This window comes from Culicoides brevitarsis, chromosome 1 (genome assembly GCF_036172545.1).
Source record: "Culicoides brevitarsis isolate CSIRO-B50_1 chromosome 1, AGI_CSIRO_Cbre_v1, whole genome shotgun sequence".
Lineage (NCBI taxonomy): Eukaryota > Metazoa > Arthropoda > Insecta > Diptera > Ceratopogonidae > Culicoides > Culicoides brevitarsis.
Window position 1 is genome coordinate 15,760,947 of NC_087085.1, and position 136,367 is coordinate 15,897,313.

Consider the following 136,367-nt stretch of genomic DNA (forward strand, 5'->3'; position numbering starts at 1 on the left):
TTTTTTTTGTAAAATCGAATCAAGTTACGTACCACCTTCTTTGCAAAACTTTTCATCAACCAGCGAGAAGCCACTGCGACAAATACAGGAGTTGTTGCTGCAAACCATTGATGATTTGTGCGGATCATCCTCGTGCTCGAGAACGCAATCAACGGGCGTCGTGCAGTCAATGCCAACCGCTAAAAATAAAAAAAAAAATTTTTCAACATTTTTCGTTAATTTAAAATAAAAACCGCACAAACAACGTTTCAACAATAAATCCCTTTTCTGCGAACTCGATTAAATGTTCAACTTCAACATTCATAAATTAAGGGATAAAAGCCTGGTTACCCAAATACTTGTGATTATTATTATTATTATTTGTGGAGCCACACACACGTGAAAATCAAACAACGGGATCCCAATAATATTAAATTCATTCATCATGGTCGCTCGTGTGTCGTCCCGCTGCCCATCGAACCATCGTCGCCCGTCGTCGTCATGAATGGTCATTTTTTTTTACGGGATTTTCACCAATTCATATCAAGTGGCAGTTATTGGGCGGCAAATCCAAATTACGTGAATTGGGTCACGCAACTCACGTTTTTTTGTTTATCGTTCGCACCAAAATGAACAAATAAATGACGACGAAAACGAAAACGACGACGACGATGAAGGGTAAAATATCATCATCATCTGGCGTGGTCGACGGAAATGGCGACAGGAAAAAAAATGGGAAATGTTGGGCGTCGTACCGTAAAACAACAATTATAATGATATCTGATAAACGTGTTTTTTTTTTGTTGGAGGCGTAATCGGGTTTGCCGTGAAAAATGCCGTAACGGAAGAAATTGAGAAGAATGGTGAGCGTGAGAGAGATCAAATCGCAAAGGAAAATGCAATTGTGTAAAATGATCCTGCCTAACGTACAGTGAGAAAAGTACGTCTCACGGTACAAAAAGTTATGCTAGACGTGAAAAATCAAATTTTTTGGTTTTCTGAAGCAATAGATTGACGAATTTTTTATTTTTGATAGTAAAAAATGACAAAAATTTCAACTTGATCCTTTAAAAAAATCCAAAATTGCTCAAAAATCGAATGTTGAAAGCTTCCATTTACTCAACTTTCGATTTTTACACAATTTTGGATTTTTTTTAAGGATCAGGTTGAAATTTTTGTCATTTCTCTCCATCAAATATATTTTTGAAACTTGAAATTGCTTCAAAAAACCAAAAATTTGATTTTAAACGTTTAGCATACGTTTCACATCACATTTCACGTCGCGAGACGTACATTTTTCTCACTGTAATATCGATGGACATTTATCAGAACGGAAAAAAGTGTTATTAATATTTTTCTCATTCTTCGGTACGACAATTCGTACCTTCGAAAGCTCATTCAAGCGGACCAATTGAGATCTTAATAGCATTTACGTGAAATCTCACTTTTTTTTCTTTCTCTCTCTTCCTCTATTATTATTGACATCGATAAAATCGGTCCCTTTCCTTCTCTCGAGATTTTTTTTTGTCGCTCTGAGCTGTTTCTGTGTAAGTAAATACTCTTTGATTAGGCTAAAATTTTATTTGACAACGACCGACATTCTTTTATCGCACACACAAAAAAGCGTGTTTATCTTCCGGCTTATCTCTTATCTTAATTCGTCAATAAAGATGTGAAAATATAAAGAAGGAGAAAAAAACACGAAACGATGATTTACTTTTGTAATGATAAAATAATAATAATGACGATAACAATGATGATGTTAAAAGAGTTGGGCGCCATTAGTCTCAAAAAAACGAACAAAAAAAAAAGAATAAATTCAGTTCAGGGAAGTGTAATAAAATTATGTGGGAGATGTACGTGGATGTTTACACTCAAAGGAGTAATTAATATGAATCAAAAGTGTTACGTGACTGTGACTACTTTTAAATGGCCGATAAACGGCATGCCGTGCTGGCATGTGTAGGCAATATTTTCGGGCAAAAGTAAGTGCTCCCGAGGGAAAAAATCAAATTTGATATATAAAATGTAGGCAATAATTCACTGGGCTCTCACTCAAGCCAATGATAATAAACATGAAATGCGTTGTGGATAGTCCTTTTTGTGTTTTTTAAACAAAAATAAATAAAAACAACTCGCAATACAGCTGCTTCCGTGCCCATTTTAATCCGTGTCCCCGCCAAACTGCGTATTTTTTCCACGAAAGATAAAAAAAATAACAATTAAATCGTTACTTTTTCTGGTCCAATAAAACGGTTGGATGATTTTTTCCGTGCGAATTGTGATAAAAACGAAGACTAAAGCGTCACATAAACTTACTAATTTCACGAGTGCAAACGGCCTGCGATGATCCAGATTCGACATAACTTTCACGATATCCGGGTTTGCACGAGCACTTGCCATGGGAACACTGACCACCTTCACCCAAGCGATACTTGCACTGCAAATGCTCCTCACACGATTCTTCGAAATTCATTACTGGCAAACATTTCTGAAGCGTAAAAAAATATATTGATCAATTTTTGATAGAGAGAGAGAGTTTGATGTTCGATGGTGACATACATTTTCGTTGCGTGAGGCAACAAATCCTTGCTTGCAGACACAATGTTTGGCAGCACAAACGGAATTTGCGGTGTTGTTATGGCAAGTTTGATGACCCTCACACGTGATATCGACTTTATCTGCAAAAATAATTGGAAAATTAATAAAGTTCATCACAGTTCAAAAAATAACATACCAAGTATACTGTAGCAAGTTCCATTCTCCTTTGTGAATCCTTGGTCACATTCACAGATTTTCGTATCCAGGCAAGTGGAAAATGGCTCAGCACGCTGACAATTCAAATCAATTTCACAAATTTCGTCCAGTTGGGATGTTACTGCAAAAAATTAAATCAAAATTTTAAAGAAAGTAACCAGAAATTGATCAACTGTCAAACTTGAAAGAGCCACAAACTCCAAATTATGCTGGTTAATTATCTTTAAAACCTCATTTAAATGACCAATAATGAATAAATATTGAATCCTTTTGACTTGCCATGCATTCTGTAGGCAGACAACAACCGCATCAATTCGATTTGCAAGTAAATGAGCATACAAAACTCAATTATTCTACATAATATTATGCAGTGTGTGTGTGTGTGTGTGTGTGTGTGTGTGTGTTGATTAACAATATACAGCGACAAATGTGAAAATAATATGGGACAAAATAACAAAAGTAAAATAATTAATTCAAGAGTTCCTATTTTCTCTGTTGTTGTATTGTTCAAGTACTGCGCGAGAATAATTGCAACCGTTTCGCTGCCGAGTTAGATAATTTGGCACAAATATCGGGAATTAATGTGATAAATCGCATAATGGCATTTACTTTTTTTTATTTTTAATTTAATCTGGCATTTTTTATGTTTTTATGTAAAAAATTTATTAAAAACAAAAATTTTAAGAAAAATAGCGGACCCATGGATCTCGTTCTTGAAAATTGAAAATATTTAAAAAATTCGAAAAAGTCGAAAATCCAATGGGGCAAAATAAAAAAAAAATGTTGAAAATTTCATCAAAAATGAAACTCTTTAATCTTTTCCCATATTTTTTCAAAGAGTTTTTCAAAATTTTTTAAAACATTTTAAATTTTCAAGAATTTTGTATTGAAAAACGAAATTTAACATGAAAAATTCATTTTCAAAAATATTTTTCAAAAATTATTAATTTATGCAAGATTTTTTCTGGTTAAAAATTGGACCAAAACCTTCTCTTAGTTAATCCAGATTCACGGCAAAAACCATAAAAATAATTTTTGAAGTAGATCTTGAATTATGACGTTACAAATTTTTTAGATATTTCGCATTTTAAGTCAAATTTAATTTTTTTTAATGTTTTGTATCATGTTTTTAACAGGAAAAATTTTTTTAAGTTCAAACATTCGTCATAAAAATTGTTGAAAAAAAATTTTATTTGTACCTATTTTTGTGATGAAAAATTAAAAATAATTGAAATAAACTGATCAAATTTCCGAGAGTTCAAAGGAAAAAAATTTATGTTTGTATTTTTATGATGAAAAATTAAAAATAATTGAAATCAACTGCTCAAAAATAGTAGAGAGCTAAAAAGCAAAAATTGCAAATGTGCGATTTTTCCTAATTATACCTTAAAATATATCAATGTATCAATAGAAATTGTCACAACAGGAATACAAATTGATCGATGTTAGCAATTGAATCAATTTTGTGTGTGATTGTGTGTTTATATTTTATTAATTATAGTTGAAATTCAATCTCGGTTATGATACGAGGAATGAATGCAAATTCACACAATCACGTTTGTAAAGAATTTTTCCTGAGAAATCAGTATCAAACCCTTATAGATAAGCATTTTAATTGATTCCCCAAATAATCCGTCTTATCAAAAGGAATCATTTATTGCAATATTGAAACACAATTACACACATTTTACATATGCATAATTAAGTTTGGCATAAATGTATGAACAATCCCCCAATTAAAATTTTAATTTGGTTACGAGAAAATTAAATCAAATTTCATTCAGATGTTGAATAATTAACAAGGCATTGTAATAAAACGTGTTTTCTCCTTTTCTCACACTCACACACACACACACAAACATGAAAACACATGCGACTTACCTGGGACACAGTGTTTGTTGTCTTCGGTTGCTGTAAAATTTGCCTTGCACTCGCACTTGTTGTTCTTGCAGATACTATGCTTGATCAAGCAGGGACAGTCCATTCCGATTTCATTTGCAAGTTTTTGATCCTGAGGGAGAAAAATTAAAATATTTCGAAAGATGAAACAAATTTTAACAAACTTGTCATGTTATGAAAATTATTAATTGAGCGCATTTAAAAAAAAATAATTTAAAATATTTTTTTCATCATAAAAAATTTAAAACAATTGAAAAACTTCGTAAAAACTCAAAAAAATTAAATTTTTAAAAAATTTTATTTTTTTTTTATTTTAAATAAAATTTTTTTTACTAATTTTAGTTGAGTAAGGGCAAAAATGTAAATTAATTAAAATTTAAAAATTTAATTTGAGAATAAAAATTTTACTCAAATGTAAAATTTAATTTTAAAAATTTTTTTGGGGAAAAAATAATTAATTTAAATTATTTTAAAAATTTGTTTTAAAAATAATTAATTAATTAATAATTTTTAAATTATTAATCAGTAATTTTATTTGAGAAAATTAAGATTTTAATAATTTGTGTACGGACAGACACTAAAAATCAGCTAGAAGAATATTTTCTTTAAAAATGTGCCAACTTGTGCTTGACTAAAAAAAAAAAAAATAAAAATTTTCTTCAATTTTTACAAAAAATTGTTTTTTAATTTAGAAAATTTCACAAATAATTTCTTAATAATTTTTTTAAATAAAATAATAGAAATAATATTATTGGAAACAAAATAATTTAAAAAAACCGCAAAAAATGAAAAAAAAATATTACTCACATTCGGCATGCACGCCATAACGTTATCTTTCTCGTCTTTGCAAATGCACGTTTTCTTGTCGTCGCACGCTACTTGCTTGATGTCTCCCGCTCGAAACTGCTCGCAATCCTTCTCATCCGCACAATTTGTATCCATCAATTGACTTTTCAAAATTGATCCGCCATCATGGTCCAAATTGACTTGTACCCCAATGCAATGTCGGAATGCCAGGAGATTAATCGCAACAATTAATAACATGGAGTTGCCCATTTTTATTTCGTATGTGTGTTCGTTTTACGTTTACAATACACCTCGTTGATCGGACTTTAAATAATTGATTAAAACACGTTCCTAATGGATTCTTTTCTCTTTTTTTGTTGGAAAATTTTCACGAATTCACATTAATTTTACTGCCGGATATTTACAATTTGTATAAAAACCCTTTTTATTACTTTTTTTTCGGTTTATTTATCACATTAAAACTTGTATTTCCAAATGATTTGGCAGGAATTTATTTTATTCAACCGCAAACTAATCAACACTTCATTTGAGAACAATTTATTTATTTTTTTTTATTTCGCCCGGCAAAATAAATGTGTGCAACATAAAAGTTTCTAAAATATACACGAGTAGTGCTTACGACTTGGAGTACAGAACAAAACTGAACTATTTTTTGTTGTACGCAAAAAAATTACTGTGGTGTCAGAGTGTGTGTTGCTGCAAATTGTCCGATATAAAAACCACAAATTTTAAACATTTCAAATGTATCCCGTTCGGTCGTGCTCGTATGTGACGTACTTAGGGGTGAGAGTATATTAGTAGTGGTTGAAATTTATCTGTGTGTGATTATAACAAAGAACCATCTCGAAAAAACGGTTTGTGTGTTAAAAGGCAAAGTAGTAATCAAGGTTAAAAGAACCCTAAAAATTTTATTCTTACGAATAAAGAATAAATTTAATACAATGACAACAATGTCCCTAAATTTTTCATATTAAACCGTTTTTCGGCAACAATTAAATATTTGAATAAAATTCTGCGGTAGTCGTGGTGCGAAAGTAGTGTGAGTAACCAACAGCAGCGAGTGATGCTGTAAAATTAATTACTACGCCGGAGTTGTTTGTGTTTGTAAGTGATCTGAGTGGTCCGAGTAATTGCTGAAAAAATATTCGAGAGTGAGATATTTTATTTTATTTAACAAATAAAATATTTGCTGAAAAATAACAAAATGTTTAAAAATTTACACGAAATTTATTTATATTTTAATTTATTTATTTATTTATTTTTTTTTTTCATTTAAAAAAATAAAGTCTTGAAAATCTTTTTTAAAAAATAAATTTTTATTCATGTGGAAATATTTAAAAATTTTTAATTGAACTTACAAAATTATTTGCAATAAAAAAAATTTTTTTTTAAGTGTTAACCAGGGCCGAAAAAATTTTTTTAAAAATTTAAAAAAAATAAAAAAAAATTTTTTTCTTTATACAAAATGCAAAATTTAAAAAAAATTAAAATTTTTTTAAAAAATTTTTTTTAGTTATTTTTTGCTTTAAAAATTCTTCTTATGTACATCGTGATATCCTAATAAAAAAATAATTTAAATTTTTCTAAATACCGCATGAAAAAAGCTTATAAATTTTTAAAAATTAAATTTATTAAAAAATAAAAATAAATTTAATTTTTAAAATTTAATTTTAAAAAAAAAATCTTTAAATAAATTTTTTAAATTAAAAAAAGAACAAAAATTTGATAAAAAAAAAAAATTTAAATGCACGCAAAATTAAATTTTGAGCTCGTAAATTTCAAAAATTTTTGTCGTAAAAAATTGTGATTTTTTATAAAAAAACTGAACAAAACCTTTTTAAATATTCGCAATCCTTTAATCCGATTTTAAAATTTTTAAAAAATAAATTTTTCCATTAAAAAATTACGTTTAAAAAACTATTTGACTTCAAAAGTCAAAAGCTTTTTGTTAAAAAATTGAAATACAAAATTAAACTGGATTTGCCCATTTTTTGAAAAATGTGTAAAAAGTTTTTTCAGTGTGTGTGTGTCTTAAAAATAAATTTGAAAAAAAATTTCTTTGAAATTATTTAAAAAAATATTAAAAACATTGAATTCTTAATTTTAATTTTATTACTTTTATTAAAAAAAAAAAAATAAATAAAAATTGGTAAAAATTAGAATTTCTCTATCAGAATTATTTTTTTTTTCGAATTTTTTAATTTGAATTTCTTTCCATTCTCATTAAAAACATTTTGTAAAAAAATGCAAATAAAATTTTAATTTCAAACATGTTTTCAATCCAACCGAATCCTTTTTTGTACCAAACACAAATAAAAACTAGACCACAAACCCAATAATATACAGCAATAATAATGATGATGATGATGATGATGTAAAAAATCCAATTTACCACTTCAACTGATTACACTTTTTTTTCGTTCTGTGTGTCTAAATTGATTGTTTCTCTTGTAATGTTCCACAACCCACAAACACCTTTTTTTCGTTGTACATTTGAAACACTCGCACACACACATTTTATTATTGGTTTCTAATGAAAAGGGATGAAAATGTGAAGTATATCGGGTGCCATTATTATCATTAAAGTATCGATACTGCCGAGAAATGGTAATTTTTGTGTCTGCACGACGTATTTCATCAAAGCGAAAGACGAGATACGAGGTGGAGTTCCTTTGTTGTTTGAACAACCGACAACAAAAAAAGGTAATGCAAGAAAACATTTTTTTAGCAGTATCGAGAGACGGAGAAGACATCGTGTCGGTTTGAAACTTTATAAAATTTTCAAGCTACTTTGAAATGCAAATGTCTTATTTTCATCAAAATTGTATGCTATCTAATAGTAAAATGATAATGGTTTTGTGTTTCGCATCATTATATCGCATCTCGTGGCACGACGATATTCCTTGGCAACACTTAAATGGGTAAGAGCCTAGCTAACTGCGGCGTTGTTTGTGGTAGTTCTGCTGCAAGTAAGATACCAACGATAATGGCGGTGATGATGAGAATAACGACGATACTGGGTTTTATCCGAGAGATATTGAAGACGAGATGGAAATTTCATACTTTAATTACAATTGCACAAGCTCCTCCGTATTTGTCGGTATCTTCGTCTTATCAATAAATGTCTGTGTCTCTTTTCTCGTTCCATCGTCGACGTCGCACAGTAGAGCGAAAACGGTAATTTTAAAATAAATCAAAAATAAAAAAATTTCGAAAAAAGTTATTTAGATATATACCTTTAAGAAAATTGAAATATTTATATATGAGAATATATCATATGTGCGTCACACACATTAACATATGTGATTTGCTTGATATGAACTTAATTATTACAAATTTACGTCTAAATACATTTTTGTTTTGAAAACATTTTTTTTAAATTTTAAAAAAATATCAAATTAAAAACAATTAAATGATCACATATGATTAAATTTTTATAAATTAATTTTGAATTCTCTATTTATCATTTAAAAAAAAGTTAAATTAAAATTTGCTAAAAACTTTTTTTGAAATTATTTTAATTTTAAATTTTTTTAATCTTACAGAAAAAATATTAAAATTTATTTTTTTTCGAATTTTTTAATTTAAATTTTTTCCATTCTCATTAAAAACATTTTGTAAAAAAATGCAAATAAAATTTTAATTTCAAACATGTTTCCAATCCAAACGAATCCTTTTTTGTACGAAACACAAATAAAAACTAGACCACAAACCCAATAATATACAGCAATAATAATGATGATGATGATGATGATGATGTAAAAAATCCAATTTACCACTTCAACTGATTACACTTTTTTTTTCGTTCTGTGTGTCTAAATTGATTGTTTCTCTTGTAATGTTCCACAACCCACAAACACCTTTTTTTCGTTGTACATTTGAAACACTCGCACACACACATTTTATTATTGGTTTCTAATGAAAAGGGATGAAAATGTGAAGTATATCGGGTGCCATTATTATCATTAAAGTATCGATACTGCCGAGAAATGGTAATTTTTGTGTCTGCACGACGTATTTCATCAAAGCGAAAGACGAGATACGAGGTGGAGTTCCTTTGTTGTTTGAACAACCGACAACAAAAAAAGGTAATGCAAGAAAACATTTTTTTTAGCAGTATCGAGAGACGAAGAAGACATCGTGTCGGTTTGAAACTTTATAAAATTTTCAAGCTACTTTGAAATGCAAATGTCTTATTTTCATCAAAATTGTATGCTATCTAATAGTAAAATGATAATGGTTTTGTGTTTCGCATCATTATATCGCATCTCGTGGCACGACGATATTCCTTGGCAACACTTAAATGGGTAAGAGCCTAGCTAACTGCGGCGTTGTTTGTGGTAGTCTCTGCTGCAAGTAAGATACCAACGATAATGGCGGTGATGATGAGAATAACGACGATACTGGGTTTTATCCGAGAGATATTGAAGACGAGATGGAAATTTCATACTTTAATTACAATTGCACAAGCTCCTCCGTATTTGTCGGTATCTTCGTCTTATCAATAAATGTCTGTGTCTCTTTTCTCGTTCCATCGTCGTCGTTGTCGTTGTCAGTGTAAATTGAAACGAAGAAGGATATTACAATGAAATAAAAAGGAAATATAAAAAATATGGTAATTAAGTTTATCACAATCTCTCTTCTAGCGCTCTGTTTTAATTGTTGAGACTCTAATCACCTTTGGATTAACTCGGCCTTTATTTCGTCGGAAAAAAATATATTTTATTGTTCTTCGTTACGCTTAAATACGCAATGCCACTGCGAGGGTGCGAAAATGGCAAAATGAGGAAAATTATTTAATGATAAGCACGAGAGAAAATGTCAAATAAAGCGACAATAGGCGCGTATTGTTTGTTTCTGTTCAACCGTAGAAAAGGCCATCTTTTCAAATGCAAATCTAATTTAAGAGCTCGTTGTAAATATTTTTGCTCTACTTTGGTCGCGTCACGTGTTCTATTTTTGCTTTTGTAAAATTTTTATAGGGTGTCATTTTATTATTATCATTTTAAAATTTCATGGCTTTAAATTAACAAATTTATAAAAGACAAAAAAATTAAATTTTGCAACTTAAAAGAATTTAATTTAATAAAATAATTTTTGAATTTTTAATAATTTATAATTTTTTTTAATAATATTTTTTTTAGCTTTTTGACAAAATTTTGAGAAAAAAAAATAATTTTATTTTATTCGACTTATGTGCGACTTTAGCTTAAGTCAAGTAATTTTTTTTTATTAAATTTTAGAAAAAATGAAAAAAAAATAAATAAAAATATTTTAGAAAATTTTTTTAAATTAAAGTTTTTACTTTGACTTAAATCCAGAGTCGAAAAGACTTCTGATTTGAGCTCTGCTTAAGCTAACTTAACTCAAAAAATTTTAATTTTTTTTTTAAATATTTTTTTGATCTTTAAGAATTTATAAGCTATTAATTTTTGCTTAAAAATTTATAAACTTTATATTTTTTTATTTATTTTATTAACTTGAGCTTAAGTCAATTTTTTTTTTACTTTTTCTCAAGTTAAAAATTAAGCCCTTAATGTTTAAGTTAAAAATGACTTTTGCTAGCTTAAATTTTAAGTCTTAAGTTTTGACTTCAAAATTTTCCCTGCAACTTTTATTTATTTTTCCACCAAATTCTTCAACGCCACAATATTCGTGTATGCAATTTTAATGATTTTCGTAAATCTCGTTATTCGTACTCTGTGAGTGCCGGATGCTGTGAACCCAAATTGGATCTTCTTGCAATTCATCGCCATTAAAATGGATTTTCTTTCGCACGGCGAAAGCTCGTACCACGGAATTTCATTATAAAATTTCTTTGAAACGTCACTAAATCTTCCCAAAATCGCATCGTTAATGTAACAAATGATGAATAAGCAAACAGCGAACATGGTGACTCCGAGACCAAATAATTGTTGTTGCTTCAAAATTACAATTAGAAAGGCAGAAACCAACAAGGCACAGAAAACTCCCATTTCGTGAATCAGAAAAAATGTTGAAAATAAATCCGATAGCTCAGAATAAGCAGCGTTTACGTCGTTAATTTGCTGCACAATTTGTTGGATCCACTGATCAACCGTTAAAAATTTCAAATTTTCTCCCATTTTTGAAATTGTTTCGTTGATGACTCCAAGGACGATGAAACAATGATGCACGACGCAAATAAAGATGCTAAATCCAAGAACTCCAAAGAAGTTAGCTTCAGACGTAGCTTTTATTTGTGATAAGAAATTTAATGTGAAGGTAATCCACGTGTCTTGATCCTCAAACGGCAAAAAGTACATGGGAATCGGTAACGATGGAAACTTTTGGTTGTTCGTTGACATTGAAAATATCAGAAAATTTATGCCAAAACCTGACACAACTATTGTAAAAAATGATATTGCCACGAACTTTATGGTCCAGATTAATTTTTTTTGCTTTTTCTGCAAGTTTTTCTGAGCGATTTCCTGCATCACGGGAACAAATGACTCCGAAGTGTACAGTCCTTGACACCAACTCAACAACTTTATGATTCGATCCTTATTTTGCGAAATGAAAATAATCAAGTACAGCGAATCGATGTAAATTACAACAAATGCGAAAGTAATAATAATTGTCACCAAATTAAATTTTTCATGAATTAACGTTGAAGCTCCCAATATTGCGACGTTCAAGACCATTGAAATCCGAAAAATTATTAAAAATAATTTTCTCATAACACTTTTTTGTTGATTTTCGTACAATCCAGTTCCACAAATGTAATCCACTAACTTTATAAAATTCAAAACTTTTTCCAAGTTTGTCATTTTTGCAGTTTTTCAATGTTTAAAGATTGACAAACAAAATCTAAATAAAATAAACGAAAAAAAAACTTTCACTTTATAAACACGAAATTAGGTCAATGTTTTACCGTTTTTCACGAAAAGCAACATTTTTTTTCTTGCAAATTATTCATTGGTCAAGGAAAAGTCCTTTGTGAATTCCGAAAAAATATTCATTAACGTCCATTTCGTTTGAATCGTAACTCAACTGGACGTTCACGAGAATAAATTGCATTAAAAATTCATGCACTGTTGGAACGCTGTTCATCCTATAAAAAATGTTCTGCTGATTAAAAAGTCCTAAATTTACGCACCCTGATACATAAAAGCAAACGAGAGTATTATTTAATTCGGTTCTGTTCTAAGAATGCAGAATAAAAAGAAGAAATAATTTAAATTACATGCCTCGCTTTCTCGCAATAGAAGAGCGTATCCACTTCTTTCTTTATTAAGCATAAGTGCCCTGCGGATTGAAAAGGGGTGATTTTAAGCCTTCAAGAGGTTATTTTAGTAACTTATATTAAAAAAGAGATTAATCTAACAACTTACAAGGATTACAAGACATTTTGCTCACACTATGTATAATGTCTACATTCAAATGACATATATTCGTCTATAACATATGTTTGTGTCTATTCAAAAAAAAAGTTGTCTATAAGATTATATTTTCCAAAGTAAAGTTTTCTAATAATTATATACGTCTATCAATAATTTCATGTATCTATATTAAAAACATTATATTTATATTTTTTTTACGTTTTTTCATACACTTTCATATAGGTTTTTATCAATCTAAATTATGAATTATTGTAAATACTGAAATTTCTTACACCCATGAGAAGGAGACGATCGAAATAAGGGTCCAGAAGGTGATCCGATCAATTAAATGACGCGCGGAGAAGCATCCGAACACTTCTCCAACAGACATATGAAGGATGAGGAAACAATTATGAACTTACCTGAAAGAAGCGACATTATAAGAAATATTAATCGTATTCAAAATTAGTTAAAATATAACTCCATTGAAATTAATCATCCATTGAAAGCATTAAAAAAATTAATCCCTTTTAATCTTCAAAAGTTCATTTTAACATTTCTTGAAGTTATTTAAAAAACCTCTTGATTTTAACTATGTCATTTTCACATCTGATTTGCTGAGCTCCAACATCGTGTCGAATGACACCAAGAATAAATTTGTTGAAAGAAACCATCAATATGACTCGAGATGCCAGGGACCGCTCTTTCAAGCAACGATTACAAGAAAGTACCTTGACAAAGCACCCATTCCTCGCTGCATCAGATTCTACAATACCAATGTTTACTTCAAAGTGCTTCAGAAATAAATAGAAATAAGAAGGTTTTTGTGGCCTAAAGTAATCTTTTTGAAGTGTTTTATACAAAAGTAATAACTTAGCACCTTAAGAGGTTAATATAACCCCTTTTGAATTGATAGGGCAAGTACGACACAAACGCAAAAAAATGAGACTCTTAACAATGTGTATCTTATTACTTTTGACGCACCGCGATGTAATGAGAGAAAGAGAAAAAACGAGAACGAGAGGATAAAAAAGGGAAAACGACAGGCAAAAAATATTCAAACGCGCACAAAACAAATATAAATTGTTTAAAATAATAATATTGGTACTTTTGTTGTTGTTGTAATTTTCTGAAGTCGTCTCCGCTAATCTCTGTGTAATATTAATACACAAGGACGACGACGGTATGGCGCGCAAGTAAATATAAAAAAAAAATATAATTTTTAAGGAAAAAAATAACAACAGGGATAAAGAGGCCGTGAAACATTAAAAATAATATTCAGACAAAATGCGTAAAAATTAACTTTAACTGAAAATAGGTCGTCGTTCTCCTCATCGTCGACTGCATATCACGATGATTATCATTATTATAACCATTATGTGCTTTGACTGCCGCTTTAAAATCCACTAAAAATACACGCGCACTACTGAATTTTTTATCGGGTTCGATGGCGGTAGTGGTGGACAGGACAGAAGACTTTTAATGGCGAAAAAGATAAAAAAAAATACGAGAATAAAAGGAGAGAGAAGTGAAAAGAAATGGTTCTTTGAATGGGGTCATGGACTTTGTAATAGGAACAATTTTGTCGACTTTCTTTATCTTTTTTTTTTTGTTAAGAGATAATGGCAATAATAAAGGTAATGAAATTTGTTTTTGTCTCGAAACTTTGCTTTAAAAAGGTTTCAAACGACAATTCGTGGAAAAGTGGTTACAAAATTTCCCTTAAATTCCTGTCTATTTTAGGAAAAGTGTGCTTTTTTCGTTGAATATTCATAATAAAATGCTCACTTGATGGCATAAAACAAAGGCACATCATTATAAACAGGAAAGAATTATATTAAGTTCTCTCTCTACGGCGACACACACACACATTGCTAGAATGAAACATAATACGCAAAATATATATAAAGTACACCACTTAACTACAAACAATAATCCTCGTTTTATATAACAAAGGCGTAATAATTTAATTCAATTTACCTTATTTCATTTGTGTGAATGTGTGTGCTGTTCATCGGAGCTTCGCACACAATCAGCGTCGAATGTACATATAAGATTACAGTTGTGTGGAGGATGGATTAATGAGGAAAAATGTTTCCATCTTTTTCGGAATTTTTCTCATTAATTTAGTTATGTAAAGGATTTTATTTATTTTTAATTAAATAATTTTATTAAAAGTTTTAATTTTTATTTAATTTAATTTAATTATTTAAACCATTTTAAAACAATTAAAAAACCAAATTTAATTTTTTTTAAATTTTTGCACAGATTTTTTTAAATATTTTGTGAAATAATATTTCACTCCGATTTTTTTTTTACAAAATTAGGTACTTTTCATTTTTTTATTCTAAAAATTAAATTATTTATTAACGAGTTCTTAATAAATATTCTTTATTTTTTTTTTTGATCCAAAAAATTTGAAATATGTAATTGTTTTTTCTTATTTATTTTTTCTCGCAAAAGATTTAGATGAAAATTAGAAAATATAATTATTTCTGTTTATTTTAATATTTTTCTATTAAATTTTTAATTAATTTTTTTAATTTTTTACTATTATTTTAATTATTAATTATTAGTTTTTTTTTATAAATAATTAAAAAATTTAATTAAAATAAATCCCAAAACGAATATAAATAATTATTATTTTTTCTTAAATTTTTATCTAAAGCTTTTAAGAAAAAATTGAATGATTTTTATTAATCGCATCAGCCTATTATATAAGATACAACTCAAATGGAACAAATATAATACTTTTTCCGTATATATAAAAATCTTGTTGTTATTATTATTTCCCATCTTCATCATCATCATCTTTCGTTCCGTTTTCTATGATTATCATAATCATCATATAAATGAAAAAGTTTGAATTTGATACTTTGACTTTTTGATTGTGTCTCATTTCTTATGAAATTTGTTGTTATTTTGCTTTATTATGGGATTTAATTTCGCTTTTGATTGCTTTGGTGCCTAAATTGAGGTGTGTGTGTGCGTTAACATTTGATTATCTAATAAATTTATTAGTATCTTTCCGTTGATTGAATCAAATACACGGAAAACCCTTCTTAACCCGAACATAAATTTTCTTAATCTTTAATATCCTACGTTTTTTTGTACCTTTTTTCCATTGTAACGCAAGAAAAAAAACTTTTAAGTGATAAATTAATTTATTATCTTAATTGCATGTTAAAAATTTGTAATTTCTAAGCATTTTTCTCGAACAACTTTTTTTTTTTTGGCTTTTTCTTCTGAACTCACGTTCCATTGTGTAAAAAGTACACAAAATTAAAATGACACAAGATTTATTAATTTATTATTTCTTGTGTGCGATTCTTCATCGTCTTCAGAGCCTGACAACAACAAAAAAGGGACAACGTAAAAAAAATTCGAGATAAAATATGACAGTTGCTAGAATAGAAAAATTCCTTTTGCGTGAGAAGGGAAAATCCTGAGATACCCAAATAAAATTATGAAAGCAAAAAGTGAATCACGGTCGTCATTTTACTGCTACACAAAACTTTTCGAAGCAATTTCGACGAGAAATATGTGACACGGAATGCCATCGTGTACAAGGATTCCAGAATTGATATTTGTTCCAATTTATTTCTATTATTTTCTTCACCATCATCGTTATTACATTATTAATTTATTTGACGCTCATAAATAATGTGTCAACACATTTTTAAAATGCTTCTTTCACTCTCTTTTCGAACGTTGTGTGCCAGCAAAATTATGATGATGGTAATTTGTCCTGACTAATACGACGGGATTATGTTGGTTTTTTGCGAGAATGTGTTGCGCTTGTACGCGAAATAGAATTATGGCAAAACTTTCTCGTAATATTTAATTTTCACATTCTTGTGTTTATTTTATTGGAGGAAGCAACTAATTGAGCGGAAAAATTATGAGGCAATTTCCAATATTTTTTTTTCTTAGAAAACCTTAAATTTTTTATTAAAGTAAGTTTTGAAATAAAAGTTAAGTCTTTTTATAGTAAAAAAAAAATAGACGCAATAAATTATTTTTTTTGTGAACATTTCTTAGAAAAAATAAAATAGAAAAATAAAAAAAACTAACAAGATTTAATTTGTATCATTTCAGTGAACGGCAGACATCAAAACAACTTAATTATTTTGTTGTCGTGCAACAACTTCCAATCAACAAACAGCGACAGCAGCAACGAGAACGAGAAAAGTGAGTAAATAAAAATTATTATTAAATGATTTTCTTTGAAAGGAACATTTTGCAAGATTTTCCAACAACATATTTATTAATAATAACAAGAAAAAAACTCTGCAACACTATAAATTGAAAATGAAAAATCTATAAACTCGTCTGTGAACGTAGATATGTGCAAGAAATTTTTATACTGAGAGAAAAAAAGTAAATAAAAAAATGTTGAGTGCTTTTCATTGCGTTATACACACAAGAAGAGGCGGCAATATCAATAAAGGCATAATAATAATAACAACAACAGTAATTCCTTTCCATATTGCTGTTATTTTTGTCTCGATTACACTTTAGCATCCATGCCTGCATGCCAAGCCGGCTGTTCTCAAAAGGCATTGAACCATTTCAAAAAATTCTCAATAGATATTATTATTATTATTACAACAACGACGCATCGCCCAATACGACAACAACAACACTAATGGCAAAAGAGAGCAGTCAAGTATAATGATGTTCATTTCTGTGAAAAATCTTTATCGCAAAGTCATTTTTCCTGTATTTTTTTTTTACTTTGTCGTACATTCTACTACAACACCCTCAACATTTTTCCTGTTGTTGTTGTGTTTTTTTTTCTTGTAGTGAAATGACTTGCATAAAGTTGTACTTGTTTGATTTGTTCTCCATTGATTTGCTGCAGAAAATTTTCGAGGAAATGTATTTGCAAAGCAATCATTTTTACGTTAATCGATCAAAATCAACTCTCTATTTCAGTATTTGGATGTAGGAAAATATCTCAGAGGCAACAACGAAACAATGGCACAGTTCCTCTGAAAATTTATAAAGAAAAAAAAAATAATAACAAAAATAGGAAAATGCATTTTCTCAAAATATCCTCTTTTCTTTCGTTTTATATAAATTTATTTTGCCTCTTTTTTTACAATTCATCGCATTGCAAATCTTGCTACCAGATAATACTTGGAAATGCATCTTGAAACAGATTCCACGAAGAAAATTGCAATTTTCTCCAATACAGATGCCTAATTTATAAGAAATTTATGGCTCGCAAACAAAAATATCCGCGAGATATGTACCATGAAAGTTTACAAAACTCAGTTTGATGAGAAAAAAAGCTTTTTTCTTTGAATTTTTTTATTTTGGACAAAATTTTAGATTGTGTTTTGGGGTATAATTTGAGAATTTGCATTGGGACAAAGTTCAAGAAAGTGCATTAGGGTAAAATTTTGGAATGTGTATTGGGGCTTAATTTGAGAATTTGCGTTGGGGCAAAATTTTAGAATTTGCATTAGGGCAAAATTTTAGAATGTGCATTGGGACTAAGTTGTAGAGTTTGCATTGAGGCAAAATTTTAGAATGTGTATTGTGACAAAGTTCAAGAAAGTGCATTAGGGTAAAATTTTGGAATGTGTATTGGGTCTTAATTTGAGAATTTGCATTGGGACAAAGTTCAAGAAAGTGCATAAGGGTAAAATTCTAGAATTTGTATTGGGGCATTTAAAAACTTTCATAGGGGCAAAATTTTAAAATGTGCATTGGGGCATAATTTAAGAATTTGCATTAAGGCTAAAAAAAAGTGCAAAAACTGAAAAATTTTGAAAAACAAAATAAATTTGTTGGCCAAAATTTATAATTTCTCATATCTAATAAATATTTTCACTTACGAAATATAGATTTTTCACAGTGTAGATACCTCGAATGAACGATGACAAAGAGCGGCTCCTTTTAAGCTTAGAAAGATCTTGTAACATAACACTTTAATATCCTGTTACTGATGATTGTTGTCTTTGTACAATCAATTTCTGCAATATTTTTACGTTTTTTTTCTATTTTTTTTATTGTTGCAGGATTTACTACGTGCACAACAATCCGTTGCTTTGGGGCAGCACCAGCACATAGAGAGATAAAAATATAAATAAATGCTACTAAACAAAGAAAAATCTAAAACTGCAGAAAAAAAATCAAATATAAATTTCACAACAACGAAGTGTATTACTCAAGAATCGTCGAGAGTCAATAATAAAGAGTGGAATTGTTGTAAAGTGTATTAAATTTCATCAATACTCAGATATTTTATTTATTTTTGTGTTATTTTGCTCTGAACTTGTCATGCCAAACAGAATCAGGTGAACCGAACGAACACATGTTAAAAAAGAGAGAAAAATCCGAAATGAAGGAAAAATCGTTGGAATGTGTGAAAAAATGCCAAAAATCCAAAGTTTCATCATTTGAAACACCCTAAAAGTGTCTGTTCGATTGGACATAATAAGTGAACGCGCACACAAACATCCAAACAATCAAACAGTGAAACACAGAAAAAAAAAGTGAATTGACAACCAGAAACAATAGTGAAAACGATTATTTTAGAAGAAAAGGAAAAAAAGCGGTGGTGGTGGCATCTTACATATTAACAAACAACACAAAAGAACAAAAGAAGGAAAAAAACGGCAACAAAATAAACGAACATGGGAATAAATAAACGGATACATTTCAAATCGCTTGGCAGATTGGAGGTTGTGTGGTTCTTTCTACAATTTATAACAAAAGGTAAGAAAGTCAATTTGTTTTTTTTTTCATCTCTTTTTCCTCTTTCTTCTCGGCTTTATTATTTTTCTTCTTGGAATTTTTTTCTCAGTGTGCGTGTGATTGTGAGAGATATTTCGACAGTAGATCTATCGACAATTTATTATTCCACTAACCGTATGAACGGACACTTTTTTTGTGTGTGCCGAAATATAAATGGATTCATTTGTTCGAATCGGACTGACTTGGGAAAAAGTTCTATCATCACGAGACGCACAAAAGGCACACAAGCAGAAAAAGTACATGGTTTAGACACATTATTAGCGATAAATAACATATTTAATGGGAGAATTGTTTGCATTGTCTTTCTATCTTGTGTGGCACTTTTTTTCCTCGTATGCGAAATCTCGGACCATTCTCATCATCATTATGATAAATAAATCGCAAGAATCAGGAAAATAAGGTGTCACAGACATTTCCAATAATACGCCATATCATTTTTCTTCTTTCGTCCATTTATTTCTCCCTTTCTCGTTATTATTCTTGTTATATTTTTTTTTCGCACAATTCAAACAAACAGCTTTTTTCGTCTTTTTCTCTCGCTCATCAATATGGTGATAACATTGCTCCGTATAAAAAAAGCAGTCCATCTACTACAAGCAATTGACAATAAAAATGAATGTTTATTTTTTTTTTATTCTTCCGTGATATCAACTCTCGAGTCTATCTAAAGTTTATTGATGCGACTAATGATGTCACGCAATGCCATCAATTTTTATTGGAATTATTTTTTCGGGTTTGAACTGGACAACGAGCGCATTAGTCATGCGGATGGGTCAGAGTTTTCGCGAAAAAAAAATTATATTCTTTTTATGGGATGTTTTTTTTATTTATTATTTAGTATCGATATTAATGAAGATTTTTTTTGCCGTGTTTGATGACGATGGGTGACAACGATAAAATCCTGCTTAGTTGATCAATTTTTTTTTGTTTGTTCGGAGGACAGGAGGATTATAACTCAATTGGGGTTTTATTGGGTTAAGTCTAAAAAAAGGTTTTTTGTCTGTCTTACGGATTAGAGAGGGTAATTGAATTGAAGATGTTGCGTCACGTGGGCAGGATCGATTTAAGAAAATATAATGAAAAAGATTTAACGATTAACAGTGGAAAAATTTACAGAAATTTATCGAATATTTTTTTTTATATATTTTTTTGAATGTTTTTTATTTGAAAATTTTCTATCGAAATGTTGAATTATACTTTATTAATTAAAAAAAATCTTCAATAGTTCTTCGTATTGAATTGAATTAATAATAAAATATATAAAAAAATTAATAAATAATAAATTAGTAAAAAAAAATATAAAATTTAATTAATTTAGTTTAGTATATTAATTTTTTAAAATTAATTTTAATTTGAATTATTTAATCATTTTTAATAATATTATAATTAATGCCAAAAAAATTTATAAAAAAAAATTTTTTTAATAGTTTTGATTTGAAAACCAAATCAAGAGCAAAACTAAATCAAAAACTGTGTCAAAAACTGTGTCAAAGCTATTTGTGACAAATCTTGCTCCAAATGGATAAAAATTTATCAGAGGGCTCTAATTTATCATTTTTAATCATTTTATAACTCAAAACTGCCAAAAAAATTGAAACTTAAAAAAAAAATTTTCTTTGACATAGTTTTGATTTGAAAACCAAATCAAGAGCAAAACTAAATCAAAAACTGTGTCAAAAACTGTGTCAAAGCTATTTGTGACAAATCTTGCTCCAAATGGATAAAAATTTGTCAGAGGGCTCTAATTTATCATTTACAATCATTTTATAACTCAAAAAAAAAAATTGAAAAAAATTAAAAAAAAAATTTTCTTTGACATAGTTTTGGTTTGAAATCAAACTAAATCAAGAGCAAAACTAAATCAAAAACTGTGTCAAAGCCATTTTTGACAAATCTTGCTCCAAATGGATAAAAATTTATCAGAGGGCTCTAATTTATCATTTTTAATCATTTTATAACTCAAAACTGCCAAAAAATTGAAACTGAAAATTTTTTTTTTCTTTGACATAGTTTTGATTTGAAAACTAAATCAAGAGCAAAACTAAATCAAAAACTGTGTCAAAGCCATTTTTGACAAATCTTGCTCCAAATGGATAAAAATTTGTCAGAGGGCTCTAATTTATCATTTTTAATCATTTTATAACTCAAAACTGCTTAAAAATTGAAACTGAAAAAAATTCCTTTGACATGGTTTTGTTTTGAAAGTTTATGAAATTGCAAAAGGGTCATGAGGAGAACGAAAATGTGACTTGAGGAGTACGAAATTGTAAAATGAGGAGTACAAAAAAGCGTAAATATATAACATCGAAATGCGGTATAGTATGTCGTTCTTTAGACGACTACTTTCTCCAATTTTTTAAAATTTTAATGAATATGATCAATTTTGTAAAACGAAAAATTAATCATCTCACTTATTTTTCAACAAAAAAAAATTCTGTCAAAAAAATAATTATTTTTACTATTGGCTCGACAAATATTCTTTTCTGTGTTAATAATAAACTTAAATAATTTGATATTAATAATAAATTTTAAATAATTCATGTTTTAATTTTAATTAACGGTATATCTATCCATGTCAATTACACTAATAACATTCTTAAATAATACACAAAAAAAAAACAAAATAGATAAAACAAGGGGGAACTCATCATAACACGTGTATTAATGACAGCTGAATTGATTTTTTCCTTTTTTCTATTTTTTACGAAGGAATACTTTCACTTTATTGATTAATTTAATATTCATTAAATGTCGATTTATTTATCTTTCGCAATGTTTACCGATGTTTCTAAAAGGAATTTTTTTACATTTTTTTTTAATACTGCAATGGGATGTTCATATCTTTTTATGAATGAAATAGAATATTTTGTACCCTCCTGCATCCCCTTCATTAGCAACTAAGAAGAAAATTCAAAGGCTGTCTTGGTAACAATGGAATTCTACCACACGTGCATTAAAAACGGAGGGAAAGACAGTTACCATGAAACAGCGAATATTTAAAAAAGAACGGAAAAATGTTTAGTACCTGTTGAGAGCTCGGTGATAACGGATCTGTCACATTTTTTTTTGTTATCAGTAATTTAGATATCAGTTATCATTTGTGTTATCAGTACAAAAAAATTTAGCTGTAATTAACAAAAAATGGTTAATATTGCTGAATTACCTGTCGAGGTATGTAAATTTTTGAGGTTTTATGCCAAAAAAGTGGACCTTTAAGACAAATTTCATCCAATATTTCAGCTTCTTGAGATAATTTTCTTGCATCTGGACCGTCGAACGCGTCTCCGATGCAAACTCGTGTGCCAAAGATGGCTTGAACTTCTCATGACTGGCAGTGTTTTCTCATCGGATCGTCATCTTTTCCTCACCGACTGTCACATAAGCTTGGATCGCATTCCAGCATCGATTTTCATGCAGAATCGTTATGGTTACGACAAGATTACAATCAACAAGAACACATTACGATACAAAAATTTCGATGATGTTCAACCATTTTGGCGCCATTTAGGCAAAACTGTCACCGAAATCTCACTTTCTGAGTTAAATTATGAATCAATGTTGATTCTTAAGGAAATGCCGAATCTCCGAGTAATTGAATCTCATAATAAGCTTTCGAGCGATTGTTGGTTCAAGTTGAAAAAATTGCTGCCTAAAGCTTTTGGTAACGTTACAACCTTAAAATTTCACGAAACCAATTTGGATCAACTTATTCATAGCTTGAAGATACTCAAACGTGCAATGCCAAAACTGCAAGAAATTTATCCGGGAATGATAACTTCTGTAGATAAGCATATTTTGGGACAACTTCCATCGATTGTGAAAGATATAAAGGTTGTCTTAAAATCTCATAAAAAATCACAAATTTACAGTACGAGTTTGCAAAACGTCTCTCTGGATTCGTTAATTTATCACACGAAAAATAATTTTGAGCTTCTGAACCAAGTTGTGAATGCAGCAAGTGGCATCCGTGAGATAAAATTATGGTCAACCGTCATTCCGAACTCTCCCTTCGAACAAATCACTGATTTGACCCTTGAAATTAAAAACAAAGCTTCAATCAACTCCCTACGATATATGGATTGCATCCCGAATTTAAAATCTTTGTTCATGATTTGCAAATACGAGGGCTGCTGTTTCGTTCATGAGCTCGTTCAACCGTTAAAAGTGGAAAATTTTAAAATTCTCTCGGAGCATTGTCAGTGCAGCGTTTGTTTCAGCTTTATCAACAACAGTTTTCCGAATATGAAAAACGTTCACGTCGACTTCCGAAATCGAGAGTTGAAATTATTGACATTTCAAGCTCATATCCTAAAAACTGCAGGCATCATAGAACAAGGTGACTCGGAGTTCATTTCGAAGGAAAATGTCCAAAAACTCCTGACATCAATGAAACAAAGACCGAGCATGAGAACAGCGAATGTGCGACACTTTTGTTTGATTTCGCCGGAGGACATTGAGCAAATGCACCAAATATCACCGAATTTGACGGGATTAACGCTCAGCTTTGATGACGACGAAACAACGTTGGATTCGTTAGTAACGACAATTCTCGAGAAATATCAATTGTTGGAAGAGTTGCATGTTTATACGGAATCAGTCAATAGAAAAGTGTGTCGAAAACAGGGATTGGCAGCTGTGGAAAATATTGCCAAACAAGGAAAGGTTTTGAAGGCTTTGACACTTCCCACATTTGATGATCTCTCAGATGAGTATGTGATGGAAATTTTGTACGATAATCTTGAGCAATTACAAAAGTTTAGAAATATTTCGAGATATGAATTTATGGAGAATTTTTACTATAAGGGGTACACATTGGAAGATTGTTTTATTGGACGTCTTTTGGAAAATTACTAAATTAACTTTTTTAAAATACAATTTTGATGTTCTTTTGGTGTTTCAAATTAATTTAATTAATTTTAATAGATAATACTAATTTTCGTTAAAAATTGATGTATCTTTTCTCATACATGTTCAAAGAAAAAAAATAAATGTTTTGCATGATTGTTAAAAAATTGAAAGAATTTTTTCAAGATTTATCTGTTTATTGTTAAATCAATCACAAACAAATTTAAAAAGGGCGAACAATACAAAAAAAATATCGAAAAAAAAAATTTCCATAAAAATATTAAATATTTAGGGGAATTTTTTTAAATTATATAAGTCTTCATAAAATATGGAAAAGTTCCAATAATTATTAAAAAATCCCTTGAAATTATGGAAAATTTCTATTTTTATGTTTTTATGACCTGTAAAAATGCGCAAACGTCAAATTGGCGAGTGGAAAAATTAATAAAAGATATAAAATTCCATTTCAATTGATGACGAATTCCTATATAACTCACCTTAAAAGTTGACATGACGAGATTTTTTAATCCAATTTTTTTTAATAACTCTAATTTCAGTTCTAACTTATATAAAATCAAAATTGAAACAACAAATACTACAGGGCTGCAAAACTTATTAAGTCAAAAATAAAAATTGTTTGACTTATGACTTAAGCTTGAGTAAAGTTCATAAAAGTTTGACTTAAGTCAAATTATTTGATTTAATTTAATTTTTTTAAAAACTTTTTAAAAAAATTGAATTTTTTCCCAAAATTTGGTCGAAATTTCAACAAACATTTGACTTAATTTTAATTTTTACTGAAACTTAAGCTTTAGTTAAAAGTCAGTTAGTCAAAAAATTCTGAAGTTTAAGTCACATAAAATTATGAAAATGTTTTACAATTACAAAAATTAATTTATTAATTAATTAAACAAAAAAAAAACGACGAGTAGAACGAAGACTACGGGTAACGTCATAATTTCAACACTTATTTAGTTAACAAGAAAATTTTCAATAAATATCTTTTGTCTTCATTTCCTAAGAAATTTCAAGTGGCTCATCATCTTTATTGAACTTTGAAGGACTTTTATAAATGCTTTTTGCAATAACAATTACTTAGCCGTACATAAATTTCAACTATCTCGCGAACGATCTTGTTCGTCATTCATTTTCATAACGCAGAAAATGTTCAGAAACTAATTTTCTCGTCGAAAAATATGTGTATCGATTTAATCTTCCACTCAATTAAAACTAATAGTTGGATGAATTTCGCGAATAATTCGCTTCAATAGTTTAGCTTTGATTAGCTTTTATATTAGTTTCGTTTGAAGCATGAGACATTTTTGTCTTGGACGACAACAGAGACGACAAAATATTTAAAGAAAACTAATTTGACAAAGAAAAACATTTTTACACTCTAGTTAGCATGATAATAATCATAATAATGTAACAACTCTCCCTCGCTGCCTTTCGCTTTGCTTTATCTCTGCCTGCGTGGAAATCATTGTCTTGGTCATGTATAACTCCCATAAAAAGTTGAATGGAAATAGAGCATTAACAAGACAACATCCAAATCAATTGATCTAACACAAATAATCAAATGGCTTTACAAGGCGAACAGTGGCAAAGGCGAGCGTGTAGACAATTTATATTCTCATTTTTTTTTTTGGCAAACAGACGAGGGATAAGTTATTATATTGTAAAAGTTTCTTTGTGGATCCTACAACAATGTAAAAGCAACGGGAGAGAGAAGAAGAGACAATGCCGGCGGATCCAGAGGGCTCTCAGAAACCTATGAAGGGGGAGGGAGGGGGGCAAATTTGTCATTTTTGTTAATTTTGAGGTCTTTTTTGTAATTTTTAGTACATTTTGAACTGAAAAGGGGGGGGGGGGGGGGCAAATGCCCTGATGCCTTCCTGGATCCGCCCTTGAAGAGAGAGGAAAAAAAAAGAAAACAGCAAAATATCCATATCAATAAATTTTGACTTGAAAGATATTGTTCGACTCGGATCTCACTTATGTTATTATATTATACTTGCACAATGATAATCGTTGTTGGAGCATGAAGCGTAATATTTGTATATTGGGTACCGATTATAGATTTATGGGGCGTATAATAGAGCCATGCAATTGTGCGACTCAGATTAAGATTTTTTTCTCCTTCTTTTTCTTCAATCGACAGTAAGCAATGCGATTAAGTTATGAAAAAAAAATCCCCAGAAAAAGGGTTTTCTCACATGTGTGCGTCGTCGTTATCTTAACTCATGAATTTTAATTTTACTCATTATTATTCCTCATTTTAAATGGCACACGTTTGCACATCCTTTCACACAATTTAATTCCATGTGCGAAAAAAAAAACGAGAGGAGAAAACTGAGCGAGAAAAAATTCTTTTCATTATTACGATCAATTAAATTTAAGAACGTGCAGACATAAATGAAATAAAATTAATTGTTGAACATAATGAACATTGAACATATGGATGGAGAAACGTGTGAAATTTATGTACAATTACCCGTACGGTAGGGAGCGACTGATAAAAAGTATTTATAACGAGTGTTCGTTGCATTTTCCAAGAGAAGGAGAGAAATAAAGATGTCGGTGTGCAAAGACGACGCTCACAATTTAAAGCCAAGTGTGCGAGGAAGAGGAAAAAAGGGTACATTATTCCTATTTATGGCTCAGCATTAAATGTTAGCATATTTTACACCTGTTCCATGCAACGACAATGGCTGTGTGTGTGTGTACAAATTTAGGTAATTTCGAAATTAAAGTATTTAAAAATTAAAGGATTTATAAGATTTTATTGCTTGGCGTTTATGAGTTTGTCATGCGTCGAGTTTTTTCTTCCTTTGCACGAAGGTTTGTGAATTTTTAATTAACTTTACGCGGTATTTGGTGGTTTTTTTTATTAAATAAAATGAAAATTATTGGATTTAGTACTCTTAAAGGACTTAAAAAATCTGTCAAAATTAGAAGAAAAAAAATTAATAATTTTTTTAGCTTATTTAGTATAAAATTTTTAATATTTTTTTTTTTTATCAAATTTTAATAAAAAATAAAAAAAATAATTTTTAAATATTTTAATGTAGTTTTCGAACTTTTTTTATAGTAAAAAAAGGAAATTTTCTATTATTTAATAAATATTTTTTTTCTTATAATTTTTAAAAATTATGAGAGATAATTTAAAATAATTTTTTAAATTACACTTGCCTCACTTAATGAAATATTTTTGCACCCAAAAATTCAATTTTACGAAAATTATGAAATAATAAGCTTCAAAAATTTAATTTTGTTTAATAAATTTTGAATTGTAATTAGAAATTACAAGATAATTAAAATTTTAATTCATTAAACACTAATTTTGTGACAAAAAACAAAATTTTCTTACAAACCGAGTAACAAAACTTTTCCTTGCTGACAGCATTTCTCACCTTAAATACCGTTACCCCTTTAAGAGCCATCATCCGTTTATTGCCTTTTAATAGCGTCCATTGCTGCTGCTGCTGTGACAAAGACTCTACTCTACTATTACAAAGTAATAAAAACTTTTTAACACAGTTTCAAAACTAATTTTAACCAAAATTGGATTAACGACAAGCACTATAATAAAAATTGTCATCCACTTACAGCTAGCACGAAAGGATAGTCCATAATCAAAATGTCATTTTGAAAATTTTTTTATTGTTATTTAATTTTGAAAATAAAATAAAATTTATCTCTTTCGTGCTTATCCCCTCAAAAAACGCAAAATTGTCACGCCAAGGGTTGCCGTGCAAAAAAAAACAAAAGAAAAACAGAAAAAGGGATAAATTTACATCTTAATTACCTTCTAACGTTTATTGTTTTCACTTAGACACTAGCGAACAAACACCTGGTGTCCATTTTCCTCCGCACTGTGTACATTGGTGACTATGGGCAAAGTCTATTTGTATAACTAATCATTTCAATTATGATCCTTTTTTTCTTTGTTATGCCACTGTTTGTTCTGTGTTTGTGTGTAAACTACTAAATACTTGGGAAATATGACAAAAAACTTTTCATATTTTGTGCTGAATCGGACAAAGTTTTTTGGAGAGAACAATAATTTGCTCGTGCAGCTAAGCATGACGCTCGTTGTTTGTCTATAAATAGCAGTATCGGTATCCTTTGTTCGTCGTTTTTCGAAAACTCATTTCTCAACTATTAACCCTTTTTTGAATACAAGGAGAAGAACGATAGATATTAATATGCAGGATTTTTGGTCCTTATTGTTGGACAAAGAATTTCCATTTATTTATACATTTATTGGAAAATAACTAAGGTGTCACTTTGAGAACAATTGATAAATTTAGTAAGGACTTTGTTCTCGCAAGTAATTAATTTTGTTTCTTGTACGAGAGAACAAGTTTTATGTTTCATCCTTGGCACTACGATACTCGACTCGTGCAAGTTAAACATTTATGATGCAGTATTTTTCCTACCCAAAACTATTTATTTTATTGTTATATATTGCTTGTGGCTTTCCTTGTGTTTGGCGAACCCACGTAACGCTGTTTGTGCCACATTTATTTGGTCAAACATTCGTCATCGTGTGTACACATGTACACTTTATTTTATATAATCATTTCTCTTTTTCTAATGAATGTTGATCTTGAAATGTGAAACGTGTATGAAATATAAAAATTACGTTTTTTGTATCGGAAACATGGAGAAGGAGAAGAAGAAACATAACCACATTTATATCATTTTACTTTTTTGATGAAAATGTTTGAGGAAAATGTTTCCGTTAGTTAGCAAAGTTGCGTCTCGTTTGCACTGCGATATGGCATCCAAAGTGTTTTCTTTATGAGAAAACCTTGGCATAATAATATTGGAATATGCAATATATTGCCATAAAAAATATTGTTCAAAAATAAATGTTCTTTTGAATTCTTTTGAATTTTCAAAAATGTTTTAAAAATTATTTTCTAAAAATTTATAAAATTTCATTTTAACAGAAAAAAATTTCGAATTTATAAAAAAAATGGAATAGAATTTTATAAAAAAACACGTAAAACAGTATAATGTTAGGTTAGGTTTGAGGATGCATCACCGCGGTCCGAAGACCTACTTCAGTTTTGATCAGTCATGTTCAATTTTGACAGTCTTATTGTACTCATACAGGCTCTTTTTTTAAATTGATTCAATGTTAGTTCACTAATATCACAGGTTTTTGATAATTCGTTGTATAATGCTGATCCCTTGTAAAATACTGAGTTGGTTAGCAGGCTACTTGATGGTCTTAGTTGATTGTTTCTTTTCAAAAGGTAAGGCTGAACGTCTCCAACATGTGATATGTTTACTCTTAGGTAATCGGGCAAGAGACCTTTGACACATTTATAAATAAGGACAAGCACATTAAAGTTTATTCTCTGTTTGACACTCAATAATTCAGTTTGTTTCAACATATCACAGATTCTAGTATACCGATTTGATTTAGTCAGTGATCTTAAAGCTTGGTTTTGCACTTTTTGTAATTCATTCAAATAAGTCTCGTTGTTCATCCATATCACAGGTTGAATTAAAAATACTGATGCAACGATTCAATACGGAGTTTGCTTCTTGTGTTATTTAGTATTATTAAGTTGAAAATTTTCTCAGCCCATAAATATATAAAAATTAATATTGTTCCAAGGCTCGTTTGCGAGAAATGTTCGGGTGAATGATAAGTATTTGTTATAACACACAACAAACACACGTTCAGATTGAGTTCCTATCGTTTTTCAAAGGTTTTTCCCTAAAAAAAAAGAAGAAAAGGAAAAAAGTAAATATAACAGGAAATATCTCGATATTGCTTACTTTCTACCTTCCTTTGTAGCATACTTATTCCGTTATCTAACATGGATAATTTTCAGATGTGTATCGAATTTCATTTGAAATTACTATTTGTTGATTTTGCCCCAATTTTCGTTTATTCCGTTTTCTTTTCCTTTTATTTCCTTTGCTTTTTGTGTTCGTGCGTTTGTATTGCGAGCAAATCAACTTATCCCTCATTTACCTACAATCAGTGTCGAATTATTTGCGAATTTGATATGATTTGCTTGCTAATTTTATTGGAAACTGCCAGTTTTGTTCCGAAAAAAAAATGAATGTAATTCGAAACATTAAATGTGTTGTTTATATTTACCATTCCAATGCAATTACTTTTATCTACTCTCTCGTTCTCCGTAAATCCCTAATTAATTAATGTCTTTGGTCCTTCATTGTTTAAAGAGAAGCCTGAAAAAAAAATTGAAAAATTTATTTTAAACAGCGACACACTTACATTCACATCGATAAGCCCAAGGAACGTGCTCTGCAACAATAATTCAAGCTTACCATCGCAGTGCACTTCATCTCGTTTAATACTGGAAGGCAAAAACATACGGTTTTATTACATATTCGTTGCATTTTGTACCGAGTTTTTTTTTTATTTTGCAACAAACCACTAGTTTTTTTTGTGCGATGCAACATTCCGCAAAAAGGCTTCATTTTTGCAAAACCTTTGGAAACGTGAGTGATGAGTGTAATTACATTTATAAGGATTTCCTAAGTCGGCACCTCATTTATCAGGAACGGAAGATGCGCTGCCAAGCGACGACGACACAAAATCTAATACCAATTTAAAGTTGAATGAGTAAGAAAGACCTCGTCGTCGTCAAGTTACATGTGTGCCTCGTAGGTCGAGGTAATCTCTTTATATATATATTTTCTTCTTTTTCTTGCAGAATATTTATTTATACAACTTTTATTTTCGTATGTTGGCTTATCCCCCATTTTTATTTTTAAACTTTTCACAAAAGTATAAAACTTACCTCCACTCGTCGTTATTTATATATATGAACAAAATAATGTTTCTTCTTGTAAATTGTGTCGGTGTACAAAAAATGTCTCATTTCCAGACTGTTACAATTTTCAGAGTTTCCTTCTTCTGTCTTCCTCCTCATTCAGTTGCTCGCGTTGTTGTTGTTGTTGTTGTGTGTCGCCAGTTTAACTAAACTTTAAATTTTAATTTAAATTAAAGCTGAGATACGGCTTTTTGTGTTGTAAATGCGATATGTAGGTCTACAAATGTAAGTTGACATATATTCTTTTGGCTTATCTCCTGTCTTGTTGTATCATTTCTTCTGTTTTCTTCGTTTTTGCTTCCCTTATAGTTTTGCAAGATGTCTTGAGATTTTCCTAGGAATTTAACATTAAATGCAGAAGGAGAACAAGAGATTATTTTGCTATAAATATAAGACGATGAAGGAATTTCATAGAAATAGCGACGTTGTGAAAAATGAGTGTCTTGCAAATGAAATTTGTCAAGGAGCGTTGCATTGTGTTTTTTTTTCTTAAAATTAATTAATTTTTTTTTAAAGTAAATTAATTTTTTTTAAATTAAAATTTTTGACTAATTAAATACATTTTTTACCTTTACAAATTAAATTATTGAAAATATTAATAATGACAATTTTATTACCGAAAAAAAGTGTTTAAAATTACTCGATATTGATTTTTTTTGCTCAATTACTGAATTTTACTGAATTTTTTTTTCATTGAAAATGTGTTTCATTAAAATTGTGAAAAAAAAGATCAAAAATTAGATTACGAATTAGACATATTAAAATTAATATAAATTTGAATAAAATTAAAAATAATTAAATTAAATTTAAATTAATTATTTTTTTTAACAATTTTTTGTTTTCAAAATTTTTTAATTTAATTAAATTTTGATTCAAATTCATTTTATTAATAATTTTGATTAATTTTTTAATTTAATTTAATTTTAATTTTTTTTATTTAATTAAATTTTGATACAAATTCATTTTATTAATAATTTTGAATAATTTATTTAATTAAAAAAATTTTTTTTAATTTAATTCAAAAATTTTAAACATAGTATTTAGGTATCAGTTAGACATAATTTTTCTTTTAAAGTAAATAATTCAGAAACCTTTAATGATTTTAAAACAAATAACATTTTGCAATACCTTAATTCCTTACAACGTACCTAAACAGAATAAAAATAACGAGAAATAAACTGCGGATGAGAAAATTCTCCCACTTAATTACTTTTTTTTCCTTTTTCCTTATAAATAGTAAACAAGATAAAATTAGAAATTTGTTATTTTTTTCGTTCTTCTAAAAATATCCCGAATTTCACTTCCATACACGAAAAAAAATTCTCAGAATTGACGGAAAAGTTTGCTCAACAGTTGAGTACTAAGCCATTATTATCATTAAAGAAAATTAAAACGGAAAATTACAAACTATATCAAAAGAACAGACAAAAAAGGAAAAATTTTTAAAAAGTTTTTTTTTTCTTTTTTTGAGTTATCGTCTACGTGATTTTGATACCTTTTCCACTATGTATTTATAATCTGACGTTTTCTTCTTCTATTTTTGTGTGTTTGAGCGAAAATGCGAGATGTGCTTGTTAAATGAGTCGTGTAAGTTGGATAACTTTTTGAATTGTGTTCTTGCCAAAGCTACAGCAGCAGCAGCAGCCGGAGCACATTGATCTGATAAGTTTTTCTCTGTGTGTCTGTATCGATGCGAGAATACTTTACATCGGTAATAGTTATTACTTTTATGTAATTAAGTTCATAAATTTTACAAGTTCTTTCCTCCGGTTGGCTCACACAAAAAATTATTATATTGCAAGTTTTTGTGCAAATTTTTGAACTTGCATGCAATGTCCCACAATAAATTTAATAATAAATTTTATAGATTTTGCTTGTCCAATTTTTTCCTAATTTATCGTTATTTTTCGTTTTCGATACTTCAATGGAAAATTTTTTCTGATTAAAAAGCACGAGAAAATTCTTCGAGCACTTTTCTGGTTAACGATCATTAATCTCGATGCTAAACAATCAACATCCAAAAATAAATTACAAGAGCTCTCGATTTTTTTTTTTGGAATAAACAAAAAAAAATTGAAATGCGTAAGCAAACAGCACGAAGATGATTGGCTCGGAATGCGGAGAAATTGTTATTTTTTATTCCAATATTTGTAAAGGATGTTGAATTTGTGATGAAGACCCCTTTTCCCTTGAAAATTTTTCGATTCATTTATCAATTTCTTGATTGTGTGGAAAATCTATCGGTTTGCCGGGCGTCGTCGTACTTGTCGAAATTTTCGTTCGAAGAAGTAAGTTGAACGTCTTCGATAAAATTTTTATTTTGCGGGTGAAAATTCCATTTTAATTAACATTTCTCCGTGCACAAACAAATGAAGATCGACATTCCCAATTTAAAGTGTCATTCTTTCTTTCCTTAACGACGACAATGCAATTCGCAGCACCGACGAACATATTAAATCATGAAACTCTTCATCGTGTCATTTTGTCGTTTGTGGTGCAAACCTGTGTGTCGCTTCTGCTGTTTGTTGGTGTGTGGAGACGAACAGATTTTTTGATCAGATAAGATAATTTATAACCATTTCATGTCGTTCCCTACATTAGTTCTTTTTCTCTCTCTTCTTCGTTTTTCATCGCTGTCGTCGTCGTTGCCATCCGTTCCATTCATTTATTCGCTGCTTATTATTCTACGAACAAGTGCAACTGATGCATGTGGAATACAAAATTTAGTTTTTTTTTCTTCCCTAAGAAAATGCTGGTCGTTTTCTATTTGCACACGACTTGGCGAGACTATTGCATTTGCCACTAATATACCTGTCCGCTGTTGTTGTTGTTGTCGTCGTCGTCGTCGTCTCGTATGAGCAAAAAAAAAAGAACAAAGAAATCTCATGTCCAACGTTCGCAGATGAGATTCTTGCATAAATCCTGGCAAAGGCAACCGAAAAATGGACATTTTTTCTGTAGAAAAATAAAAATTCCTGTATTTAAAAAGAAAGTGGACGTGACATGATGTTACCATTCCTCCAGCAGTTCAACAATGCCATGATTGCAGTTTTTTTCCTTCTTATCCTATTATTGTGTGTCTGTTGTGTGTTCCGCATCGCCGGGCACAATGCACAAACGATAACTTGGTGTATCACATAATTCCATCTAATAGGATAAAAATTATCACATTTTATGCCATTTATTTCTGCTGAAAAAAAAAACAAGAAAGAAAAATGTGAAAAGTGATGGATTAATTAGAAGTCTTTGTTTCTTGACTTGATAAATCTTTAATCTATGCACTTTGATGAGTTTTGTTTAATTTTTTTTTTATTTTTTCATGTATCATTTTGTTCTTTGAAACTAAAAATGGTTAATTTTTTGATTCCTTACCCGAAAAATAACAAAAAATTAACGGAATTGAATTACTTTGAAACTATAAAAAAGAGAAAAAAATGTTTAATTTCTTGATGCCTTTTTTTTATTTTTTTACCCTAAAAAACATCAAAAATAACAAAAAATTAACGGGATATTGCTGAATTTTAATTTAAATATCATAATTTTTAATTAATGAAAAAAATAATTAATGTTCAAATGACACCGAATTACACAAAAAAAATATAAAATCAAATTTTTTGACATAAGAAATTTTTAATTATAAAAATCATATGTTATTGATGGATCAGTTAAAAATTAAAAAAAAAATGAAGAAAAATGAATTTCTGATTAATTTAAAATACAGAAATGTTTTTCTAAATTAAAAATTGTCAAAAATTATTTTTTTTGGAAAAAATTCAAATTTTTTGTTGAAAAATTTTTTTTACTTTTCAAAAAAAATTGAATTTCAAATTTTTTTAAAAGGAATGACTTTTAAAAATTAAAATTAAAAATTATTTTTTTTAATTCGAGCAAAAAGGAGGAAATCTAAAAAAAAATGACTTTTACAAAAGAAAAAAATTTTTGGTTTTATCTTAATAATAATAAAATTGATCAAAAATTTACTAAAATGTCAAAAACTTCTTGTTTCCTCTTGTACATTTTTAAAATAACTAAAAAAGAGGAAATCTAAAAAAAATGTATTGATTTTTAAAAAAAAACCCTTTAAATTTTTTTAATCCTTCTTTGTTTCAAAAAAATCAATTAAATTTGTATTAAATTAACAAATAAATAAATAAATAAAAAATTAAAAAAATGGAAATAAAATTAAATAAAAAAAAAATAATTTTACTCACCGAATTTTTCTTAATATTTCTAATTATCTTTTCACATATAAACAATTTAATAAAAATTTACTCAAATTTGCTAATTCAACAAATTTTCCTATTTTTTCTCTTTCCAGTCATCTGCCTACGAGACTTGAATGTAAAAGTGCCAGAAGCCGTAGCCATCGGAGACACAGTGACGCTATCATGCGATTATGACCTGGAAAGTGCGGCTCTCTATTCCGTACGCTGGTATTTCGACTCGGAAGAATTTTATCGGTACGTTGCGAAGGAACAACCACCTGGCCGGGATTTTAACACGAACGAGTTGGAAGTGGATGTAAGTAGGACATTCAATTACTTAATTTCGACGTCATGCACAAATGGACGAGGATAATAAAACGAATTACAAGATTTGTGTGAGACGTGAGAGATAGCGCAATGTCATGTGCATGTTGCCTTTTTGTGCTTGGTTTGAAATATTGCCGAGTGCATCACATAGTTGATTGACAGCAATTTTTGAAAAGTAAGTAAGAAGAGCGTAAAATCTTGTATCACTTTGCAAAAATGGTTGTCATCATTTTTCTTGCGTGAATTTCTCGTTACGATGACGAATGAACGGGAACGAGAGAGTACATAACATCATCAAATGACAAACCCGTATTCGACACCACATTAAATTGAATTGCCCAAAATGTGTGTTACGTGCATATGTTCCTCGATGTTTTTCTTCGTTTTTATCTTTTAATGCTACTTTTTTCCCTTCAAATGTATTCAATTATGGCACAGACATATGCGGCTTTTTTCCTCACTCTTCCTTTGACTTTAACACGCTTTTGTGGGCACGAAACGAAAACGGCGGCAGAATGAAAGGACAACATGTCTCAAGATTATTATTCAAAGGATTTACTAGAATTTACTTTCTTCTCTTCTCTTTTTTTATAATAGGCAAGCACTTTAGGTTTTTTGTTTGGCTTGCGCGTTTGTATCAAAGGAAGTGACACACAAAAGATACTTCTCGGAAAAAAATAAGTGCGTGGCCGGCAATCTTCCAATACCCAATTTCACGTTTAGAAAGTAGTGGGAAACGTCCCACCGCTAAACGACAAAATAAAATTAACTCGGTTACTCACTTACTATCCTTTTCATGTGGCGACGGTAGTTTTTTTTTTCGTGTGCAATAAGAAGAAATAAGCAGCGGCAAAAAAATCACATACCTAAAATAAAAAGAGAGAATTCAACATAATTGATCATGTACTAGACATAAAAAATAGAATTTGTTCGTTTTTTGCTCTAACATTTATTCTTCGTGCATTATATACGAACACTTTTTGCGCTATTAAAGTGAAGCGGCAAAAAATTGGTGGTGATGTTTTACGATTATTCATACAATACCGTCGTCGAAGTCGTCATGTTTGTTTCATTGATTATCCTTACATAAGAATAAAAGCGATGACTGATACGTGTGTGACTTACTCTTTTTGCTCCATGTCTCATTTATTGACATATAGTTTTCGTTGATTGAATTGAGTAAAGTACAAATATCTTTTTTTTTTGTTTCAGAAGCGTCTTTTTTGAGATTTCATTTGTACTATCTACTTTCTTTGTAAATAACTTGCAAAGAGACGAAAAAAAGTAATGGTTTTTATCGATCTGTTTACTCAAAAAACGAGATAAAAATTGTTTTTATTTTTCGTTTTGAATTGAATGAAGGACTTTATCGTATTTTGAAATAAAATTTTAATTATATGTTTCAATATTTTAAAGAATTGTCAAGAATTTATAAAATATTTTTAATTTTTTAAAATTTATATTTTTTTTATTTATTTTTTTTTTGTATTTTAAAGCGGATAATAATTTTATTTATTATTTAATGGTAAATAATTATTTTTATTCAAAATAATTTTAAAAATAATTTTTAAATAAAATAATAATTCTAAATAATTATTTTTAATATTTTTCACAAATTTATTAAATATTCTGAATTTTTAATATTTTTTTTTTTTAATTTTTTCAATTTCATAAAATTTTAATTATTTTTTAAAATAAAAAATAAAATTAAATAAAATAAAAAATTGATTAAAATCATAAAGTATTTTTTAGCAATATTGCTAAACTTTTAAAAAATCATAAAAATTAAAAAAAAAAATCTTTATCAATTTAAAAAAATTATTTTTTTTTTAAATTATTTAAAACAAAAAAATAGTTCAAAGATTTATAAAATTGAAAAAAAAAATCATTCAAAAATTGGAGAAAGTTCAGATAATTTTTAGTTCAGAAAATTTTAATTGTTTTATTAACTTTGAAATTTTCTTTAATTTTTTTAAAAATCAAAAAAATAATGATCTAATTTTTATTTTCATTAATACCTATTTAATAATAATTTTCCATCTTTTTTAATTTAATTTTTTTCAAACATTTTTTTAGAGCAAATCTACAATTTTTTAAAATTTTCTTAATTTTTTTTAATTTTCTGTTAATTTTTTTTTTAACAGATGCAACGGCTCAAACGTGATTTTCAGTAAAATATTTTATTCCGAAATGCCACAAATAAATCGAGTAAAAGACAAACGGCATGAAATCGCAAAAAACAAGTATTAGTGATGAAAAGAGAGATCAGGGACAAAAACTTTTGATGTGTTTGCTTTGTAGCTCGTTCGACTTTTTATGACGTTTTCTTCTCTGCAAAGGATTACCGTTTAATCCAAATTTCTCATGAATTTAATCAGAAAACATCTACGACGAAATTCTGTAAAACAATATTCTCCAACGTCGTCCACACAAAAATATAGATTTCAAATAATGACAGACGAAATTACCAGTATTGACTTTCTCAAATGCTGTTTGACTTTTGTCCACAGTCATAAAGTTGTGCCGCACTTCTGAAATTGCTCCCTTTTACAGACCAATTCGCCAATGTTTTGTTCTCACACACATGCATCGTCCGCAAGCCAAGTAGTGAAATAATCGCATGGACCTCATATTGAAAATTGCTTCCGGTGCTCTTTGCAAACGTTTCGTGTGTGCCTACTGCGAAGTACATAAAACAGATTCAACCAGTATATTTTGGTTCAAAGCAGTAAAATTAGCAAATATTAGTCATAGTGGTCGCCGAATGTGTGTGCCCTCGGTGTTTGTGTGTGCAATTTTGAGTGCGGAACCGAAAAACCAAAACATTGAACACCTGCTACGTAAAATGTCGACCAAACGCAAACTATGTGTGAGAATATTGGGGACGATGTTTGATACGCCGCAGTTGATTTTGTGTCCGATATATAGAAAAATAGGTCCTCTCTGCCACTGGAATGGACTACTAAAGTGCTTATTATCCTTTTTCGTTTGGTTCTGGGATATTTGTTTGTCGTCTTGTGCGATTTTTAACTGCTGAGAAAAGGAAAATCTCTCGCATTGAAGAGCGATTTGAATGGAAAAAGGGACTCGTCGGTAGCAATTTTATAAATTCATTGGAGCATGTTGACCTGAATTACTGGTCCATTCATGGGAAAATGCGTCCAATATGTGTGCTAACAAGTTACATTTAATATTTTACGAAAAACTAACTTAATGAAAGTTACGGAAAATTTTGTTATAATTTTGTGGTCTATCGCATGTGTGTGTCTTCTCTCGCCCAATGCAGAGAGATTAGAAAGTTTTGAGTTCATGTGTGCTAAAAGTATTAAATATATGTGGTGTAGGTGATGCATATGTCAACCACATAAATTTTCCTTTGTTTTCCTCAAAAAGGTATGAAAATTTCATTCGAATTTTAATGCTTCAGAACAACAAAGGGTTGAAAAAATCTTAAATTAACCTAAATGAAATGAAGAAAAAAATATGAGACTAAATAAAACTTATAAAACTTAAGTGACTTAAACTTTAGCTTAAATTTTAGTCAATTTTCAAACTCAAAAGAGTTTGAAATTTCGACCAAATTTTAAAAATTTCAATTTTTTAAATTAAATCAATTAAATTAAGCTTAATAAATTGAATTGAATATTATTTGAATAAAATAATATTTGACTGAAGCCTTAGTTTGATATTAAATTAAAAATAAATAAAATCTGAAAAATTAAAGCTAAAATTTAAAGCCTATAGTCAAAAATAAACTTGTCAAATTAAAAGTTTTACAATTTTTTAAAATAATTTACCAAATAAGATATTTTTCACAAAATTGGGATGAAACAGGAAAATTATTCTTAAAAACTATTTTTAAATTTTAGCATTTTAGAATAATTTACTAACGTTAAGCTTAAGTCTCATACATTTTAATATTTTAAAAATAATAATAATATTTTTTGAGCCCTATTTTTTTCAAAATTTAGGCCGCTTCAAATTTATTTCGAATTTTTTGTCCCAAACTCTGTTTTTCAAAATGGAGGGGGGGCAAAAAAAAAATTTGAAATACTTTTTCATACAAAACGACATATATTCAATGAATTTTTGTACTTTGACCAATATTTTCGTTTTTTTTAATGTATCAATATTGAGAATTCCTTATTTTAAATTAATTGCAGAGCAACTAAACTAAAACATTGAAAAATAATTTTTTACAAAAAAATTTAAAAAAATTTGAAAACATCAGTTAACTAATTTTTGAAAAAATATTTTTAGAGAAAAAAATTCTTGATAAAATATCATGTTCAATACAAAAAGGTTAAAAAATTTAAATATTCATATTTAAAAATTTCTTGTAAAATCATAAAAATCGGCATAAACGGTCATTTTTGATGAAATGTTTAACTTTTTTTTTTATTTTGCCCCATTGGATTTCCGGCTTTATAAACGGGGCATGGGACAAAAATATTTAAAAAAAATCGGAGCAGCCTTATTTTAAATAATTTTTTTTTTAAATTTTAACTTAACCTTATTTAAAATTTTTGGAATAAGTCAAGCTAAAATAAAAAAGTTATTTATAATTTAGATTTTGCTCAAAACCTTTTTTTGACCCTGTTTCATTCCTTTTCAAAAGTTTGATCGTTAGACCTTAACAAAAGGAACATCATTAACGACTTGTTTGTTGTCTCACTTTGCAAATGTCATTAATTATAAAAAAAAGTGAATGAAATCTCACACAGTAAAATAATACATTTTTTAATTATACCTTCAAACCCATAACAACGACACAGCAACCCAACTGCAGCAACACACACACACACACGAACAAAATTCTTTGAACTAAATTAAAAGAAATAAAAAAAGCAATTAAATTACTGCTTCCCCATACAAATTGTGTGCATTATTGTATCACTTCATACACACGCGTTCCTTTTCAATGTACCTAACGCTCATTTTTTGCACTTTCATACAAAAAACCACAAAACCCTTTTATATTTTTCATTTACTGCAATAACGGGTGTGTACGGAGTGCGGGGATGCATTATAACATTATACAGAATCGCATTCATCGGTCTCTTCCTATTTTTACAGAGCGCGATACAGAATGGAAAAAGGAGTACAAAAAAAAAGAACTAAAACCATGATAAAAGAGCATGCATTTCTACATATATAATATTAAAGCGGCATATTGCTTACAGTTGCTCGTTGCTGACATTCGCGCGACTCGACAAGTTAATGTAATGGTTTTTATTATTATTACACTCTCTAGAATAAGCGGTTCATCTAGACGTTGTCGTCGTTGTCGACTCGTTAATTTTTTTTCAGAATAAGCCTCATCACTGTGTCTGTGTGAACTTCTGTGAAAGAGGTGAAAGAGTCATCGTGCTTGTGTTATAATAATATTTAGTCTATTTAAAAATATATGAGTTGAGAAGCAGTAAAAAAACGGAACAAACCGTGATTTTAATAAATGACAATAATATGGTTTCCTTTCAGATTTTTTTTTGTTTCGCATTAATAATAATGAAGAAGAGGGAAAAAATGTTTCACCTTATTATTAGCACGATGGTGTAACAAGTTGAAAACGATACCAGCTTTAATTAATATATTTTTTTTTTCGTATAAAAATCTCGAATAACTTGAATAAATTACTCAATCTGAGCGAAACCAATCTGCAATAAAAACTTTTCTAACCTACAAAATTAATTAAACAAATTTGACTTTCCAATAAAAATTAAATATAACTTTTTGACTTTTGTTCTAATAATAATAATTATTATAATTCAAGCAAACTTTTTCGTTCCATCGGTTAGTGCGGGAATAACGATAGCAGAAAAAGTTTTGTGTTTCAGATTTTTTTTGTGTGTGCTTAGACGAGTGCAATTAGCGGGAAATAATTTACCTGTTAATAATTTGATTAAAAATTTTTATTTTTAAATTTTAATATTTGATTAAGGCGAATAAATTTTATATTTTTATTTTTGGTCCCATGAGAATTTTCATGAGGGGGAATCAAAAAAAAATATTATATATTTTTTTAAATTTTTTGATTGTATTTTTTAACGTTCTTGGACATTAAAACGTTGATTTTTGAACTTATTTAATTATTTAATTTTGAATTATTGAAAATTATATTGAAAAAAAAAAATATTTTAGTCACGTGACTTAGAAAAATATTTTACCTTTATTTAAATAGGAAACATCATACTAAAGCAAGTTTGTCTATTTTTTGTATAATTTAATTGAAATGTGTAATTTTTTTATTTAAAAAAATTTCCAAAAATTTCGAAAATAATTCCTTTTTATATTTTTCCCTAAATATTTAAATATCTTAGAGGGACTGACGACAAAAAATGAAAACAAAAAAAAAATTATTCGCCTAAAATAATAAATAAATATTTAATAAAAATTAATGTTTTTTTTTCAGTTGACGAAATCGAATGCCAGCACAGTGAACATAAAAAATGTAAAAATAACACAAAGCGGGTTGTATCAGTGCGAGGTGTCAGCAGATGCACCCCTTTTTCACACCGAAAGTAGTGGCTCGCTCATGACAGTTGTCGAGTTGCCATCGACAGAACCTTTTATAATTGTGAATAATCCGCAGCCCGAATTGAATAGTAATTTAAATAAAATACTCATTTCTTATGGAGATAATTTTAAGGTGACTTGCATCTCGCCAGTATCGCATCCGCCCGTCAATTTTACATGGAGTATAAATAACGAAAGATTTTCGGTAAGTTTTTTTTTAAACCAATTTTTACAAGTTTTAAATAAAATTAAAATTTATTTTAAATTAAAAATAATTATAATTAAATTAAAATTAAATTAAAATTAAATAAAAATTAAATTAAAATTAAATAAAAATTAAATTAAAATTAAATTGAAATAAAATTTAAACTAAAATTAAATAAAAATATTTTTTTATTATTTTAAATAAAATAGGAAACAAATTCCGGCGTCCGTAAATCCGGTGAGTCGTGGTCCGAGTTAGTGGCATTTGTTGACAATCGCCTATATTCACCGCTCACGAATCGCATACTCATCCGTTGTGAAACAAATATATTTAAATTGTATCATGGTGTGACAGAACAAGAGCTTTATGTGGTAAATAACCATCACTACTACATGGGTGACAGAATACATCCGACAAATTACGATCACCGGAATGGGGGACGCGGCGATCCCGATAATTCCGCGTTAACGGGCTTTTCCGTGCTAATTAAGCCAAATAATAATATTGTGCTGAAATTATTGATTTTATTAGCTTTATGGACAATATTTTGTTGCTGTTTGTAATAAACTTTATTTATACATGAATTAACATTAATTATATTAAAAATATTATTATTAAACAAAACAAACAATAAAATTTAAAAAAAAAGTATAGAAAAATAAATATGTGATTTATGTTAATAATGAATAAATAAAAAATACAGAAGGATAATATTTTTTAGGAAATTAGCGCGTAGTTAGTTGAAATAAGTATTACTGTTTTATATTTATAACACAAATACAGACAAAAAAAAACGAAGAAGTTTAAGGGAAAAGTTAAATAAATGTTAAATAATAAAATTAATTATAATTATATTATACTAAATGTAAAGGAAAATGTATGAATTTATATAACATAATTATTATTATTAGTTTTAAACGACGACAAATTTATATTCATGTTATACAAGTACATTATACAACACAGTATAATGATGATGATGAAATTTGTTGATAATCCCGTTTTAATTGATTTTGTACAAAAACAATTAGCTTCGTCACAAAATAATACGAGTTCATTATTAAAAATAACATTTTTAGTCAGTAATTGGCAAACCAATAATAATAATAAATTAAAATGTACACCTAAGCTATACACATAATATAATCTAAAAAATACAAAATAGTCATATAAATAAACTCTCTCATTAAAACACGATGATTTGTAAAATACACTAGATTTTTAAATAGTGATAAACAAAAGAGAAGTTTTTGAAAATAATATAAAATAAAATTGAACTATGCTAACGTTAGTTTTACAGATAATTTAAAATAAACAAATGAACATATATATTATAAATTATAGTCATATTATTATTATTATTAAATAATGATAAATAAATAAATAAACAGAAAAAAATATATTATAAATAAAATGCAAGAAAAATAAAATTGTATAAATAACTTATTATTAATTGATAACAAAAAATGGAAGAATTGAGTAAAAATAAATGAGAAACGATGTATTATTATGTAATAAAACGGAATCTGTGTTTTATTTTACTTTAAAAAAAAATTTTTTTTTTCAATATAAATCAACAGAGAATATTATTATTACTTGAACATCGTTTTTGTTTTTGTAAAAATACTGTTGTTATTATTATTGTTGAAAATACAGGTAAACTTTGGCAATAATATAACGTCGGAAAACGGAAATTCACATTAGTAAGGCGTAAGTTAGGCAAATCAAAACTTTTTTAATAAATATTCTTCATTCATCGAGAACAGATTATACTTCCTCTTGTGTATTTTTATTTTATATTTTTCAAAACATTTTTAAGAGTTTTTTTATTGCACAAAAAAAAAAACGATGAAGAGGAAAAATATGTCTTATTTTTGTTTTATTCTCTTCTTTCTATCATGATATAATAAATAAAATCGTAACCTCCAAAATTTGCTCCATCAAAAAAAAAAAAAGCATCCACCATTTACTTTGTAATAATAAATGTTTCAAACGAAATAAGAACATCAAAAGTAAAACATTCGTGAGAAAAAAAAGTTTCAACATCAATTTTCTTGTCTTACCTTTTTACTTTGAAAAATAGAGAAAAAAAAGCTGGTGAGTAATTTTTTTTTCTGTACTTTGTTTCTGAGGTGAGGGTGAAATATTTATGTATATTAGGTATATTTATTAAACAATTGTAGGCGAAATGAAAGAAAAACTTTTGTGAGTGTGTAACATCATCATCATCATCGCATTTTATGCACACAAAATCTTACCAGGCATAAAAAATGAAAGAAAATTTTCAATTTTGCAGTTAAATTGTGTGTGAAAAAAAGTTTTTTTTTAATATTTGAATTTTTTTCATCACTATAAATATATATAAAAAGGGGTTTCTCAAAGATTTGTAGTAAACAACAACAACTAAAGGCATTATTTTATTTTTCAATTATATTTTATAAAATATTTTTTCCCGTGAAATTAGTACAAAAAAAAAAGTTTTATTCAAAAAAAATTTTTTGACACAAAAGATAAGTTGTTAAAAACATGTTTTGATGATAAGATCATGAAGTGAACTAAATAAGCTTTCTATGACGTTTTTTTAAATGTTGTTGTGCCAAAACAGGGAGAAAAAAATGCAAAAGAGGAAAAAAATCATTATAAATAACAATGCAAAATGGCACAAAAAATGCGAGAAAAAAATTTTTTGAAACAAAAACCATAAATAAGTGAAGAATATTAAAAACTCTGCATACAACTTACAATGTCATATTTTTTTCTGCAATTTGATTCTGATTTGAGAGATGTAAAAATGCTACCTGCTACTTTAGAAAAAAAACAACAAAAAAATGTACAAAGGAGCAACAACAGAGAAAGAAATTTGTTTTCCCGCTTTTTTGCTCACATAATATACAATTTTTACTTCAATTGCCCCCTTTTTTTCTTTTTGTTGAACTCACTTCTGCTGCTCTCCATAAAAAAAATAAAATACAACAATAAAGGGATGCTAAAAATTGCACATTTCCTCGCTCGTTGTAAGTAAACTGCAACTAATAGTAAAATGGAGGAGCAATTATATTTTCAGTCGAGCAAAAATAAAAGATTTTGCAAAAAAAAATGGGTTGTTGTTTCTTTCTTTCTTCCAGTGGAATGCTTACAAAAGGTTGGATGCAAATGCATGATTTTTGTACTTGCACATAAAGTTTCAGGAAAATTATTGCCAGTTGCTCAGTTTTCTCCTTGTTTCGATAATTGGACAAGTTGCATATTGTGGTGAAAGTGCATTGCATTCAAAAAGAGAGAAAACGTAAGCCACAAATGCAAAGAACGAGGATTCAAGGAAATTGTTTTGTGGAAGTAATTATTTATTACGATGCTGGATTTTTCTGCATGGAAAACTTGTCTAACGATTATTTCGTAATTATACCGTAGAAAAAAAAAATAAAGTTGACTCTGACTGAAAAAAAAAATATGTAAAAATATTAAAGTGTCCATTCTCAAAGCCACACTTGATTTCATTAATTTTTAAACAATTTTTTTTAAGTGCACATACTTGTAATGCTGACCCACATTATAATTTTATTACATGTAACAATGAAAAAAAAAATCCCGACGTCAAAAGGCAAACAACCGCCGGAAACTTTAATGACCGGTAATTTACCTTTTTTTCAGCACACACACAATTTCAGCTACTCTTTTGTAATGCGAAATGCACAAAATTTGGGTAAAAATCTGGATGGCGAGCCAGCTAATTAAATTTGTATATTTTTTTTTTGTAGGCGGAAGACAGCCGTTTATGATACATGATAACAAGAAACAATAATCGTTGTTACAAGGGTTTAACGAGACGGACAAGCAGAATAAATACGTAACGTAATGAACACGTGAACTTGGGACTTGTTGTAATGATTGCACGCTGCTGTGCTTGGATAACGGCACGTTTTTCATCATTTACACGTTTTTTTAGCAAGACTCCGTTTTTTTAAATTATTTTATGAATGAGCTTTTCACACTTGCGTTAATTTGGACACGAGTTAATTTTATTTTTATCGCGCAATTTAACGTCCTTCACCTCGAGTGACCTTTCATGAAAAAAAAGAGGAAAAAAACTTAATATTTGAATTTTTCAAAACTTAAATTAACGTTACATTTTAAAAGAAAATAATAAAATAAAAAAATAATTATAATAAATTTATAAATACCTACTTTTTGATAATTTTTTTAGTAAAATTTTTACCAAAAGCTATTTTTTGAAGCACTTCCAATCAAAAAAGGAAGAAAAAGTCAATTTTTGATCATTTTTGAGTAAAATTTACATTTGAAAAGACTCTTCTGAAGCACTTTCGAATTTTTATTAGAATAAAAAGTCAATTAAAAATAAATTTTTAGGAAATTATTATTTTGAGGAATTTTAGGATAAAATTTGGAAGAAAAATTCACTTTTTAAAAATATTTCAAAATAAAAATTTCCAAAAAAAAATTTCCAAAAAAATTAAATTGCTCAAATTAATTTAAAAACAAACAAATTAATTTTTAAAAAAAGCTAAATAAATAAAATTAAAAAAAAATAAATAAATAAAAAACAATTATGACAATTTTTTTTAATAAAAATTTTAATTAATTTTTTTTTAATAATTTTTTTTTAATAAAAATTAAAATTTTAAATAAATTTTTTTTTACGGACTCAAAGTATAAAAATTAATATTCTAATTTCACATAACAAAAACGAACCACTTTCTATAAATGCCAACAAAAAATGACGTTCTACAACGAAAATCACCTGATATCTCAGGAAAACCTTCATTAAACGCTCTACTTTCATTTCACTTGAATTTAAATTAAAGTTCATGTACGCTTGCCACGACCGCGTGCATAAAGTAAGAAAAATCTGTTTATTTTCCCACATTATTAACGAACCGACGTCGTTGTTCTCTGTACACATATTTAAATATTTAAAATTATTGAATCCTTATTGTGAGCGTTTTCTACCACATATAAATACTGAAAGTCAACATATTAACTGCTTACTAGGCAGGAACAGCAAGAACCAATTATTCGTAAATAAATCGAATTTTTATTGTTGAGCTCGTGAAACACACCTTGCCTGAAACGCATTCCATGTCTGTGTGGTATGTAAATTTACATTTTCCTTGTTATTTAATTTTCAATCTTATTAAGAATTTATAATGATTTTATGTTTGTACGTAGGATGCCTCTGTATTTTACATGCATGATAGGGATATTCATAATTGGTTTGAATATTTTATTTATAAACTCTGTTTGTGGAATTTGTATATCATTTTAATATTTTTTTTTTCACGTCATAACCATATTGAACCGTGAAAAGCAAAGAAGAATTTAGTTTTCGATTGATTATTTTGTTTAAAAGACGTATTTTTCAAAAATAATGATATTAAATATTTTTTTTCAATAAAAGAAAATAAAAATTTGAAAAGAAAATCCGTCAAACATTTTTTTTGTGAAAATAAATATTTATTTTGATCAAGGTGAAAAAAACAAGATATTATTTATAAAAAAAAATAATAAAAAAATAAACCAAAAGCCCATAAAATATTTATTTTTTAACAAAGAACCTCAGTTGATAATTTTAAAAAATAAATAAAATGAATTCACAAAGAGAAGAATTTGTCCATGAAAATATTATTTTGGAGGAAGGTAATTAAAATAAAATTAATTTATATAATGGTGATAATTAACAAGAAAAAAAAACATGATAAACATAAATCCTTTCCCACACAAAAAAAAATTCATGAGAGAAAATTAAATTAATGAAAAAAATTCTGTTTATTTTTTATGTTTCGTCAGATATTGCAACAATGGCCAATAATTACATTAAAATCGATGGAGAGCATAGCATGCCAGCTACAGATACAATCACCAACTTTTATAAAAATTCCGTGCTTTTGATAACGGGTGGCACTGGATTTCTCGGAAAGGTCTTAATTGAAAAAATCCTGCGTGCGTTTGATGTGAAAAAAATTTACATTTTAATCCGCAACAAAAACAACATGAATGCAGACGATCGATTGCAGGCCCTCTTCAACGAGAGTGTACGTTACATTTTTTTTTGTTCTGCTTGTGTTTGATGTTTAATCGGACATGCTTAAAAATAATTAATTCTGTTTTCGATTCATGTCATTTTTTTAATCACCGTAAAAAAAAGTCGTGGTCATATTTCATTGATTGACTTTTTATTTTTTCTCTTGCATGAATATTTGAATAGATTTTTGATCGATTACGTGAAACGTCACCGGAAGTACTGAGAAAAGTGGTTGCTATCAGTACGGATTTCGAAGCAGACGACCTAGATATTAGTGCGGAAAATAAATCAATAATTAAGCACGAAGTGGAGGTAAGTCGATTTCTGTGTGTGATTTTGGTGTGACACTGACGACTGACTGACGATGAGGATGACGATAAGAAAGATGTCAATTTGATGTGGGGGATTTGTTGCATGTCTGTCTTCGTGTCTATCTCTCTCGTTCGAATAATTAACTCATAAAATATTTATGATGGTTTCAAATTTGCGGTAGAGTACATCTCGAATATTCTAATATTGTATCATTATTTTCTTCACTCCTTCACTCCGACTACTTCTCTTAAGTATTTAGTGATGATAAAAGATTCAGAGATTTATACCGAGTGGAAAGTTTTCAATAAAGTGTAGAAAATGTTTCACCAAAGAAAGAAAGTTTTACCTCTGAACGATCATCATGTACATTATGATGATATATTTTGCTATTTTCTAGAGAGAAAAGTACTCTTCTTCTGCTGAACTAGGGTGCTCGTTAGATGCGTGCATCGGATTTCTCATTGGAAATATTGAATTAATAAAATCCCGCTTGATTGCATCCGTGCCAGAGAGAGATGTGTCACTGTCACATTCGATTTGTCACACTCTAATTCATGCCGCCTCACACTATGGAGAAACAAAAAAAAATTATAATCCTTCTACGAGGCGACACAGACATCATCAAGTCCCTCTCACACGAAACGACGACGCTAGAGATGGAGATATATAGTTTTCAAAAAGTTTCCAATCTGATATTTATGGTGATAAAATATATGCTAAATTAACCAGACAATTTTATTTATGTGATGCTGCTGCTGCTGCTATTTCTTCTTCTTCTTTCAAACGCTCTGTCTTCTGTTCCTTTCATTTACATGCAAAAATTCACAAACTCACACGGCACCGATGACGACGAAACGATGCATAGATTGTCTTTAATATTGTGGCCTCTGTAAAATTCAATGAGAAACTTAAAAGTGCTATTGATATCAATATACTCGGCACACAAAAGGTGATGGAAATGGCAAAAGAAATAGAGAATTTGAAGGTAAGGAATTTTATGTGTGTGTGTGTCTCTTCTTGTCTATCAAATACACACAAAGCATCTTGCTCCTTCGAGCATTTTAGTGTGAATTTTTAGGGAAAGGTTGGAAAATGAGAACGATGATGGGGTTATTATTGCTTTTCCGATCCCTTTCGCGGGTTTGCTTAGAATTTTTCGTTTTTTCCTCCTTCATTAAATTAAAAGAAATTTTTGTTAAAATTTTAAATATTTAAATAGATGGAATTTATTAAATTTGAAAATTATTTAATAAAAAATTTTAAAAAAATTTAAAAACTTCAAAAAAAAAAAATAAAATTTTATTTAAATTTTAAAGGTAAATTAGTTAACAAAATTCTCAAAAATAATTTTTTTCAATATTTACGTTATTAAAAAAAATTAAAAATTTCGGAAAAATAGAAAAAAATACAATTAAGAATAAAATTTGAAAAATTTTCGATTTATCCAATTTTATTAAATTTTTTAATTTAATATTTTTTTGTTTCTCTTATTTTGGTTTATTTTTAAGAATATTTTCTAAAATAATCTAATAATTTTAAATTTAATTCTAAATTTTATTTTGTAAATTACTTTTATTATATTAAATATTTTTTTATTTAAAAAAAATTATTTTTTTTTTATTTTTTAAAAAATTAATTAAATTAAAAATTTTAAATACAATACAATAATGTTTTGTACCTTCGACTTAATTTACATGAGATGACTATACTTAAGTTACATAAATTTTATTTTTGACATTAAAGGCACAATTTTAAAATAAAGGATATCATTTTATTTATTTAAAAATTAATTAAATTAAAAATTTTAAATTAAATTCTGCATCAAATTATTTGTTCAAATAATTATTTGTCGAAATTTTGTCCAAATTAAAATTATTAAGACTTACGATTATTAGAAATTCAAATAAAACGTTGAATTTTGTTGCAAAAAATAAAATAAAATAATAATCAACGATACCAAATTTAAAAATCTTAAAATGCTTTAAAATTTTCTTAAGACACAAAATCATCAGAATTTTTTCTTTCAATTGTATTAAAAAAAAAAAAAAAAAAAATAGGAAAAATATTGCGAAAGGTGCAAATCGGTACACTATTTAGATATCAAATATACAAAGATAAATGAATTGAAAATATTTTAAGATATTTGTAATTCAAAGGAAAGGAGTAAAGCGTAAAAATTCATTTGATCTTAGGTGGCTTTGCGACGACTTCACAGAACGCAGAGGTACAGAAAATTAGTTTTTCTTCGATAAACGCCCACACCAGCACCGTTCTCATCATCGTTTTCCAATCTATCCAACATTACCCTACTAAAAAAGTATTTGATTTCAATCCTCTCTACTTTAAAGGAACAAAAAAAAATGAGAAAAAAAGTGTGTTATGTTTTGAGAAGATGCTTTGAAAGATTGAGTAATAATAAAATGAGAAAAGGTTAATCTCTTACTTTCGTCTTCTTTATTTTCTTTTCCTCCTTTTGTTTTAACAAGGCGTTTTTGCATATCTCGACCTTATACTCGAACTGCAATCGTCAGCATATTGATGAGAAAGTGTACGATATGGAAATTGGCTACGAGAAAATTATTCAGGTGAGTTTTCAATTTCATTCTTCTCTATTATTTATGTAAAATATCTTCTTTTCGGTGGGCGAGCGAAGAAGTGGTTCGTGGTGCGGGATGCCAATCATGAATATTTTAGAATGTTTTTGTGGGTGTTAATGATTTTATTTTTAGCTTTTTGTCGTCGTTTTTTTTTGCCTTGTCGCGAAATTGAGTGGTGTGTTGTCCAATACTGCGTTTGCCATAATGACTCATTTAAAAATACATTAATTTAATGTAACAATTAATTTGTTTATTATTTTAAAGTGCTTTTAATCTACTTACTGTCATTAACAATTCAAACACAGAGAATTTTCGCCTCAAGCGAACATTGTAGCTAGTAATGCCTTTGTTGATTTAATTACGCGCATCATCTAAGGCCATTTCGGAAAAACAATAATAATAATCTGGAAACCAAGAAATTAAAAAAAAGAACATTCTACAAGTCATTAGTTGGAATGTGAAAATCTTTAAATTAAATTAATTATCTACTAATGGAAACATAAACATTTTATTATGTCCTGCTGTTTCTTGTTTTTTAACAACTGTAAGGATGTACTGAAGAACAGCTGGTGCCATCAACACATTCACAGACACTCTTAATAAGGATTTAACTGAGACGCATTATTGTTGTTTCCGTCTGCTAATGTTGCTTCCTTTTTTTAATAAAAATTAATTAAAAACACGCGAAATATAAGATTTTACAAAATCTTTAAAAATTGATGAAAATTTTTTAACTTAATCTTAAACTTCGAATTATTTTCAATACTTTTAAAAAATTATAAAAAAATAAAAATTTGACTAAAACCCAAAAAAGGTTATTTTTTCACAAAATATTTTTTAACTCATTGAAAATCGATTTTGTTTTTTTTTTATTGAAAAAGAAACATTAATTTTTGTAATATTTTTACTATTATTAGCTTAAAAAGTTGACAATCAAATTTTAGGAAGAGAAAAATAATTGATTCAAAGAAATTACATTAAAAATTTTATAAAATGAAAAGATTTATAATTTTTTCCTCGAACCTCACTCACCGAAGAAATTTCCTTGAAAAGATTTAACCAAATTTAAAAAACAAGATTTATAAAAAATTTTTATTTAAAATCCTTTGGTTTAACGGATGGACAATTTTTCCATGAAAAATCAATTTAAATTTTCAAACTTCCCAACCAAAATGAAAACACTCTCGATCCTTGACCTCATATTGGAGTGTTGTACATTATATCGAGTGTTGTGCGTTAAAACTTTGTGTGAAAACCAAAAGTTTGACGTAGTAAGATTACCACCACACAAAACTTTTGCGACGCATGAGGCCAAATAGAAAGTTAATCGGTTTCTAGCAGATTATTAAAATTAACACTCCGTATGTGATGTAAGAAACTTCAACTGTGTGTGCCAACTTTAAGAACTTGTTGACAATGTAATCAGCGAAAAGCAGGGAGGAAGGGAGTTGATAAAGTATAAAAATCCATTGATGAGACACAAAATGCATTTAATCTTTTTTTGTTTATATTTCGCAGCGTCTGTTATTGAAATACTGTGTCAATATATTCAAAAATTTTCTTCGTCGGAAACTTTTTCGCGTGTAGCTAGAAACACAGCATCCATCACTTAATCAATCATCGACTTGTTTAAGTATATTCCTGCTTCCGCTGTTTTTTTTTCGTTCTAGAAAACTGAGAGTCAATCAATGTCACACACTGACGAGCAAAGTGAATAAAATGGAAAATGTTTTATTTAGAGCGTGTGTGTGTGTGTGTGTTTCCTGCTCAAATCGTAGACTTTTGACTTGTTTGCTATTTTAAACAATAAGTTGATTTTAATGCATAATGTCGATCAAAGGAAAAAAAACTTTTGCAAAGATGAAAATTTATTATTATTTGAGCATATGACATTTATCCCGGGAAATTTACATTGAACGAGCATTTATCAAATTTTCATGAAAGCCAACTTTCTTTTGTCTGCTGTTAATCAAATTTTTGTCTCTGTGTCTATAAATAAATAATAAAATGCAGGCAAGTACAATTTTGAAAAATGTTTCACATTTCATTCGACCAAATTCTTTCGAGAATCAAAGGTGAACATTTTAATTTTATTTTACCCTTTTTGAAATAAAAAGTTCGTATAACTGACTTAAAAGAAACGAAAGTTTGTTGAAATTCAAAATCCTGAATCTGGTCTCAAATAGAGATATCTACTTGGTTCTCGTATTTAAAAATTTTTCTACTAAGAATTTTTCATCTAACAATCGGCATGTTATCGTTAGAAGGTTTAAGCGGTTTTGGATCGGATACTTTCATTGACACGCTTGACATTCAAGAGAAATGCACTTCGACATTTAGATATAAGCAATTTTTTAGTTCCATGCAACTTTCAGCCATGTATTCGACTCTTTGTTGGCGTATGACAGTACGAATCGTGAGCTCTTTTAGTTATGATATTTTATTGCGAGTAGCGAATTTTTAGCTTTTTAGCATGAATGTTAATTGGAAGTTTGTCGTGACCCAATCCTTTCGTCATCATGTCTGCTATTTGGTCTTCGCTCTTCACATATACCAGTTGAACTTGTTTTCTTTCTACACATTCGCACAGGTAATTGAACTTAACATCCATATGTTTCGTTCTTTTTGTCTCAGCATTCTTCGAATCAATCATGTCCTCATATTTTTGTGTATTATCTTATGGTATCAGTTCCTTAGAGTTAATTCTGATTTGACGAAGGTTTAAATTTTTCCATGCTTCCATAAGGTTTGAGTTGCAACTTGCTGCTGTTAGGTTTGTCTATTAAACAAGGCTCTGAAAAAATATGACAAGTTTATAAAACTTTATTCAAATTAATTGTGCATATCTTACCTTTAATTTCCTACCTCAAAATTTTTTGGGGTCCTGAAATAACCTGAAACACTTTTTAAAATTTTACTTACCTCTAGAAATTTTTAACCATAACAATGTTTCACACACCACACACAGATAAGCCGCATCCTGCAGCCGGGCGATTTAGAAAAGATTAAACATTGTTTGTTGGACGGCATGCCAAACACTTATACGATGACAAAACGATGTGCGGAGATTATGGTGTTTAATCGAGCAAAATGTATGCCAACCGGTATATTCAGACCACCTATCGGTAAGCAAACAAAACGACTCACTCACTCTTTTTAAAACTCGTGAATATGTTATAAATTCGGGTCAAACAAGCAATCATTCGTGATCGTCGTCGTCGTCGTTGTCTCTCCGCAAGCAAAAAGATTGAATAAATACATGAATAAGAGTTATGATTTCTGATTTCATTTTATCATCCATCCACATCATATCGTCGTTGTCGTCGTCACATCACGTCAACCGTATCCAGTGATTTCCACATATAAGGAGCCAGTACGCGGATGGACCGACAATGTGTAAGTACACAGAGTGTTGAGATAAATGATGGTGATATTTTTGTTAATTGATCAAATTATTTATGTTCTGTTGTTGTTGTTGTTATGTCTGCTGTGTGTACTTTCAGTCTGCTCCCATAATCTGACACATATTTTTTTTTCATGGCAATCAGTTATGGACCAAGTGGTGTCTGTTTGTGGGCCGTCAAAGGTCTCATTCACGTAATTTGGGGCGACAAGCAGCGGAACGCCAATATGGTGCCAGTGGATTACTGTATCAACGCGATGGTGTGTGCTGCCTGGGACGTCAATCGACGATATAAGGAGGCGTTAGACTGTGGGCCGTACGAAGTGCCTCTCTACAATTATTTATATCCCGATAACAATCTTACGTGGGGCAAATATATGAAAAATGTTCGTCGGGGATTACATCAGCCGCTTGAAAAATCATTGTGGTAAGTGTGTGTTGTTGTGTCTGTCTCCTTTTGTTGTTTATTTTTTGCTCCATTGTTTATCCCTTTTATCTCGGAAGAATAATAACAATATAATGATACTTTTGTGAATTAATGGTGCACGTCAAACATCAACAGGTACTACAGCTATATCATCGCAAAAAACGGCTTTACTTTCAAGCCATTATCATTTCTGTTTCATACGGTTCCGGGCCATTTACTGGATATTTTGGCATTTATCACCGGCAAGCCACGCATGTACGTACGCAAGATCTTAATCTTGGCATTTTCTCATTTTTACTTTTTTTCTGGAAAATTAACGAACATAACAATTCAATTACACCCGCAGTTACGCAGCTGCCTACAAGAAAATTGTGCGGAACCTTCATTCGTTCTCGTATTTCGGACTAATTCACTGGACTTTTGACAACTCCAATGTCCAGCAGATGCACCGTAAACTACCTAATCACGAAAGAGCTTTTCTGGAATTTGACTTGCGAACGGTCGATTGGAAGGATTATTTCTACCATTATGTGCCCGGCATCAAAAAGTACTTTTACAAAGAGGATATGACAAAAGTAGTCAAATTGCGACAGCATTATTTGAGGTAAATTCTCTGGAATGTTGAAAATTTAATACACTTGACTCGAATGAAACGAATTTTCATTTTCAGATTAAAAATACTTCACTACGCCGTAAAAATAATATTTTGGGTATTGCTGGTGATAAAAGGATATCAATTATCACATCGTAAATTATTTAAACAAATTGCGAAATATTTTTGAATCCAATGGCCATATATCACATCATATGTTAAAACGTAATGAGATCACCGGGGAGAATTGAGTGGAAACGAATAATAAAGCGGGATTGTGGTTGTGCGCGAAAAGTATTCGATTTAATATCATTTTATGTCGATTGTATGTATCAAAATTTAAAAAAAAATCAATTAAATAAAAAAAAGAGTTGCGTAACGTATGAAATTTGTTTCTTTTTTAAAGTTTTTATTTTCTAACTTTAGAAAGAACTGTAGATGTCGTTAAATTGAGCCGTTTTTGCGCAGAATCAGAAAATTAGGATGAACATTTTTTGTTTCAAATATTCATGGCACACGAAGGATTAAAAGTTTTCATATTTATTTTATTTTAAAATATCCAGAAAAGTTTTTTTAAAAATTTCTCGGAAAATATTTATATTAAAAAATTCTTAAAAATATATTTACTGCTGAAATTTAAAAGAAAAAATGCAAATTGAGGTTAAAATTTTTAAAAATCTAAATAAAAATTTTTTGAGAAAATTTCATTTATATTTTTAATATAAATTAATTTTATTAATAAAATATTTAATTTTACAAAAAAAAATAAATATTTTTATAGTGCGAATCTTTTTAAGGAAAAATAAAAATTAAAAACTATTTTTTGAGCAATTTAATTTATTTTAATTTTTCAATTTAATTTTTTCATAAAATATACAAAAATTAAAATTTTTTTTGTTCAACATAGAAAGTAAATATTTAACGAATGATTAAAAAAAATTAAATCAAAAATAAGTCCATCTATGAATCAATAACTAAAATTCAGGATAAATTTTCTATTCCTAAAACTCTTAAAAGGGCATGCGCCAAAATTTGAATTTTTTAAAAGCAAATTTTCGTTAAAAAGTAAAATTTCGTTTAATATTTCTGATAAAAAAATATATTTTCAAATTACAAAAAAATACATTGAACAACCTGAAGCCATTCAGAAGAATCAAGAAAAAAATTAAAAACGTTGGGATTTTTTTTTCTCAGTAAAGAGAAAATTTTTTTTAAATACTTGCCCACAAAAAATAAAAACAACAACACATTTCATCAAAATAATTGATTCACATTTATTGTATTTTTCTCCTCTTTTCACAATTTTCGCATTGTATGTTTTTTTTCTTGCCACAATTTATTGACGTTACAATTTTTCTTCGCAAATCAGAGACAATTTTTCTTCACTTGCGTTTTTCGTTCTCCTGTTACTTCGGCACACATTTAATAGTATGTGTTATCAAAAACAAATAGCTTTCTAATACTTGGCTTTGTTTATTATTTTTTTCTCCTCTTTTCCTTTTTATTATTATACGTTGGAGTGTAGTCGTGACTAAACGATAAAAACACTTTTGTGGTGGCTTTTGTTATTCTTTTGTGTGTTGAACATGTTCACAAAGTTGTAAAGCACAAAAGGTACATCAGTTTGTTTTGTTTTTGATACTTGTCAAAATAACACGATGGAGCACGATATTTTTATTTAGTCTATATTCTATGAAAATGGCACGTTTAAAAAGTTTGTCCGCAAAAATTGTTTACGTTATGGAAATTTTGTTTTTTGTTATTAATTGATGTATTTGTAAAGCTAACAATCAATTTCAGTAATATTTATTTATTTATTTTGGTTTTAGCCCCGCAGATTGCAGTACAAATAAATTATTATTTAAAATTTTCCGAGAAATAGATGGAAATTTATTATTTACAGCATTTTTTTTTACATTTAGTAATTCGGTGAAATTTATGGTTAGTTTTATTGGTTTTGGTATAAACCGCGAACGTTTATTTAAAATTTTGGTTGCTTTAATAATAAAATGCAAATGAATAACTATTTTACATTACTTCTACTTATCAGATTAAAAAATCGCGCAAATGGATTAAAAAGTTTTTTTTTTGTTCTAAACAAGTTTAAAAGCGCAAAGTTAACGATATTTTCTTTTTTTTTTATTTTAGGAAAAATAACAACATTACTCTGAATGAAGTCCCGTAGGCACGTTATCTTTATTATTACCGTGTGGCATATTTCTTACACCGAAAAAAAGTTCGACCTACAGCCTATCATAATGTTCGTCGTCGTCATATTTACACAAACACTTGTTATTATTGTCGACGAGACTCGTTCTAAACTGCTGATAAATTTGTCTATTGTCTCCGGGCGGTCCCTTTGTCGATGCACCACCGACTTTGTGATAAACCATGCTATATCTCTCCGCGCATTCCGTCGAGCCATTTAACTCCCGATACTCGTCGTCGTCATTGTCATCGTTGCACTGCCATCTCGCATTGTGATGATTTTTGTGGCGCGCACTGTTGCAATTCAGTTCGGTCGTTGCAATGCCCGCATTATTGTAACGCAAGCCATTTCTCACGCGATTGTGTCCGTTGCTACTGACATGCAGAGGTGACGGTGCTGTTGTTAAGCCTGCCGGAGTATAAGTGGAGTTGTGATAAATATTTATGGGAAACTTAACGCGCATCGATGAATTGGCGCAATTCGACCTGATTGAGCTGGCGCGCGTGTGCATGGAAGTGCACGTTTTGTCTCCGTAGTCTGGCAGAGTCTCGTGGAACCCCAACTTGCAGCAAAGGCAACGTTTCTTAAACTCCCGTTTAAACTTTTCCTGCAAAAGAGGGAGAAAAATTCAATTAAAATACCAAAAAAAATGGAAATCCCAAACTTACTTACATTGTAAATGCCGTAGATAAAAGGGTTGTAACAGCTATTACTCATTGCGAGCCAATCACAACAAAACCAGATAATGTTGATGTATCTGTACCTGTGCGAAAATTTGTAAATAAATAATAAAATATTTGTTCGGGTCAAACGAACACACATATGACACTAAAAACAACAACAACAACCAAAAACAAAACAATTATTAAGGGTAAAATGAGGGTGAAAACCTTACTCATTAATTGTGGGATATGTAACTTGCAGGATGTTGTATGTCTGTAGCGGTAGCCAACACAATACAAATGATATAACGACCACAACTAACATTTTGATCACCTGTTAATTAAATATAAATATCGAGAACGAGAAGTGAGAAACGTGCGTTTCGCATGTAGGATGGCAATAAAGCATGTCATGTAGTAAAAGGGTGGGGGGCATTGTTTTGCATGTAAGTGCAAAAAGGTGTCGTTGGTAAATAAATTTTCATTAAAAAGGATCAACTTACTCGTTTTTTATTTTTCAGCAAATTCAAATCACGCGCATTTTGAGCGTTGCCAGGCGTCTTGGATCCCCACAAACGCACCGCCATCTGGATGTACACGAAACTGATGACACAGACCGGAATGATATACTAAAATCAAAACAACAGAAAAAGTTGAAATTGAATTTCACAACAAAAAAATTTGTTATTATTTGATCAAATTGGAAAAAGGATTCGACGAGTACCTATGTCAACAATTCACCTAAGGCCCCATATTCTTGCAAAGTATTTATTTTATTTTTTTAATGAAAATTTTCTTTGCTCAAAGCAGACATTGAATTTATTTTAATTTTCTCTTAAATATATTTGACACTGGCACTTAAGAATCTTTTGATCTAATGACGTAATCGTATATAAGAAATTTCTCGAGACAAATGTACCAGAATTAATTTTTTTTATTAATTTTCCCCATATTTATCAAAACACTATACAATGAGACGTAGGAATTTAATAAAAATATTATGTAACATGAAAATATTCCTCATTATTAGGTTGTCAGAATTTGGTCTAGGTATTTTACAAAAAATTTTATTCAAAAAAATCAGATGGAAATTTTAAATTAACCAAATTCAGGGAAGTTTAAAATTTTGATAGAATTAAATTTTAATATGTATTATAAAATCGTTGCACTTTACCAAATTATATTTTGTAGGTTTATTAAAAAATATATGAAAAAAATAAACTTTTTGTCCAGTTCATGATTTTTGCACTGCTACAGGATGTGGCAACAGCAGGAAGTACAGAAAAGTATTTGAATGCAACATTTTGACATTCTGCACAAAGAACATGATGCGGACCATCAAAATGTGGGAGAAAAATCTCTTCATTATTATGAAAATTGTTAAATGAATATAATTACAAAAAAAGAGAGTGAAAAGCATTTTTTATAACGAATGGCTTAAGCGCATTTCAATGTGTTCAGTTACAGTTTTTTTTTTTTATTTTTAGAGTTTTACAAAAAATTTTAATAAATATTTACTTTTTACGTTGTTTGATATTTTTGAATTTTTAAAATTTTAAAGTTTTTCCGATTTGCCTGAAAATTTTCCGATTTTTTCTGAAAATTTTCACTTTTATGTAATTCGCCTTTATTTTCGCTGTCAAATTTGTCATTTTGAAAAAAAATCGCCAAACCCGCTAATTCATACCTCAATATAAAGTGATTAAATTAGAAAAATGGCAAATTAGTACGATACACGGACAAACGGGCGAACAACCGCATTTAAAAAAAATTGAAATGCGGTAAAAAAAATTGAGAGACAAGAGTTGAGAACAATATGTAATTATGTTGAATGAGAAAATAAGCCGCTGGTCATATAAAATAACTTGAAGTGATTGTGTTGGTTTTGTCATTTCAATTTTCGAAATTAAAAAGGAGTTCGTTAAAATTTAATTAAAAATGATAAATATATTATTTCATTATTTTAATGCTATTTTTGGTAATAATAAATCGATATCATAAAATAAATAATTTAATTAAAAATGGGTTTTTATATGAAAAATTTAATTTTGTCAGTTCAATTCATGGCACGTATTTTTTTTTAATTAAAAGAAAATATTTTAAAGAAATTCAAAAGGAAGAAAAATATTTTAAATTTTTAAATACAAAGTTTTTGTTAAAAAACATTGAAGAAACATAAACTTCCGTACCAATACTTGTTTCCCTATTTTTATTGGCTCGGTGCCTCCTTTCATATTCAATCACTTCTTATTATATTTCTCGCTTTAACGCCCCAACAACGATCTAATACAATAAATATTTGCACCTACAGCTCTCGGCAATATTATTATCTACAATAGTAGGCTCAGTTTCAATATTTAAAGCGCAATAAGTATGAAGATGCTCAAAATAAAAGAAAAATATGATATTTTAATATAAAAATGGAGAAATAAGTTCACACTTGAAATATTTTTTTTTACACGTGCCATAGTTGAAAATCGGCTTATGTGCACTTTGATGAGTATAACTGTCGAATTTGTGACAAAATATGCAAAAAACAGTATTTTTTCGCATTTATATTCTATTTATTTTGAATCAACAATGTTTGTGGAAAAAACTCCAATAAGCACATGTATAAGAGGACATGCTTCAAGAGTCATCTATTTATACGCAAATTGTTTGTTATTCATTGATGGCGTTATGCAAACAAGCAACAAATGTCGATATTGATCATTTTCTCTCTCGAGTGTCTGCAATAATGTCGCGGTCGATGCTACAACTTAACGACGCATTTATTTTTATGTGTCACCCTTGTCGCACAAAAAAAAAACGTTGGAATCGAATGTCATTCACACACCAAAAAAAAATGTCATGAAGTCTCCTTACCTGTACAAACACCAACGTGTAGCGATAAATAAGCATTTGTTGTTCGGATAAATTCACATTTTGGCAAAAAGGTTTTCTCTGGACGAGATCTTGTGCTACAAAAAAAATGTTTTAATGATTTTTTCGAAAAAAAAACTTTAGATACTTACATTCATACAATTCCTCCAATTGCCGCACACGTAAGGCATACGCGATTGGACTTGCTAGCGCTATCGCCAATGCCCAGATGCAAATAATCACAGCCTTTGAGACAAACTTTGATGGTCTAGCTCTGCAAAAAAAAACGTGGGATTTCAATTAAATATTTCAACTTGGAATTACTGAGGCAAAAACACTTCTTTACAAAAGAAAACAAAAAAAGGCAAAGCAGTCAAAGGAAAGTTGAATGGAGAAATTTTCAAACCAACATCTGCATCGAATTCGCAAACTTTTCGTTATTTTAGAACTATCAGCTGTGCTTTAATACGGGGAAATCGGATTTTATCGCACAAAGAGTGTTGGTAAAAGAAATAATTTTCTCTCGTGAAAAGAGCTTTTCTTTTCTCTATTTTTGCACTTCATGGAAAAACGGATAAACTAAAACAAGAATATTGTTTGGCCATTTGTTTTGTGTTCATTTTTTGGATATTTGCGAATAATATAGAAAAAACACAAGTCACATTGAATAAAGTCGGCTTTTGCTCAAGATATGAGAAAGTTAGGTATTATGACGTATTTTTGTACAGTGAGCTCAGATTTTATTCGAAAAAATTAATCAAAAATTAATAATGGCAACCTAGCAACAGACGAAATTTTAAAAAATTTTCATAATAAATAAAAAAAAAATAATATATATTTTTTGGAGAATATTTTTTTTTTAATTTTTATTATTATTAAAGTAAAATTTTATTTTGTCTAACTTTATAAAATTTTACTTTAATAATAATAAAAATTAAAAAAAAATATTCTCCAAAAAGAATATATTATTTTTATTTATTATAAAATTTTTTTTATAATAAATAAAAATAATATATATTTTTTTAATTTTTAACTTATTTCGTCATTATTTTTCTTAATTTTATTTTATATTTCATACTAGATCGCTAAATTAACTTTTTTTATTGTAAATTAATAACTTTTACTAAAAATTGAATTTTTTTACAAATATTTTTAAAAATAAAGAGTAAATGGCGCTTCATTAGCATAAAGGCATTTTTTTTTAAATTTCAATATAGGTATCTTCTAAAAATTGAAATATTTTTAAGAATAAATATTTTTTTTTAAGTTTTTAATTTTCCAAATTCCTCTCTTTTTATAAAGAATCTACTTTTCCTTTTTTAGCAAATTTTTTCTGAAACATTTGCATAAAAATATTTTTTTTGTTTTTTCGAAAAATTAAACTTAAATTTCATTCGAAAGAGACGAAAATAAGAAAGGAAGTAAAACCGAAAAATTTATTATTTTTACTCCAAAAGTTTCATTAAAACCACGAATTTCAGAAAAAATATAAATTATTACTCAAGTATTTTTATTTGAATTCCCAAAAGTTGATTTTTTTTTTGTATTGTAAAAGTTAGTTGAACGCACTGTAGACTATTCCGCAAAAAATCAACACTCTCATATCTCGTATGGAAAATAATCTTCAATCAGCTCCGAACATCGCATAACAAGTATTTTTACAATATCATCCGGAAGGAAAACAAAATTTTCTTTGATATTTTCTCAGTAAAGAAGCAAAACATAAACATCCTTTTTTCTAAAATGAAGGTAACAAACTGCAATCGATGTTATTTTCCACGCGCCAGACATACAAAGCTCAAATTTCGGTAAACAATATTCGAAAATGGCACACTTCATTGGTGTTGGCTGCTCATAATTATAATCACAGTCTGCTTTATCAACCGTTTAACTAAGCCAATTGTCGTGAACATAAACTGAGGAGCAACATCTGTACAATGTAGCAACGTATTAGACTGCAACATTAAATTTATGCGAACAAAAACAAGATTATAAACAGACACCAAAGTGGCAGTTTCAATATTGGTCGCTTTTCAGTAATTGAAGTGGCGATATTGGCGTATAATGACGCATGTTTTTCGAATAAAAAGACCTTTTTGAACTTTTGAAAATATCATAAAAACTAATGAAAGTTGAAAGTAGGACAAAAAGTTCCCATTAGAGAATTAAACTCAGCGAATATTTAGATAAGAAAAATTAATTCCACTGTATGAACATGTGATGAAACCCAAAAGTTTTTTCTGTTCTCCTCCGATAAACACAAAATGTTCCGAACAGTTGATTTTTTTTGTTGCAAGAGAAAAATAACTTTTCATGCACCGTGATATGAATCAGGGCTATAAACAACAAACTTGTTCACACGACTTTTCGAAGAAATTCAAAGAGTTGAACAATATTCTCAAAAGTTATAACCTTGCGACTGCCACAACTTTTTTTTTTAGTGCATACAGATATGTCTGTGGGGTGAAATTTAATATTGTATTCATATAAATTACATGACATGAATTTCCTGAATGCGTTGCTAACGAGGTGAAAGTCAAGCATTGTAAAAAATAGTGCTCCATGTTAAACAACCGAGTTATGGGGGGATAAGCCAAAACAGGAAAATTGTTAGTATTGTGTAAAAACAACCTCAATGCCCATCGTGACAAGACAGTTTACACGACACGAACGAGCACTAAACTAAAAGAAACCCAATATCGGGCACTCATAAATTCAAGCAACAACAGCATTCTGTTGTTCTTCTATTTTTGTCATAGAGGAACAGAACATGGCACATGAGCTCATATGAATTTGATAAAGTTATTGAGTATATCATATTTTTTTTACAATAAAAACAACTTTTTTATAGCCGGAAAAGGATCCCTGTGTCTGAAATTGATCGGTGCTATTTTTTGTTTGTCGGAGATTTTATTATGTAAGATTAGTTCGTGGACTCGTTTCAAACAACAATGAATTTTATTTTTTTCTTTTGTCCTTTTTAGCTAAAGAATACTTATATTGTCTTGTTCCTATGGATATTCAAATGACTAGTATCACTTTCAAAAGAAAAAAAATATATTTGATCCAACTTAAATTCATCAGGATTTAGTTTCTTTTCTTTATTTAGAAGAATTTTTGAGGAAAGAACACCGTCTAACAAATTTTATGGCATGCTTTAACATTGCTGGAATTGAATGCAAATGGAAGAGGAAGAAAAAAATATTCGAAATGTAAATTTATTTTCTATGAATTTTTTTAAAATTATGAAAAAAGTGTCTTTTTGTCTTTTTGCTTTATAATTTAAAACCCTTGGCTTTTTTTTTTATTAACTTAAAGATATTCAAAAAAATTAATTCCAAATTTTCTCCTTTTACCGGGAAAGGGATAATTTAATTTTTTTAATTGGAATTTTTGCCAATAATTATTTGAGTTATTTCTTATCATCTTTTAATAGAAATTAAGTTTTTTTTATAAATTAATTAATTTTGAAAGTTTTCAGTTTTGCTCTAAACTAGAATAAATCTCAATAATTCATTTTCTCAAAAAAAAAAAAAAATATTGAAATTAATTTAAATTAAAAATAGTTAAAATAAAGAATAAAATTTTTAAATAAAATAAAATTATTTTAAAGCAAATCTGAAACTTTCAAAATAAATCAATTTATAAATTATAAAAAAAAATAATTTTTATCAAAAGATGATAAGAAACAATTTTTGCAAAAATCAATTACAATTTAATTAAAAAATTTTGAAAATTTTAAAATTATCGGAGCAAAAAGAACCTTTTTTCATAATTTTCAAAAATTCATAGAAAATAAATTTACATGTCGATTTTTTTAGTCCTCTATAATAATTCAATTCCGAGTTTTTAAAGCAACGTCAAAAAATTTGTTAAACAGTGTTATATTTACTTTAAAATTTAAAAAGAAGTACGACTGCTATTTACTTGAACATTTGGACTGAATGTTGAAATGACCTTTAATCGTTTTATCTTGACAAGCGTGCTTAAAAGATTTTTCAAGTTTCTTGTCCTTTTTTCTTGAGATATTTTTTAAAGAAAATCCTAAAGTTCAAGTGAGTTCATGAAACATAAAAAAATTAAATTAAATTGCTTTTTTGACAAATTGTTAAATTTTTAATGAGATTTGACTTGTAAACTACTTTAAACAATGAACAATTTCGCTGTAATATTCGCAAAGGAGTTTATAAAATATTTTTAACCTCTTTTTCCTACAGTGACACAAATAGTTTGTACAGAATTTATTCCACTGAGAGCACTTCTAAGAAAAAACAGGAAAGAAATTGTTGTAGTTTTGATACTTTAATTTTCTTGAAAAATAGTTTGTCGTTAGAGACAAAGCAGAAAACTTAATTAGTTAGAAGAAAATTGCGTTGTTTCTCGCTTTTTCACGCGCCAAATTTCCTTTTTTGCCATTAACTTTTACGAACAAATCTAATTTCTCTTTTAAGGTACTTCTTTTTGCGTGCAAACACAAGCAAAGTAACGAAAATTGCAATTAAAACCATGCAAATATTTACCTCAAGGGATTTAATATCGCTCGATGTCTGTCGACGGCAATGGCAGTCTGAAATGTCGCATTTGAATTTTAACGTTAATAAAATAAAATCTATCAGATTCCAATTTTCTATTCCGCAAAAATTCCAATCTTACCAATGTAAATACGGAAACATTGACACTAACGTACTGCACAAACGGACAAAAAGGGCACATAATTTCTGGCAAATTCCATCGTTGCAGCAACGCCGCTTGAAACTGAAACGGAATCAAATAAAACATGAAAATTTGTTGTTTCGTTTGACGTCTTATGTATAATTTTATTTAATAAAAGGGAAAATGGGAATGACACATACCTGAAATGGAATGGTAAACATCCCGATTGTGATGTCAGCTAACGCCAGATTTGCAATAAAAAAGTTTGTAACAGTTTGCATTTGTCGCGTGGTGCCGACGATCCATATTACGAGTGAATTACCGACAACGGCGAGAATGCTGATGGTGCCGTAGAACAGTGAGAGCAGCACAATTATTGAGATAGGCACGTCATACAGCATTTCTGCAAAAAAAAGAAAGGAAGAAGAAAAAATAATAAAAATATAGTGAAGAGAAAAAATTATGATGGGTAACGGGAAAAAATAAGTGACAGCAAACAGGGAAAAAATATTAAAAGACGAGAAAAATTCTAAAGTGGTTTCGCTCTGTGAATTAAGAGCTGCGATAAAAGAATTTGAATTTGAAATGAAATGAATTTAAATAAAAAGGATTGACAATGGATGTAATTTTAAGTCCACGTGTAAAAAAAATGTATTTAACCGGGATTATTAAATCATGCTAAAAAAATTTTTATAAAAAATTCAGGTCCGGATAATAATTTGTGTTAAATTGACTTAAGTTACGTCCCTCTGACTTAAGTCAAAAAAATTCACAAAACTTTTTTACTTATAACTTAAGCAGTCAAATGAATTGACTTAAACTACAATTTTTATTTGCAATTTTTTTTTATAAATTAAAAGAAAAATTCACTTTTGAATTATTTTAACTTTTTTTAAAAGTTTAGCTTAAGTCGAAATTTGATTGTCAAAATATTTTTTATAACAAAAACTCAAGTTCAAGATTTAGTCACATTGCTTAAGTTTTAAGTTTTTGCAGCCCTGATTTTTTCTCGAAGTTCTAAACAAAAATCAGAAATCAATTGAGTTAGGTTAGGTTTGAGGATGCATCACCGCGGTCCGAAGACCTATTGTGATCGAATTGAGTTTTGTTTAAACTTAAGCTCTTAAGTGTAGATATTATTTTGACTTAAACTTAAGTTAAGGTAAGTCTTATAATATTTTAAGCTTTTAATGTTAAAATTTTCTATGACCTTCAATTTGACCTTGAGAATTTTTTTAAAATTATGTTCACTAAGCTCAGAACTTAAATCCATTACGTCACGTTAAGTCATTTATAACTTTGACTTAAGTCAAAGAAACTCACTTAATTGACTTAAAATTTTCTACTTAAGTTTATTAAGCTTAAATTTTAACATTGAACAAACAATTCGCCCCAAATGAAAATTAGTTTTTATGTAGCCAAGGGTTTTAAACCTGTTGTTGCAATAAATAAATAAATTAAATAAATAAATAAACAATCAATTCTTAAGTAAGAACATTAAGTTCAATCGGCATTAAAAATACTAGAAATCAATTGAAAAGAAATTTTTCAATAAACAAAATCAAATAAAACTCTTTTATTTCTCAACTTAAAATCCCTTTTATTGTTTTCGTGTATTGTTTATCCACCGCTTACCAAAAAATTAGGAGAAAAACACGAGAAAACAAACAAAAATATGTGTTTTTTCCGCTACAGCATTGCCGTTTTGCAATAAAATTGCATGGAAAACTTTTAAAATTAAAGCACTTTTATTGTTTTAAATCCAATTATATTTACAAACCACGAACGAGAAGAAAAACGAACCACAGAGAAAATCAACTTTTTAAACAAAACTTATGAAGAAAATTCCTGTTGACTTTCTTAAAAGAAGTGTTACTTTTCTAACATCATAACATCCATTCAAATTATCGAACATCGCGAGAAAAAGTTTAAAGTAAGATATAAATATCATCAGTACTTTGTGAAGTTAAAAGAGGTTGTATTGCCATAGCGATCGAATTGCGGTTCAAACATTCCATCGAATAAATTAATTGAAGTCCGGAACGAAAAAAAAAACTCTCTTTTGCAGTTAAATTACGTAAACTCCATCAATTTAATTAACGCCAATTGCGTTTCATGTTTCAAGCGGAGCATCTGCTTAACGAAACCACTTGAAACACACGGAAAAGTGGATGCTCAATTTAATTTTGTGAATAAATTTTAATTAGAATCTGCACGACAAATTCAGTCAGGCAGTGTAGGAACTCGCAGGTGAATCACGATGAAGACGACGACGAAATTGAGCTGTATTAAATTTATGAGCAAGATTAAGTTGTGAATTAGTAATTAGCTGTCAAGGAGGTTTATATTTAATTAGAAAGCAGACAATTTATGCGAAAATCGATCAAAAATTTGTCACGTTTAAAATTAAAAAAAAACACACAGAAATTTACCTTCTTCACGGATAATCTGATAGTCGTTTGTGGCATTTATGCTCCCGTTGAGTAACCGATAAATCGTTGAATTTTCATTGATTTTTGGTGTGATGTCCATTTTCTCCCCTTTTCTTTTGTTCACCTAATTCGTTTAAATTGCTCACTGCAAAGAAAAATAAAAATTCTGTTATCAGCATTAAATAAACTCGAAGAAAGGCGAAGAAAAAAAAATTAGAAATTTATCATTTTTCTACAGTCCCTTCATTCCTGGAATTGACAAAAATTAATCGGCTTAACTTTTTTTTTCATCGAGTTCATTATAAAAAGGTCGATAATGATTGACACACAAAGAAAGGCAAACGCAAAAAAATGGAAATCCGACAAATGACAACGAACGCATTAATACCGAGAATCAGAAGAAAATCGGTAACTAACAGCCTGTCAGAAGTTACATGACCCCCTAATGAGGTAAGTGAAAGGTAATTGCCCCTTTTCTGTCATCTTTTGTTATTTTTTGTGACAGATAACATATTTTTTCTCGTGAAACATTTAATTTCTGTCATTTAAATATTCAAATAAGGATTTAATGAAAAAATAAACTGCATTCCATGTTGAAATAACAGATAAATTATGGAATGTAATTGTTGCAATGTAGTGTGTCAGGAGCAGTTTTTAATTAAAAAAAAAATACTTGAAATTAATGAATATTTTATGTGACACGGCGTTTGACTACCGTTGGTCGAGTAAAATCTCGCGGATTGAACAGGGATTAAAAACAAAAGCTTAATTTGTTATGATTGTACATTTTGTCGGTTAAAAAGATTTTAATCTGTTGTAATTGAGGGATTATAAATTAACTACCCTTGAGAAAGAAAGTCATGAAAAATTCATGAGGATTTTAATTTTACTAAAAGCTGGAGTAGTTTGAATTTATATTTAGAATATTTTCTAGAACAAAATCTTTAAAGAACCCATAATTCCTATTTTCAATGATATTTTTGTACATTTTTTTTTTAAATTTATTTAGGCGAATAAATTTAATATATATTTTTTTTTTAATAAAAGGGTGAATAAGAAAAAAATTATTTTTTTTTTTTTTTTTTTTAAGTTAAACGATGATTGTATAAATTAGATAAATTAATAAGTTAAGTTTACATAATTTTTAAATTTATCTCAAAATTTAAAAAAAAAAATCAAAATTATTTTTACAAGAATATTTCATCAAAAATGATCTATTTTGGCTGTTTTTCCTTTTTTTAAATTTATTTTTTATTTTATTTTATTTTTTTTTTTTTGAAAAATTTTATCAAATGAATTAAATAGTAGGTATTTCATAAAAATTTTTTTCTAAAAAAAAATTAATAAAATTATAAAATTATTAATTAAAAATTTATAACGGCCTAAAGGATCATTTTTAAGCAAGTTTAGTTCGTTTTTTTGTATGATTTGAATAAAAATTAAAATCTTTCATAATTTTTTATTAATAAATTGCCCAAACATTTTAAAATTCGTTCCCATTCACTTTTTCCTCTTGAATTTATTTTTTCAACAAAATCGGAGGAGGAAGCGACAAAAAATAAAAATATTAAATTTATTCGCTTTATTTTAAAAAATATCACAAAAAATGTGCAACAAAATAATAATTTACTTTATTTTACTGTGGCAAATTTTTTTTGAAGCTTGAATTTTTTGTATTTTATTCCCTTATTTTTCATTTTAAAATATTATTTTCTACAAAATGTAAGTTGAAAAAACACATTCCTTGAACAATGTGACTTTAAAATAATATCTCAACTAAATTTATTTCAGAATAAAATCAAGAAATTACATTTTCATTGTGATAAATAAGTCACTTGTTCAAATAAATGTGAAGTTTTCTATTTGTTACTGGCAAATTTACTCAAAAGCAATACACAATAGAGACAAATGCACTTTTTACTACGAAATTAAGTGTAAAATAGTACATTTTCACTTTAAAGCAACCATAACTCGTACGAAAAACCCTGTAAAAACATGTTTTTTTCAAACATTCAACATTTGTCTTTGACAAGTGAAACGTAAATTGAGACTTTTTTGGTGTAAGCACGCCTTCATGATAAAATTTTATCAAATGATGAACTATTATGAGGCACATAGTTACTCAAAAGAGAATTTTCTTGTAGAATTTTACCTTTTTCCGAGAAGACGTGAGCAAAAACTTTCTATTTATAGAGCGGTTGTCCCAGTTTTTTTTCTTTTGCGGAGATCGCAGTTCATTTATAACTTTCAAAGTTTCCTTCAGGCGCTAATATTGTTTTTTTTTGTCGAAGCGCGCCGTCATTAAAGCTGTCAATCTTTGATTTTTTTTGTTCGCATCAACAACAAACTTTTTCCTTTGCAAAGTTGGTGTAATGACAATATATTGCACATCCTCTCAAAAACCCATCATTATGTACAGTAGACTTGCTAATAAATCTTATTTACATCTCTCTAAATTGAATTTTTCTCCTAAGCGTTGATGGATTATTACTTTTTTCGACAGTTAATGTGATTCCGAAATCCAAGTGACCTAATTTTCGATCGGGATTCTTTTTTTTCCCATTGTAAAAATCATCGTTCTTTGTTATTTTTGCTTTTTTTTCTAACGTAAATACGCTTTGTGAAATTTATTCGTAGTCACGGCATTTCTTTTTAATATTATTTTTTTCTTGAGAACAAAAAAAATATTTTTTCATGTTTTAAATACAAAAGCGAGCATCAACACTTGAGGAAAAATACAAACAAAGCATAAAAAGAAGAAAAACTGTTAATGCACTGTTCAACGGATAATATCACGCTAATGCAATAAATGACTATCTAAACATACGGGAATAAAATTCTTTAAATTATGTGAAAAAATTTGGCAAACTAAACTTGTGCCGGAAAACATTGTTTGTCTGAGAAGAATAAAAAAACGAGTTTTATCTTTTAATTTCGCTTCATTAAAAATTATTCTCTTGTGACTTGATTAAATTTTGAATTTATGTAAAATGATAAATTTCCAGTGAAAAGTTTTATCAATAGTGAAAAAATTATGGAAAATTTAAAACTCAATAATTTATGCAGCTCAAGTCAGAAATTTTAAAATTCCGTGGGATAAAATGTTTATCATTGTATTTATTATTTTTCATTTCGATGCATATCGAACATTGTAAAACTTTAAAATTATTTGCAAATAATGTTATTATATTGTTTACCTTTCGGAGTATCGATGAATAATTTAATTTTTGTTATTATATTATGATGATGAGGATCGAATTTAATTACATTTCTTGGACTTTGTACGCCAATGGAAAATTTTCAAATTATTTATTCATGGAAAATATGATAATAATCATTAACTTACATATTAAGTACGGATTTCTTCATACGTTATTTTATTAAGAGTAATTTCTAATGAAGGTTATTACCTGCATATGAGCAAGTTTAACATTTTCTGATAAGATCTTCTCTTTATAAGTTTCATTATATTCAATTTGTTGTCCTGCGGATTTAAAAGGGATTATTTTAACCTCTTAATGAATTAATATAATCTCTTGGAGTACAAAAGATCAAATTGGCGTCGAAGTGCAACAGAAAAAGCAGCAGTCTTGGGGTGAAAAAGCCAATATTGGATAACCACTTGAATAAAACCCATCCTTTTGTCTTCATCTTAATGGATATTTCTTAATTCTAACAGTACAGATTTCTTAAAATTACAGGCAGATATTTCATTTGTGTACAAGCTACTAAAACGGTTAAAGGACAAAGAACATCTATAAAAAGTTTCAGATCTAACCAACTCAATCTTATAATGTTTCAGCTTCCATTATTAAACTCCAATAATATAATTATCCATTGTTTGGGGTGAAAAAACCAGTTAATATGACCACTGTTGGCATAAATCCCATTGAATTATTTTAACAAAATGACTGTGATATGTGATAATAAAGACGATGATAGTTTAGAGACTTTTAAAATTAAGGCCAAACAATATGTGATGAACGAAATAAGTATATAAAAAAGTGATATTAAACGAATTAGCCAAAAAACCGCCGCAATATCATCGTAAATGATGGAAAGAAAAACAACAACAACAGCTCAAAGAAGCGCTCGAATCTCAAGTTTCTTGTCGGTTGATGGCGTATCATTTTGTCTCGAAGCTCGGGACACTTAATGATTCATTTTACCCATTAAGAGGTTAATTTGACCCTTTAGAGATAATTTTAATTAATTAAGAGGTCCAATTTTTGAATTACTCTTTTCAAAGCTCTCAAGGTTAAATTAACATCTCGAGAGATTATAAGAGCTATTTTAGGGCCCTACGAATTTAAAAGGGTTTTTCTGAATTCAAATTATCTCATAAGCGGTTAAATTGACTTCTTAAGGAAATGAATTAACTCCTTTAATAAAGTTAATATCAACCCTTTTCAATCCGTAGGATGTATTAAAATAACTTTTCACAAAAAGTAAAGCTTCCTATAGTAATTTACGCCAATTTCTTCAACGCCTTCAATGCATAGAAAAGTGCATAAATCATGTTCTTGTGCATGCTTCTCTCTTTATATCATGCTTACCCACACAAAACTTGAACAAATTCTTTCGCAAAATGTTTTTCCCTCTTTTTTGATCACATTTCCGCTTCTTTTAGCGTTTGACGTAATATAGGAAACTTATATTTCTTGTATTAAAGGAAACAGTACCGGATGGTGATTAAACTTTTACGAAACACGTTGATATGTGCGGTACGCTGCTGATTTACTGCAGTTGGAGAGCTCTGACAAGTGTTGCCAACCACTTTTTTTTCGCTTGTAAAGCATTTTATGGCGTTATGAAAAAAAAGTGCTTCATAAGACTTATTATAAACTTATCAAAAACTTGCATTTATTTAGCATATCTTTGCACCATTAAAACATTTGTAGAACATTTTCGGTTTAAAATGTATCATCATTACAGCCATTATTGTTATTATATTTCACAGTTTAGCACCGAAGAAAGAAGTTATTTGGTATAAGAGCGTTATAAACTTTACAAGGAAAATTTTTGAAACAATTGCTCAGAAATTTCAACATTTATGGTGTTAAACAAAGTGAAGAGTTCTCAGTAATTTTTAATTCCACACAGAAATATTTATGAGTTTTTCATAACTTTGAAGGTTTTAAATGAATATTTTGGTTAATGTTTAGACAAAAATTTTTATTTTATGGGATTATTTAATTTTAATTTAATTTTGATGAATTTTGCTTTTAAATAATTAAAAAAAAATTTTTTTTGAAAAGTAAGCAACATCACGTCCAAAGTATTTTCACATATTTTAATTAACACTTGCCAACTTTTATTTCGTGCAAGCGCAACTCATTTAATTTATCCAAACAACCGGAAAAAAACTCATCCGCCAAAAAAAAAATATGAGTCACTAAAACGTGCTTTCAAAGTTATCCCTCATTAAGTGACACAACCTCCATTAATATTTGGCTCTATCAAAACAAATTGCGACCGTGACAATATTAAACGAGAAAGCACTCAAAGAGATTTGTGGAATAAATTTACGATTTTGTCAATATTTGTCCAAGTCACACATGAGAGCGAAAAAAAAATTTGATACGCAAAAAATGGTCATCAAATAAATTTGGTCACACATTCACGCCAATATAATAATCGATTTTTCTTCATATGTGCATTCGTTATTAATATTTATCTTCGTCTTTTATTCTGTTACCCACTCCCTTGAGGGATTTTAGGGAACGATACTTGAATGTGAGACTTTTATTTGCTGTTGTAAAGGAAAAAAAATAGTCAAAAAAAGAAAAGAAAGAGAAGTGCAAAGCAAATAAGAGACTTTTAAAAATCTTATGTGTATTTTTTTACGTATTTCTTTTCAAACAAATAACATATTGAGGAAAATACGAAACTGATTGAATTCGATTTACACGTGGTATTGATCGCCCAAGGCTTTAAAACTTTTCTAAGCAGTGATGGATTTGGGAAAAAAGTAATTTTGAACAAATAAAATTTTTTGACATTTTAATTTATTTATTTAATATTAAATTTATATTTTTTTTATTTAAAATACTTTAAAATTAATATTTTTATTAAAATTTTAATTAAAAAATTTAACAAAAATCCATTAAAAACTCAATTTATAAAAACCCTTAAAATTTTACGTTTGAAGAAAAAAAAAATATTTTAAAAATAATCGGGCCAATATTCCTTTCTGCCTCTGTTTTAAAGGATATTTGGCATAAAAACAACACAAATCACGAACAAATGAAAAAAAAAGCTGATGAAAAAATCACATCCGCATCTCGCTTTTATTGAATTTAATTTTAATCAGATACTGGATAGTGCAATTTTTTGTTTTATTTTTTTTAAACAATGGAAACTCAATTACAAATTGCGAATCAGATCAATGGGTTGGTTGAGTGACAATGAAATAATTGAACTTTTGAAGCAATGGAAAAAAATAAAATAAAAGCAATTGAAAAATTCACCATAAAAAAAATTAAAACACAAAATGATACTTTTTTTTGATTTTAATACAAAAAAAAAGTTATCAAACAATCAAATGACGCAAACAGAAATTTTTTGCTACCTGTTTGACATAAATGTTCGCAATAAATATTTATTAACTTACTAACGAAAATATTCTAGTAATTTACGCGGATTTGTAGCCAAACAATGTGCTGTCAAAATATTTTCACACGCGATATTTTCGCATTGCTTGTTTTTCACGCTTATTTTAAATCCCATTAAGTAATTTATTTATCCACAAATATGTGAGTGTGTATGATTGTTGTTTCGAGTGTGTGTCTATTAATTGATCGCAGATATTTTCGTTTGATCCGTTTTTGTTTAATTTTAATTCCAAACGAGAGAAGTGAATAGAAATTTATTCACATGTAAAGTGCCGCAAAAGCACACAGAGAGTAAAACAACGACAACAATAATATTATTGCTACATGAGAGTAATATCAGTGTGAAATGTCCATCTTGTTTATATTGCACCACATTAAATCTCGTGATCAATATCCGAGTATTAAACACAAAATGTAATCGTTTGATTGGAAAATGTGATGTGAAGATATAAAAAGCGTGTTCAAGTTTAATCGTATTTTCTGGTTGATTTGATGGTCATAAATTCAAAATTTAAAAGAATATTGTTAGATTTTTTTTTTTAATAAATTTTTTTGTTAATATTATTTTTTTTAAATTTAATTTTTTTTTTATTTTATTTTAATTAATTATAAACTTTATTCATGAAACGATGAATTTACAAGATGACATGAAATTTTGAGTGCTCTAGCTTAAAAAAAACTACTTCAACTCTTGTTGGGATTTTACATATAATGAACGACATAAATTAACGAAAGATTTTTGAAAAGATGTAGAGAAGGAAAAGAAACTTAAATTAACTTAAACTTAATTATTTTTATTTTTTTTTTTTTATTTTAAATTTTATTCTTTTTTTTTATTTGAGTTTTATTGTTTGGTCAGTCAATTTATTTATTTTATTTTTATCAAATAAAAGATTTTTTTAATTTTAATATTAAAAACTTTTTTTTAAAGTAAATATTTTTATAAGAATTTGTAATTTTATTAAAATTCAATGCGAAATAAATTAATCAAATTTATATAAATAGCACAAAATTAATATTTCACAGAACGCAACAAAAATGATTGATTTAAATTAAATAATACGTGAAAATTCATGATGAGATAAATTTTGTTATTTTTTAATAAATTAATATAAAAATAAGATTTGTTTCTACTCGATATTTTTTAAAAAAATTTTGGAGTCTCAAATGTTTTTGGAAATCATCGAATAGAAGCAAAAATCTAATTATTTAATAATAAATAAAATTTCAAAATTTATCTCATACAAAAATTTCACGTACTATTTTAATTTAAATCAATTATTTGTGTTGCGTTGTGTGAAATAATAATTTTTGCCACGCGCACGAACTTCCTTTATTAATTTCGCGATAAATCTGCAATGATGAGAATCGTGTCGAATTCATGTTTAATTTGTCTTTTATTTCAAATTTCGACAATAAAAGTTGAAAATGTCAGTCAAGAGTTATATTGAACAAAATTTGCCAATAAATTCGACATTTATGAGAATGGCATGCAATTTGCAATTAAATATTGTCCAGTCATCAAAAGCATCGTTTTTGATTTCAAAGAAGCTAAATTAGTTCAATTTATGTCAAAATGAAGAAAAATAATCAATAACAAATTAAAGGTCAGTTACTATTGAACCTTCTGTTCTGCGAAACCAAAGCAAAAGGCAATTTTATCCATAAACTTTTATGGCGTTTGATAAGATAGCGAATAAAAATATTCATTAGAAAATAGAAAAAAACCCATAATAAAACTTTGTATTGACGATTTTTGTGTCACCAAAATGGTCAATAAAAAACTTTTCAATTTCCACAAAGAATTTCCATGAACCGTTATATCGCAATTTTACGGTACATTTCACTTTGTTCCAATAAATAAATTTTTGACACATCAAGGCAATTCGCTTCCATTGTTGTCTAAAGTGCAGTCGTAAAAATCGCAGCAAATCACCAACAGATTATCTTTTGCAATTAAAATTTGTGTTTTATACCGGCAGACAGCAATTACTTATGATTTACATCGTCAATTTGTCTGTTTTTCATCCAGAACTAGTAAATCGTTAAAAATTTCTCTCTCTCTCTCACACAAACACAAAAGTTAACGAAAATTTATTGAATACCCCCGGATTGACGGAGCGAATTCTGGTAAACAAGTAATAAAATTTAGTGTCTAACAGTTGTGTAATTATTTTATTACTACTACCTACTCATCAAAGATTAAAAATCGAGATTATTTGATGTGAAAGTGAAAATTGCGAAAGTCAAAGATCTTCATTGACAGAACAATCAATTTAATTGGCGTCAAGATTTTTCTCTCGTATTGCATAATAAATGATATCAGGGTGATACAATTATCGAAAATGTTTTGAAAATTTTCCTTCTTAATTATTTTAAAAATTTTAAAGAGAAATATCGAGTATCGTATATCAAAAACTAAAAATTTTTTTATTTTTTTTTTTTATTTATTTATTTTATTTTTTGTTATATTTTTATTATTTTTGTTATTTATTTATTTTTTTTAATTTAATTTTTATTTAATTTTTTTATTTAAATATAATTTTATTTTATTTTATTTATTTTTTTTATTTTTTAATTTTAAAAGAATTATTTTTTCTTCCCATTTTTTTAAATTTTTTGAAGTTAAAAATTTTAATTTTTTTTTTTAAATAATTATTTTTTTAATTATTGTTAGGTAATTTTTTAATATTTATTTTTTCAAAATTGATGAACAAAATTTAATGAAATTTTATTTAAAGTGGTTCTTTCTCTTCTTCTTGATACTCGATTTTTTTCTAATACCTATTTTTTGAAAAACTATGATATCCAAAACATTTTGAAAAATTGTATCACCCTCAACATCATAATTTTACACAAATGAAAAAATCCCATAAAATTTTTGTTTATCGCCGTTACAAACAAAACGATGTAAAATGAGTTGTAAACAACATAATTCAATTATCTCATTTCAATATTCGTGACATTCGTCCAATAATAATAATAATTTTAATGATTTTTGTTCTCGAACAAAATATTTTACAAATCACCATGCGTCTCCATTTTTCACTATTGATTGCAGAAAAGGCAATTTATTGCCTCAGTTGACAGCGCCAACGTCATCAGTAAAAAAAAAATCACAAAAAAAATATTAAAAAATCTAGTGAATATTGTCACCGCAGCATATTGAGTGACTCGGCACCGCACAAATTTAAATATCATTTGAATAAATACGAGTGATTTTTTTTTGTTCGCGTCACGCATAAATTTTTGATTGATTACTTTTGTTCATCTTTTCATCATATATAACAACTCAATGTACTGAAGGGAAAATGTCATCTTCTGTGGTCCAATTCAATTTCCTGTCAGCATCACTTTGACAAAGAGGCGACAAAAATCGGATTTGCAAAAAAAAATCTTACATCCTTTTTGCGTTTTTCTTTCTATTTTTTAAATTAGATTAGATTTAACGAGGGAAATCATCGACAAACTTTATTTATTTGGGTTTTGCTTTGATTTTACGAATGCCAATATTAGCTGTTACGCTATCCAGATCAAACTGTTTGGACATCCTGTTGACGAAAGATAAGCAATAATTTTTTTTTAAATTTAATAGGGGGAAGAGTTATTGAACTTGTGTGCGCGAAAATAATTAAAGGCAGGAAACGTATTTTTAAGGCTTTTTTTATATAAGACTTCCGTGTAATCAATCAATTTACCAAAAAGAAATACTTAAATACCGATTATGATTATTTTTAAACAATAAAAGAGCAATAAGGAAAATTTTTAAACAAAAAATATGTTAAAGGCGAAACAATTTAACCCATCCTTGTTAAGAAAAAATGGATTTTATCTGCGTTTTAATACGCTTTCATGCGTGTTTTCTCTTTCCATGCATGCATCTTCCTTAATGCGAATAATATTTCACTCAACACGTTTTCCAATTTTTCATTCAAAAAAAATTTGCATGATGGAACAGTAAGTATCTGTTTTTCTTTCTTCATCGTGGCAGCCATCCATTCATGTGCCGCGTCAAGAGTGATTTATAAGAAAGTTTTTAAAAAAAATATTTTTTTCCCTCTTCCAAGAAGATGAAAATAAATTTCTCAATGTCACTTTTCGCGCGCGAATACCGTTGAAGTGAAGGGAACTAATTAGCATATCATGGAAAAAAAAATGCGTTAAAAGGAGCTCCGAATAATTGAATTAATTTATGTTTTTAGCTTTAAAATGTAATAAGAGGAGACGTGTTGCATTTTTCGTCGCTTAAAAACGACAAAACGACAACGCGTAAAATTTCATTAAAATGATCAAAGAACAAAACACGCATTTTTTGCGTACATTCTTGTGAGAAAACTTTCAAAAGCCCGAGGTTATGAGGCAAAAAATGCTTTACACATTTATCTTTTGTTCGAACCACTAAATAAGGAAACTCCTTTTTTTTTGTTTGACTGATGCTCGTGGCAAAACACGAGCAAAAACAAAAGATGTCAATTCCAATAATGCTCGATTTATGAAGGTCTTTGAAGTGTCTTTTTATTAATATGATTCCTCTTGACGAGTTATTGCGGGCTAACCAAAACTGTCAGAATATGATGAAACGAAAAAAAAATGGATGGTCCTTTTGTACTTTTTGTTCGAAATAAACAAACGAGACACGTTTTATGTGAATCATAAAATTAATTTTTATGTTAACGCAAAAAATAAAAGTTAATATGTTTTGTTGTGTTTTTAATATGTCCTAATGTTAAAAGTAAAAAAGATAAAAATTCGAATTTTTTTCTTTGTTATTTTGTGAGTTTTAATTACCTTCATAGTAATAATAAAATATTTAGGTCATGATGTTTTTAGTGTAACATTATTCAGAGTTTATAAAACATATAAGCATTATTTGACCTATTTATTAAGTCAAACAGGTTGAGTTTTTTTAGAGTTGAAAATAATAAATGGAAGTTTATACGGACAAAAATGTAAAAAGTATCGTGCAAAATGTATGAACGTGATCCCCGGGAAGTCTTTTTCATCGTTGCACGTTTCTTTTGAGGTGCTTAAAGTTTTTGCTATAAACTCGTGCATTTTGTTTTTGCTCAAAAACGTTAAATGAAATAAACGTTTATGGTGCATTGAGGTTCAATGACTTTATATTTTTATAAAAAAATATTAAGAAAGTTAGTTTGTTACAACTATTTTTTTTTTGTTTAGAATATGATTGCTTTCATGAAATTTGCGATAAAAAACTCTTTTTAAAGTTTTAAAGGCCGCTCCACAATTTTTTTTAACTTTTTGTCCCATGTTTCATTTCACAAGCCGAAAATCCAATGGGGCAAAATAAAAAAAAACAAGTTGAAAATTTTATCACAAATGACCTGTCTTTTGTGTATTTTCATATTTCTTTAATTTTTTAAAAATTTTTATGAAAAATAATATTTTTACACGAATTTTCTTCTATTAAAATATTTTTTTAACAAATCATTGAACTTAATTAAAAAAAAAAAATTTATGAAATATTCTTTTCAATTTTTTAGTTGAATTTTTCTGAAATAAATTTTGAATAAAAATTCTTATTGTAGATAAAGTGATACCTAACAACAAAAATATTGATCAATTAAATTTTTCTCATTTTGTAGTAAAAAGTATTTCAAAATTTTTTTTTACCAATTTTGAAAAAAAGTTTTTGGGACAAAAAGTTGGAAATAATTTTATAGCGGCCTAAATGAAAAACTTTTTGAATTTTTTGTAAAGCTATTAAAATTCTAAAATTAAATTTAATAAATTAATTTTTCAATTCAATAAATTAATTTTTTAATTTAATAAATTAAATTAATTAATTTAAATAATTTAAATTTTTAATAAATATGTTATATTTTCAATTCAATAAAATTGAAAAACCATAAAATAACATAGAATGCTTTTAATAACAATCTGCTTATATAATCAACAAGTTTAAAAGCTTTGAGCCACAAAATTCAAAGAAAATTACATATATCATATTCAACATTAAAACATAATAACTTGTTTATAGTTACATAAATTTAAATTTTGGTTGTTTTGTTGTTTTTAAAATAATTATATAAAATCCAACAAATTTTGATACAGCTTTTTTGTGTTAATTAAATTAATGAGTATTAATTTGGGTTGCTATTACACATAAAAAATTATATAATTTATTAATTACATAGATTATTTTTAATTAATTACTCCAATAATTCATCTTAATTTTTAATAAATTATTGATTGTTTTAGTAAAATATCGGAAAATTAATGATTTGTTTGAATTTATTTATTTTTTTACATTAAAAGCTTTCCTTTTAAATTAAAATTTATTGAATAATTAAAATAAAAATAGAACTTTTTTAGTGTTTTTCTACTTAACTCCCTTCACCATTCAATTACTCTTCCGCAACAAAAAAAAATATATTTCCATAAAATCGTTTTTTGCTACTAAAAAATGCTTGAATAAAATATTAAGCTAGTCCCTATTTTGGCACATATTTCATTTTTTCTGGCACTTTACCCAACCAAAAAAAAATTATAAAAACATAAAAAATATCAAAAAGGGATAAATCAGAGCACTTGATTTTATTACCTTTTTTTAAGAGCGCGCACTCCTAATTTATTTTTTTAAACAGCAGCTGCTAAACCCTGAATGATGTCACAAAAATATATTCGTTATTATGCAAATCTTTGATTGATACATCTCCCACGTCAACAGCGACGACGTAGCTGTTCATTATTATTCACAAAAATTTTTCGTTTATTATTTGCATTTCCTTATACACACACAAAATTTTTTGCCTAGAGACACGAATGTGACAGGAAACTCAGCTAGAACTCTCCATTTGTCATCTTTTGTTCATCACAAATTTATCTGATTTTTGCCTCAATGTGATTTCTACACGAATTTAAAGGGGTGATAATGTCACTTTTTGATTTTTTATTATTGTTGTATTGAAGAGATGCTAATTTTTTCCACTGCTGTGTTTTACATATTTATTTTTTTTGTGTGTCATAAATTGCGTGAGATGACGACAAACTTAATTTGGCATTACGTTGTTCTTGCTTATTTGCAGAACGAATATTTCTTATGTAGAATTTATGGAAGCAAAATTAAATTTATTCGCAATTTTTTATGATTCTTTATATTTTTTTGTTGGTTCTTGAACATTCATATTCGTGATTTTATTTTATTTGAAACAATTTTTACGCACAGTTTCTTTTTTATTATTTTACGTCTGCATGTCAACAATTGGCTTCTTCAATGATAAAAATTTATAAAAAAAATTTTATTGTTTTTTACACATGGAAAATTTTTATTTTTCCTTCACTGCAATTTCCGAAGACGTCATTAGGGAAATGCATTTTAATGGAAAATGTTTAATAGCAATTCAAAGAAATTTTTCCTTTGGCATTTCTTTTTTCAATTAAAATTTATTTATTTTTTTAAAGTAAAAAAGTCACAATTTTTTTTTTCATTTATTTATTTTTTTTAAATTTAATTATTAAAAAATATTTTTGTTTGTCTTTTAAAAATTTTTTATTTTTTGTAAAAAAAATTAATTTAAATTTTTTATTTTAATTTTTTTTTTAATTTTTAAAACATTAATTTTAATGTAATTTAATAATTTTTAATGTATTTTATTTTTTTTTCTTTCATTGAATTTACTTGAATTAAAAATTCCACAAAAGTATTTTTTTTCACTTGAACAAATCCATTGATTTCACATTATTTTATTGTCACTTTATAATTTTTTATTCCAACTTTTTTTTTTGTAAAAAAAAAATAATTCTTTTCAAAAGAAAAAAATCTTGGCGCATTCGATGTATAATTTTATCTTAATTTTTTTGTTGCTACAGTAAAATATAATATTTACCAACACCCGAGAAACACAACCGATTCACTAGACTATCGCGAGCAGATTGTCTGAAATGTAGTTTAGATTTTCTTCTTCGCTGTGATCCACTTGTTTGCAGCACATTCACACACAACCAACCGTACTCGCCAAAATTTTTCATTCATGGAATGGAAAACATTGATAATAACATTCACTTGTAGACACACGAAACATATGACAGAACCATGGAATGCTGCAAACCGACATGGATGAGCAACTTACGGAACAGTTTTCGTAAAGGGGAAGAGTTTGCGTTTGCGCGCATCTTTTGCCGGTCTAGACAATATTTTGCTTTTTTGTGCATGCAGAACGAGGTGATAATATGAGCTGGCAACATTACTTGTAGAAACGCAAGATAGCTCCATTCAACTGAATGAAAAAATATTTATTTTTTCGAGAAAAAAAAATTTGCATTTTAACGCAAAATGAATTAAAAATATTAGTTTTTTGCGAAACATGACCTTGAATGAGAAAATCGGAATAATTTTGCATTTTTAGCATAGAAAAGTAAGCGATGGGGGTGCCAGGTGTTTTTTAACATTATTTTTTTAAAAACCAATGTCTCGCCATGTCATGGGAGTTTAGTTAAACTTATTTTTTTCATTTCCTGTGTTTGAGATCCTATCAAATCAAATAAATTATTTACCATTGAAGGCGACGTCGACACATTTAAACAGTCGGAGGAACTATATGTTTCATCACGTTGAACAAAGTTAAAGTAAATATAATGTAATTTTCAACGAGAAAACTTTCGCTTCCATTTTCTCTTACTTTTCTTCTCTTTCTTCTGTTACAAGATGCTACAAACACGCGGGTTGGAGCAGTCTCGTAATTAATGGACTGGAGGAACGTGTCTATTTTTGTGACATGACTAGCTGTTTATTGTTCTCAACTCATAAATTATTTATAAGATTAATTTCGTTGTCATACCTATATGCGTAAACTTTTTTTTTTCTTCTTTCATTGTTGAAATATTTAACTTTTCTCGAGGGTAATCATTCTCCCGAAATAGACAAGATTTCGAGGAGGAGTAACAAATTTTTTTTCTGTGCGTTACCGACATACGAGGGCGTCAAATTTATTGTTGATGCTAATAACTGTTCTGTGAAAATCACCATTTATTTGACAAAAAGAGAAGTAATGATTCATGGAATCATTATAATGGGATTCAAGTGAAAGTTCTTAACCTTGACAATGGGTTCGAAATGCACGTGCATTTTTTTATTTAAATATTCAAAAACTTTATATCAAAGGAATTTTTGTTGATTTTTTTTTCATGGAAATAAAGTTCAATGTCAATATTGTCAATAAATTACGAGCGGATCACATTCATAAAAAAATTAATGAAAAGGTAAGGATTCATTTAATAAAGGCATTGACTGTTTTTTTCCATACGAAAAATAAATAAAAAATGTAACAACATAACATTGAAAAAAAATTGTTATTTTTCTGGTTAGATTTTCTCAGAAAAAATAAATTCAATGTTATCTTGCAAAAAATATGTACCCGTATTTATATTTATTGTTTTGAAAGGTTTTTGTTTGATAAAAAAATCTAATTCATTAAATAAATTTTGGATGTCAGATTGTTTCAGTTATGTGAAAAAAAAATATTTTTTTCAACGAAATTTGAATGAAATGTCATGTTTGATGTTTATTTTTATCACAGCTTAACAAGTTTCTATAGAATTTTTAATCTTTTGCTGTAAGATTAAATACAAAATTATCATAACTGAACCCTTTTTACAAGAATTTTTTTTTTATTTTTGAAAAAAAAAATAAAAAAAAAACATTTTTTTTTTATTTTCTTAGAAAAAAAAATCTGTTGAAAAAACAAAATTTGCTAAAATTTGCACATTAAATTTCTCAATTTTGTACAAATTTTGTAAAATAAATATTAAAGTTTTGCCATAAATTTACCATATTTGATACAGAAATGAATTTTATATCGCAATGAATGAATGTTAAAAGTCAAGGTTAGAAGTTTCTTTTAAAGACACACAAAAATTCCAACATTTTTTATTTAATATTAAATGTAACACATGTTCTACATGTATCCAATAAACAAAATGAAAGAAAAAGTAAACTCATTCTTCACTCTTTTGGATTGGGCAAGTGATGTTTTCTCTTGATTATTTACACATTCAAGACATTTGGAGACGCCAAAGAATTTGGGAATTCAATAAATTTCAATGAACAAGCAATTTAGTTTTTTTTTGGCATTGTGTGTTTATTTAAATTTGACAGTACTTAATGGGTTCTCGTTTTATATATATATTATATTTTATATAAAATAAATGTTATATAGTTATATTTATATGTTTATATATTTTATATTATATTAAAATGCTTGTCATTCAATAAAATCCAGAATAACCGCCATATCCTGGATAACCGATTCCTGAAAATAAAAGAGGTTTTATTATTATTTTTGTAATTTTCCATAAAAGATCAACATTGAAATACCTTAAAATGTGTCACAAGAACAAAAACAGAGAATGATAATTAAAAATGTCTCATAATTTTTTCACTACAAACAACATTTTAATAATAAACGACACGAATGACGATGACAAAAGACGAAAATAACAACAAAACATAAAATTAATGCAAATAAAAGTGTTGACGTTTTGTTCACGATAAGGCTTACGTACAATTGAAATAAAATAAGAGACGACAATTGTATCAGAAAATCTAATTACGACGCCGTTGTAACTTGTCAAGTTGAAATATGGGTCAGACTTTTATAGAAAAAAAAAAGATTTGCAAGGACTTGTTGATTTGTGACGTATTTGGGTTAATCTTGGCATAAATTCTAGAAAAAAAAACACAGAACTGTGAAAATCTTTGTTTCTATCATGCACACTCATATTTTAATATCTCTTGTTTGTCTTTGCAATTTTTAATCAAGGCTTAAAGTAAAGCACACTTAGAACAAATACAAATTCTCTAACGGCACTACACTTAATAAAATAAATATACATAAGACAAAAACTTAAACAAAAAAATGTGTTAATTGTATCCTCGGAATCCGGTAGGGCGATTTTGTGTAGTTACGCTTGCAGTGTTACTCAAGCCCGGGTTGTAATTGGAGCTCGAGGACAGTGTTGGCACACCAAGACCAAAACTATTGGTGCCTTGGTAGTAACCAAAGCCCATATTCCGGTTTCCGTAGTAGTTGTTATTGTTATAGCCCGAGTACGAGGGCAAGCCTCCGTTACCGTTCGCACCTCCATAGCCGCCATATCCGCCGCTTCCGATGTAGTTTACGCCAGGTGTATATGTCGAGCCGGGATAACCTGGATATGGATTGATGCCGGGATAGCCTCCTGTTCCGAAACCGGGATTCAAGTTGCCTTGGTATGGATAGTAATTGGGATAGCCAGGATAAATTGGGCGATTGTAGTTGGGATAATTGTAACTGGGATATTTGCTGAATAAATCTAATACTGAAAGAGTAGAAAGAAAATAATGGAATTAAATAAATTTTTATTTGAAAAAAGGTAAGTAAAATTTTAAATATTGATTTACTTTATTTTAAGTCCTTAAATAATTTGAATGAATATTTAATAAATTTTAAAGATTTTTCAGTCAATTTTATTTGTTTTTAAATTTTAATTTTTTTTTTAATATTTATTTTTATTTTTTTTTTGCTTTTAAAAATTTTAAAAATATAAAAAAAATAAACTTAAAAAATTTAAAATATTTAATTACAAATTTTTATTCTTAATTAATTCAGAAAAATTGTGAAAAACAAGAAAATTAAAAAATATTTTTTTTTATTAATTTTTACTAAAAAAATTTTTAAAAATAATTTTATTTCAAAAAATCCAAAATAATCTAAAAATACATGAAGACCTATTATTAAAAAAATAAATAAAATGAAATGTGAAATAAATATAAAATTTCCCTTGTCTAATACAAAAATATATTAAAAAGTCTTTGAACGCATAACACATTCAATTTTATTACATTTCAGGCTCCAATTGAATTGCGTTAATATTTATGTCGTGTTTTACACTCAAAAGCAAACTACACAATTTAATAAAAATCTCAACTTACATTTTTCATTTGCGCCAAGAAATTCCACGTCTTTCACTGCATTTCCACTCACGCCATTCGTACTTGTTGCTTTGAACGCCGTATTGCTGCTGCCTTGCTGACTAACGGGAGATCCTTGACAAAATGTCAAAGACGTGACTGCAACAACTGCCAACTGAAAAACATGAAATTTTATCATTATTATTTCATAAATCAAAATAAAGAGGACTTTTTAATATATTCATTTATGCATTTCAACACTTTCAACACGAAAGAGACTTCAACATTCAATTTTCATGTAAATGTTGTTTGCATTCTTAGCTGCAAAAATTTTATCATGCTCGAAATTATGGAAAGCCATTGACGTAAGCGATGTGCCGAGCCTCGTTTTGCTACCAAATGTAACACGATGCTCGCAAATATGGAGAAAAGATTGAAAAATTGCCGCACATTTATGGGGATAGAGCAGGGTTTACGTAAAATTCAATTGCCGGCTAGTTGTACAGTGGCAACATAATACTCTGTTTGATTTATTTCCTGTCATACTTTGCAATTACACGAGATACTTCCTTCACTCTTGATTTTTCATTATTATGAAAGATTTTGAATCAGAGTCTGTCATCGATTTTTTTTTGTTGTGCGGAAATGAAAAAAGAATCCAATCCAATCAATTGAATTTCCTTTCATTAGAATTATCCAGAGGTTACTTTAGAAAGAAGCAACAATTTTTTCAAAACATAATTTTGTAAAGCGAACAGAAAAATAAAAGACAAGTCTGCACAATCTCAATGAATATCAAATTATTTTTGCTGCCGTTTTCATCCAAGCTGATATTTTTCCTTGCTTGTAGTTTTTTTCCATGCATTTCACAAAAGAAACATAAAATTCATGATAACTCGGAATGAAACAAAAGATTAAAAATGTTTTTGTCTCTCAATTTCTTGCCATTTTTCCAGAGAAAAAAAATGTAAAAAAATACTAAACAACAAGCTCAATGTTTACTGAATGGTTTGAAGTCTTTGACGTCAGCAGGAAATGACATTTAAGAAGTCTGCCTTTTTATATAAATACTTTTGATATTTTGTCACATGCGATAAAATTGTTTTTGCCTTTTTTGATGTGAAAACTTTTTTTTTTTTGCTCTTATCAGGAATTTAATAAATATTAAATTTTCCTAAGTAACTTTTCCAATTCAAATATGAGTCACCAGCATTGTGCGGTAGAAAAACAAGTAAAACTTTTGTTAGTTGACATGATAGTTTACTGAGAGGTCAAAAGTTACTTTCATGCTTGAGCGTAGAAATTAATTGAATTTTAATCGTGTTATTGTTTTATCATCATTCTCTGAATTCGCTACTTGACGATGCGTGTAAACGTTCTCTCATTGTTAGTTTTATCGTCGTTTTCATGTTTCAGTAAATTTTGCAATTTTTATCGCCAAGTCGTTGTACAAGTGAAAAATAACACTCGAGTCAAGTGAACTTTATTGGGTTTTCTGGCAAGTAACGCTTATAGGCGTTGAATTATTAGTTTTTAAAAGACATTTAGTCGAGACATTTCTGGGAATTTTCATGTTTTAAACCATGCGTTCTTAAATTTGTTAAAACGAGTTCGTGAATGGAAATACTTTGCTGGAGGGCAGTTTAACTTGTTTTTCTTTACAAACTAACTTTAAAAGGATTTATTTGACTTTGGTTATTTCTTTAGCTATTTTTAGGAAACCAAAACATTAAAGGGATTCACAAATCTTATTTTTAGCTTATTCTAGTTAATTTGGGAATGTTTTGGTTCATTTATTTCATCGCAGATTTACACTATAAAATCATTTAAGATAATGTTAAAAGTTAAAGTTAATAGAGGAGTGACAAGGAAAAGTTTATTGCTATCTTTTCTTAGTCAAACAGTTTAAAATATTTTCTTTATGTTTAACTTTTTATTGGTTGTAACACATTTTTAATGTCTTGGAGAACTTATTAACTTAAATATTTGACTAATTTACAATGACTCGAAGGCAAAAATTTTGTTACAAAAAATAAATTGAATTATTTTTAACTGAATAAATTTTTTTATTCAATTTAGGCTGCTCCAAATGAAAATCAAAAATAAAGTCAAAAATTTTTGAAAATAAAATGGGGGGGGCAAAATAAAAAAAATTGTGAAATACTATTTTCATACAAAATGACAAAATTTTTAACTATAACTATATATAATTTATATAAGAAAATTTATGTTAAATTACGATTTTTTAAACAAATTTATAAAAAATTTAAAACTTTTTAAAAACATCTTGAAAAATTATTAAAAAACACCAAAAAACGATCATTTTTGATGAAATTTCTAACTTTTTTTTTGCCCCATTGGATTTTCGAATTTTAAAATGGGGCATCGGACTTTATTTTTGATTTTCATTTGGAGCGACCTTAAGATCTTTTATATTTGTTAAAAGGCACGAAACATTTTTTTCTCCTTTTTACCGCATTTCGAAGAAAAAATGCGGTATTATGCTGGAGATGTCGTACGTCATGTGTGGCCTAATTGGAATGCACCCGGAATGCACCCGGAATGCAACCGGAATGCAACCGGAATGTCAATCGGAATGTCGGAATGCAGCTGGAATGTCGGAATGCAGCCGGAATGCAGCCGGAATGCAACCGGAATGCAGCCGGAATGCAATCGGAATATCGGAATGCAGCCGGAATGCAGCCGGAATGCAGCCGGAATGTCGGAATGCAGCCGGAATGCAGCCGGAATGTCGGAATGCAGCCGGAATGCGGAATGTAGCTGGAATGCGGAATGCAGCCGGAATGCAGTCGGAATGCAGCCGGAATGCAGCCGGAATGCAGCCGGAATGCAGCCGGAATGCAGTCGGAATGCAGCCGGAATGCAGTCGGAATGCAGCCGGAATGCAGTCGGAATGCAGACGGAATGAAGCTGAAATACAGCTGAAATGTCGGAATGCAGCCGGAATGCAGTCGGAATGCAGCCGGAATGCAGCCGTAATGTTCTCAAAATGCACTCAAAATGCACTCAAAATGCACTCAAAATGGGTGCATTCCGAGACATTCCGGGTAAATAATTAAATTTAAAATATCCCAATTAAATAACAACATTAAACTTATACACCTGAAATGCGGTACCGTTGAACGTACGCTGTACGGATACAGCTTGATCTGGTTTTATAAATTTTATAGAAAGTAATGTTAAAACTTTTTCTATCAATATTTAAAAAAAATAGAATAAAAAAAGAATAGTTTCTGGCACCATTTGCGAAAAAAACAAACAATAACAATCCTTGAACTAAAGGGATGCAACACTGAGCTTGACATTAAAAGACCTTTGTACAAATAAATAAAAAAGAGCGCAAACAAAAAAATATACTCACAACAATCATGATATTTGTGCCATGCATGATGCTCAACTTTTAATTATTCGATATTCTGGGAAAGACACTGAGGAAATTTTGTTTGATTGGTTTTTTTCTTTTGGTTTATAATGTGAAAAAAAAAATCCAATTAATTTCACAAAGCTTTCTATTTGTTTAACCTTGTTGCTAGTTTTTTTTTTGTTTAAAGAAAATCTCATTTATTTTCTCATTTTTCAAACGATATCATTTTTTAAACACACATTTTTTATTTATCGAAGCTTTGTCGCTTTTTTCTCTTTTTTAATTATATTTTTAACGGTCTTGACTCCGTAGCGCAAACGAAGACACTTTGTGTGTATTATAATTAAGCGATTAAACAAAGTTTAATAAGTTAAATATGTTTTTCCGTGAATTTTTTATTAGTTTTCTGATAAAAAATAATATTAGCTGATAAAAGACGTTCGCTTGCACGCGAATCGGTTGAAGAAATAGACTTTTTTCAACAATTGCTAACAAATTTATAGCTTCCACTGGGAATATTCTTGTACAAGAGATCAACGCGCATTTACATACAAGTAGGTACAACAATGTTCAAACAAGACGAACCTAATAATGATGTGTGAAGACAAATTGTCTATCTATAAGCTGTTAGGTAGATATGCATTTGTTAAAATATAAAGAATTGCCTTTTATCATTGTCGTTCGCTGTTTCTCGCTAATTTAACCAATTTTGTATTTATTTTCACAAGTTAGATAGCAATAACAACTAATAAAATTTACAAAAATTGAGCATGGCTGTGTATAGCGTAGAAATTTAAGTGATTATCTATTATATCACGCTAAACAAACAAGACACTTACTCATTGAGTAACTTCCATAAGACAAATTTCTATTGTTCTCTGTTTATTCTTTTTGAGCGGAAAGTAACATAAGCGTAACGAAACGCACATCGGAACATAAAAATAATGTAAATAAAGGAAAATTACAAAGATAAGAGATACTTATACTTACTTTAAAAGAAAAAAGGGTGTGCGATCGTAAAATTTGTAATCGATATTTCATTATGTAAATTTCTTTTCTTTACCTTAATTAACAAAAATCTTCATTTGTTAAACTTTCATAATAAAAATAAAGATATTTTGTCTTCAAGCAGCATAATTCCCATGCTTGATGGTCACTTTATTGTTGATGATGTAAACGAATTCTAGAATCCCAATTCTGTTTCCGGAGATTTGTTTCAGAAATTGCAAAAAATGAGTCAGACACGAATGTTCTCAGACATAAATTTAAACGGAATCAAAATGAATGACAGCGAATGTGAGTAATCACTCGTCATATTTCAAGACAAATAAATTGCCGCTTAACCTAAGATGCACATCAGCGGTTTCAAGATAAGACAAGCTTTGCCATAGATTCAGGTCATTCAGCGAGATTTTACATTGAGAAGTACATCATCAACCAAGCAGTCTGCATGGCTTTTCGAATTGTGAGAATTCTTTTGTTTTGTTCGTGGTCGAGGTTAGTAACTTATATACAAATATGTACGAAAAAATATGGATGCACTGTAGCATTAAATCTTTTTATTCTTTTTTTCAACATGAAAATTTTCTTCGGTAGATTTTTCGTATATGCCACACCAAAAATTTTATTTGAATTTCTATTATAAACTTGACACATTTTCAAATGTAATTTACATATTCAAATACCTTATCTTGGCTTGGAATGGCGTGGCAGCGTATACAATACCTTAAATCATTTTCACACTACGTCACATCAATTTGTGCAATGTGTTGTAAGAAATGTCGACACATCAAAATGCAAGCTCAAGGTTGCGCTTTAAGAAACGAAAGACTTGTAGTTATGTTTTAAAGAAGTTTTTATTTTCATGTAATTTTTATGATGTCATCGATGACAGATTCTAGAATTAAAGTACGCGTCAATTGTCATGAACTTTCATTCTATTGTAATGAACTATCGCGGCAATTGAATGGAGCATTTCTTTTGTTGAGTTGAAAGATCGATCAAATTATTTTTGAGATTACAATTTCAACTCAAACTATGTTCTAAAGCTAAAGCGATTGCTAAAATTGTAGGTATAAAATAAATACGAATAAATTATTAAAATATAAATAGTTTACGAACTAAGAGATTTTCTATGCAGTTATAACTGCACAAAGACTGAATGCATCATCAAATTATCTTCGCAAATGAATGAATGAAGATATTGACAAAAATTCAGTCTTCCATTTAAATATAGTTGAATTAATATTATGAGTGAGTCTCTTGATATCTCATGTTAAGTGTAACAGCAAGCGTCGGAAATTCGCTAATTTATCACGTTTATGATTTGCTCTAGTTACTGCCAGCACTAATGCGTCGTCGTCGATTCATACGTCTCTTTTGTGGTTGTGCTTGTTGTTGTTGCTGCTGCTGTGCTGCTTGAGCTTTAGCACAAGCATCACATGAGTATGGGATTTGAGTCGCTCCTGTAAACATTTGGGAAACTTGTTGATGGGCAAATGGACAAGATGGATAGAATACGACGGTTGGATAAGCATTAGAAGCTGGATAATATTGAGGTTGTGTAGATGGAACTTGCTGTGCAGGAGCTGGTTGAGCGACAGCTTGTGCGGGTTGTGAACCTTGAGATTGTGTATTGTTTTGCTGCATATAGTAACAAGGACAACCGCCAGGGAGACCAGAAATTGGAACAGCAATAAGGACAAAGTTTGGTGCAAATGGATAGTATCCAGGGAATCCAGGTTGTTGAGGAACGCCCGTTCCTGGTTGCTGTGGATTCGAAGGCTGTTGAGGATATTGACTTCCAGGATTTTGAGGAACGCCAGTTCCTGGTTGCTGTGGATTCGAAGGCGGTTGAGGATACTGACTTCCAGGTTGCTGAGGACTCGAAGGCTGTTGAGGATATTGACTTCCAGGTTGCTGAGGAACGCCAGTTCCTGGTTGATGAGGATATTGACTTCCAGGTTGTTCAGGAACGCCAGTTCCTGGTTGCTGTGGATTCGAAGGCTGTTGAGGATATTGACTTCCAGGTTGCTGAGGAACGCCCGTTCCTGGTTGTTGAGGATATTGACTTCCAGGTTGTTCAGGAACGCCAGTTCCTGGTTGCTGTGGATTCGAAGGCTGCTGAGGATATTGGCTTTCAGGTTGCTGAGGAATGCCCGTTCCTGGTTGTTGAGGATATTGACTTCCAGGTTGTTCAGGAACGCCAGTTCCTGGTTGCTGTGGATTCGAAGGCTGTTGAGGATATTGACTTCCAGGTTGCTGAGGATATTGACTTCCTGGTTGTTCAGGGACTTGCGGATATTGATTTCCAGGTTGTTGGGGAATTCCAGGTTGCTGTGTAGGAGGTTGAACGCCTTGATGAGTACCCGGCGATTGTGGATATGTAGGTATATTTGTCGGGCGCGTTGGGTAATCGATTGGGGGACTTTGAGTAACAGGTGTTTGATTAGGTTGTTCAGGAATTTCTAAAAAATAACATGATGTATCTTATAAAATAATTTGTAGATGAAGTAAAAAATTACCGGGCAGTGTTTGACTTCCACTTGATGGTTGTTCTGGAACATTTCCTCCTGCTGGAGGAACATAAGGACCTGAAAAAAATTTCTATCTTATTTTGTTCAAATAAATTAAGTATCGTCTATACCTTCAGGATTAACAGGTGCTGGAGCTTCAGTTATTGGATTAGTTGGTTGAACTGGTCCTAAAGGATTATTACCATGATTATTTCCACATGTTGGTCCATGAGTATGACCAGCTAATGAACATTTATTATGTGTGAATTTGACATGTTAGGATGTGAAAAAAATGAGATGATATGAATTGGTGATTCATGCGAATGGATATATGCACAGATGATATGGGATAGGGAATGAAAGCAAAATTATTGTTTTTTCTAATACCTGATGGTTGTTCTGGATTTATCGGTTGTTGAGGTTGTCCTGTAATTATGAGTTAATAAAACACACTTTAATTGTTAAATTTTTTAAAGCTTAACAAATTTTGTGAAAATTCAAATGAAAGATTGAAAAATGAAAAAAATGTTTTGGATTTTTACCTGGATAAGTAGGTTGAGGCCATTGTGCACCTGATGACAAAAATGAAAATTTGTGAACAAATGGATATGATATGATAATCAGAAAAATAATGAAGTATGAAACTTGTTTCAATTACCTGGTTGTTGTGAAGGATTTAATGGATATTGAGGGGATTGTGTTACAGGCTGAGGCTTTCTTGTTGGTACAGTTTGCTGTGTTGGTCTTTGTGTCGGGGGTCTTGTTTGAGGTTGCTGTGACGGATATTGAGGTTGCTGTGTGGGCTGTGATGGATATTGAGGTTGCTGTGTGGGCTGAGATGGATATTGAGGTTGCTGTGTGGGCTGTGATGGATATTGAGGTTGCTGTATTGGTTGTGATGGATATTGAGGTTGCTGTGTAGGTTGAGAAGGATATTGAGGTTGCTGTGTAGGTTGAGAAGGATATTGTGGTTGCTGTGGATATTGTGTACTTGGTTGTTCTGGCCTTGGGGGATATGTTACAGACCCACCTGATGCTTGTTGATTATTATTTCCTCCTCCAGAACCCCATTGTGAGCTTTGTGATCCACCAGAGCCCCATTGTGAAGATTGAGAGCCTCCAGATCCCCATTGATTATTCTCTGATCCTCCGGAAGCTTGTTGACTTCCAGTTTGACCGCCTGAGCCCCATTGATTATTCTCTGATCCTCCAGAACCTTGTTGACTTCCAGTTTGCCCTCCAGATCCCCATTGATTATTTTCTGATCCTCCAGAACCTTGTTGATTTCCAGTTTGTCCTCCTGATCCCCATTGTGAACTTTGTGACCCTCCGGAGCCTTGTTGACTTCCAGTTTGTCCTCCTGATCCCCATTGTGAGCTTTGTGAACCTCCGGAGCCTTGTTGACTTCCAGTTTGTCCTCCTGATCCCCATTGTGAGCTTTGTGAACCTCCTGATCCCCATTGATTTTCATTTTGTCCTCCTGATCCCCATTGTGAGCTTTGTGAACCTCCGGAGCCTTGTTGACTTCCAGTTTGTCCTCCTGATCCCCATTGTGAGCTTTGTGAACCTCCGGAGCCTTGTTGACTTCCAGTTTGTCCTCCTGATCCCCATTGTGAGCTTTGTGAACCTCCTGATCCCCATTGATTTTGATTTTGTCCTCCTGATCCCCATTGTGAGCTTTGTGAACCTCCTGATCCCCATTGATTTTCATTTTGTCCACCGGATGCTAAATAATAATTTGATTTTTAGTCAAAATTGTACAATTAAAACAATTGCAAAATATTTTCATAAATATACCTTGCCCATTTATTTGACCATATTGCCAATTTCCGTTAAATCCACCTTTTAAGTTCATGAAATGATGATAATGAATAATGATTGATAATATTTTGTTTATGAATATGCATATGAAATATGTTTTGGATGATTGCATGGATTTTCTTTTTACAATTTTTTATGTATATACAATATTGTTTAGATTACCTGAATTGCCTGATTGAACATTGCATTGGTTATTACATTGCTGTGGTCCATAGGCAGGAGCTGGTCTTTGTGAAACTAAATTCACATGATTTTAAAGATATGAGGATAGAAAATGAGATGAAATTTCTTATGTACAACAAGACAATAATAATATTATCTCCTACCTGGTGCTTGCGGATATTGATTTGAGGGAGATGTTTGGCCTCCTTTTTTTAGTATTATTTAGAAAATAAAAGCATGAGTGTTAACTTTGGTGATATCTAATTATGATTTCATGATTATTGTGAAGTTACCTGATCCGTATTGCCATGAAAATGAAGACCCTGAATTGCTGCCATTTTTATTATAAGATCCTTGAAAATTTGACCCTCCCGGACCAAAATTGTATGAATTGTTATATGAATGAGAAGGAATTCCAGGAAAAGAAGGATTATAAGAGCCCTGATAAGAGCCTTGGAAACCTTGAGGAGATTGCCCTTGACTTGATGGGGGATATTGAGCTTGTCCGCCTTGGTTTTGATTTCCCTGACCTTGATTGTAAGATCCTCCGTATTGCCATGACGAGCTCGGAATTCCCGGAAAAGATGGATTGTAAGAACCTGAACTTTGATATTGAAAGCCCGATCCTCCTTGCGGAGGTCCTTGAGGTGATTGGCTACCACTAAATTGTCCTTGAGATTGTTGATTATTTGGTCCCTTATTGTAAGATCCCCCGTATTGCCATGACGAGCTTGGAATTCCCGGAAAAGATGGATTGTATGAACCTGAACTTTGATATTGAAAGCCCGATCCTCCTTGCGGAGGTCCTTGAGGTGTTTGACTTCCACTCGCTTGTCCTTGAGGTTGTTGATTATTTGGTCCCTTATTGTAAGATCCCCCGTATTGCCATGACGAGCTTGGAATTCCCGGAAAAGATGGATTATATGAACCTGAACTTTGATATTGAAAGCCTGATCCTCCTTGCGGAGGTCCTTGAGGTGTTTGACTTCCACTCGCTTGTCCTTGAGGTTGTTGATTATTTGGTCCCTTATTGTAAGACCCCCCGTATTGCCATGACGAGCTTGGAATACCCGGGAAAGATGGATTGTAAGATCCTGAATTCTGATACTGAAAGCCAGATCCTCCTTGCGGAGGTCCTTGAGGTGTTTGACTTCCACTCGATTGTGCTTGAGGTTGTTGATTATTTGGTCCCTTATTGTAAGACCCCCCGTATTGCCATGACGAGCTTGGAATACCCGGAAAAGATGGATTGTATGAACCTGAATTTTGATATTGAAAACCAGAGCCGCTTTGACTTTGTGTTTGTTGTGATCCCTGATTTTGAGCTTGATTATTATTCGATGTTTGTTGAGGACCTTTTAATTTTTTTTTTTGTTAGTATATGATTGAATGAATGATATATTTACAGAAGCATTTTTATTATTTTTAAGTTACCAAATACCTTTTTGATAATTCCAAGATCCCTGAGATTGTCCAAACAAACCAGGCTTTGAATAAGAGCCTTGACTTGTGAAAGATGAATGTGGTAAAGAACGTTTCTTATGATTAATGTCATTTTCAACGTCTAAATCTATTTCTTTTTCTAAGTGATGAGGATGAAATGATGTGATATGATATGAATTTTTATGTACATGAATGAACTTTTAAAGATATGAAAAACTCATTGACATCTTACCTCCAGTGCTTGTTTGTGTTGATCCTCCTTGATTTTCCCAGCTACTGCTGGATCCTCCTCCATTCGACCATTGAGAGGAAGAGCTTCCGCCAGATGACCAATTATTTGGATCTCCTGTACTCCATTGGCTGCTGTTCGATGAATTACTTCCCCATTGATTTGATGTTGAATTAGACCCTGGACCTGAACTCACGACAGTTTGCGAGTGTTCATTTGAGCTAATTGATCCACTTTCGTTTCCATTATTATAACTTCCCTGAGAAGATGAACCTTGACTTGTTATTGTTCCTTGTTGATTTCCAAATTGGAAATTTTCAGAGTAAATGTAGCTCTCAGTTGTTGTTGCTAAAAGAAAATTTCATTAAATATAAATGAAAGATAAAATAGCCGATTGTCTTACGAATCGTAGGTTTCAAATCCTGATAACCTCCGGGAGCTGCAGGAGAACCCAAGCCTCCAGAGCTTCCAGCTTGAGGTTTTGGACGTTCTTGACAATTTTTACAAGGTTTTTGAGTAGAGCTTGGTTTTGATGGTTTAATTGTATGAGTTGGATAAGTGTGATGATGACCATGAGTTGTATGAGGATAGTGAGTGCCCTTCTTTGTTGTTGTATAGGTTTGGGGTTTTGTTGTCGGCGGGCGAGTTGGCGGTTTAGTTGGTTTATTTGCTGGAACACCGCCTTCAGTTCTACCACATCCTTTCGGGAAATACAAATCATCCCAGTTTCTAAGCATTCGAACAAATTCTACAGCATTATCCGAGTTAAGTCTTTAAAAAACAATAAATTTCCTATAAAATAAAAAACAAATCAGCTAACATCATTAAAAAAAACTTACGCATCATCAAATTCGTTAATAGTTCTGGCAAAGACAGTAGTTGGCTGATTTGGCTCAACAACTCGATATCCATTAGAGTCAGCAACGTAATGTGTTACTTGCAGTTTACCATCTGGATCAATATATCCATAGCAGCCATAAGTTACACCATCAGGTCCTTTCGTTTCATGATGAAATTGCCCATTAGGTCCAATGTCGTAGCCATATTGGTAGGCGCCTTTGTTTTAAAACAAATATTACTTTTAACTTTTGAAAACAACATAAATTTATTCCACACTTACTGTTCTGGAAGTTTGCTATATGATATTGGTCATGTCCAGTTTCATCGATATCGACAATAATTTCATTCTCGGCTGAGCAAGTACTCCAAAAAGTTAATGCCAGTATCTAAAAGAACAAAAACAATATTACAACATTTAGCATCAATAAATTAATAAAAAAAAATAATTCAGTTAAGAAAGTTAAAGACCGAGTAATAGACAATGTTCTATACAATTTTCTTTTTTTACTTCAAAAGTTACTCATGTGTGTGACAGAAAGATCAATTAATTTCTACGATTTCTTTTTGAAGGTGTTTCGTGAGAAATAACCAACAAGTTTTGGCTAGACCTAATATGTATGAAAAATCGATTGCATACATTTAGTAACAAAAACTTTATACCAATAAAAACGATGAGTTGTAAACTTAGCAATGCTTTGATTTTGCAGTAAGAGAAATATAAAACCTCTTATAAATTTAAACATTTTATGTGGAAACTCACACTAACGAAACATTTTGCAAGAAAGCAATTGAAAGATTTTAATTAGAAATCTTCAATTGAGGATCATTTTAAAGATCAAGTATTATTGTAACTAAGAGCTAAAATACCACAATATTCTCAAGAAGATGATATAACCAATTCTGGAAAGTAAATAAATACAAGCAAGACAAATACGTTTCAAGTTACATTGTAGAAGTTTCTACAATCAATCTCTTAATTACAACATATTTCTACGACGAAAAAAAAACCAAGGAGGTAAGGTGTCTGAGTAATTAAAACTTTCGTATTTCTCGTCTTTTCTATCGATTTTTGAAAGGATACCAGACAAAACAACATCAAAAAAAAACGAAAGATAAATAAATTTCAAAACTTTCTGTCAGAAGTATTTTTAGAAATCGGTTAAAATATTGCCATTTTACCCTTTCTTCCAATGTCAAAAAGCGAAAGTACCATCTCAAATTGAATTAGTTAATTAACTCGGTAAAGTAATTTTCATTATTATCACAATGTTAATAAAACCAATTGCTTCCCGTACCCCAACCAATAACAGTATCACTCAAATGAACATGAAACTAGGTCAAAAATTTTCATCGTGGTTGAATAGGATGAAAATTCGAAGAAAATTCGGAGAGAGAAAAGAAAACTTTTAGTAGAAATTATCTAAATTTAACGATAAAGCCCGTTTAATTGAACAAATTAGTTCACTGACAAGTAACCGTGATTGGCTTTTGTTTAACGAAAATAAAATTACTTTTAATCTTACTTTTGTGTTGTTTCTATTTCAATTGATTTACCTTGAATCTCGATAATCTCTTTTTAACGAATCGCATTGATTTTTCTTTCTTTTTAATATTGAAAATTATAAGAAAAATGATAATTGCCTCACTTTTACTGGTTACGGAAAAAGGTACGAAGATAAACAATAATAATTAATTTTCTTGCGAAAAGGCTCAACATATTTTCAGCCTAATTAACTTATTATTTTTTTTTAATTTAAAAAAAAATTATTTTAAGCAAGGTTGTTTTTCTGTCATCTTTAAAAATGGACAAAACGTAACAAATTTTTGACAAATGACAATTTTTATTTTCACATCAATCATATTGAAAAATTTCCATAAAAATGTTTTTGTTTTGACCAGACGATGAATAGAAAACATCAATCTTTGTTTCGTAAAATAAACACATTTTATCTGAATAATAAGGTGAATACTAAAGAAAAATGTCAAAAACCCAGCCACTGTTAAATTAAAATTATCTCCCAGCAGTACTGATAAAATATTCATCTTATTTAAAAACGATGAGAATGACCTTTATTTTTTGCAAAACTCTAATTAATATTCAGCAACTGATCAATGTACAAAAAACTTCTGTGTCATGCTGTCATTGAACTTTGCAAATTATGTGATTGGCACTTTTTTTTGGTAAAATATTTAAGGAAACAATGGATTAACGAATAAGTCCACAGAAGACACGTTCATTATGTCAGTAAATTAATATAAATTACTCATCGTTTACGTTGCCACTTTTACGTCTTCATTTGTTATTAACCGTAAACAAAACTGGTTTCATTCGTGCGAATTTACGGTTGTTCACGTAAAAATAAGAGTGAAAAGCAACCTTGACATTGACCCTCCTCTTATTTCGCTGTGTTAAATTGTCACCAATTTGTTTTTTTTTGCTATGCTGATCTCAAAAAAAAATTACGTAAGGTAAAAAAATTTCATGCTTAATGAGTCTGCTTTCATCACCATAAATTTGGGCAAGAAAAGTCACATTTTGGACATTTTACACTCAATTAGATTCCCTTCTATTGATATTTGAACAAGATTCGTGTTATCAGCACTTGCCAACGAGGAATGAATTGGATTTCACAACTCATTTAATGTTTCGAATGGATAACAATGTATTGTGGCTTGATTGAATAACTGATGAATTCACGTGAATTTGGATAAATTTGTTCCAGGATGTTCATTTGTCACACGAGAAGAAAAACAGGAAAAATACGAAAATTTTATTGATTCAGTTAAGTTGTAGAGTCTCTTGATAAAATTTACCGTAAAACGTTTTTACATTAAATTTGAAGATGAAAAAAACAAGTGTACTTCAATATAAAATTATTTTGTCACGTTTTGTTGTAAAAAAAACAGACAGACATAATGGACTTTGTCTGAAAATTTCATTTATTTTTATTTTATTATTTTGTCGTGTCAGACTGATATTTCCTTGGTTATATCCCAAAAACAAAGAATTTCTAAATAAAATTTATGTTTTTTGGCATTGAGAGAAATTCTTTACAGTGGTTATCAAATGTCACCGAAATTGGTAAATAAATATTTTAAACCTTTCATTAAATTTAAAATGGGATTAAATGTTTATCGTGTTAATGACAATTACATGTTTTAGTAATAATTTATTAAATTGCATAAATGAGCTAATTATGGTTGAAAATTATAATAATTAGGCGAGTGAAATTTATAGATTTTTTATTATAGGTATATTTTTGGAGGCCAAAAAAAGTAATTAAATTTAAATAAATTAAGGTTGATGAAAAAATTAAATTAAAATTAAAAATTTTTAAAATAGGTAAATTAATAAAATTTAAAAAAATTAAAATTACTTATTGTTTCCACATTTTTAAAAAAAATTCGATAAAAAAAATAACTTAAAAATTTTAAAATGTTTAGGTTCTTGAATCTTTAAAATTTAAATTATTTTTGTTAATTTTTTTATTTTCATCAAAAAAACATTTTTTTGTTGATTAATTTTCCTTTTAAATTAATTCAATGATCTTATATTTAAGCTTCATGTAAAAAATTCTATCAAAAAAAAAATTCGGACTTAATTTTATAAATAATAGAAAATTATGCGCCAACATTTATTTCGCATTCAAAATGTATTTGAAACGTACCGAATAACATTCGCCGCAGAAACATGCATCAAAATGCATTTACCAAATAAATATCTCATTAACTCATTATGATCATAAGCTTAGCTCGCTTATAAACGCTCGTATTTTGAAAATAAATTGTTATTCATGATGGCGAAATGCGATAATCTTGACACTTATCTACCGTGCCTCGATGATATTTCGATGGTAATAATAAATAATGTTTTGCGCTAACTTAATGCTAATGTGACAAACTACAATTAGATTAACTATTCGCGTTGATAATAATCGTTAGATCAATAACAAAAGGGCAATATTTTAAAAGTAAAATTCTCATTAAAATATTATTCTTTAAAAATAAAAGTTTTTCCTTAAAAAAATAATATAAAACTAAGAAATGTAAATTTATATACTAATAAAGTTAATCTCAAATTTAAAAAAAAGTTATCATAATAATAAATTTAATTAAAAATTCAACTTCAAAGATACTTTGTCGCAAAAGATACGAAAAAATGATTATTTTTCGCTCGTAATTGAGCAACTTACATGAGATCGGAATTCAATAGTTCCGCTCGTTAATTGAATAAACAATTTGTAGCTACTTGGACATGCAAAAAGGTACAAGAGGAAGAAATTCTCATTGAATTCTTTCTTCGCAATATATTGATGCCATTAAAATTGTTTAAAAAACTGAGTTTTTTTAAAGGAAAAAAAAATATAAAAGAATAACGAGAAAATGTTTGTTGTTTACATTCTAAGGCTAAGGTAATTGCTTGCTTGCATGAAGTAACGAACAACACAAGTGTGCCGGAGAATGCATATTGAATGGAGTGCTTTATTGACACAATCTTATTTAAATATTGACTGTGATTTGCATCTATTCTATGCATTCAATAATAAAAATTGCAAGGAATTGCTCAGAGTACATCTATAAGAAGAGTAAATATCCATGGAACGTGGAGACTTTTCTGCGAAAAGGAGATAAAAAACGTTTTTTTTTTGCATCATTGAAAATAGAAAACTTTTATCATCTCTGGTTCGGAGTGGCTAGGCAAATATTTTCTTTTATAAATATTCCCCAGAGTGTTAGAATAACGAAGCTCCATTAAACGTGTAACATCGAAACGAAAACAATCGCTTGATTCTAATCTGCGCCACAAACAAATGTGACATCATACCCATCTAACCTTTTTCTGGTTAAAAAAAAATTAATTCAATTTCATTGTTCTAATGAACATTCCAAAACAACGCGTCGAGATGATCCCATCATCATCATCAAAATTCCTTTCACTTTCGCACATGAACAATGCTGACGGCAAATTGTGTCGCTTTTAAATACATTTTAATGTTTTTGCTTCTAATACAAACAACAGCACTCTCGTCACATATTTAAATGAATTTTATCATCAATCAGGTGTGTCAAAGTCAAGACACATACACATTATGTTTGCCCACCTTTTATTTATTGCCATCATTGTCGGTGCGCGTTGTCGTTGTCGTCATCGTTCGTTCGTTGGTAAACATTAAACGAGAGAGAGATTATGAAATAAGTGTTAAATTTTAATTGCTAACCACTAATAAGACAGATATATGAGAGAATCCACAGTGCGGTTGCTAATTCTCAAAGTAATAAAACGCAAAATATTGTCAGCTTTATGCAAATAATTAAGACTTTATTGCTTTCGTATGATTTATCGCTCCAAATCAGACAGATTATCAAAGTTATGTCATCAAGATAAACTAATAAAAGTTTCTATATTAATTTAATTTATTACTTATTTCTGTGTATTTTGCTTAGTTCAACAGAGTACGAAGAGTTATTGCGGTAGTTAAAGTGGTCTCCTATTCTGCCATCGATTGCTTGCTACTGCTCCATGAACAGAGTGTGACATAAGGCGATAATTAATTTGTTATACTAAGCTTTGGATAGGATAGGGTGATCAATGCACGTAAATGTCATGGCAGCATTTATGAATTGATTTTTGAGTTAAAAAAAATCTAAAATCCTATGACTTCAATTCTTTCGATTTACACTTAGGTTTAAAAAAAATCAACTAATTTTTTTTACCAAATTTTCTCAATGTTGATGTAAAACATCCTTGACTTTGCAAAATTATAAAAAAAAAAACTTTAAGCACCTTTAAGTCAAAAATTTTTTTCATTCACTTTAGTCAAAGTTTTTATAAAAAATTGTTAAGTAAATTTATAAAAAAATTTATAACTTAAAAATTTATGAAAAAATTAACAAACTTAAACTTAAGCTTACAAAACTTATGTGACTTAAACTTTAACTTAAAGTCGAGTTAACTTAACTTAAGTTTAAGTAAACTAAAGTTTAAGTAAAAAAAACAAAAAAGTAAAAAAACTTAAGTTTAAGTCCAATGAATATTTTAACTAAATTGACTTTTGACTAAAGCTTAAGTTTTAAAAGCTTAATTTTTGGATTTTTGACCTGATTGTGAAATTTTTTTTTTTTTTTTGAAAATTAAAAAAAATAAAATAATTTGACTTAAGTCAAACTAAAGTGACTTTTACTTAAGTTTACGTTAAGTTAAGCAAATCAAATAATTTTAACATTTTTTTCTAAATCATTTAAAGAAATCTTAATAAGGCGAATAAATTTAATATATCCATTTTTTGTCACCCCCCTCCGATTTTGTCGAAAAAATTCAGGGGGAAAAATAAAAATTAAATATAAAATACAAATATTTTTGACACTTTTTGGAATTTTTATATTAAAAAATCATGAAAAAGTAATGTTTATGGTAAAATCATACAAAAAACCAAAGAAATTCGCTTAATTAAGACATTTTCTTTTGAAATATTGAAAAAAATGTTTTGAAAGTCACGTGACCAAACTTACTTTTTTCAAAAATTTTTTTTTTGTGGAGATTTTGTTTGATTTTTCTTAACTTTTAAGTTTAAATTTTAAAATTATATTCATCATCGTTAAGAATCATCGTTTAACGTCTAAAAACGTTAAAAATTATAAACAAAAAATTCAAAAATATTTTTTTTTATTTCCCTCCCCCCTCGTAAAAATCCTCATGGGACAAAAAATGAAAATATTAAATTTATTCGCCTAAATTCCATTAAAAAATTAAATAATTATTATTTATAAAATTTAAAATTTATTCAAGACTTTTCTATAAACTCAAATAAATTAGTTTTGAAATTTTTCTTAAATATTTTGCAGCCCTACCGCTGACTCTGAACTTTACCGAGAAAATAAGGGACAAATCACGTAGGACATTTATGGTAAGTATCATGCTCTAACGAAGTACAAAATTACCTTTTTTCTTTCAAGCCACATGCGATCACCCTAAGATTATGTCTCGTGCTCCTCGAATGTCCAAACCAATATCACTCTCCATAAATTCAATGTCGCATGTTCTACGCGTAAATTATTTGACACGATGCTTACGGCAATTATTGTTTGTTTAAATAACAACAAGAGAGCGCGTGCTTTTCACTTCATTTCCCTGTGTAGTAAAGTCGTGCACGAGCATTGAAGAGTTATGGACTGTGTAAATGTTACTGTGGCGGTTCCATCATTTATTACAGAACAAACAGACAAACATAATAAATTCAATGCACTTTTGCATCAAAACACAACAGAATAACAATAAAAATAAGAATCCAATAAATTTGATTCAATTATTTTTTTGTTGGACATAATAAAATTTTTTATCGAGCAAATTGAAATTCAAACCGCAATCTGAAGTGTACTTGCCGAAAATTAATCCACAAAACATCACTTGTGGAATGGACAAGCAAAAAAGTATGTTAATCGATTTGAAATTCGAGCCAGATTAAGGTTATTTTGCCGGCTCGTGACGAAGAACATAAATAATAAAAGTGAAATTTTGCAAAAAAAAAAAATATTACTAAGAAGGAGAAGTGCACGTGCTTGTCATTATTAATAAGCTGCCAAAATAAATAATTGGATTACGTTTCACATGCAAAATTTTTTAAACGATAAGAGATCCGTCTTTGTTCAAAAGGAAGAAGAAGAGGAAAAAAAGTGTCATGAAAAGAGTTTCCTTGACAATATAGAGCAATAAATAAAAAAGGTTCTGTTTGCTCGTTGAGATGAAAATAAATTCATTTTTCTCGTGAAATCAGCAAAAAAGGAGAATATTTTATGGGCAAATAAATGGCAATGTGGGAAAAAATAATCACCACTCGTGAATCTCACTTCACAGTTTTGTTCTAATAAATTTTCGTCGCGTGTTATTTGCTACAAGATCAATAAATACAATAAAATTCTATTACTTCAAGAGTAAACATTATATCACTGCTTGGAATTCAATAAAAGTGCTTGTTCAATAAGATGTTACTTTTTAAAGTAAACAACGACACGACAAAATTAATTGACACCACAATAAAATAAATTAAGGAAACTTCCTCCAATTCTCTCAACTTTTATCAAATTTGCGGACGAGTCTGTTTTAGCTGCTAAAAAAAATGTATCATGAATAAATTTGAACATGTCAAAAGAAATTTCGCGTTAACATGATGATCCACAGCAGAGAGAAAGAAATAAATGGAAAAAATATTCAAAGCACGTTCGCGTGTAGGTACAACAACGTTGTGAAAACATTTAATTTTTTTGAAAGAGAGCTATTAAATGTCGACCGGTTTTTGTCGAAAAGTTTCATCGTATACACGAATTATTGACTGTTCGACCTTGTTACTACTTACACTCCGTTCGTATGTCTCTTAATTGGGGAATTATTGCTATAGGGATGCTTCCGGCTTTTAAGGTGCATGCCAGTAGACAATAAAACGCAAGAGAAAGAGAAATAAAGTGCATCATCAGGTAAGTTCATCAGTTTAATGGTTTTCTTTTGTCTCCGACAATACGTGGTGCAATTATTGTGGATTACGGAGGACGCATAATGGACAGAATATCAATTTGGAGCATTCCATTTGTCGTTAAATCTCGTTAGAGATTATTCCGTAGACTCAACATTTCGTCAGAAATACTTTGCTTTGCCAAAAATAAATAAGCAGTTTATTAAAATTTCATGTAAACATCAAGCTCCGTTATATTTATGCATTTTCAGCTACCGTTATTATTATTCTTATGATTATTTTAATGTTATTTATGATAATAAAATACGAAAATTTTGGAAGATGACATCATGCCGTCTTGATGTTACAGAAAATAAGGCGAAAGTACTCATCATCGTGATAAGGTAATAAATCCAAAAATAATAAAGCTGTCTAAGACATAAAATTTTATGAAAATATAAACTGCTATTAAATTACGAGCTTTACGCGATGTGACCTATAATTTGTAGTTGACTAGACAAGATATAGTACAACAGTCGCGACTTCATAAAAAGTGCGAGTTAATTATTATAAAAGGTTTATCATTACGTTAGAATAATGAGACGACGAACTGTTGATGTTGTTACTACGGATTTGTATAAAAAAAATTTCCATCATAATATTTTTTTTTCAAGAAAAATTACTTAATTAAGATTTTTTTATAAATATTTTTTTCTCATATTTTTTTTTCATTTGAAGCTCTTGAAAAATAGAATATGTAACATGGATAAAAATAAGAAAAAAAAATTAACTTAAAAAAAATATCCCACTGTGAGGAAAGTGAGTAACAATTAATTTAATATTACTTACTAATTAAAATGTATAAAAAATATTTTAATATTTATTTGAACTTTTTTTTAGCGAAATATCGAAAAAATTTGATTATTCAAATAATTTATCAACAAAAAAAAAAATAAATCCGCAGGCGTCATTATTAAATAAGCATAACTATTGCACAAAACTACTGAGAGCATCAATCAAAAATAAATAATATTAATAAAATTTTTAATGAAATTTTGTACACTTAAACTATAATATTATAAAAGAAAACCTTCAGTTTCTTCTTTTGTACGCGTAAATTTCAAGTTTTAACGTATAATTACTTAAACATACATTTAGCCGGCTTTTTTTATTTATTATTATTTAACATAATTGTTATGCAATATTTGATTGAGGCAAATATAAAAAAGTAGTGCTACAAGTTATTTTTTTAAAAAAAAGTGCGTTGTCTTCAGTTGATGAGTTAAAAGAAGATTTATTGCTTCTTTAATTTTTTGTGACGAAAAAAATTATTGAAATGTCCGAAATTCATTTCAGATCAATTATAAATTATTCATTTGGGTTATTTTGGTTTGCTAAATAACCAAAAAGAGCAATTTATCATCAGAAATCTTTCTTTTGTATCGTTTTTGTTAATATTCTAACACTTGTCTCAATTAATTGATAGCCACCGATGATGTTAACTTGTCTCATTTATGTAAAAATAAATATTTTGTAAGAACATTAATCAACAAAGTTTTTTTTTTTTATTTTTTTTTTCAAACTAAAAAATTTATTGGATTTTTATTTAAATTAGCCTTGAATTTTGCTACTGAATGTAATCTTGTTTATTTTTAGTGATGTCATGTTATTTTTCTTGTCATCAAAAAAAAAACATGAAAGAAATTTCCGGAATTGTCAAAATCAAAAAATAATCAAAAAATCACGATAAGAACAATTTCTCTCGTAAAATTAACACACTTTTGTCTTTTACGAAAAAAAAACTGGTTCTGCTTCACCAAAAAATCAGTGACAATCGCATAAAAAAATCATAAAATTAAATCGTAAAAAAATATTTTTATTGATTATCGTTTGCCTAAAAAACACTTGTGAACATTTGCAAAGATAACCGCTAATATAGAAGACAAACTCGGAAGATTAACAAAAAATATATATATTGATTCAATAAATAAACCGAGTCCCACATACATTGATTTTATTATTTTGTGAAAGAAATTTTATAATATTTTTTTCCGTATTCTTTTTTTTATTAGGACATTACAATGTTAATGAACTCTTTCTTTTTATTAAATTTTGACACTGATTGAAGATACGAGTTTTTTATTAACTTTCTTATAAAAAAAAAACTTTTGAAAAAAATTAGCACTTACCAGGCAGATGAAGTTCAATTTGACCCTCATCCTTTTTTTTCGTTGATGCAAAACTTGATTTTTCACTTCTGAATTTTTATTTTTTCCCTTTTCAATGAAAAAAAAAAGTTTTATTAAATATTCTCAACGTCAAACTTTTTTTATAAAAGATTTTTTCTTGTGAATATGTTTTAAAGATTATTTTTGCTATGCATTGGGAGATAAAGCAAAAAGTCCTGAATTTAATTTTCTACTTCATTTAATGTTATTTATGGAAAACTTTTTGAAAATTTTCACTTTTCAATCCATTTATTTTATAGTTTATAAATTTTTCACCTCTTTAAATAAAATTGATAGAAAGGAAAATTATTATTATTATTTATGGGAATTTATTCCATTTACTGAAAATTTTATCATAATAAAAAAAAATATTTGCACAATTTTTTTTTATTAAAAATATTTTTCTTTTCTATAAATTTTATTCTTCAATTTTAATAAAATTATTTTCTCTTTAAAAAAAATATTTAATTTAATAAACTTCTGAGGAAGAAAGAGAGAGCACACCTGATCGATACGCACGGATCACTGTAACTTTTGTAACTAAAATAAGATTTAGCAAAAACATCCGTTTTAAATGCAAAAAAGCTTTTGAGATCCACTTACTTTACACACGTTCAACAAACTTTCCGTACGACAGCAAAGCGAAATTTTTACACACAGTTTTCTACAGAAATATGTAAACTACCGCTTCGTGCACGTTTTTGTATTCGCATACCTGTTGAAGGAAGATGAGTTAGTAACTTTAAAGTTATTTTTTGCACAGAGAAACGCAGATAAAAACGCAAAGGAAAAAATGTAAACCAACCGAGGTATGGAGAAGTGTTTTGTAAATTTGTGGTAAATTTAACCAATTTCAGTATAAATTTTGCTGATCTCACAGGTATTTGATCATTTGTGGTGCGCCGAAAGTAGTTGTGAGTGTTCGCTAATGATTTTTAATACAAAATATATTGATGAGTATGAGTTGATTTTCATGTATTTGTGATCAAGTGAAGAGCTGAATAGTAATTTTTTGAGAGTTGGTGTCATGTATCATTCATACTGCCACAGGTGTTGCATGATCAAAGTTGTTCGTATTTGTGTTAATATGAAAAAGTGGGAGTAGAAATTACGTTTGTTTATGTTTAGAACTTAACTTGAACTTAAAACTAAATAAAAAAACTAAATAAAATTTTAAAATGTATCATATCAAGTATATAAAATTTTTTTTAATCCTCAAAATTTTGTGAAATTTTCAAAAAAAAACTAAACTTTTTTTGAAAATGAAAAAACTCAAATTTCGCTTTACAAATTTGTTTGAAGTTTTTTCTACTGTATCAAGTTTAGCCTAAAGAAATTTTTCGAACAAAAAAAAATTAAAAAAAATTCGTAAAAACCTTAAAAAATCGCAAATTTGTCGTGTAATATTCATTGCATACCTCATCATATTGTATTCTACGTATTTTAGATTGCGTTGATTGCATAGTTTTAGGATAGAAAAAAAATTGACAGGTGAAACGAAATCTACGGGTACCATTAGTTTTGTTATATTTTAAACAGGTTGTTCGTAAAGTTAATCCTCTAGGCATATTATTCTTGTAAATTTCCACTCAAGCTCATTTTATTCTATTTAAATCGATTTAAATTTAATCCTGTGTGAAGTGATAAAACTAACATTTTTACTCACAATTTAAAATGTTTTCTTTGCATGATTAGAAGAAAACAAAAAGCGATGAAAAGGGTTAAAAAATCGTGAATGGCATAAATTTAATTTAATAAATGATTCAATGATCCCGTTATTCATTTAATTAACGAAAGGATTGACATTGCGTTGACATTAAATTACGCGTAAAATTATGACAAAAATAAATTATTATCAGCAAAAATATGAAATTTAATTTTGTCAAGAAAATCAGGACAATTGACAATAAAATGGGTTAATAAATTTTCAGACTGTCCCTTTTTCATTTGCTATTCATGACAGGTTGTTTACAGTGCTTCTTCGTCAATGATAAAGGAGAAGAAAAAAAAGTTTAGCAAATCAATCAAAACAACTTTCTTCGGAGCCCTTCTCCATCCCATAAAATTTCACATAATTTATAACTTTTTTCTCACATAAACAAAAATATTATTAAGGACAACTCAATTTCTCGAAAAATGCCAAGCACACTACCACTGAAAGAGGGCATAAACAGAAACATTAATCAAATAATCGCTTTTGATACCGCATCCTATAAATTAATAAATTAAGTTATAAATTCGTAAATTTGTTGCCCCACAGACGCAAGACGTGCTTTACATACGCGAGTATATGTATAACAAAATAAATAATAATAAAGCATAAGGAAGAATTTAAATTAATGATGATAATAATAATGAACAATCACCAAAATATGCAAAGAAAAATTAAAGTGAGTGAAAGAGTTTCTTGCGGAGGACGGTATCGAGTAACACAATAACAGACAAAAAAACAACAAATTTGATAATAAAAAATAATTGCAAGTGAATATTTATTGCAACAACGGTCAGCGTGTATAAAACGTACGAAAAGCACGAGAAACGGTAAAAAAGAAAGAACGAAAGAAATTTACTTGGTGCGAATATGTGTGCTGAGGACATATGTGGCAGAATTTGGCAAGAGAAACAAAAAATTAATAATTCATGACAGCAATGAAGCCCCAAATATGAACAAAAATACTTTTTTCTTTTTGGCATGATTACTTTTCTTCGTCGTTGCCTCCTACTTCTTTCTCTCTGTTTATATTTTTGTTTGTTTTGTTTGTTCGAATGTGCGATACAAATGAATTTAAGTTGCCAACGAGCGACAGAATTCTTACTTCTTCTTCTCCTCCTCGTAAGTACACGAAGAAAAAAAATTACGTGAGTCATTCAAAATATTTTGTTTACTTTATTACTTGATCAGCTACAAAAATTTTGGTCTCTTTTTTTTTTGTTGCCAATTGAATTCTTACACGGTTGTCACACACAAAGAAAAAAGAGTCTTGGAGGAATTGTTTGTTTATTGTTTTTGCACTCACTTATAATTCTTTTCTCTTGTTCGGATGAAAAGAAATTTTTTTTTTGACCAAATTTGTGTTTTACAGCGGAATGATTGAGTGCCATAAATAACACTTAATTTCAATTCTTTAGGGGGGATTTTTTTTCCTGATAAATGCCAACAGGATCGTTGTTCCTGGTTATTTGGACAACATTGATTAATGTTGTCATTAATCAATGTCATTGCACTTGACCTGTTCCCGAGAATGTGTCTTCAATAAAATCATCGGTTTTTTTTTTGTGTATGAGGATGACTGAAAGGAAGGATGAATGACATTTACACGACACACTCTTATTACGAGTTGCTCTACGGATGAAAAACGGATTAGTTTGACCCCTTAAGTTACTTTTTTGATACAATAAGGATTCAATTTTATAAATTTGACTTCTTGGAGGTTAACTTTGACTCCTTAAGGGTTTACTTTGACTCCTAAAGGGTTAACTTTGACTCCTAAAGGGTTGACTTTGACTCCTAAAGGGTTGACTTTGACTCCTAAAGGGTTAACTTTGACTCCTAAAGAATTAACTTTGACTCCTAAGGGATTAACTTTGACTCATAAAGGGTTAACTTTGACTCATAAAGGGTTAACTTTGACTCCTAAAGGGTTAACTTTGACTCCTAATGGGTTAACTTTGACTCCTAAAGGGTTAACTTTGACTCCTAAAGGGTTAACTTTGACTCCTAAAGGGTTAACTTTGACTCCTAAGGGGTTAACTTTGACTCCTAAAGGGTTAACTTTGACTCCTAAAGGGTTAACTTTGACTCCTAAAGGGTTAACTTTGACTCATAAAGGGTTAACTTTGCCTCCTGAACCTAATTTTTAACTCCAGAGGGTTAAATATCACCCGTTTTTCATCCGTAGAGCACATACATGAAACTGGCTTAAGATTGGCAAGAACATACATTATTATTTTTATTCTATTTTCTTATGTTTACTGCTTCATTATACGGTTGGACACAAATGTGCAACGAGATACGCCTACCAACTTCTTTTTTTTTAGATAGACAAGTTGCTATGAGAGCCCTTTGATTATAATTTTATAAGTAATGTGGAAAAACAAACGCACTTGAGCTTATCACGAGGATGGCATCAAAAAGAAGTAGCAAAATGAATCGATGTGTGGCGTAACAGAATATGACAGTTGGATGGTAATTATGTCAAAATCATGAACTTGTTACGTTTTTCTGTAATCTAATAGACGATGACGTTAATCCTTTAGATGTTAAGCGAAGGAAATCTTAAAAGTTTGAACCAAAAAAGACTTGAAAGTGAAAAAAAAATAAAAGTGAGGAAAAAATTCAGGGAAAATTCCTTTAAAAATGTCCTTGAAGTCCTTTTCTACGAAAAACCAGGCGCTTCCTTTATTACCAAAAAATATAGAAAGTTGTATTACGGGTTTTTTGTAATATTTACCGTAACGAATGCTCTTGGGAATTTTCCATTGCCGCTTTCTTTCGATTGTAATATTGGTTTTCAGTAGAAAAATGTCGGTCCTCAAGAAAATTGTATGAATTTGATTTCTCATGTCTCGTAGCAAATGGAATTAACTGAAATATATGACTACAATAGGGACTACAATGTTTTTTTTCGATTGGAAAAATAAATAGAAACTTAAAAAAGAAAAATTATAAAAAAAATTCCATCATTCTATTAAAACAATTTTCAACTTTGTAGTTAATAAAAAGTTCATCCACCAACGGCATAAATTAATCCTTCTTTTTTATTTGCTCATTCCCTATTTATTTTTTTTTATAAATATTAAAATATATTTTAATAGTTAAGTCTCGTGTTTCTGCATAAAACGCAAAACGGACGCCAAAGAACGAGATATGAAACTTGTATTTATCTTCCATTCACCTCCCAGTCTAAGACAACGTCCACATATAAAATGATGATGTAAGAGCAAAAAATGTATAATTCTTGGCTTTCAGTAATTTCCGATCTGTCGCTAGTTGATGCGTTAATACGAAAAAAGTGTATAAGTTGCATTATTTTATTACAGGTCTTGTTATTTTTTTTTGCTCTCTGCCTTGAACAAATAATAATAATGCATTTAATGAGCATTCACTTACAAACTTATTGACAATATAATTTTAATTTTATGTAAAGTTTCCTATGAAAAAAAGAAAAGACGATGATGCTCGTGATGCGACACGATAAAATAATAAAATTGTAATCTAATTTTATTTTAATGAGTTAAACGCTCGTCTTATTGCTGCCCGAAGAAAAGAAAAACTATTCTCGTCTTTTTTTTATGGAATACAGCTCATTAAGTTGACGATATTGTTGGAAAAAGTTAATTGAAATTGCGAGAAAAAAGTGTAGACTTCTTTAATTAATAAACTCTTCTGACGTTGTCTTAGTTTAAGTTTTTTTTATTTTAATTTTTTTTTTCATTACGTTTAACTTTTTGATGGCATTTCCGGACTAAACGCCTTTCAAATTCTTAAAGAACCGCAAATGTTTTTTTTTTTGAGGATGATAAAGTTCCATTAAAATTAAATGTCACAAAAAAATAAAATTTTGTCACGATAACATGAACTTTTTCTCTCATAAATTACGTTCGTGTGTGTGGTTTTTGTAAAAATTTGTTCCTTGTTTTTATTTACACGTATTTACAACACATTTATGTCACACGATTGAAAATTAATACCGGCATGTCACAAAATTATTTAACAATCGTAAAATATCAACATGTTAATAATCACCCATAATATAGCGTGCAATAACCTCTGGTAATTTTTTTATTTACTTTATTAAAAAAATACTTTGTAAGCCAAAAAAATAAATAAAAACGAGAAAAAAATAAAATTCAATTAAAACTCCCGATTTTGTTCAGTAATAAAAATTATTATTACTGCACTTTTTTTATTAATAAAAAACAAATTCTTATTACGATTTAAAAGCCACTGGTAACATTTATTTAAAAAGATAAAATTTTGTAAATTCATGGAATGTCTCTAAAAAGGCTTTAATAGACTATTTAGAAGAAAAAAAAATTGGAAAAGTAGAAGAAAAATGACGCAAACATTTTTTTTTTGTAGAACAACAAAAGAACAAAAGTGTTAAATTACAAAAAAAAAAACAAATAAAAAATAAAAGAAAAGTGTTTGTGGTTTATGAGAACTTTTTTCGTAGAAAGTCCACTCTTGGTTATCGTGTAACAGTTTTTTTTATTGAATATTTGTATCAATAAATCATTTGCAAAAGTAAATCATTCTTGATTTATGTGTTTTTATTATTTTTGTTAAAACTGTTTTTTTTTTCAAATAAATATTTTTTCATAAAATTAAAAAAAAATAAGAGAAATTTAATGACTTTCTACCATTTTTTATTTTGCCCCAAAAAATTTCTTAAAAATTTTACAACTGAAATTAATACAACTGAAAAGTGTAACAATTGGAAATAAAATTTCAATTTTTATAAATTATCAAATTTTAAAAATTCTTTAAAGGATAAAAATATTTCCGGTTTTTTGTTGTATTTTTTTTATTAAAAGTACTGTTATATCATTATTATTATATTTTTTTTAAATAACAAAAAAAATAAAATAAAAAATTTGATTCATTACAAAAAATGTATTTTTTTAAGAATCATTTTTTTTATTGTGATTTTTATTCTTTGCCGTCTTTTTTTTCTTGTCATGATGTCATGCGATTAAGTGCACTTGCTATCAAAATACCGAGAAAGAATAAAAAAGATATATTTATTCAAGAATATCTCATTACTTATGTAAAATAGTGGACTCATCTTGTGCACTTCTTTTTTTTTATTTCAGAGAAGAAGAATAGCACGGAAGGAAAAAAATGGGTTACAGAGGAGTGGTGTGTTTATTTTATGATTATTATTAAATAAAACTGAAATTTAATGCATATAAATGTGCCGTTAACATTTACGCAAACAGTCTAAACGACAAACTGATGACGCACTAAGCCCTTTTTTGGTTTCATTCTGACTTAGAAGAAAAAAAATTCTTCATGAAAAAAATTTTCCGTTGAAGTCAATATCAATAACCGTTTCGAGCATACGTTAAAGAGACAGTTAAAGGAAGTTCAGTGCTCTTCTCGTATGACAAAAATTTAATAACGCCACTAAAATAAATGAATTATCATCGTAAAGTGCATACAACCGCAGCAACGTTTATCTCATAAAGTTTTTTTTACTCCAGTCAAGTTCATGTTCATATTTTTTTTTATTTACATTTCGTACAGACTTCATTATAGTGTTTGTATAGCCTAAGGGTAGTCGACATACTTGTAAAGTTCGAGCAATTCCTTCCTTAGAAAATGTTCACTTTTTGTACGAAAAAAGACTAATTTTGTGTTTTTTTCTGCATCATATCTTTACTCTTTTTATGACGTTATTTAGTTGCGTACAGCAATTACTTTGTCATCATTATTACCCATTATATAATAATTGTTGTGAGGTAGCCACGACACTGCTTCGGGTAAATGTGTCAGTAAAAAAGACTTTTGATTAGGAGCGTTAAATGCACGTTTAATTCTAATTTGCAGTAAAAACGTGTTTGTGATGCTGTGAAATTCCTTGTGACGCCGTAATTATTTTAATGTTTGACAGACGTCCAGAATTTCAGAAGCGAAAGTCGCTTTTTTTCTGAAGGAAAGTGATTTTCAGACCACCAAGAAGCCATTGAAAGCTATTTTTAGTCATAACTAGGGGGCAACGACAGATATCTTCGAAACTAGTAATAAAATTCCAAGTGTGAATGATTGTCTATAAATAACACGATAAACGTACACTTTTATGTTCATGCGTTCCCTCAATTACAAAATACATGATTAGCGGTCATAAAGGTAAAAATCACTTGTCTACCTGGCAATCATGCGTTGTATGAAGAGGTAATGAAGTACAAAGGAGATTTTAATGGAAAACGATAAGAACCTCATTACTTCTTTATTAAAGTTGTTCTTTCGTAATGGGAATTGTATTAAATAATAAAAAGGTAGAATTATGAAAATAAGGGCATTTAAAGTTTTCTGGAAGGAAAAAAAGTTTCCTGTAGCATTTTTTTTTTTTTCTACAAAACGTCTAATTGAAAAAAAGTGCTGAGAAGGATATATTTAGACAGGTATGCTAAGTAAAAATTATTCTAAGCGTATTTTCTGATTTTTTTTAAATAAAAAATTAAATATTTAATGATAGAATTAATTTAGCAAAAAAAATATATAAATTAATTTCTTTTAAATTTTTTTAAATTTTAATTTTTAATTTAAGCTAAAACAATTTTTTTTAAATAAATTAATGGTTACGTATTTAATTTTTTTTTTTTAATTTTTTATTATTAATTATTTTTGTTAATTAATTTGCATTATTTTATTTTTTTTAAATTTAATTTTTTATTTATTTTTATAATTTTTAAAAAAATTTTCTAGGTATTTAACATGAAATTTAATTAAATTTAAAAATATTTTATTTTTTAGTAATCAATTATTTTTATTAATTAATTTGCATTATTTTATTTTTTTAAATTTAATTTTATAATTTTTTTAAAATTTATTAATGTATTTAAATTTATTTAACCTTGAAATTTAATTAAATTTAAAATTTGTTTAATTTTTTTTTAAATAAAGGAAAATTTATTTTAAATGAAGGAAAAGTGCAATTTTTTTCTTTGTTATCTTAGCCTTGAATAAGTTTAATGTTTCAACTTATTGAAAAAAAAATGATGAAGATGGTGTCATGTTAAGTTACTGATCCGATAGATAACTGATACCATCGTCAATGTCTTCAATATGCATTACTTAATGCGAAAAATGTAGAACATGAAATTAATTTCGTTAAGTACACTTTTCCCTCGTAACGCAAACGTCTCGAAACAAAGAAAACTTTCCAGTCGACAACACATGTGCAGCAGACAAAATCAATAAATAAGCATGAAAAAACTCATCAAACACTCGCGTCAAATTGAATGACAGCCATGTCATAACTATAATTTATATTTATTTTATCACACGGTGATTCGCATGCCTATTGATTGTTATTACACACTCGTTTTCTGCATCATTTGCTTCTGTGTATATTATTACATTCAATTATCCTTTCAGCACTCTCCGCTGATGTAATGTGATCGAAATGAAATTATCGCCGTCACAGTGTGTCTCGACGTTTTTCTTAAGTTTTTTTTTGTGATAACAACGAAGATTCGAGAGATGTTCGCTTGGCAACTCAATGTATGTCACGTCAAGTCAAACCCGACAATCGATCTGCGATAGAATAAGAAAAAAAAGTTGCATCTTTACAAGAGCAGCCTTCACTATTATGTTGCATGTTGCACTGCAATCATTACGCTATCAAATTACTATCTGGCAGTAATTGCAATTTTATTGTGGTCAAAGATGATTAAATGCGGAGAAGACATGTAATGGACTCAAGTCATGCTCCCTCAAGTATATTGAAAATAATTATAATATCAACCACTTTCGCTGCTGTTGTCTTTTTTCAATTTTGTAAGCGGCCGTCTTCGTGCTAAGGAACACCCTACGGACGAAAAACGGGTAAAATTGATCCTTTAGGAGCCAAAGAGATTTTTCGGACCCCTTAATGGGTCAATATAACTCCTTAAAGAATCAATATGAACCTAGGAGATAGGCGTGCTGGCGATATTCTGGATAATTTTGGAAAAATAAAGCGATTGTTTAATTAATTGATTGAGTTTTCATAGTCATTGGGGTTACATTTGGCATCCCTCAACGAAGGGTAAATTCCAATTTCTTGAAAAAGGAAGAGAAAACTCGGAAAAACCACGAACTCATCATCCGAGAAATTACCGGCATATTGTCCAATTTTTAACCTTGTTGTCCGCAACATACTTGGAAACCCCAACGATCTAATTAACCTCGCGGAAACGGATTTATTGGCATTGTTGAACTCCGATATGGAATACGCGCAAGTATCGGAAAAACTCGAAGACGTCAAATCCGAGTTGCGATACGCTCCAACGACAGGTAATCGCGACATTACCTGTCGCCGGTTACAAACGGATCAGATTAATATTCTTTAAAGAGGCCAAATTGATCCATTAAAGAATCAGAAAACTCATTTAAGCGTCAATTTGACTCCAAAGAAGTCAATTTGACCCTTAAAAGTTCAATCTCGCCCGTTTTTCGTCTATAGAGCAAACTTCAACACAAGACTAATAAAAATTTAACAAAGACGTAACGAAATGAAAAAAAAGTAAATCGAAAGAAGAAGCGTATAATCATCTGAAATAAAATTATATCGTAGAATAATTGATACTTTACCTACCACAAGAATTTTTCTTGCTGAATAAACTCTTAACCGCATCAAAGGTTCGCATTACGCAACACGACAAATGGGATGAAATTTTCGCATAATATAATAATTTAAATAACGACACGAATGAAAGCACGAAAGAAAAACCAAGTTAAGAAAGAAAGGATACAACCGTTTTGACGACGAAAATAAAGACGCAACACCCCCAAGAAGACGCACAAGATAAAGACTATTATCACACATGATCGCATTAGTTACACCCAAACACACACACTCATGATTATTCATCATCACAAGTGGGGAAAGGCAAGACGCAAGCACCTTATTACTTTAATTGATTAATGAAAAGGCTTCATAAAAAACCACAAAATAAGCGAATGATTTATTTTGATCTGATAAAAATCGTTTCAACTCCTCTTCTTATCAACTTTTTTTCATCGAAAAAAAAAATCGTGATGAATTGCATGATTTTTAATGGCGCCTCTACAGAAAAAAAAATTTCTCGCACGCAAATTTTAATGGACTACCTACTTAACACATGTTTATCATCTTTCACACGGAAAGTACGTTGAACCGTGAGAATTTTGAACCTTTTTCGGCCTTTCGTAAAATTATTATAATCAGCGAGTTAACAATAAATGTCAACAGCAGACAACGAGGGAGTCATAAAACATTCTAATGGCCTTATCAGCAGAAATTTATTAAAAATTACTTGATTTTCGTTGTTTTGTTTGTTTTTTTTTGCGAACAAATTATGAAGAAGAAACTTTTTATCAGTTCATAAAGTGAAGGTAGGTGTTGTAAATTGTTTGCCGTTTTGACTTTTTGCGAATATTTTTTTTTATTTCGCAGAAATGATTTAAATGCTAATTTAAAGTAATTTTTTAAAATCAGATTAGAGAAGTTACTTTCCTTCCCATAAAGTCATCTTCTATTAATTTACATTCAAAAACGATTTGCGAAATGTTTATTTCTTTAATAAAAAATGGACATCATTTCAGCCCACAATCTAGAATTTTTAAACGTTATTTATTAAATGTTACGAAACGATCTCTGTTGACTTGTAATTAGAAGAAATGAACAAGTTTTTTTTTATAAAGAAATAGAATTCTGAAAGTTGTTTCTTCCGAATATGGATCGTGTTCGTGTGTTTAAACTCTTAATTTTCTCCATTAATGTTTTCTTTCACGTACGGACCTTTTTACCTTTTCTAAAAGTAATTCTGATGCACTTACAATTCTTCTCTCGCTCTTGCTTGTCGTGATTTTTAATACTTTTTCTTGTTGAAATTCAGAGCACACTAGAAAAATATTAAAAATTACGCTTAATTTTTTTTGTTCTGTAAAAAAATAGAATTTAATTGGAAAAAAAAATTTTTTTTTTAAATACAAAAATTACTTCGATGTCATTTTTAATTAAATTTATGATTATTTTACATCAAAAATTTTCCGTTACCTGATCAATTCTCCGTTCTGCAGTCTCAAGTACCGAAGAAAGTCGGTCATTATTTATCAAAAATCAATTAAAGAAGTACAACAAATCAGCGCGAATGACGTCAAAAAATTTCTTCTTTCTTTCGCGACTATACAAACAATTTTAAAAACTCATTTAATTTAATTTTTGTCTCGCAAGGAATTTTTGTTTTTTGGCTGAAAGTTGCAGTACAACATAAATAAACGCTTCTGCCTTGTATACGACACGCATTGTGTTAAAAGTAAATTGATTTTGACAACACTCTCGAATATCATGCAATTTTTCGGTTGTTCCTGCTTCTCCTTTTAATTTACTTTACTTTTTCTTTGTTCGCTCTCTTTTGTTCGTTTCGTTTCTTCATACACGAAAAAAAGTGATAAAAAATTACCCATTGGCGATTTTTACGATTTTTTTATAATCTATATCATTATCTGACCTAACACACTATAAAATACGATGAACTTTTTTTTTGTAAAGCGAACGTGCGGATTAAAAAGGAAATTTTTTTGTTGGAATATGAGAAATGCAATTTTTGTGCTGTACGTTCAAATATAGGTCAGAAAACCACTTTAAAGAGGTGTTTTAATTGAATGCGCTCGAAAACAGGTTTAAATTTACATATTTTTACAAAAAAAAAAAATATTGACACAGTAACAACAATGTAAGCAAAAAAGTGTCACAAAATATTTTTTTAGCGGTTTAAAGAATTTTTGTTTCTTCGAATTGCAAAACTCAAAGGAGCGAAATATGACGACGCAATTTCCATAATCTAATAATTCCTATCTCAAACTTTTTTTTTGTTTATTACGCAAAAACTTTTTTACGAGGAACATGATGCCCGAAGAGTCTGTTGACATCTCGTAAGATACGTTGATAGCAGAACAAAAAAAATTCGAATGATAGATTATGTCGTTAAGAAAATTTAATGAGACTAATTGCGTGGCTAAAAATATGGATGGCAAATTTTTTTTCGGCGTCGCAATCAATAAAATTATAATCCGGCTTATAAAAGAGACAGACACCCACGAAACTGATGGATTTTTTTGTGAAAAATTCTTAAGAAAAAAGAAAGAAGCTACTTAATGATAATTAAGATTGATTTGAGCGACATTCTATTTTTGAATAATGGCTTTGAGAGTTTGGTGCACTTTGTTTTTTTATGAAAGGCTGAATTAAAGCATGAAATTATGACAAATATGATAATTCCATCAACATTCATGCAAAAAAAAATAAAAATGTTGATCTAAAAATTCAAAAACTTGATCTGTGGTCATGTGAATAGAATTTTGATCAAACTTTGATTAATTATGGAGAAGAAAAAATTATTGATAAAAATCGAAAAATATTTTTAGTGAAATTTTTACAATAAAAAATATTCATCATTGAGACATTGAATCAAACTTAAATGACAATAAAAGTTATATTTGAACAATAAAAATTATTGTTTTGTAAACTTTCGATTAAAACAGTATGTTTGCATGCAACTTGTTATAATCTTGAAAGTTAACGTAAAAAAAATTAAATTGTAAGTCAATTTAACGATTTTATATGAAAAACTACGAGTTTAATTTTTGAATAAATTTCGCATTTTTTAAATTTTAAAATTAAAGTTTAATTTAAAAATTGACTAATAAATAACATAAATTTGTCTATCTTAAAAACAAAAACCAAATATTTTTTATAACACAAGATAAGGTCTTTGATAGAAAAAAAAATAAATTATTTAATTAATTAATTATTTAATTTAATTTATTATTTTTTTAAATTTAATTTAAAATTTATTTATTTATTTTATTAAAATATTTAAAATATTATTTAATTTAATTTATTAATTATTTAATTAATTAAAAAATTTAAAATTAAAATTAAAAATAATTTTATTAAAAAATATTTTAATAAAAAAAATAATGAATAATTTTTTTACAAAGACTTTATCTTGTTTTAATTTAAAAAAATTCAAAATATGTCAGTTAAGCGATTTTTTGTTGTTTCAAAGTAATGCACGAATAACTTTTACTCGTTTGCATGTCATTTTTGCACGTAAATTCTCGAGAACTGCCATCACGAAAAAAAAATCTGAAGATTCACAACAGTTTTGATCTGATTGTGCAACGAAATGCACTTCGCGCATCTTTAATTCACTATCATCAAAACCAAAATGAGCGAAATCAAAAGTGAAACTCCCGCCGTCGATCCAAACTGGTGGAAAGTATGGCGAAATCGTCGATACATTCTCGCAATTATGGCATTTTTGGGCATGTTCAACATGTACTCGTGTCGCGTCAACATGGGAGTAGCTATCGTTGCAATGACCAAATCTGAGTTTTCTTGGTCTCCAAAGGAAAAAGGAGCAATATTGGGTGCCTTTTATTACGGCTATGCTGTGACGCAAGTACTTGGCGGATTGCTAACTCGTCGAATGCCGCCTCACATTGTTTTTGGAATAGGAACTGTTGTTCCAGGAATTTTAACTTTATTTACGCCCCTCATTGCCGAAAGTGCCCCATTTTGGGTTTTGATTGCAAGTCGCGTCGTTATGGGACTCTTTCAAGGTGTCGCTGTGCCATGTCTCTTGGCATTTTGGACAATATGGGGTCCAGTGTTGGAAAGAGCTCGATTGCATGGCATCGCTATATCGGGTGCTTTTGTTGGAATTGTCATAATTTTACCACTTTCGGGTTACGTAGGGCAATATTACGGTTGGCAATGGATTTTCTACGTAACTGGAACAATTTGTGTCATTTGGTTCGTTTTGTGGATTTTTATCATCAAAAAGAGTCCACAAGAGGATCGATGGATATCGGATTTTGAATTGAAATATATCGCAGCGACCGTTGGAGAATCTACAAGTAACAAAAGTATCCCATGGCGATACATTTTAACATCGCCTCCCGTATGGGCTGTATCTCTAGCTGGCATGGCATGGGGATATGGTTACGTTACGGTACTTTTCCAACTTCCGCAATACTTGTCCGACATAATGGACTATCAAATTAGCAAAAATGGACTTTTATCAGCTTTGCCCTATCTGACGATGACAATAATGCTCCTGATTGCTGGTTACACGGCAGATAAGCTGCTCATTCATAAGGTTTTAACAGTCACTCAAACACGAAAAACGTTCATTTGTGTCTCGATGACGATTCAATCAGCATTTATCCTTGCGGCAACATACATTGTTGATCCTACGTTCAATATTATTTGCATCACATTCGGAATTGGTTTTGGAGCTGTCACATATTCTGGCATCGGAGTCAATTATATTGACATTGCGCCAGCTTTTTCTTCCATCATCGGGGGATTTGGGAACACATTCACCACAATTTCAGGAATTTTGAGTCCTTTGCTGACAGGATTTGTTGTTCATGTAAGTTTTTTTTCATAACTTTGGCCCATTTTTTTTTTCATCGAAGAGTTTTGACAAAAACTCACCATAAATTAATTTTTATATGCTTGGTTTGAATTAATTGGAATAGATTTTAAATAGTTAACTTACCTACATTTTTAAAATTTTCTTCCTAAAAAATAAAAAAAAATTATTTAATTTTTAGAGTAAAAAAGATGATCCTCAATCCCTTGCCAATGAATGGCGCATCGTATTTTTAGCAACTGCCTCCATTTATTTGTTCGGCGCAATTTTGTATTTCTTCATTGGATCAGCAGAAGTCCAGCCTTGGGCAACGGAAGACAAACCATCATCTGTTATGGAGATGAAATCCAATGGTCGGTATAAAACTAGACGAGATACAGGATACGTAAATCCAGCTCTAGAAGATGAAAATGTAAAAAGTTATAAAGCTTGAAAAAAAAAAATTATAAAAAAAATAATATAAAGTGAATGGATTTTGTTCGGCGATGATTCGAAATGTTTAAAGTGAATTACTATAATTCAATCACGTGCTATTTCTTTGTCATTTAAAAACACATGTATACAAGCTCATATCATCTGAAATATTGCTGAAACACGATTTACATGTAAGTTGGATGAATGAAATGAAATTACACGACCTTGGCAAAGACCTTACAAATATGATAAAATTATTAACTAAAGTTACGAGTTTGTGGTGAATATACGTGAAAGTTTTATATGAACTCTATCTCTGCACTTCATTATCACACTGTAATTTTTAAACTAAATTTTATGAGCAGAGATAAAACCTTTACCAAAATAAAACTTTTTTGATTCACTTTAAATTTATGAAAAATATTTAGGTGAAAAATTAAATATCCATTTAAATGCAAAGAAAAAATTTTCTAAAAATTTTTTTATCAAATTTGATCATCAGAGACATTAATTAGACATTCACGTGCCTAAAATAATCATCAAAAGTGCTTTTGTCTGAGTGATTCTACACAAATTTCAAGTGCTTTCTACATAAAATTCGCAGTAGAAACGTAATTAAATTCAGATTTGTCTTAATTTTGGTGTGAGAATAAATAACGAGATTAAATTATTACGTTGTTAAGGATCCACCAACACACGCCACTCATTAAAAAGCTTTTTTTATGGTACGTTTTGGTAAAATAAAAATTAACTACAATGGTTTGGATAAACGGCAGGTTATTGACTCAAAAATATTTTTTTATGTCTTTATAATAAAATTTACCGAAATAAAAGTAACTTGATGAACGATGATGATGACATTGGACGTTCAATAAAGTTTATTAAAAGGAGAGTAAATATTTAACTTTATTAATTAATTTTAATGGTAATCAACATAATGACCTTAATTTTCGAATTTTTTGTGAACTTTAAAGATGTCAAAACTTTTATTTCCTGTTTTATTTTATTGAACGATGACACAATTTCGTCAACAACTTTCACAAGTTCTTGGAAGTTTTTGGCAAAATAATTAATTTAATTGATTTTAAATGGTTCTTTTAACCCTGATTTTCATTTTTTATGCGTTATTATATTTTTATAAATAATAAAAAATTTAAAAGCGATAAATTTTAAACTTTGGCAATAAAACATAAAATTTTCCGCGAATAATTTGGCGCTACCTTAATTAAGCATGCAAAATCAATAATATTTTTTTATGACTTGAATTCAAATTTTTTTCTTTATTATTAAAATAAAAAATATTTTTTTTTATAAAACAATAAAAGAAAGTTGAGAACATTTGATGGATTTTAGTTGATTTTTAGGGTAATCGCTTATCAAAAACCCATAAAATTTTAATGAGATTTTAATGTGTTTGCGAGTTTTCTCGCTCAATTTCGGATTTACATGTATTAAAGAGTTTATTTACATAATTTATGAGGAGTTAAAATATTTATAACACGCGTCAATTTTTTGACCGATCATTCTTCTTCTTAATTTTTAATACCTCTTGCGAGCAATCAAGCACGATTTTATTGACATCTTTTTTTTTGCCATTTTTGAGAAGCAACAGCATGAATCGTAATATTTCATCGTCATATCATGTAAAATGATTCTCAAAACTCTAAAGGCACTTTAAATGCAAATAATGTCGAGTTACTGTCAGTCAAGAGTCAGGCAGAGAAGGAGGGATCATTACTTGCAGTCAATGAGCATCTATGTCAAGTATCCTTAAAAAAATTTTTTTTTGTCGTTGACAAACGAGGAGCAAAATTTTCGATGTTGTAAAATTGTTTTTGAAATGACATCGTTAAATGAATCAGCAAAGTTTCAAAGGTAATTGACCACAATTTTATCGATGTGCAACGCCGAATGAACGTAAAATGTTAATTTCACAAAGAGGACTCATGAACATAAATGTGAGGCACAGCAGCAGCAGTGGCGAAGGAAAGAGAACGTGTTTGTATCTTTTTCCAGTAAATAAACTGACTGACTGACAAAAAGCAGCAAGTCACCAAGAGAGAGATGATATCGTTTTTGTGATGTAATTGATTGCGATGAAACTTTTTGCGGTTGGAAAATGGGTAAGTTTTGCTCCTTGAAATATTAAAATAAAATTTATTTGAATTAATCAAAATTATTTTTATCTTCTGTGATCACCTCAACAAAATTTACACTCTAACTGGGCCTGGATGAGTACAACAAGACTGTCAAAATTGAACATAACTGATCAAAATTGAATTATTACTAAAACTATTGATATTCATAAGTTTTTTTTAATGAAAAAATAGACCCCTTAATACTACTACACAACGACTTACAACAAAATTCATCAAACATTCGTCTTAAATCAAGAAAGCCTGCAATACCACTTCCACGGGAACTGAATTTGACAAATTTCGAATCAAATGACGAATGGAAGTCAATTTGGATTGCCAGTGGTAAAGGAAGTCTTCTCTTTAATATAGACTTAGATCGAAAAAACGACTTCGACTTCACAAATGGAATTATGTTGAAAGTCCTGCTTGATCTTGTGAAGCCGTCAACACAAACAACAGAACACATAATGATGGAATGTCCTTTGTTTAAATTCGATGGCGATGTTCAAGATTTAAAAGATTTGAGCCCTGAATCTATCAACTGGCTTATGAATTTGAAACTTTAAAAATGAATTGTTTTCCCTAAATTCACCTCTTTGTCGATTCACAGGACATACCAGCCGTCACACGCATTCGCTGATTTAATTTCGAAGAACATCATTTTGCTTAATGAAATTTCGTGCATTCATGACGCTGATACTGATGATGTGGCAAAAATTTAAATACTATCTAGCAAGCGATGAAAATGTAAACTAAAGAAATTTTTTTCGTCTCTGTGATAAAAATAGCACCAAAACTTTTTTTATCAATTTTTTCACGTGACTTGTTTTTTCTCATTCTTGTTATCTTTTCAACGTACGATAGTTTCTCCTCATGCCATGACCGGAAATGTTTGTTTGCAAAATTAACTCAATTTTTCGCTCCTATAGGTACGAAAAATGTCCAGGAAAAAACAGGAACATGATTTATCACATAAAAATTCCTCAGCACTATACAACTTGATTGTTGTCTGGTACGTCTATCTCTGTATAAATAATTCAATAAACATGACATGAGAAAAAAATTCAATCTCTGTTACAACACGGAGCCATTGACTGAAAAAAAAATACAATTATCCTGTCGCGTACCGGGCTACACTTTGTTGCGTGAGATGCTGCAGGTTTAATGACTTCAGTGATTTGATTGTTGTTTGATTGATGAAATCGCGTGTTGGTAACTCAACGGAAGTGATTTCATTACCAACTTGACATTCTATCATCATGGGGACCGCCAACAAAGTTTTCTGACCATCACCTTGAAAAAAAGGAAAGGATAAAAAATCAAAGAGAAAACTTTTGCTTTGACTTTTGGCCAAAAGAAAATAATAACGAAAAATTCTCTGTGTTAAATCAAATCAAAAATAATTGCCTGGAAATGCAGTTGAACGTAAATAATTCAATGTCAGCTCGTTATGAGAAAAGGGAAGGAAAACTATTTCAATATCAGGGTTAAGGGAACTTGTTTGACATTCGTATGCAAGTAGTTACAGAAATATTTCTCTGAAGAGACATTTATTTGCAAACAACTTGAACTTTGCCTTATCAAAGTTGGTCTTTGACAGCAAAAGCGTAACCTGGCATCTTCATTTATTTACTTTTTACTCTTTATTTTTCCATGTCAAATCACAAGAGAGCGTATATTTGACGGGAGCAACACTTTCATTGGCATCGTGCTTTGGTTTTTGTCACAGTTTCTTTACGGTGCATTTTTATCTGCAACAAGGCATGAAAAAAACAGTAAATGCAGGCGGATGAAAAAAAAGCAGAAGATTCTTTCTTATCATAATCCCCCATTTATGAAATATGAGACGAATGAGAGAAAAGCTTTCAAGTGTTGCATAAAAAAAATGTTATTTATTGCAAAGCGAAAAGGAATGCAACTTTACTTGGCATCTTGTATGACATCGGATGGATTTGCGACGGCTTTAACACGAAGTATAATGAAGAATCATCGCAGCATGAGATTGCCTTTTTCATGTAAGCAACGTGCAGCACTACCGTGCAATGGAATAATTAAAGGATTAACTATCTGTAAACTTTGTTATAACTGTAAAGAACTTGATGTATTTAAAAAAATATTCACGATTTTTAGAGTAATGAACATAAAAAAATTTGAAGCATTTCTAAATAACTCCTAAACATCATCTAAATAAAAAATAAAAGTTAGAAAAAAAATTGAATTCAAAGGTCAAAAATAATTAAATTTTAACTTAAACCTTTAAATAAATTTTAAGTTAAATTCAAAACTTGATTTTGCAAAAAAAAATTTAATTTTTCTTAAAGTTTATTTTTTAAAAAAATATTGGTTTTATTGGCATGGAAAATTGATTTTTTTTCAAAAGTTCATTTCATCGAACGCGTTTAATTTGAGAAAATAAGTTTTTTTTTTTCAAAAAAATCATAAATTTTAAACAGTATCATAAAAGTCAAAAATATTCATCAAAACATTTTTTTAAAAAAAATACACAGAAAAAAATTAGGAAACTTTTTATGAAATTTTTGAATGCAAAATTTTCCCCTAAAGCCAAATTATTTCTTTAATTTGAAAAAATTCACGGAAAATCCATAAATCTTTCAATTTTTAAAGAATTTTGTTAAATAATGTTCATTTTGATTATTTTTTGCATATTTAGCTAAAATATTTCTTGTTTTTACCAAAAATTATCAAAAATAGCAAACTCTAAAATTTAAACCTCTTTGAATGCAAATTTTGAATTTTTCATAAAACTTTATTAAAAATTGAGCCCAATTTGAAAATTAAGAAGAACAAACCTAAGATTTTTCAGCTGTTTAAAAAAAATTAGTTGCGAGACATGAATTTCTCACAGCAAATCTGTGGATGATGTATCTGTAACTTAAACGAGCAGGCTTTTAACTAAGTGCGAAACACTATACGAAAAATTGTACCATTAAAATAGTTCTTTTTTCTTCTCTTCCACATTTGTGTATATGACACCATCCTGTGCTAATTGCCTGTTATCTTTAGACTAGTTCTATTTTGTTTTAGCTGTGTTTGACTGCATTTTTTTGTATTATGATCGCTTCGTTTTGTTGGCATTGAAAATGTGCATAATAACTTTTGTAGGAACAAGACAGGTGTTTGTTAAAAGAAAAACATTGAGAGCAAAGTAATGTCTGTCGATGCCTTGTCCATTAGTCAGGAACAGTGTTTTTTAACACAGAATTATAAAAAAAGGAAAATATTTGTTCCTCGTTAATTAAAGTAATAAAAAAACCATAACAGGACATTTGTTTTCACACTTTCAATTCAATTTTTTTTTTTTTTTTTTTTAACAAAAATGCATGTTTCACATTTTTTGCCATGCCGCGTGAAACAAATCTCGAAACCGCCTGTAATAAATAATCATCGATAGCAGCGCATGTATTTTAATGTTTTTTCTATTAAATTAATGCATTTTTATTGCCAACATTTGTATGAAAAAAAAATCCCTCTTTTCAATTCATTTCCAACTTTATGACCGCAACATCCATTTCCATATTGCCTTAACAACCAAAAATATTGTGTAAACATGAGTTCGAATTTGTAATTAAAAGTCTGTTGCAAAATACAAACATTTTGCATTTTTTGCGTAAACTTTGTGGGTTATGATTGTCCAACCTGTTACAATTTTATAATAAATTCATTTATTATTTGCACGTTAATAAGTCTCAATTTACAACCAACTATTGAAATTATACCCACATCGCATCACAAAAGTTCATTACACTCTCTCGTTCTCTCTTGTTTTGCGGTTCAACAATAATTGCAACAATGTCGTTGTAATAATTATTATTTTAGAATTTCCATTAATTACGCACATTATAGCGTGTTAGAGTGCAATGAAATTAGCAAAGTTTGACACACAAGTGACGTCATGTCATGTTTTTGGTTAAACTCGTGGTGCCTTTGATAATAATTTCAACATTTTAATTGGAAATAGTTATCAGGAAATCAAATAATTTGAAATTAAAGCAGACTTCAAGTGAATTGTAAAAGTTCATTAAAACTAATTTTCATGAAATTAAAATTTTTATTAGGTTCTTGACTCTCGAAAATGCACCACAAAATGTATTTTTGACAAAATTGACGATAACAATTATTGTTTCACGGAGCATAAGAGACAATACATTCATAATTATGTAAATTTATTGATGCAAAAGAGCATTTTTGGTGCCAAACTTGCAAACGCATGGGACTCGTGAGAGAAATATTTTCATCGCAATACATAAAGTTGGTTTGTTTTCGTGGTTTATATTTATTTACGCAAATCACACAGAACATAAAGCACTGTAGTACTCGTTGTTGTTGAGGTTCTTTACAATTTGATATCGCTTCATGAAATGTCAACCAATTTGTCTTTATTACTCTGATTATTTTTAAGTGGTTTTTCGTAAACCGTTCCGCATTTTTGTGTGTTCTTATTTATTTTTTCTTTTTTTTTCTCATGAAATTCTTCATGTAATTTAACTTAGAATCATGAAGTAAATTTTTGTCAGGTAAAACTTTTTTTTGTAAAGATGGCACGTGGCAATTAAGACAAAAGGTAAAGTTAGGAAGTGAAACAAACGGAAGGAATCACACGTAGTAAACGACGGTTGCAACCGAAAATTAACTTATCAGGCGGCGGATGAATAATTTATGAGACGGATTCAGGTGAGGTTTCTATTCATTTTAGTAGTTAAGTGTTTTTCTTCTATCAAAAAAAGAAAATTTATATAAAAAAAAGTCTAAAAAATATTTTAATTTTTTTATTTCAAAACGTTTGATCTTCAAAAATTCAAAATGTAACTAAAAATGGATGTTTAAAAAAAATAAATTAAATGAATGAAAATTATTTAATTAATTAAATAAAAAAAAATACTGTAATGCTATAAAAAAGATTTATTTAGGTATATTAAAAAAATTATAAAAATAATTAAAAATATTAATAATTTAATTATAATTAAAATTATTTATAAAATTTAATTTTTCATAAAAATATTTATGAAAATATTTTTAAAAATTCTGTTGATAAGCTTTTAATTAATAAAATAAAAAAATAAATATTGTAATGCTATAAAAAGATTTATTTATTATATAAAAATATTTATGAAAAAAAAAATTAAATTAAATTTTAATTTTTTATAAAAATATTTATAAAAAAAAATTCTGTTGATATTTAATCCATTTTATTTAAATTAAATACTAAAAATTACAAAATCGATTGAAAAATAAATTTTGTATAATTTTTTAAAAAATAAAATAATTTTTTTTACCAATTCTAACCATACAAATTTCTAAATTTTTTGTTAAAATTTTACTAAATTTTGAAGGTCAATAAACACTAAAATATCTCAAAACAAAAAACCTACGATTTAACAACATTCGTATAGAATTAATGGACTAAAATAATTAAATGACATCTTATTCTTGTAAATAAGTAAGTCCCATGACGATCATTGATCCTGTTTAACTTGACATAACAAGACAAAGGAATCTATCTTATAAAAAAATAAAAACCACAAAGAATGAAAAACGAAACAAAAAATAAAGCTGTTCACTATCAATTAGTAATTAGAGCATCTGAAGTGCCTCTCATTAAATTGTCGTTAATCTTCTGGTACACACATAATAATATTCAAGATCGCGACGACGTTACATGATTTGTTATTCTTATGTTGCAGACTCTGCTTATAATAATAATAATAATTAGGTAAAATAAATAATCGCTAGGATGAACAATGAACGAAGGAGACTTTAAGTCCGGAGCTTAATATCATATTATATGTTAAAGACTAATTGGAAGAGATTTTGTAAGAGCAAATATCTCGAGGCATGACTATATTATTAGACCATCATCATACACATATATTTTAGAATTTTCATAGGTATTAAAGGTAATTTTTTATTTAATTTAATTTTATAATGTGATGATAAAGTTATTATGTTAATATTATGGTTAACAAGTCGAAGCCATAAAAGTCACTCGGGCTTGCGAAAAAGATTGATGTCCTAGATAAGTGTTACCTGTCAGTCCTAAATACATGCCAAGTAATCTTTTCTTATTTATTTTAGAAGAATTCCTTGAAAACTTTTGCTTTTTTTCACAGAAATATTCTTAACAATACCCAACACCTACCTCTTTAGAAGTAACAATCCGACCGAATCATTTTAACTTTTTCCCATGCTTTGTGGCTCGTGCACGAACAAATATTTCGCATTCTCCTCCTACAAGATTATATTTCATTCATAAAAGTAAATCCGACCCAAAATGTTTCAAATATTTGATTTTGTCTGGATTTTCTCTCTTTTTCCTGCCAGAAAGTCATTAAAAGTTACGGATGCTAGTTTTAAAACATATTTGGGTTAAAAACTTTTAACTTTTCTCCGATTTAATTGAATATAAAGAACCTCGTGTTGTACAGGAAAAAAAAGTTTATGAAAACATAAAAGGTATTTTATTTGTTCAACCACAAAGAGAAACAGAATTGTTTCGCAATGCTCAATAAAATTATTGTAGTTTCCAACTACTTTCCCATTGTTTTTGACTTTATTATGTTCGCAAGATAATTTATTTTGCAGAATCCCTCTAAAAGTCCAGTGTTAACACGAAAAAGGGAATTTTAGAAGTGTATTATCGTTTTTATTATCCTCAAGTGGAATGAATTCCAACAGCATCGAAACGAACTTCACTGTGAATTTGTATTTGCAATGAATAGACTTTCGGTTCTTCTCCTAATTCTTTATTCAAATCACATGTGAAAAAGGTACAGTTATTTTACATTTTATGAAATTCCCCTCATCATAATAATAATAGTAATAAACGTAATAAAATAACGCAAATAAAAAACTGACATGTGCAAAAACATAACTAAACACAACACTATTTTTCATGCTTTTTAAAATTCGAGAAGCAGAATCTCACATTTATTATTTTTTTAGCAAAAAATATTTTTGTACCGCATTTCGAAGAAAAAATGCGGTATTTTTCATAAGATTTATGGCGGGAAAAAATTTTCAGATCACGTGGTTTGAAATTTTTATATGATCACGTGGTTTGAAAATTTCAGATGAAATAGTTTAAACTTTAAAGATTTTTTAGGTCACGTGGTTTGAATTTTCTTTCAGGTCACGTGGTTATTTGATTTATCAGATCAAATTGTTTCAAAACTTTTCATATTAACTTTATGATCATTTAAACCACGTGATTTTATAAATTTTTTGAACAGATGACCTAAGAAATCTTATAAACCTTTCAAACCTAAAACCTTCTGATGCCCTGAAAATTTTTCTAACCACGTGGTTTAAGAAGGTTTTTGGTTTGAAATTTTTATTAGATTTCTTAGATCACCTGTTCAAAAGTTTATAAAACCACGTGGTTAAAATGATCACAAAGTTAAAAAAATTAAAATGCGGTACAATCAACGTTTGTCCTTCAAACGAAAACTTTAAAATATATTTTTTGCATATAAAAGCAGTCAAAGCGAGAGAAAATTTAACAAACACAAAACTTTTAGTATAATTTTGATTTCTTAGAATCTCTTTTGTATTTAGCCGCAACATCGACTTTTGTGTCACTAGGTTGTCAAAGAATAAATTTCTCGTTAACATGTGGCATGACAATGTAAAACACACGAAGTTGGACCGTTAGAGTCAATGGTTTAGGTTGAGGCAGGTCATGTTAGAAGAAGAAAAAAATTATGTAACGTTCATTTAATTACTTTATTTAGAGAAAACTTTGTTTCATAAACAAGTTGCGCTGCCATGTAAAATGTCACGTATAAGGGTTCAAATTGTAACAAAGGATCAATGCTCCCAATCAATTTTACAGCAAACTAAATTTTTCTGTCTCCCGGCATTGCTACGTGATTCGCAACCAACTATTTTTAGCAGTCATAAAAACACGTGTTGGTGTCACACCTGCTTATTCAGCTTGTTAATAATTCCTTTGTCTGTATCTTTTCAACGAAATCCTTGCCAAAAGTAATTTTACATATTGCCTGAGAGCAAAAAAGGAGAAGTTTACTGATAAAACCCCGTCCTTAATTGGTCAATGACTTGCCAACTCATTACTTTCAACAACACTAATAATAATCACGTGATAAACGTTACAATTTAATCATTTATTTGCCAATAAAAATCATGTCGCATCATATCGTATGGGGGTTTCTTCAATGACTCAAGTCGTTAAAACAGTACTTGAAAAGTGGCATTAAGCTAAAAGTTAATTGGAGTACTTATTGAATGGTATTTTGATGAGCAATAATCTAGCTATCAACAACTTAATAATAATTTTACGGCGATTTTAATGCGAGTTATAAAAATTAAACGAAGAATAAATATGAAAAATCTGAGCTTGTTCTAGTCGTACGAGATAATTGGGTTAATTTGAATCAATTCACATATAACGTTTAAAAAGTCTGATATTAAAATAAATTGAAAACATCTAAAGTTAATTGGCTTTTTATGAAAATAAAGAGACTTTTAAATGAGCGCCAAGCAATTATGATTAACAAGATGACCCATTTTGAAACATTATTGCTGATTAGTTCTTATCTCTTTGCTACTGATAAAAAATTATCATTATCTGTTTATCTTGTTCATATGAAAAAGTTGAAGCAATATTCAGAAATATTCTAACGAACTTTACATTTGAATATGATTTTAACGCATAAATTTGAAAGTGACTGATCTGCCCCCTACTTGTCAAAAATTCAAATAAGAAAAACTAATGGTGTCAATGAAGAGTTCGGTCAAACGAGTACTCGAATACATTCAAATAAGAAAATTTCATTAAAAAATATTAAATTTTTTGAATTTTTTATTGAAAATCGAATTAATTAGTATGTCTGATACAAAAATTTTATTAGTTAAATTAAAAAATAAAATAAAAAATAAAAAAATAATAATAAAATTTTTTTTTTTGCAAATCAACACTAATATTCAGTAAAATTGTTTTAAAAATGTAATTTTATTTTTAGCTTTTTGATCAAATTTAAACTAAAATCGATTTTCAATTTTTTTTTTATTTTTCTATCTTTAAAAAAAAATTAATAGGTAAATTAAAATTATACATAACAAAAGACAAGAAAATATTTTAAAAAAATTTATTTGTTAAAAATTGGGCTTTAGGTCAAAAATAGTGAAACGAAAAAATATTTATAGAAATTTTGAAATTGTGGTCAAAAAATCATTGAATGCTTATATTTTTTTTTATTTTAAATATCCATACTGAGGATTTGCAAAAATTTTAGAGGTAAGAGGACACACTGTTTCATTATTTTCTGGACTATTTAAATATTTAGATATTTAACATGCTGTGAAAATATTTTAAATCTTCATAAAAATTTAAAAAGGTATAAGACTAAATTGAAAGAAATTTTCTGATCTTCCTGTTTTTTTAATT

General features: G+C 28.8%; 9 protein-coding genes across 10 annotated transcripts in view; 3 read left to right on the forward strand and 6 right to left on the reverse strand.

Annotated features, from left to right (window-relative positions):
- LOC134836927 (tenascin) overlaps positions 1 to 6,072 on the reverse strand; it is a 6,555-nt gene extending 483 nt beyond the window's left edge. The window contains exons 1-6 of the mRNA XM_063852213.1: positions 5,443 to 6,072; positions 4,618 to 4,747; positions 2,717 to 2,857; positions 2,542 to 2,660; positions 2,299 to 2,470; positions 33 to 179 (exon numbers count right to left, since the gene is read on the reverse strand). Of these exons, the coding sequence (XP_063708283.1) occupies positions 33 to 179; positions 2,299 to 2,470; positions 2,542 to 2,660; positions 2,717 to 2,857; positions 4,618 to 4,747; positions 5,443 to 5,691 (958 nt within the window). The 5' untranslated portion in view covers positions 5,692 to 6,072. The remainder of the gene's footprint in view (positions 1 to 32; positions 180 to 2,298; positions 2,471 to 2,541; positions 2,661 to 2,716; positions 2,858 to 4,617; positions 4,748 to 5,442) is intronic.
- A 4,988-nt stretch (positions 6,073 to 11,060) lies between these two features.
- LOC134837335 (uncharacterized) lies at positions 11,061 to 11,768 on the reverse strand. Its single transcript, XM_063852706.1, has one exon. It carries the CDS (start codon positions 11,766 to 11,768, stop codon positions 11,061 to 11,063), a length of 708 nt encoding a protein of 235 aa, XP_063708776.1.
- Positions 11,769 to 18,961: 7,193 nt separating this feature from the next.
- Positions 18,962 to 43,139, forward strand: LOC134827282 (uncharacterized). Its single transcript, XM_063839863.1, has 4 exons — positions 18,962 to 19,511; positions 35,541 to 35,743; positions 42,167 to 42,475; positions 42,685 to 43,139. The coding sequence occupies exons 1-4, from the start codon at positions 19,430 to 19,432 to the stop codon at positions 43,036 to 43,038; spliced, it is 948 nt and encodes a 315-aa protein (XP_063695933.1). The 5' UTR covers positions 18,962 to 19,429; the 3' UTR covers positions 43,039 to 43,139.
- Positions 43,140 to 48,291: 5,152 nt separating this feature from the next.
- LOC134837336 (fatty acyl-CoA reductase wat) lies at positions 48,292 to 56,209 on the forward strand. Its single transcript, XM_063852708.1, has 10 exons — positions 48,292 to 48,525; positions 48,699 to 48,827; positions 49,693 to 49,812; positions 51,314 to 51,412; positions 54,393 to 54,549; positions 54,775 to 54,820; positions 54,973 to 55,254; positions 55,390 to 55,509; positions 55,601 to 55,858; positions 55,925 to 56,209. Exons 1-10 carry the CDS (start codon positions 48,292 to 48,294, stop codon positions 56,034 to 56,036), a joined length of 1,557 nt encoding a protein of 518 aa, XP_063708778.1. The 3' UTR covers positions 56,037 to 56,209.
- A 1,880-nt stretch (positions 56,210 to 58,089) lies between these two features.
- LOC134837337 (RYamide receptor-like) lies at positions 58,090 to 81,879 on the reverse strand. The gene is made up of 11 exons (XM_063852709.1): positions 81,844 to 81,879; positions 68,665 to 68,809; positions 66,433 to 66,635; positions 66,233 to 66,334; positions 66,100 to 66,146; positions 61,732 to 61,853; positions 61,583 to 61,677; positions 59,221 to 59,346; positions 58,951 to 59,051; positions 58,728 to 58,818; positions 58,090 to 58,662 (listed from the first exon to the last, which is right to left on the reverse strand). Exons 2-11 carry the CDS (start codon positions 68,762 to 68,764, stop codon positions 58,090 to 58,092), a joined length of 1,560 nt encoding a protein of 519 aa, XP_063708779.1. The 5' UTR covers positions 68,765 to 68,809; positions 81,844 to 81,879.
- Positions 81,880 to 85,228: 3,349 nt separating this feature from the next.
- On the reverse strand, positions 85,229 to 90,995 carry LOC134827009 (uncharacterized). 2 transcript variants are annotated; one of them, XM_063839532.1, is made up of 4 exons: positions 90,572 to 90,995; positions 87,211 to 87,364; positions 86,379 to 86,597; positions 85,229 to 85,549 (listed from the first exon to the last, which is right to left on the reverse strand). In XM_063839532.1, exons 1-4 carry the CDS (start codon positions 90,596 to 90,598, stop codon positions 85,506 to 85,508), a joined length of 444 nt encoding a protein of 147 aa, XP_063695602.1. In that variant the 5' UTR covers positions 90,599 to 90,995; the 3' UTR covers positions 85,229 to 85,505. The 2 variants fall into 2 exon arrangements, with proteins under 2 accessions (XP_063695602.1, XP_063695601.1); XM_063839531.1 differs by lacking the exon at positions 85,229 to 85,549 and having other exon boundaries at positions 86,020 to 86,597.
- Positions 90,996 to 92,905: 1,910 nt separating this feature from the next.
- On the reverse strand, positions 92,906 to 97,810 carry LOC134837338 (uncharacterized). The gene is made up of 9 exons (XM_063852710.1): positions 97,748 to 97,810; positions 97,514 to 97,610; positions 96,366 to 97,427; positions 94,748 to 95,815; positions 94,632 to 94,661; positions 94,477 to 94,515; positions 94,221 to 94,331; positions 94,099 to 94,167; positions 92,906 to 94,041 (listed from the first exon to the last, which is right to left on the reverse strand). Exons 1-9 carry the CDS (start codon positions 97,808 to 97,810, stop codon positions 92,906 to 92,908), a joined length of 3,675 nt encoding a protein of 1,224 aa, XP_063708780.1.
- Positions 97,811 to 98,281: 471 nt separating this feature from the next.
- On the reverse strand, positions 98,282 to 109,300 carry LOC134837339 (cuticle protein 16.8-like). Its single transcript, XM_063852711.1, has 5 exons — positions 109,218 to 109,300; positions 98,865 to 98,970; positions 98,584 to 98,800; positions 98,388 to 98,515; positions 98,282 to 98,346 (listed from the first exon to the last, which is right to left on the reverse strand). Exons 1-5 carry the CDS (start codon positions 109,245 to 109,247, stop codon positions 98,282 to 98,284), a joined length of 546 nt encoding a protein of 181 aa, XP_063708781.1. The 5' UTR covers positions 109,248 to 109,300.
- Positions 109,301 to 123,179: 13,879 nt separating this feature from the next.
- Positions 123,180 to 124,824, forward strand: LOC134837340 (sialin-like). Its single transcript, XM_063852712.1, has 2 exons — positions 123,180 to 124,388; positions 124,573 to 124,824. The coding sequence occupies exons 1-2, from the start codon at positions 123,180 to 123,182 to the stop codon at positions 124,822 to 124,824; spliced, it is 1,461 nt and encodes a 486-aa protein (XP_063708782.1).
- Positions 124,825 to 136,367: the final 11,543 nt, after the last annotated feature.

Coding starts and splice junctions, on each gene's coding strand:
- LOC134837335 (XM_063852706.1), bottom strand. CDS start 11,768: ATGTCAACGAACAACCAAAAGTTTCCATCGTTACCGATTCCCATGTAC.
- LOC134827282 (XM_063839863.1), top strand. CDS start 19,430: ATGGGAATAAATAAACGGATACATTTCAAATCGCTTGGCAGATTGGAG. Junction 19,512..35,540: donor TCTACAATTTATAACAAAAG/GTAAGAAAGTCA, acceptor TTCTCTTTCCAG/TCATCTGCCTACGAGACTTG. Junction 35,744..42,166: donor CGAACGAGTTGGAAGTGGAT/GTAAGTAGGACA, acceptor TTTTTTTTTCAG/TTGACGAAATCGAATGCCAG.
- LOC134837336 (XM_063852708.1), top strand. CDS start 48,292: ATGGCCAATAATTACATTAAAATCGATGGAGAGCATAGCATGCCAGCT. Junction 48,526..48,698: donor AGGCCCTCTTCAACGAGAGT/GTACGTTACATT, acceptor ATATTTGAATAG/ATTTTTGATCGATTACGTGA. Junction 55,859..55,924: donor TTGCGACAGCATTATTTGAG/GTAAATTCTCTG, acceptor TTTCATTTTCAG/ATTAAAAATACTTCACTACG.
- LOC134837337 (XM_063852709.1), bottom strand. CDS start 68,764: ATGGACATCACACCAAAAATCAATGAAAATTCAACGATTTATCGGTTA. Junction 59,347..61,582: donor ACACGTTGGTGTTTGTACAG/GTAAGGAGACTT, acceptor TTTTGATTTTAG/TATATCATTCCGGTCTGTGT. Junction 59,052..59,220: donor TGCTGAAAAATAAAAAACGA/GTAAGTTGATCC, acceptor TTTAATTAACAG/GTGATCAAAATGTTAGTTGT.
- LOC134827009 (XM_063839531.1), bottom strand. CDS start 90,598: ATGCATGGCACAAATATCATGATTGTT. Junction 87,365..90,571: donor GCACAAATATCATGATTGTT/GTGAGTATATTT, acceptor CATGTTTTTCAG/TTGGCAGTTGTTGCAGTCAC. Junction 86,598..87,210: donor TCTTGGCGCAAATGAAAAAT/GTAAGTTGAGAT, acceptor CTACTCTTTCAG/TATTAGATTTATTCAGCAAA.
- LOC134837338 (XM_063852710.1), bottom strand. CDS start 97,810: ATGGAGGAGGATCCAGCAGTAGCTGGGAAAATCAAGGAGGATCAACAC. Junction 97,611..97,747: donor AACACAAACAAGCACTGGAG/GTAAGATGTCAA, acceptor ATTAATCATAAG/AAACGTTCTTTACCACATTC. Junction 94,332..94,476: donor AAATCCAGAACAACCATCAG/GTATTAGAAAAA, acceptor AATGTTCATTAG/CTGGTCATACTCATGGACCA.
- LOC134837339 (XM_063852711.1), bottom strand. CDS start 109,247: ATGAGGGTCAAATTGAACTTCATCTGCCTG. Junction 98,516..98,583: donor ATTAACGAATTTGATGATGC/GTAAGTTTTTTT, acceptor TGTTTTTTAAAG/ACTTAACTCGGATAATGCTG. Junction 98,347..98,387: donor ACCAACTAAACCGCCAACTC/GCCCGCCGACAA, acceptor ACAACAACAAAG/AAGGGCACTCACTATCCTCA.
- LOC134837340 (XM_063852712.1), top strand. CDS start 123,180: ATGAGCGAAATCAAAAGTGAAACTCCCGCCGTCGATCCAAACTGGTGG. Junction 124,389..124,572: donor TGACAGGATTTGTTGTTCAT/GTAAGTTTTTTT, acceptor TTTAATTTTTAG/AGTAAAAAAGATGATCCTCA.